We start from the raw sequence: 141,943 nt of genomic DNA on the forward strand, positions 1-141,943 counted from the left end.
CTTGATCATTTTTCTGTATCTTCAAAGCTGTAGTCCTGACAGGTCTTCTCGCGAAGGTCTTTTTTCGGTCGAAAATGACAGAACATGACGTCACTCTGACGTCATTTGTGGCCAACCTATCATAGCCTCTGGAAAAATTTTTGGTCACAATGTGTAAAATTGATGCCCGAAGGGGTCCTGAAAGTTTGGTGGCGATATCTCCAGCCGTTTAGGAGATATCGACCGAAAAGTAGGGGGGGGCGCGGGGTGGCATGCTATGGTTCTTTGGCTACCATCGCTGTGTCATGGGTGCTACAATATTCCAAGCATGTGCCGAGAGGAGGCGTCGTCCCGGCTTTCGATCGCCTGCCAATCCATCGGCTCACCTGCTGCCGCTTTGTGCGTGACGTCATCCATCCCCCATCTCGGCGCTCCACCCCCGCACGACGCTCATTGGTCGGCTAATGTATGACGTCACAGTATCACTATAAAAGTGTATCACAGCCGCGGGCATGTCCTAAGGAACACACCCCGAGAGGTGCGGTCATACCATCGACGTCCAGGGGAGTGGCAACTCACGCCTCCGCCTCCACCTACCTTCACAAGGTACGTTCAATGTGACCAAGCATATTTCAGTTAGGCGCTTTTTTGATCGCTAAAAAGCGGTTCCAGCAAGGTGATTACCTACTGATTTATATCCCTTGTGGCTTGTTTAGAATGCGAGGAGCATTTAAAGCGCTATTCATGTGGATTTTTCTATTTATGGATCGAGCATTAGCGTACTTAGTGCTTATGATCAGTTGAGCGATAAGTTTGAGCACTGAAGATCTGACTCCTATTCGCCTGCGTGATAAGGGCGCGGCCCAACTGATTTGACAGAGACGTGCTCTGGCCCTAAATGCGGAATTGACAATGCCATATAACAGCATTAACCACAACAGGTTGCACTGATGTAGTCATATCTAATTTACAAAAAGATCAAATAATATGCAAAAGCCAAAAAGTTGTAAACACATAACAAAATCTGTAGAATTATGATCTTAAAAAGAGCCACATCATTGGAATAAGGTTCAGAGTACAATTACGATTATTATTATTTCCTTCTTTTTTTTTTAACGAGCGTGATAGGCTGGGAGCCGGATCACGATTTTCCGGTATGGGTGTCATTTTCATTTTTGTACATTCAGCTCTAATATTTGAATGGATGGATTGACATATAGTCGGAATTCACGCAAAGCAGAACTTGTTGCGCAAACCCCGATCCCTACCGTCCGATTGCGTAATTCCCATGGTAACGGGAGAATTTACAGATGCCAAAGTTTAACGTGCCCAACAAAGCCGGACATCTCTCCCACTCAACTAACTTCAACTGGCTGCAGAGTGCAGGTGCTCCCACCAACAGCGGACAATGCTCGTTAGGAGTCTCATGTATCGAGTACCGGAGAGACTCGAGCCTGGGCTTCCACCACCCAGAGCCTAACGCTCTACCAACTAAGCTACGGGACAGGCAATCGAGCCATGCTTTGGCACTTTAGCATCAAAAGTCACAACATTTTCCACTGTCGTTCTTCATCAATGACATTGTAAGAAGATTGCCTCAGTTGCAGGTCATGGAATGACTTAACCCTCGCCGGCCGGGGGGGGGGGGGGTGCCGCCCCCCATAGGGTTTTACGCGATAGCTCCGAACACGCTGGCGATAGAGAGCTGAAACTTGGCATACCTGACCTTTGATTCAAGCCGGATCTTTTGACACCAACCGCATTTTGGGTCAGGTCAGGTCACTGACCTATGACGTCATAAGTGAACCTCTGCACGGTCTTCAGATGTCGCAACTTCGCAACGCCCTCACTGCCAGAGGAGATGTCACAGGGAAATGAAACTTGCAGAATCTAGTATCCATTATGAGTCCCACAACTTGTATATCTCAGATTTTTCCTAAAGGTCATATGAGGTCAGGTCATTTTCGTGACCTCACCATTATAAGTCAATCGGGAAAAATGAAAACTGCTATTCTGGCGCCGGGAACGATCTCCAACTATCTCAAGCACACACAATCGTGATTTGATGCACTCCTTGCAAGGTTAGATGCGTCACTTTTGCAATGTTGACCTTGCGTGACGTCATTTATGACGTCATCAAGGTCATATTAATTTTTCGTCAATAACTCTTGATCAAATTGAGCTAGCGAGTCGGGAAAGCCACCAATGGACTCAGGAAGGCCTGCCGAATCGAATTATATGCGACATGACCTCTTTCGACCAACTTCGTGACCTGGGGGTACTGACCTGACCTTGACCTGAGGTCAACACCCCAAGTTGACCTGACCCGGACAAAAAGTATATCATTCGACGCGCCTGAGCGAGGCGAACACGATGCTGCCAAAATCGGCGCTCTGCGGCCCTTGTTTGCGAAGTTATTCACCAAAAACTGAACCGTACCTTGGGGCACTTGACCTGACCTCAGAGGTCACCGGTTGACCTAGGACCTTAAAATCGGGTACCAATCTCTGCGTCTCGTAACGGCGCACACGCTCGTTTTTTCCGCGACGCGCTAGCTCCACCAGGGGTGAAACGGCGAGGGGGGGTCGTACCCGCCCCCCCCCCCCCTCGGCCGGCGCGTATGTAGAAAACCAATAGGTCCGGCGAGGGTTAAGCCTCAGCTTTGTGAGCATACAATTCACATCCCATATTAGCCGTTTTCACGACGGGCTATCCGGCGAGTGCACTTATTTTGACCAAATCTGCACCTAATCTCTTTTAAAGCAAATATATCTTTATTTTATGAATTTATTTCAGTATTTCAATTGATGATACTCTCTGATAATATGACAAAGCAGGCGTATAAGCAATTAGTGCAACCCTAGCTGATAGCTACTAGGAGAAACACTAATTTGACCAAATCTTCACCTAATCTGCACCAAATGTGCAACAAATGTGTACCAGATGGTCGTTGTGAAAACGGCTATTGTTGATTTTGGTTAGCCGACACCGGAATGTATAAGAAGACACTCGTACTGACCTCAGGGCACTGTAAACTGTAAACTGTACCGACGAGTACTAACGTACTGAAGGCACTGCAACTGACTTCAGCTCATTGCAAGTGACCAACCAGATTCGCACTCTGTGATAGACCCTCAAAGATTTTCGAAAATTTCAGCAAAATGCTCTTATAGCTGGCTATTCGTATAAGCATGCTGTTTAGTCTTAGAAATGTGAATGCCAGAGTGCTTAGTTCGAGATTCTGTGCCATTTAATAACTTAGGTATATTGAAGCGCAACAAATACAAAAGGATGATAAAAGCTTAAAAAGCAATGTTTAAAGCGATAAAAGCAATTGAAAAGCAATGTTTTAGTAGCAAGCAATGTTGTCTATCAATTTTCTCACCTAAATGAAAAAAGAAAATGTTATAAAAGCGTATTCTTCGCGAGTCCTTCGCAAATTATCAATGTTCTTTGTGCCTTAAACGGCGATGAAGGAGGATGTGATTGGTGAAGAATTTCATTTATAAAAGCTTGTGTTGTTTTAACGGACAGCATAACCAAAAATCAAACCATCAAATTCAAAGACGTAAAAAGTGTCATTTAATATGGGGAATATGCGACAAAGTTATGCTGCATCCGCATTTCAATCTCTTCCCTCCAATATCGGTGAGTGGTAGCAATATGATACGGTGTGAAAATGCTTTCTGCACATTCATTTAATCTGCAAATGGAATATATTTCACGTGTACCTAGTGACATTACATTTCGTCCCAGGTCACTGCCGTACCAGACACATCAACAGGGCGCCTGAGCTTTTGGGGTGATCTGCTTTGCCTGCACCGATCCGAATATCAATAATGCAATTGCAATCACATCATAAAAGTCGGCTAGTCATAAAAATCACCATTATGGCAACAAGTCAATTACAAAATACGATTGAGCTAATTTCGGTGCTTTTCTCGAATATGTCGGCTCATCTGGTAGAACAACAGAGAGATTTAGAGTGGAGACAGTTATGACGTACGTCATGTATGCATGCATCTTTGTTAAAGGCTTACTATTTTCAGTTTCTAACGCACAAGCTCCCTGCAACGAAATCAATCAACTTCCTTCATTAAGCAAATGTCATTTCTTGTCGATGCGGCGGCCGGGTGTCGGCTAATCTCTATACAGAGTCACTGGAGCGTCACGCCGGGACCTCTATTGATAGTGGCGGCGGTGACGGTCCCTCCAGTGTGGCTGCTCGTCGCGTGACCGGGAGGCGACCGGCACAGATGGCCCCCGACCTCCGCCAATATCCAGCACTCCAAACACACTCACAGCCGCCGGATGTCTGTCTATTCGCCACACCAATAAGGCCAATGAGCACGGAGCGCCACAGTAGTACCGGCCAATGGTGTTTGGCCCGAGTACGGCGCGCAGAACACCACAGAAAAGTGCTGTGCGCTGGACGCTGGACACTGGCCGCATTGCGACGTGCAAAAAGGCACAGAATGCACCGGGCGCCGTCGTTTTTTCGGCCTGTGGCGCACAGATCGCTAGAGTAAAGTGGTACCGAGCGGCAGTGCAGATATCGTCACAGTATTCAGCATTCTCTTTCCGACAAGATTTGTGCCATTGATATCAATAAACACCGCTAATTCGCAGAGATGGAACGAAGTTGAAACGTTACATATGATTACGAGCGAGCGAGCGCAGCGAGCGAAGCGAGTCTTTTCAATATAAAGGAAAAATCTCAGTATGAGCGGCCCGGCCCGGCCCGGCCTGTAACGCTTTTGAGAGGCTTATATCTCAGCAACCGCTGGACCGATTGGCCTGCGGTCTTTTTTTGCTGGGTAGCCCCATCCCTTCTACCCCGTAATTGACTACTTTTGATACATCTCAGTGACCGTCGTGGCACGTGCCACGTGAAAAGTCAAGGGTGTTCCAGCTGTTTTACAAAAGTAGTGATTTTGAGAGGCTCATATCTCAGCAGCCGCTTGGGCGATTGACTTGCGGTAATTTTTATAGGGTAGCTGCATCCTTTCTACCAAACATAGGATACTCTCCATGCATGTGGGTCACCCCCAGTGCACGTGCAAAATACAACAATAAGAGGTGTCAAATTTGTTCCCATTTTAATAACTCGGTAATTACTGGGACGATTTCGCTGAAACTTGGCATACAGGTAGGCACCCACCAGGCAATGCATTCCCATGTGTTGCGGTTAAGGTGCTACTGCACGTGCGCACGTGCAGGGGGCGCTTCCAGATCTCGAGAACGGCTGGGCCGATTGCGCTCAAATTTGGTACACGGTTGGAGACCGGTTAGTAGGGTGCCGTGCAAAAGTCAGTTTGGACCCCGTTTGCACGTGCGCACGTGCAGAATGCCGCTTCCAGATCTCAGGAACGGCTTGGCCGATTGCGTTCAAATTTGGTACACCGCTAGCGACCGGTTAGAAAGGTGCTTTGCGCAAGCCCGTTGGAAGTACCCTCTCGCCCTTCCGCACGTGCAGGGCTCGCTATCTCGCTCGCTCGTTCTTCGCCCAAAAGGCGTTTTACTGGTTGTAGTATGTAGAAATTATTGCCATTGCACGAAGGTGAATGCACATATTAATGTTCTACAATACATTGCGAAAGATTTCATGCATAGCACCTACTACCAACGAATCTGTTCACTTAATTTTACTTTTTCCTTGTATCTGCTAAAGTTGCGTGTAGGTAAGCGTATCGGGGCTTATGCAATTAAAGCCAACCTTTGCCGCCTTAGCTTCATATCTACATCCACATTTCATTCACAGTTACACACGCAATCGCTAGCTCCACATGTTAACTTTCAACATTGTACTGCAACCTTCCATTTGGCCATAAATTTACCCAGCACGTCAAATGCATGCCGTTTAATTGTAATTCGGATGTCCTGGCGGTGGCTGTGAAATTAATGGTTCTGGATGTCGAAGAGCGTAATGTATGCCATCGGACACCAGCCTGATAATTTCGCAGCTGGCCATTGGAACAGGACTCGTCACATTATATCGCTCGACAGACGTCGGACAAGTTCCCGCGACTGGTGACCCATAGAGGGTATAGGCATTGCTTTAGGTGCCCTTAACCCCGTGAAAGGAAGAGCTATCCCATATCATCGCATTTGGTTATCCTATTTTAAATCGAATTCGGGACGCCGAACATTTTAACCCTCGCCCTGGCAGGGCATTTTTCATGGCACGGCCTAGCAGACTTCAGTCCAAAACTGTGAGTTGGACAGGTGCATAAAGTAAAATTGAAATTTGACCATGACCTTGTACCGGTTTTTCTGACCTAGTGACCTGACCCAAGGTCACCCGGACCTGAAATTTTCAGGTCATATGTAAAAAGATTGCCTCATAGGCTGTAACCAATTTGGCGGCGCTGCGCATGCCGCCGTTTCTACACTATCTTCGAAAAACCTTGGGGGGGGTCGCATCGACCCCCCTGCCAGGGCGAGGGTTAACATACTGATCCTTCTATGATCAAAACTTCATAAAAATTAAAATGTTAGATGACCAATTGACCACACTGTAAAAACTGTCTGACGTGTTCTCATCTCACTGACCCAGCCGGCCGCTGTGTGTTTCAGCTCCAGGATGACGCTAGCCCGTTTGTCGCTGCTCCTCACCATCTGCGTGGCCGTGCTGGTGGCCGCCGCAGCCGGCAAGAGCCTCCAGAAGGACGTGTTCGTCCCGCAGTACGACGCCGAGGACCACAAACTGGATGTGAGTGGAGTCGTGAGACTGGTCAGACAAGGCCGGCGATTAACGATAGGTCGGCCCATGGATAGGATAGGAACTAATGCATAGTTAATTAAATGATTTATTATCATATTGCTAGTGCTTGCCTCTTCACCAGCTATTCGACTAGTAAGTCATATTTCTGAGGTAAGGTATGCCATACCTTAGCTACAAAAAGTAGACGTTAGTTGTTAGGTGAGTGCTTATGGATGCTTTATCACAGATCCTTTGCCCCTGGCGATGTTAAGCATGGCTAAAAGCTTCAGCTAATAATTGATCATTATCAATAACAGCTAAAATAATTGCTCAGCTCATTAAACTTAGATAAGATAAGTTTACACAAGACAGAGTATGAAAGTTCGTGACTCAGTTCCATTCTTATCTGTTACCATCCGTTCCGCGGACCGCGATTCACCAGTGCATCGCATTATTCTAGTTACTAACAACACGGGCAGAGTCGAGCCCAATAACCCATGCGTCGGCGACTTATCAATTATGCGCAGCGCCTTCCCATTCTCCGTAGGGTATCCCGAACGGAACTGATGCATAATTAAATGATTGATTATCAGATTGGTAGCGCTTGCCTCTTCAGCCCAAAGAGTTGACAATAATCCGAGACTATCCAAAGGTAACTCAAGGAGCACACAACACTGTAACCGTAATGCGATAAAGGAACAAATGTCATTCCATTGCGCATTTACCAGGCATATGTGCACTATACGTCCGGTATAATTCGTTCACTGTTCAGTTCCGTCTTATTACGAGGTGATCGATAAAGAATGGCATAATGATAGCCACCGCGGGAAGCATGTAATATATCTTGTAACGCATGAACAGCACACCGTTAAAATGATAAGTCTTGAACATTTGACATCACACAATCGGAACTCAGTTGTGACACTTCGTTTCTCTACAGGAAGTGCTCAAATTGCCACTGCTTCTCCGCGCGGCAGAGCTCGGCTATGACTTTCGCTCCGTGTGCTTCTTGCATGGAATCAGCTTCTGTGGATTCGTTGGTGACCACGATACTGTATTATTTATGTTGGGGGCTTGCTGTAGCACAAATCACTTCTAGACACTTCAGATCACCCATTCAAACCTTTCTTGACCGAGCCAAAAGGTGAACACTGCACGTTTCCAGCCTCGACCCTATGCTGTTAGCAGAGAAGATGGTCGTTAGACTTCGACGGCACGGTTTCCAGTTTAGTTTCCTGCGTAGAATTGTCCAAGTCCATATATTCCAAAAATGGCATCCCCAAGTCGCCACGTTTCAAATATTTATTAGGTCGATTAGACCGATGGAAATAACCACACTATCAGAAAATATCAAGCTCAAAAGAAAAACGTCTTTGCGTCACTGTTCTAGAGGTTCAGGTCCCTTCCCCAAGGTGTAGAGTCGTAAGAGCATTACCAGTGTTTGATAATAACAGTCTGCCGCCCAATGTAACAGAATAGGATGCTTCTTGTGGTGCATTAGCCCATTGCTGAGTCAAACCGTTCAGCAGCGCACGCCATTTTGTCACGCTCAAATACCGACCGGCAAGCGGGCCGAGTTCTTCGGTGCAGTTTTGGTCTCAATAGCGGACGCTTCCTTAGACGATATTGCTGGTCTTTATTTGCCTTCTATAACTATTCAAAGGAACTCGAACTATGGCAGACATTTGCGCTACAAACACAGTTTGAACGGAGCTGAGGGACGTATGCCAGTGGTACATTTAGACAGAAGTTGGTGAAATGGCACGACCTGTTGAAATTGATTTGGTATTTAATTTGCCGCAGTTATGATTGATAAAATCTGTTATTTATCTATACTTCACGACGATCCATAAATAACAGCCGATGTTGCTCTCTCTCTCTCTCTCTCTCTCTCTCTCTCTCTCTCTCTCTCTCTCTCTCTCTCTCTCTCTCTCTCTCTCTCTCTCTCTCTCTCTCTCTCTCTCTCTCTCTCTCTCTTTCTCTCTCTCTCTCTCTCTCTTTCTCTCTCTCTCTCTCTCTTTCCATCTCTGTCTCGTCTTCTCGTCTTTTTATCTTATTTTATAATGTAGGCATTTTCCTTGTTTAGCCGATTTTTTTGTTTCAGATAAAAGGCGAAGGAGAAAGTTGCCTATTTGGTGAGAATAAATTAACAGCTAGAGACCATCGCTAGCTGCCCTAGTTGTGACTTACGAATGGCTTATGGCAATTCACAAATATTGTCGCTTATCTAATCTAAAAGATTAGAATATAGATAAAGTAATAATATCGGCAGGTGCGACAACGCTCTGTTGCAAGCAAAATATGTCAGAAATGTCAAATTAGCCCTCTTCCTAAAACCAGGAGAAATGGGTTCTAATAAAATATGGTCCAGTCGCTGCGTTAGGGACTGCCATGCTCCTCTTGTCCTGGCTGCCATACCATACCATGACGTCGGCCGTGGGCCGTCAGAGCTGTTTATGCAGTCCAGGTGGGCCGGTCCCCCGGACAGCGAACACGACCCTGCGCTCGGCGGCCGGGGTGACGTGCCGGGGTGCTTCCCCCCGCCCCCCCCCCCCCCGACGGCGGAGGACACATCGCTCTCGGCGGCGCGGTGGGCACTCACTGTCCCATCCAATTTCGGACCATGTGAATACGTTACATCCATATAGACAAAGACGCAAAGTGAAACACAAACCATCTACAGATACAAAATGGATTCTAAAACCCATTGAAGCGAAGCAGATGATACAAACGACGTCGAATGACTAGTCTGTACCGTATAGGACTAAGTCCTGCCGTGTCCGTATGGCGTGACCGACCTGGGGTAACGGGTTTCTTACGTGTGGCCGCTCCAGGTATCGTGTGGTTATGTGATGTCGTTTCACCTGTGTGACCGACCTTGTGTGATGTCTGATCACCCGTGTGACCGTTCCCTCGCTCTCTGATGCCAGGTGATGCCTGACGACGGCACGGCGGAGACGGCGCTGCTTAACTACCTGTACGCCCGTCAAATGCTGCGGCGACTCAGCAGCAACCTGGACGTGACCGAGCTGCAGCGCAAGCGCTCCTACTGGAAACAGTGCTCCTTCAACGCCGTCTCCTGCTTCGGCTAGACGACGAGCGTCGCGTACATGGCAGCTGTCGCCCCGACATCCGCGCTTCCCATCCCTAACGGCAAACATCAGGGGACGAGGGACTCGAATCCGCGAGATGCCGTGTGACTTTTTGGAAATATTAGCCGACTTATTTTGGTGAAATTCACTCATAGAAGTGCGACAGTTGTAAGCCCCTGTGGAATGTCCCCCGCGCAGTCTTTGTGATCTCAAGCCCGTCCTCTGTTGCCGCTTTTCACAATGCGAAAAAACGAGCGAGCTTGAACTTGGCTGGCTTATAACTGATTGCTTTTTTATGATGTGGACTATATTTCATTGTCTCTTGCTATCTTATGGAAATTATTTGATCATGAAATGCCTGTCAGATTCATAGAATATGTGACAAACGCGGTTTCATTATGTTGTTATGTTTTCATCTTTTTACATCTGAAGTGCCGTTACAAATAAACTTCGAAAAATACATGTTGTCTTCCAACTAACTATAGAGCTAACCCGATAAAGCAAGCGATTAAAAAGTTGACAAAAAGCAAGGGCAAAGCTATAGTAATACAGCGAGGCAAGGTCACCACGTTGCAAGGTTGACCTCCAGGCCGCAGGTTCAGGGGCGTAACTTTGTATACTTTTGGGGAGGCAGGTGCCCCCCCAACTTGAAATTTTGCCACCCCAACATTCCGTTTGCCCCCCCAACCTTGGTGGGCGCCCCCAGGCCCGAAAAGCGCCCTCACGGGCCAGCGGCGTCATAGGAGCGCGTGCGCCATCTTTCAAGGGGGCGCCATCGCCTATATGGAAATGGGATGCGTGAGAGGGGAACCTCTGAGGCCGTGGGGGCGCCTGCATGCGAAAGAGGGGCGCCCATGAAGTCCTCAGGGGCGCCTCAATGCAAAACACGGGCGCCTGAGATGGCCACAGGGGCGCCTGCATGCGAAAGAGGGGCACCTTATTGGCCTCTGAGGCCCTTCGGGGTGCCTCTGAGGTCTATAGTATAGGGGGCGCCCACATGAAAAAGGGGCGCCCATTAAGGCCATAATGGCGCCCCAATACGAAAGAGGGGAGACTGCATGCCAAATGGGGGCGCCTCCGAGGCCCATAGAAAGAGGAGCTCCAGTTGAAGCCCAAAGGGGCGCCTCAATGGGAATTAGAGACGCCTGTGAGGTCTATAGGGGCACCTCTGATGCCCATGTCGAGAGAGTCGTCAGTCGTTTGTGTAACGTTCCTCAGGGATGGTGCGCCGCTTGCGGCAAGTAAAAACTTAGCTAAATAGCGTGCCCCATTGGTTAAAAAGCGCCCCTCGAGCCAAAGTGGTGCCCCTCTGACAACACGCACGTCTTATGTCATCTGTTTTGCTAATAACTAATGCCCCCGCATGCAGAGCGGCGCCCCATCCGTTTATCAATGTGACCCTTCAGGTGGATGAAGCGCCCCTCTGGCCAATACCTTATCATCATTGTTGCTAGAACAGCGCCCCCAGTCCGTAGACTGCCCCATTGGCTCCTGAAGGCGCCCCTCGTGCCCGTTTTGGCGCCCCTCTGCACTGAGTAATGAAATGTATGTGGCCTACCAATTCTTAAGGGCGCTCCTTGAGTCATAATCATCGCTCCTCGGGGAGGGGGGGGGGAGGCTAGAGGGCCTAGATACCATAGCACGCTATAGTGTGTTATGGCATCCCTGCTGCTAAAACGGCACACTTAGCTAGGCTAGCGCCTCAACGGTTCATACAAGCGCCCCTCGAGCCGAAGTTCGCGCTCCTCTGACTTACATAATTTCCTTGCTAAGTACGACGCCCCTCGCTGGGCATGGGGTGGCGCCCCACCAGTTTACCAACGCGCCCCTTTAGCCACATGAAGCGCTCCTCTGGTCAATGCGGTCAATACCTTATTTCATCACTGCAGCTAGAGCGGCGCCCCTATTTCGGTGGCTGTTCCATCGGTTCCTGAAGGCACCCCTCGAGACAGTTTGGAGGCCATCTGCAGTGAGTATTAAAATTGATGTGGTTAAGAATGGCGCCCTCTGCACGGTGTCGCACCGATTCTAAAGGGCGCCCCTTGAGTCAATGTAATCGTCCCACAGGGCCTTGTGTGTTATGGTATCCCTGCTGTTAAAGCGCCACTCTTGCTTGGCGTAGCGTCCCAACGGTTCATAGCACCCATCGAGCCAATGTTAGCGCTCCTCTGACTATACTGGTATCCTACATCATCTTTTTTGTTCAAAGGGTGGCAAAATGTGGACCCGAGGACCCGGTCAAAAGAACGGGTCTGGACCCATAGGGGAGAGTGGGGAAAGATGCCCAGGGTTTGACTTTGTCATATATTATTCGAAAATGACGATCGGAAAGCCAAAACTTGGAGTTTCAACGGAAGCCGACATCATTTTTCTCCAAAAATATCACACTTTCGTGCCTGAAATATGATAACTTTTTTTGCTATTAAGCATTTTCCTGAAGAAGTGAAAGGGGGCATCTTACCCCACAGGGTGGGAAAGACGCCCCCTGGCGTTGGGTAAGATGCCCCCTGCACTATAAGTGACATAAATGGGCACGTGAATCGCCTGAACGAATCAGTAGTCCCTTCGAGCCTGCAGTAGACACCAAACGTCATCGTAAGGGCCCTCAAAAGTAGTCGTAAGGGGCTTCAGAGGTCATCGTTAGGGCCATCATAGTCCGGCGTGGCCAAACAAGCCTCCGTGGTGGCGTTCGGAGACCACTGTGGGGCCCTTATAGGTCTTCATGATGCTTGAGGGCCCTCGAGCCCATCGTGGGGACCTCAGATGCCAGCGCGGCCCGTGGAGCCAACGTGGGAGCCCTCAAAGGATGTCGTGAGGGGCCCTGGAACCAATAATGGGGCCCACAGAGGCCGTCGTGAGGGCTCTCAGAGTCAGATGCCGCCCAAAAAGTCGCTGTGTGGGCCGAGAGACCGGCATGGGGAGCACCCGACCGCCGTACCGGACTCTCAATAGTCCCAGATCGGCTTTTGTCTCTCATCACAAGTATGTAATAAATGATTTGACGGGCTGCTTGAAGGACAGCCTACGGATTTAGGGGGGCGTCTTTCCCCATCAGGACAGGGGGCATCTTACCCCAAGGTACCGAAGTAACATTAAATCAGCACAATTTGTTAGCCATAAAACTACACCCTGAAACAAACTGTTTGGGACACAGTACACGAATGTTAATGTATCACGACTATAGCAAGGGACGCAAAAATTATCTACCTTCTTTGATATTTACAATGTTTTGACGCCAAAATATTTTTTGAAAGCAGCAAATAAAAAACATGCAATCACCAGCCAGCCGTTGCCCAACTGAGCTTCGCAAATTTTTGTGCAGTTAACAAGGCAGGCTTCCGCTTTACGATAAGAACATTAATTTCCAGGTTCGATTCTTTGTTTCGCCCCTAGAGGGGGTGGGGCGTCTTTCCCACCCTGGGCATCTTACCCCACTCTCCCCTATGGGTCCGGACCGGTTCCTGGAAATTTTCTGGCGGGTCCAACCGGGTCCTACCATAAACCATACATAGTTGACACTACATATGATTGCAAAATATGAAGTGAATGGAAAGAAAACATTTGCTCATGTATGTTCCTTTGCACACTGTAGTTCATAAGTATTATCAGTGGGAAAAGGGCTGTTTTACACGATGCAATTAATGATTTCTACAAACGGTTTGTATTAGGTAATTGACTTTTGGGGAACGGGTCCAACTGGTTCCGATTCCAACTTAGACCGGGTCCGACTGGTTCCAGAAATGTCCAGCCGGGTCTGGTTCGAGTCTGGTTCCCAAAATTTTCACGTTTTGCCACCTCTAGATCAAAGCAGGAGTAATTTGTACCTATCATTTCGTGATAACTTGATATCACCTGGTGAGCCACAGACTTCTGCATGTCTCGGTATACAGAGGTATATGGGTGACCTAAGCTTGAACGCTCTCAGCCTGGGATTAACCCGCGCCGGGCTGGTGCTCCGCGACTTCCGCGCCGGGCGGTGAGGGGGTGTCTGGTCTAACTCGGCTCCTGGGCCACGTAGCGACACGCAGTAAGCATCATTCGAAAGAGCGTCAAAAATAATGACGGAAACACTTCGGTCATTTTTTGGGTCAGGTCAAAGGTCAGGTCGCCTGAGGTCATCGAAGGTCAAATGTAGGCCATTTCAACAATTTTGGAAACTGCAACGGCTAACTCGGGACCAATAGAGCTACAGCGCCGCGGAAAAGCGCATTCGATAGCCCTTTTACAGACCTTTCTGACCATTGTTCTCAGATTTGACCTAAGGTCAACGGTTTAGCCTCCAAAGGGCAAAAACTTTAAAATAGCAGTTTTCACGAAAACTGTTTTTCGGCAATAACTTTTGACTTAAGAGTGCCACGACATTACTTTTGGCAGCATCATGTTCCTCTCGTCGAGACGCGTCGAATGAACTATTTTTTTACCTTGAAAGGTCATTTTTAAAATTTGACCTCAGGTCAAGGTCATAACCTGACCGAAAAGGGTCATGTTGCATATCAGTCGATCCGTATCGTCCAGCTGAATACATCTGAAGTGTTTTCATCGCTCTAGCACGCCTTTATCAAAAGTTACAGCCAAAAAACTGGTGGTGACCGTCTATGACCTGAGATGACCTCAAGGGCACACAGAGGGGTCACAGGTGCATTTTTTCCGATTCAGTGTATCATGTTTACCTATGAAACGATGTTTGAGAGGGTTCAAAATACCATTCGTCCAAAAAAGGCTCATTTCAATTTTCTCCCATTGACTTATAATGGAGAGGTCGCAAAATTGACCTGACCATAGGTCACTGATATCAAAATTCCGAGATAAACATTTTAGACATACTGTTACTCTTATCAATCGCTGAAAGTTTCAAGGCGATCGTTCAGTCGGTGTAGCTATGACGAGGATTGCAACTTTTTTCTGAGGTGAGGTCTTTTGACGTGACCTGGTGACCTGACCTTGAGAGCTCTGGGTCTGAAATTTGCACATGTGTAAAAAAAGATGCATGAACAGGTGTGCCAAAAACGGCGGCGCGGAGTTTTGAGATATCTGCGAAAAACCGCAGGGGAGGTGTTCACTCCCCCCCCCGGCCCGGCGCGGGCGGGGGGGAATTTTTTTATTTTTTTTCGATGAGGGCAAATTTTTGCCACTGGTTTGCTTCTAGAACACGTGCGGAAAAGATGCAGTATGAAGTGTGTTCTTAACTTAAAAGGGGAGGCGTAAAAACGTCCCTTGCTTCTGCGTGGGGTGAAGTTCTACAGATTTGTTTCTTTAATCTCGCCTTTTTATCAGTTGTTTTTTCTTTTCTTTTTGTCAATTCATCAGTTCGTCTCGTTTCTTTAGAAGAACTACCATATGCGCTGTTTGATAAGGCGTCACTACCCTGGTCCCCAATTCCACTACCCGCCCCCGGTCTCTGGTCCCCAAAGTGCTTTCAAAATGTATTTGGTTACAAAATAATTCCGCGCTTTTGGCGCGCTATTTCAGAAAAAAAAAACTGCAACATAACGTGCCAAAACACGACGGCACAAAAACAACGTGCTATGGTAAAAAAAATGCTGCCGTAAACTGAAATAAGACTTATTTCTAGACAGTCACGGGGAGGCGCCCCCATGCCCTTAAAAAGGCGCCCCTGACAGCGTTGCCCCCCCAACGAAAACCAAAAAGTTACGCCCCTGCGCAGGTTTGATTTTACTGCTACCTACTTGGATGCCATCTAGAAAGGATAGCGAAAATCAATAAAATTATTGCAAAAGGACACGTTTTTTCGGATGAATACTAGAGACAACATTCAAATAACTATTATTGCGTGTTCACTGTTCAGTTAAGGCAATAACTTAATTTTGTAAGCGTCGCTAATTAGAAATTAGATAACGCGGATAAAGATGAGACTACCGCTACATCGAAGTGTTATGCTGGTGAATGAGCATGTTCAATTTTTAAGATATGGTTGTATTATAAAAACGTATTTTTGCATCGTCCGTCTATCGGTAAGTTGTTTGCAGTGAACAGAATCGGAAAACCATATTTTTGCAGGCGGTCGACACATCTATGCATTATGAAAAATAAAATCAATGCCAAGAGCATTACAGCACATCTGTATAGGGTCTACCCGTTACTGTGACTGTAACTGTCTGGGTCTCAGTTCAAAGGAGGACGGGACGTGAAAAGGAGAGCCGGATACAATGGCCTCGCCTCGCCAGTCACAGTTAAGTTGGTTTCGGCGAGTCGTACCGGCCCCAGCCACGCTGCGGTCCACAGTCCAAATGGTCACACCGGGTCACACCAGCCTCGCCTTGCAATCCCGTCTGGCGAACTGCAGCTCGCCGAGCACCAGGTGGTGACCTGCCCGACTGGTCATTGCCGAGCCGCTCCAGGTAATGCCCTCCGAACGAGACTGACCCCCCGAGGATCACCACTGCAGCAGCAGCATGCAGATCGCGTGTCCGACGTTCGACACATGCCCTCAGTCACGGCCAGCTGGATCCGCCAATCGTCGGACGACAGTCGTGAACGAGTCGTCGGACCAATCGTCGGACGACAGTCATGTCCGAGTCAGACAACAGTGGATGGAGATGTTTGTACTCATCGACCCCGAACTCTCTGTTCACTTAGCCTCCTTCACCGAGTCAGGTAGGCGGTGTCTTTCCTAAGCCGGATGCTGGAGGCACTTACGCGCAGACCGACTGAAGGAGTGTAATTGCACAGTCCCAGTGGGACAATGCCGAGATTGAGGACGAGCTGCCGAAGCCGGCTGGCTCGGCCACCACTTAGTGCGCAGAAATGGTCCATCCTAAATGGGTCTCGTGCAGTGATTTCGTCATGGTCCGAGAAAAATAAAATGTTACATGGTCCAATGTATTGTTAGAGCATTTCGAAACGAGTTGCTGAGCCTGAAAGCACACTTAGAAACATCCGATGCATCAAATCGGTAAAATGTAGTAAATGGTAGGTACATAGGTACTCATATTTCCCTCGGAACTTATATCAAAGTTCTGGTTCATTGGTAGAGTATAAAATGATGCATAGATAGATGTCGGTAGCACTGCTTAGTTCTTAGACTAAGCTGCTGTTCACATATGAGCCTGCATACATCTGTAAATACCTTTAACGTCCTATATACATGGACATATGCATGTGTGCTGTTTTCTTCACTCGGAGAAAACAGCCGGGTGTCGACAAATGTCCCGAGATAACAATGGGAGAGTTGAAAACAATTGTCAATGCGTGGACGGCAGAATGGGTGCACGTTTAGTGTACTGTTTACTCCAACTCTGAACGTGTTGGGGTGCCGCTGTCCACCGCAGTGGCTATCTATGTGTCGTGTGCGCTGCCCTTTCCTTTCCGTGACCAGCAAGAGGAACTAAAGGCCCGGTGAAGTTAACTATTTGATTATCATGGTTTGAACGGGATCCCTCGGCTCGTCAGTTCTCGGTGGGCGGCTAGAATGACAGCGTCTGTCAAAGCATCCATGCAAGCACAGATACGGGACACCTTCCATCGACTTGAATATTTTTCGGACAGAGTCCTTAGGGTAGATGATTCGTAGTTGAATGCGTGGCGTTCCCAGCCGCTTCACCTAAAGAGCTCATCAATGAATAATGGTCACGCGCCCCGAATTTGCACGATGACCGGTTGTGGACCACCGGTGGAGGCTAAAAATGGTACCAAACGACTCGCCCGGTCATGCGAAAGATTTGGGGTTTTTTAATTCAGCTATCACGGCTTATGGGCTCTTGTAAGTACGATGGCCTTACTTTTGGATATCGCATGACGGATGCACATATAAGAATAAACAAGCAATTTTAATGTGTATCACAAAGTATTCGATAAGGCAATCTAAGCATTATTTGGTGTTTTACATTCAGTGGATAGCTCAAGGTACAAAACTGCTGTACGGCAACGCATTGTTCAGTTTACTTACCTATTTATGAGGCACTTAGTCCACCTTCTGCTGCATCAAATGACCGTGAATGGGGAAACAACAGCCAAAAACTGGCGCGTCTGGTGTATCACGTCTCGCCGGTGAGCGTCTCGTGTGTCTGTGCGGGCACGGGAGCGTGCCAAGTGCCGTCACCGTCCCGTATAAAGCCCCGGGGTCAGCTGACTGCGCACAGTGGCTGCCACCGACAGGCTGACCGACACCAGTGCCACTTTCTACCCGCCATGGTCCGAGCCGCCGGCCGCCGGGCCTCCCCGCCTCGCTGGGAATCCCCCGTCCAGTTCCAGTCCCGACACGGGTCCCCAGTCCGCGCCGACTCCCCCGTTGGAGCACCCTCCTGCTGGCCCTCCAACTACGACTACCCGTATTACGCCGACTACTCCGAGTACCCCACTGGTCAGTGGCCACGTCACCAGCTGGAAGAGAGCACCAGAAGATCTCGCGCGATGTCACCGCGACGCGCCGAAAACTACTTCAACTTCCGCGACAGGGACCACGACGACTTCGAGCGCTGGCAGGCGGAGAGGGCGTTCGGAATGCAGCGCCCTGTCCCGAGCGGTGGGAGACCCACGCGGTACCGGTCTCTATCCCCTGTGGGCTACCCGAGCCGTCTTCGGTACCGGTCCCTGTCCCCAGCGGTCTACCCCAGCGGTATGCCGTACCGCGCTCTGTCCCCGGCAGCTCCGGGGGCTGGCGGCTCAGGACAGCCCGCTGACCAGCTCTGTGTCGCCGTCAACAAGACCAATTGCCGGAGGGAAACGACGGAGACCTACTGCACGGAAGAAGTCCTCTCTGACATGGACCTTCAGCAGCAGCGTCGCATGGACCAAGGAAAGCGTCGTGACTACGCCCTCGATAAAGAAATGCGCCGTGAATACGTTTTCAACAACGAACTGCGCCAGGAATACGACTCCGGCAACAAAATGCAGCGTGAGTACGCCTCCCAAAATGAAATGTGCCAGGAATTCAACTCTGCTAACGGAACGCAGCTTCAGTACGCCTCGACAAACAAAATGTGCCAAGAATACGACACTGCCAACAGAATGAGTCGTAAATACGCCTCCCAGAATGAAAGGTGTCAGGAGCTAGACTTCGAAAACAGAATGCAACGTGAATACGCGTCCCAAAACGAAACGTGCCAGGAATTTGACTCTGAAAACAGGATGCAGCGTGAATACGCCTCCCAAAACGAAATGTATCGTGATTACGACTCTAACAACGCTGGCCGTGAATGCGTGGCTAACTACGAAATGCATCGAGATTACGACGCCAACACCGAAGTGCACCAAGAATACTCATCCGACAGGAAGATACACCGTGAAGTTGTCTCGGACAGCGGTACTCGTGGAGACCGCGCGTCTGAGAAGGCGGCGACGCTAGGCGGCCGTTGGACGGGCCCCGTCGGCCAACGATCGAGTTCGAAACGACGTCCGCCGTCTGCTGAGGCCCCCAGCCGCCTGTCCCGGCTTCTGAGCTGGTGTTGAGCGCTGGTGATGCCCGCTTACGCTGTTGATGACCGCTGGTGATGCCAGCTGATCGCTCACGCTGAATTATCGGCGCCAGCCCGAAGCACCCATCCCCTAACCAGCACGTCTTCTCTTCTGACATCGCTCCTGGCGATTTCTTCTTATTTCTTCTGACATCGCTGCTGGCGATTCATGCGATGGCATTGCCGTCAGCGACATCGACTTCCGTCGCTGTTGCGTCTCCCGTATACGGCAGTATAGTATGCAGATTCTCGTACGCACATTAAAAAAGCAGATTTTGCGCCTCGCACCAGCTGTAGCTGTTTCCTTTCAACTGTGCCTTACCTGCATGCGAATAAAATCATATACCTGACCGTATGGCAGCTCCTAAACGGCTTTAATTTTCTGTATAAGCAAATGTAGTTGTCAAACGAAATAACCTTCTTAGCTTGATTCAATTACCAGTGTCTACAATGTAAAAGGAACCCAGATGCCGCTAATGTGTACCTATATCAATGTTGCCGACATCTATCAGTCGAAATCTATCATAGAGATCTTATAATAATTTGAATATAATTTGCTTAACCCGCGCCCCGTAGGGCTATCGGCGGACCCTACCACCCGTAGGGGGGGGGGCGTTTCGGCCCTCCCCCCTAAGATCTCGGAAATTTACCGGCCGATTTTCAAAAAATCAGACGGCGTTCGATAGTTCCACCGGGGAACTACCTTGTGACCAAATTTCATTGAACTAGGTCAAACCGATGACGTCACAGGTCAGGTCAAAGGTCGGATTTTCACCGTTCACAGGCATTTAAGAAATGTGTTGTAAAATCGAGTAAATTGGTAAGTTATTGAAAACCATCGATGGTACATTGTTCTTCAAACACATACTTTGCTATCTGAGGTCACTGATACCAGGTCAGGTCACAGAGGTCAGGTCACTGGGGGTCATAATATGAAGTGTCTTGTGATACATGTTTTATGGTCCATTTTCAATGACAAATGCGACTATGTGGGCCAGGCAGCCTTTGGGGCCAGCTTAGGTCACGTTTTGGTGAAGGTCAGGTCAAGGTCAGGTCAAATTAGGTCAAATTTCAAAGTTGATATGTTTGCATAAATGGGCATCGATTCGATGCAGCTCGTCACGGGGAGTCTAATGGTGGTCTTTGCTTTTCCCTACGTGGTCTAGGATTGCCAAAAATTGAGTTTGAAAATTTAACGTCATCATTTTGGAACAGTTTATTCCCTATAACTTGGCCAAAAAACGAGATATCAGATCTGAAATTTGGGATGTAGATAGAAGACGGTTGGTACAATCACATATATTCCGTTTTTCGAAACTCGAGAAACTTTTTGGATTTTTCGGCTAATATATAAAAAAAATGCTTTTTGATTTTTGGGGGTCAAAACTCAAAAATTTCAAAAACTCCGAGATAATAGTATTGTAGCCCTGTCAATTCTACACCTCTTATGTCTGATCATTTTTCTGTATCTTCAAAGCTGTAGGCTTGACTCTTCTCGCGAAGGTCTTTTTTCGGTCGAAAATGGCAGAACATTTGTGGCCAACCTATCACAGCCTCTAGTAAAATTTTTGGTCATACCTAATGTGTAACATTGATGCCCGGAGGGGTCCTGCAAGTTAACCCGCCCTGGCAGGGCATTTTTCATAATTATACGGCCTGGAAGGGGGGGGGTCGATGCGACCCCCCTCGCGATTGGCTCCTATGGCACCTAGAAACACCAAATTTGGTAGGTAGGTGGGCCCCTTGGAGTTCTCGGCCCTGTGCAAATTTGGTTGCTCTAGGTCAATATTTAGGGGGACTTTGGGGGGGGGGTATAAATGTAAAAATTTCGCTAAAAACAGGTCAAAAGTTTTTTCGCTTATAACTTTTAATCTAATTAAGATAGAGAAAAAAGAAAAGCACCAGTGAACTCAGCACGTCAAGGCGCGTCGAATGATATACTTTTTAGCTTGCTTAAATGTACTTAAAAGTTTTCTTAATTTTTAAATAAACTTTAACCCTAGAACGCCTAGGGGGGGGGTTGTATCAACCCCCCCCCTGAGGTTTTTTCGAAGTGCACGCTAAACGGCTTGTTGTAGCGGGCTGAAATTTTCAACACCCTCTGGGGCAACCTTTGCGCATCTTTTGCCGAAAAAAAATTGATCGGGTCATGTCAGGTCACGGAGTTATGACGTCATAAGAGGTACAGCCTCCGGCCGGATTTTCACAAACTGAGTGCCAACGCCCGAGGTTTCCTGCCGGTGGTACGGACATCAGTTGATGGATCGTGATGAAACTTCCCATGCATGTTGGGGCAAGTATTGGCTATCATATGGTATAAGAAATTTGACCGGGTCAGGTCAGGTCACGGAGCTATGACGTCACAAGAGGAACAGCGTCCGGTACTATTTTTGAAAAGCGCCCGAACCACTATTTTGCTAATTCTTGTCACCTCAATGGGAATATGCAGCAATATTAGCTTCTATAGGGAGCAAATGGACCTCCCAAATCCAAAAATACAATCAGATTTCAAAAATTTAAATTTTGATTTTTCGAATTTCTGCCGCCGACTGTGACCTTGCCGACTTCCGGCGCTCCCAACGCGCCATTTTTAGAGCTAGGGAAACGAAATACATACCAAACGATAGAGAATTGATCAAGAAACACGATAGTGAAGGTTTCAAGTCGATATCTCCCACCGTTTTGCCGCAATCGCCGCCGAAAGTTGAAAAAAGTCTATTTTTCCGAAAATTTGACCTTTGACCGGTCAAAAGTAGGTCAAATGTTGACCTAGGACCAAAAAATATACCACCAATCGCGAGATCTCGTTGAGAGCAATCCGTTGGTTTTTTCCGCTAAGCTCTACGACCTTCCGTTTCGAAACGCCAGGGGGGGGGGTCGTAACAACCCCCCCCCCCCCCCCTGGTCGTTCGTGCTATGAGAAATGGCCTGGTCGTGCGAGGGTTAATTAATCAATTAAGTTCATGTTAACCAAATTGCATCATATCGCATATCATTCGATTCGGCTGATCACCAGGAACACAATGACACCATTTTTAAGCTCTAGCTTCATTATGTGCCAAGTTATTGGCAAAAACGTCATTTGACCTCAGTTGACCTCATTTGACCTGACCCATGGATAAGTACACCAAACAAAGAAGCACCAAGTGACCTGCTGTTAAGTAATGTGGTTTCAAAGCACAAAAGTGATAGAACGAAGCGGATATCTCCAGTATTTTCTTAATTTAGTATTTTTCCATAGGCTTAACTTTATGACGAATGACCTCTAACTGACCTCAGGTCAGTGACCTCAAAAAACCCGAACTATATGTTATACAACTCGGTGAACGTAGCACATTCTGAAAGTTTGAAGGAAATCAGTCCAAAACTGTGAGTTGGACAGGTGTAAAAAGAAAATTGAAATTTGACCATGACCTTGTACCGGTTTTCCTGATCTGGTGACCTGACCCAAGGTCACCCAGACCTGAAATTTTCAGGTCATATGTAAAAAGGCTGCCGCATAGGCTGTGCTAAATTTGGCGGCGCTGCGCGCAGTCGTTTTTACGTTATCTTCGAAAACCTTAGGGGGGTCGCATCGAACCCCCCCCCCTGCCAGGGCGAGGGTTGATGGGAGTACTTGGCTCCGATGAACCGAAGAGTGTAATTTGTGTGTGTGTGTGTGTGTGTGTGTGTGTGTGTGTGTGCTCCTATACATTGACGTACCCATACGGCTACCAGATTGCAATACAGGGTGTTTAAAAAAAAATGAGACGATACAGAATCGTTATATGTCGGAAAGTAATTACGCCAGGAGAATTATGAATATGTCATTCAAAAGAGGATTGTTGAAAGTTTTCATGGTACGACGGTTTCTTGTACTTTGATTTTCAGGTCAGGGTCAGGTCATCATAGGTCACGGAAATCTTATGTCATAAGTCGGTCACGTGACACATATTTTATGGTCTATTTAGGCCATAGATTTCAAATTCGATGTCGCCTGTGTCATTTGAGGCCATTTTCACCTAAATTGAGCTGAGGTCAGGTGACTTTCAGGTAAAAAAAGGTCAAATTTCAAAGTTGACATATTTCAATAAAAAACATGTCTATCGGATGCAGTTTGAGCTCAGGAGCACGATGGTACTATTTATATTAGCGTTCGATGTCAAATTCGTACAGAAAAATTGATTTAAAAAATGTAAAATTTTGAAATTTTTGGTATAATGTCTATAACATGGCCATTTTTTAACCCGCGCGGGGCTGGGGGGGGGGGGGTAAATTTTACCCCCCCTTGCGAATTTTTGCGATATCTCAAAAACGGCGGCGTGCAGCGCCGCCAAACTTTCAGTACCTTTTCTTACATCAATTTGACACGTTCCCTGAAAATTTGAGCGAAATCCGTCGGAAAATTTTTGAGAAATTGACGTTTTAGTGACGTCATGTTCGCCATTTTCGCCTCAAAAACGGCAAAAGTTCAAACGCCGGTAACATCTTCATTTTTAAAGGAATCAAGACGTAACAAAAAAGGTTATACGTAATTTTACTTGGTCTATCAAATGGTTATCTCGGTTTTTTGAAAATTTTGGATTTTGGCCTAATTTTTTTCAAAAAACTGATTTTTTTGGGAAAATCATTATAAAATCCAAAATTTTGAGTCTATCGAAAAAACCGGAATATATGTCAGAGAAGTGGTCTATGTGCACCTACATACCAAATTTTAGAAGAATCGGTTCAAAAATGTGGGAGTTATTCAAAATTTTATGACGTCACGACACACAAATTTTTTGAAAAATGACTTTTTTGGAAATTCTAGACCTCGTACGGAAACAAAAATAGCACCATTCGATTCGCCGTGAAAAACTGCATCAGATAGACACCTTTTTAGGCCTTAACAACCAACTTCAAAATTTGACCTCACTTGACCTGACCTTGACCTGACCTCGACCTGAAATTCATCCAGAGGTGGTCCATATCACTTATTGAGTGTGCCTATTGAATTCTATGAGTAAAATGACCCATAAAACATGTGTCGCACATGCCCTTTTCTATATTTTGTTTTTTGGTGACCTGACCTGACCTGACCTGACCTGACCTTGACCTTGACCTCTGAATGATATTGTATGCAACGAATATTGTCTTGGTAGCCTAAGAACACGTTTTGGGCGATCAGTCTCAGTCCATGACTCCATTCTTCGGCAACTACGGTGCAAGGCCGATACTGTAGAAACTTGCAATTTGTACCCTTGACCTGACCTTGACCTTGACCTCAAACTTTAAATTAAGTACATGTTTTTAGTAGTTCGTGATGAGAGCTTTCGACTGGCGTTTGAATTTTCCAAATCGGACCATTAGTTCGGGAGATAACAGGGGGGGGGGGGTAAATTTACTCCCCCCCCCCCCCCAGCCCCGCGCGTTCGGCTGGAGACCCCAGCCCCGCGCGGGTTAAGATATCTGGCTAAAACTTGCTAGAGTAAGTCATAAGCATGTGTTCTATCATATATATTCCGTTTTTTATCGGAAAGCAAAAAAATTGGAAAAGAAGTTAAAATTACAAATTTTGAATTTTGATAGTATATAATATAATCAAAATTTTCAAAATTTTGAAAATTTGAGATAGCGGTTTGATAGCACAGTCCATTCTGAGTCCTCTCATGCAAAGAAATTGGATCTAGCTAAAAAAACCTGAGCTCTTGGGAGCGATTGCCGTGGTTCAATGATTTGCGTCGAACTCGGCCAAACATGACGCCACTCTGACGTCATTTCCGGCCGACCTATGATAGATACTCAGTTCAAATTTGGACACAAGGTGTCAAACTGATGCAGCCGAAGGTACTGAAAGTTTGGCGGCGATACGTTAAGCGGTTTAGAAGTTATTGCAGAAAAACGGGAGGGGGCTATGAATAGCCCCCCCCCCCCCCCAGTGGCGCGCGGGTTAATTAAAACTGCTCTGAAGTGCGTAAAAAATCAAAATCTAATGGGTTTTTGGAATTTGGAGACTTGGGGAAGTATCCTCCGCAGCAAGACCGTCTTTCTGGATCAGCCAGTCTCTCGTCTGGTGTGTAGGCATCAATGAACTCTTTAACCCTAATTAGGATATTTCTACAAAAACTACGCAGACATATCGAGTCACACAGTAGTCTGCTATTCGGCCATCGATCTCAATACTATCACTCACGAAGTGAAGAAGGAGGCAAGCTGAAGCTCTTCGCCGACTATGCTGCACGAAGAACAGAATGATTGAGCCCTCCTCCCTTACCATGGCGAAGACTACGGTTTCTAATTCGGCTCGTGGGCTACCAACCCAGCAAACATGCCCACATGGGTCCCATATGGGGTGAACATGGGCCAGATGGGCCCACATGGGACATGGGCTACAGATGGGCTACCCATATGGGCCCCATATGGGATAAAAATGGGACAGGTGGGCCAAACGCATGTGGGCTGGAGATGGGCATCCCATGTGGGTCCCATATGGATCACCCATGTGGGCCCCATTTAAGTTACTCCAAGTGCATAAAAGCAAAAAAGGTGGCTGTTGTTCATGTGTATTTTGGACTCCAAGTATATCAAATTCCTACATGATGCCATATGGGGTGAATGTAGGCTGGCCCATATGGGTCCCATGTGGGCGCCGCGTGGGTCCCATATGGGGCCTACGTGGGCTGGCCCATGTGGTTCCCACGTGTCACCCACTGGTATTCCCATGTGGGGCTCATATGGAAGAGGTGGGGGGGGGGGCATGTGGGCCCCATATGGGAACCATGTGGGCATGTTTGCTGGGATATGAACATTTCCTTTACTACAAAATTTTGGTAACTGGCCCGACACCTATCTGGGCTGGATGCGGGCAGCATGTGGGCAGACTGGGCACCAGCAAGCTGGGCACACCCATCCGGGGCCCACATGGGGCCCAAATGGGCGAACTTTACTACAAAACTTTGTTAACTGACCCGACACCTATCTGGGCTGGATGCGGGCAGCATGTGGGCAGACTGGGCACCAGCAAGCTGGGCACACCCTTCCGGGGCCCACATGGGGCCCAAATGGGCAAACGCCCAGCCAGCATGCCCATGTGGGCCCCACATGGGCAGTTGATGGGCATGGTGGGCTAGGTGGGCCATGGGCTAGAGATGGGCAAATATGTGGGCTGCATGTGGGCCCCACATGGGCTGCCCACATTTTTTGGCAGGCATAATGATTGATAATGAGATTGCTTGCACCATGTACGAGGGCATATCCAGGAATTTTGGTGAACACAGGCATTCACGCGGTGTTCCTGTATGGTGGGCTTAACATGGGCACTGCGTGGGCAGCCCATGTAGTGGGGTGTAGGTGGGCTGGATGTGGGCAGCCCATTATTTATTTTTTCACTGTCCAATGTGTATGATATTACAAGAAACAAGAACTCGCTGTTTATGTAGTCTCAGACTCTCATGCCTCCAAAATACACTTCGACGTCGTGAGGAAGTCGCATAGTTGATGTTTGTGAGACCAGCTACGGCTGATATTGGATAGTCAATGTTGTGATTGTGTCGTATGATTGTGTCGCCTGAGCCCGCCCCTGCGCGGGCGACCCGCCGGCGGAGCTCGGCCCACCGGACGGGGCCTGGGGCCGCCTCTGCACCGCCCGGGGCGGTGACCGGCCGACCGGCCGGTCGGCTGTCGGGGCTGCGGCGTCTGGGCGGGCCAGTTGGCGTTCAGACTCTGAGTGGTGTGCGTGTCCAATAAAGCCTTATTAAGCCACGGGAAGGTCGGCCTTTGGAAGACCAAGCTGTTCCGGGTGATCTTCCGTGAGTACCTTACAGTTTGGTGGTCACACCAATCTGTTCGACCATGGGAATGGGTCATTCAAATAAGTAATTTGTCAATTAGAAAAGCATAATAAAGGTTCCATGCGTGACATCAGTCACAAATGGTTTGACACCAGCGTTGATGTTCGATTTAATGAGTAAACATCGCGCTCCTCGTTCCGCACCGTCTGTATCAAAACTAGCCAAAGTCGGTCTCTGGTCCTCCGTTTGAAGTGGCTGCGAAAATTACGGGAAACATTTAATGTTTGTTTCGAATATTAGTTAAAGTGACAATGTCATGTTGAAATTTGATATTTCGTAGGCCCCACCTTTTTGTTCAAGGAGCTGAAGACCGATTCTCGAAGTTCGACACCGTTCTCCCGCTATCGCCCCTCAATGTCAATGTACGAAATGTGTGCACGCTTTGAATCGCATCAATATCCTCAATGTTTCAATGTGTCGCATCAATAATCGCAATAATCGCAATAATCGCATAATCGCAAAAATCGCATCAATATCCTCAATGTTTCAATGTGTGCGCCGTTTCGAATTGGCCTCCAATAACAAAACTTTCCTGGATCTTTTCTTTAAACTTCATAAAGTCAACACGTTTTTCCCACATTATCCTCAACGTTCACTTCCATACTCGTAGGTATTTCCCAGGACTTTTCACTTCGCAAAAAAGTTAACAAGTTGATAGTGACGGTTCGTTCAAAAAGCTCTTGCAAAATGTTTCCCCGATTTTGGTCCTCAAACTATCCATTTTTGATTCATGGAAATTCAGCAACGGTAGTAAAATAAGGAGGCTCCCTGGCTTCCAATTTTTTTTTATAATGACTGTCCATTCAACGATTATCAGATAATGTGCTTACATTGTGGCTTTCTTAGTGTGCCCTATTTATTTCACAGACGCTGTCAACCTGAACCCGACGGTGACCTGCCAAGAAAAGGATCTCGAAAAGGCCGTCGGCAAGTGGCTGACAAACTGCCGCGACCGTGACGGCCAGCGATCAGACCGGGGGCGAGGCCGTCCGCCCGCCCAGTGACTTGTGTCTCGATGAGCGCAGAAAGAAATACAGGACTGTGCCTGATGTATGTTGTTTTTATGGGAATAAAGTGCTGGAAGGAAGCATATTTCGTCTCGCATGACATCGCACATTGACGGACAGTGCGAGAGCACCGCTGAACGTCAGGCTGGGAGGGACACTTTCAAATGGGAGCGTAACGTGGATTGGGTTTACATAGATTCAGGTGGGTGGCGTATATGGGGCCGGGTGGGGCAGGCATTGTAGGACAGGGCGGGTGCTGAGTGGCGAGTGGGTCCCATGTGGGGCCAGTGTGGGGTAGCCCATGCGGGTGGCGAATGGGTCCCATGTGGGTGGCAAATGGGTCCCATGTGGGTGGCAAATGGGTCCCATGTGGACTCCCAGGTGGGTGGCAAATGGGTCCCATATGGGGTCAGTGTGGGCTGGCCATAGGCGTCGCCAGAGATTTTCGGTTGGGGGGGCAAAATCAACTTTTGTGTTATAACTTGCCTTTCCCCAGTCTTTACTCACTCGTTTTACATATCATTTGACGCGCAATGGTGCGAGGAATCCGATGGTGGCAAAGGTGTCCTTCTAGCTATGACATGTAATTTTTCTACAGAAAAATTCGAAATTTTTAAATTTCATGACAAAAACGACTGGTAGAATTATAGTATATTGTGGCTGCGATAACCGACGCACTGCAGAGGGTCCCTGTGCAGACGCTCGACGCTCATGATCATTACCCAGAAAAAGGTGAAAAACGCTCCATTTAATCGGATCACCCTGCTAAAACCTCCATTCACGCATGCATGCAGAGGTTTTACGTGAAATGCATAGGACTTATCCCAGCCGCCGATCGTAGCTAAGTTGGGCATTCGGCGGAGAGTGAATGTCGGAAGTGTGAATTGGAAGTAATTCATCTTTGCTCCAGTGAGAGGAAGTGTTTTGTTCACTCGAGTGTGAACAAAAGTTTCTCGTTTTTCGTGTGAAGGAAGCGCTGCAAACGCGAACAAAAACTGTTTAACGGAACCAAAAGTTACGCACGGCATAGCGGCAAGGGATCTCTTAGAGATAGGCTTGGGACTTCCAGGCCATTTCAGGCCACTCAGGGTCAGTGCTGACTCTCAGAAGCATGCTTAGGATCCCGGAGATCGGCGTGGGTCACCTCAAATATTTACGTGTACGTGGTGCTTTAGGGCTTTCCGAGCCCAAAGTGGGGCCCTCAGAAGCCAGTGTGGGCGGCGGGTGCTAAGAGACTAGGCCCAGGGTGAGCCTGGAGACCTCGGATAACAGTGTGAACCCTCGGGGTCTGTGTCGAATCCCTAAGGACCCTACGTAGGGACATAATATTGCGGACGTCCTCAGAGGGACACGTGAGCTGTGACCCCTCAGATGCCGGCTTGGAGTTAGCAAAGTTTGTCGCCTCAAAAGTTTTGGCTGAACTATCAGAGGCCAGTTAAGGTTCTCAGAAATGTTCGAAGGCTCAAAGATCCCTGTATGGGCCCTCAGAGAACATGGACACCAGTGGGACTTTCAGAGGCCGGTTTGGGCCCTCTGAAAGCTTCTTTAGGGCTCAGTGGAGCTCCCTAGGAGCCTTTGTTTAAAGCAAGCTCATGAGCCCTGCGACACTTGTACGGTACTTGAGCCTGTCGCAGACATTTGACGAGGGTTGAGAAAGGCCCCGCGAAGATTTCGTTTCACGCTTTGAACGAAAATTGTGTCAGCACTCCAAAACTTATGAAAATCAGCTGTAAAATGTAATAAAGAACGAACTAGGAACATGAAATAAATCACAGCATTGACATTTCCGAGTCTGGACTCGGAGTCTTGAAGATTTTGGCGACTGCGAGTCAGACTCTGGTTTGAATTGCACGCTCCAACCGAGTCTGACCTCACAGGCATTCTCAGAAAGGTACCCCCATTTTTTCCCGACTCCAAAATCTCATCGGATCTGTATCGATCTCAGGGTGTGCCCGGTCCGAGGTTGGGGGGGGGGCAAGCTGCCCCGCTTGCCCCCCCCCGTGGCGACGCTAATGGGGCTGGCCCATATGGGTCCCATGTGGGCGCCGCATGGGTCCCATATCCCGCGCCCCACTGGGGTCTGTGTATAACACGCCCTACTGGGGGGGGGGGGGCTATTCATAGCCCCCCCTCCTAACTCCGAAACTACTAGGCCGATCGTCAAAATTCAAACGGCGTCTGATAGCCCCGGAAAAACTGTCGAGCGAAACCTAATTTCATTGACCTCGAGGTCACCGATGACGTCACAGGTCAGGTCAAAGTAAAAATTATTAGCATTTTGGCTTGTTCACATTTTGGGCTCTGGCCGCCGTCTTACAAGTCAGATCAGGCTCATTTTTGGTTTCCACACTCGTGAAGAGATGCTCTAGATACTTTGAGGGTACCAAACTTGTACTTTGATTTTCAGGTCAGGGTCAGGTCATCACAGGTCACGAAAATATTATATCATGCGTCGGTCACGTGACACATGTTTTATGGTCCATTTAGGCCATAGATTTCGAATTTGATGTCGTCTGTGTCATTCGAGGTCATTTGGAGTCGAATTTCGCTTAGGTCAGGTCACTTTCAGGTCAAAAAAGGTCAAATTTTGAAGTTTACATTTTTCAACAAAAAAAGGTGTCTAATGGATGCAGTTTGAGCTCAGGAACACGATGGTGCCATTTATATTGGTGTACGATGTCAAATACGTACTGAAAAATTGATTTGAAAAATTAATAATTGCGAATTTTTTGCAATAATGCGTATAACTTGGCCATTTTTGAAGATATTTAGCTAAAACTTGCTAGAGTTAGTCAACATCATGCGTGCTGTCACATATATTCCGGTTTTTTCGAAAAGTCAAAAACTTTTTGAAAAAAATATAAAAATATAAATTTTGAATATTATTATATAAAATTTTCGAAATTTTCAAAATTTTGAAAATCCGAGGTAGCAGTTTGATAGCGCGGTCAATTCTGAGTCCTTTCATGCAAAGAAATTGGATCTAGCTTAAAAACTGAGCTCTTGGGAGCGATTGCCGTGGTTCAATGTTTTGCGTCGAAATCGGACGAACATGACGTCACTCTGACGTCATTTCCGGCCGACCTATGGTAGCTACGAAGTTCAAATTTTGACACAAGGTGTCAAATTGATGCAGCCGAAGGTCCTGAAAGTTTGGTGTCGATCGGTCAAGCGGTTTGGAAGTTATTGCAGAAAAACGGGAGGGGGGCTATAAATAGCCCCCCCAGTGGGGCGCGGGATATGGGGCCTACGTGGGCTGGCCCATATGGGTCCCACGTGTCACCCACTGCCATTCCCATGTGGGGCCCACATGAGTGGCCCACGCGGGACCCATATGTAAGAGGTGGGGGGCCCATGTGGGCCCCATATGGGAACCATGTGGGCATGTTTGCTGGGAATAGATAGGTAAGTCCTTAGCACCAAGCGGAGCTTGACTTGTCAAAATGATTACAAAACTACATCGTATGTACTTCAGTATGTATGGATTGTATGTACTTCAGCAAACAACTGATCCATCCAGATGGATCAAAATTCACATTACCGACTTTTCCTCACAGAAAATTTTCTTATAGTTCTTCTGAATGCTTGAGACGAGGTGTTAGTATCACTGATGTTAGTTGTCGGACTTTCGTCCCCGTCTTGAGTTGAGATGTTAGTTTCACAACGTTTCGGCCAGTTACTTCTCCGGCCGTCGTCAGGTGTTCTTTGGCCCTTAGAAGGACCTGGATGTTGGTGGCGTTGCGCCGTACGCGTCATACCGTTCGAAAGCTCCTGTAGTCAGCGGGAATCGAACTCGGGTTTCCCCGGTGATAGTCCACGGTTCTAACCACTCCACTATCGAGGCAGACATCGTTATGGAGCTGGAAACTTGGTGTCATTTATCCCCCAGATGTTTTTCTGATTTCCTTAGTAGTGGGAGTAAATCCCGTGCAGCTGCGGCAGGTCATACAAGGGCGAGACTGGCCGCCCACTGGCGGTCAGGCTCGAAGAACACAGGAAGGCCACCATCCGAGGCGAAACACTGAAATCCGGTGTGGCGGAGCATGCATGGTCTGAAGGAGATCACAGACCTGCTTGGGATGATACCACCATCATCGACAAGGAGCCACACTGGAAAATCAGAAAAATCAAGGAAGCCGCACACATGGCGCTGGCTAGCAACCCCATCAGCAAGCCAAGCGTTGACATCAGCCCAATATGGCTCCCACTACTAAGGAAATCACAAAAACATCTGGGGGATAAATGACACCAAGTTTCCAGCTCCATAACGATGTCTGCCTCGATAGTGGAGTGGTTAGAACCGTGGACTATCACCGGGGAAACCCGAGTTCGATTCCCGCTGACTACAGGAGCTTTCGAACGGTATGACGCGTACGGCGCAACGCCACCAACATCCAGGTCCTTCTAAGGGCCAAAGAACACCTGACGACGGCCGGAGAAGTAACTGGCCGAAACGTTGTGAAACTAACATCTCAACTCAAGACGGGGACGAAAGTCCGACAACTAACATCAGTGATACTAACACCTCGTCTCAAGCATTCAGAAGAACTATAAGAAAATTTTCTGTGAGGAAAAGTCGGTAATGTGAGAAAATTTTCTTGTTTTCGACTTTTCCTCACAGACTTTTCCTTTTAACCCTCGCCGTGCAATGGGGGGTGATGCTACCCCCCACCCTAGGTTTTATGCAAACAAATTGCCACTTGGCACCTTCCCTGAAAATTTCAGGTCAGGTCGCCAGGTCACCAAAACCGGCACAATGTTAGGCGTAAGAACCGTAAGCCTAAGGGCCACCAAATTTCAGATGTGTTGTATTTCCGAATTCCGATGCATGCTAAACAGGGATGCGGAGCCGTGGAAATTTCAGAGGGCTCCGGCTCGGGCTCCGGCTCCAGGTGAAATACCATGGCGGCCTCCAGCTCCTTCTCCGGCTCCGAGTAAAATGGTCCGGCTCCGGTGGCTCCGGCTCCGGCTCCGGCGCCAATACTCAGCATCCCCTATGCAATTAAATACGGGTGGAAGAAAAAAGACGATGGGATTGGTGCACGTTGCTGCTGTATTTGCATGATTTGCATAACAAGGCTATTTTCATATTTTGAATACCGCATGTGGAATATTGGGGGCTACTGTACCCCCAGGTAAATTATTGGGGGGTCCGGACCTATATATGGCCTTGGTCCGGACCCCTGCGTACCCCCCTGTGGCGAAGCCTCTGCTCCGGCTCCGAACCCCTGATGCTAAATCATCGACTCAAAGGCGCTGGTAGTAAAATCCCCTATGCATCCCCTATGTGACCTTTATGACCTAGTGACGCATTGCGTATTTACAAATTGCAACCGAGCTCCGCCGTGGGGTAAGGTGGGCAGGGGTTTTCGCACTACGGCTGCGGTTAAACTACCGTCTGTGGTAGAAACTTCAGGACGATGGCGCGTTTCATACGAAATGTGGCGCAATGTTTGTTTGCTTCTGAACGTTCAGTGTTCTAAACTTGTACTGTCATTGCTGTGAATTCTTCAAGTGGGAGTGTTTCAATAACAATTTGTGGATTATTTGAGTTTCTTAATATAAACATAGAATAGTATTATGAAACATTGTGTGGAAACTGCAAATACTGATATGATCAATTACTTAGTTTGGGAATTGATACACATTTTGTAGAGATTTGTCTGGCAAATGGTGTAACAAACCTCAAGCCTATCATGATCTGAAGCTGTTGTAACAAGTCAAAATTGCTTTGATGTTACATAGTACCTTGTTGGAAAGACTGGAGCATGGTTCAAGATGATGTGTAAAAATTCAAGATTGGTGGGAAAGCTTGTGACTGAAGAACGAAAACAGTTCTATATGATGGCTCAATCAAACATGGAAATGGACGACAAAAGTAGAGTTTCAACATTCCAGCATGTGAGAATAACTTCAGAAATTCATAATTGTTATAGTATTGCATTCTTCTTATGTACAGTTATAGGTTTGTTAGGGTATTTGAAATTCATTGTGTCAGTTGAGATATAGATGGATTGCGGACAAATTTTAGATTCATTGCATGGTAGCTAGGTATAAGGTACTTGTTTGTTAAAAAGGTATGTGATGAATGCCATGAGGTTTTTTATGATTTAATATATGGTCGTTGTTGTACCTACAAAAATGCAAGCTTACTAGCAACTAGTTTCTGAATCAAATCGAAAGTGTTTGCCATGAATGTAAATATGTACCTGCAAAGTATGTCAATAAATTTGTGTGATGTTGACCAGAGAGCTTTATCATCTGGGCATTTATGTCGCTTCTTACATTAGGTGTTAAGCATAGTAATTACAGATGAACTTTGTGCCAATATCTTCAATGCACAATGTATGTAGCATGTCTACAACCCTCACTGATCCTGCTATAGCTATAGGCATTTGGCACCAGCAAGACCAAGGGCATGAACTTCACAGTTGCTCAACCTTTTGCCATGTACCACCAGTCACTTTTTTACTTAAGGTGCACATAGCAGTGCACACAACAATGTGCAGAGGGCCTACACAAAAACAACATGATTAGTGTGCACTATGCACAGGATTGTACCCTGATTATTTGAATATTTTGATTACTCAACAGTCAACAGTCAGGAGATAATTATTAAATATCACAGTTATTATACATCACTTGTCAAACAAGAGCATGATGACACACATTTTGACAAGCAATCACTTGGTAGTATTCCAATAAGTTGGACAGCCATCGCCTTGGGCGTCATTTTTTCCAGGAAGGTACCTCTGCAGGTGTTGTGGTAGGCTAGGATGAATTGGGTCAAGTTAGGCGAAGTAAGGTGGTTAGGACCAGGTCAGACCATAAGGCCTGGTCAGGTTGATTTTAATCTTTCATTTTAATTTGACATAGATACCTATTACCTATGTTTTTGCTCCAGCCTGAATTTCTTTAGGTAATGAGTTAATTTTGCTTTGTTTTTATCTAATCTGTCTTGTTTTGTGTTTTGTCCCTTATATTTTGCCCTATAGGCAAGGGTGAAGCTTTTCCAGGGAAGGTGGTGGAGCATGATTGGAGGCGCTCAACCAGACGGCATCAATCAGGGCACGGTTTCTGAACGCGCACTGATGCCTGATTCAAGCCACGCTGTCTTCATGCGTGGCGGCGCGCTACTTAAAAGTCCCTAAAAGAACGGGAAGTGATGCCGATAGAACCTTCAATCATTCTGGGCTAACGCTTATGACTTGGAAAAAGTCGCGATCCCAATTCAATCGAAAACCTGTGGGCTCTTGTTAAGCAGGAGGTATATGAAGAGCCACCCGCCATAAGCACTGCTCAACCGCAGGCACAGGTTTAGACGGCGTTGGTCCGCATCAAAGCCAGTGTGCTGGAGAATCCATTGGCTGAAATGCTCCAGAACATTCGCCACTGTGTGGGTTCCTCATTTCCTCTCTGACTGTCCTTTGAAACCACTCCAAAGATATGCAGAAACCAACGAGGTGAGTAAACGAGGTGAGTAAACTGTGTTTTTTTATGAAAGGTGGCTACAAGCTCAGTTAAAAGAAAAAGTACCAGATTGTTTTGCTTTTACAGCGGGAAGAAAGGCGTCCGGATAATTTCGTTACAACCCCTGTGATGCTCAAATGGTTGCTAAATTCGAAATCAGCTCCAAAAACTAGCCTAGAAACATGTAAAACTCGAAAAAGTGAACCGAGGTCATCAAAGGTCATTGCGCTGACCTGACCTTCAGGTGACATTGACACCCACCATAATGCATGGGACCAGCATCATATCACATGTTTCAATGCTTGAAACTACGTGAAGACTGCAACCGCGCGGCTAATGCGAGCCGACATACGCCGAGTCGCGATTCGGGCCAAACATGGTCTCGAGAAATAGGTCACAGATCAAAGGTCATTTGGGTCAGGGTCATGAAATTTTCAGGGTAGGTGTAAAATTGATAAAATCGGGGGTATTGAAAGTTTCGTCGCGATCGGACGGTTTTTACGCGAGTTACTCACGAAAAACCGATAAAGCGCACCCAAAAAGGCAGAAATATGCACATGCGATATCCTATACTGCGAAAAAAGGTGCATCATTTTTGAACGTCGCGGACAAATTGTAATTACCATAAGCTCAGGCAGATGTATGGTAGAAAATCCCCCAAGTGAAATACACTACGGCGGAAAAAAATACCCTACGGCGGAGCTCGGTTGCAATTTGTAAATACGCTGACGCATTACGGGTCATATGGTAGCCCGTACGATATCAGCTGTTGGGCAACTAACACGAGCCTTTTCGTCTTGCTTTTCGTGAGCATTCGTGAGTGGTGTCGTGTTGCAGGCGTCTGACGGCATATTGCGGTCGGATAATAAACCTGCCACGATGGCTGACTTAGAGGGATTTTTCGCAAAGAAGGACAAGAAAAAATCGAAGCCGAAAAAGTTTGTTCCAGAAGAAATGGCTCAGAAACTCGAGGAAGCGGAGCAAAAGCAAAAAGAGAAGGAGAGACGCGAGGAACTTGAAAGGGAACGAATGAGAGAGGAACAGCTGGCAAAGGATGACCCCAACCACAAAAAGGTGAAAAGGCTTTTTTCAATTTATCATCAAATTTTTACAATACAGGTATTGATTGCTCATGGGTGGTTGCGTAAAAACTTATTTTTTATTTTGAGGCAAAAGTGGCGCAGTTGATCTAGAAATTGTTGGCTAACATTTTGATATCATAAAAATTGAAATATATAATTTTTTGCTTAATTTTTCCCTTTTTCCCCTTCCTATTGTCTTTTTGTATGGGACGGTGGGTGGTAAAATATTATGTAACTGCACACCAATCTTGTTTTCTTGCCAATGACTGTTATCTCGTTGGTATTCTACCCTCAATTTTAATTGGCAGGACATTGAGCAATAGCTGTTTTTTGTATTAAAAGTTCCTTGGCAATCGCATATTTAAACATTCAGAAGCTAAGTACAGTTATAGTCTAGTGGTTATTTTATCGCAGTACATTATACCCTCTGTGATATTTTCGTGATTTGAAAGCTGAAACCTGCTGCAGTGGGCTTCAGCTTAAAGGGACTGTCCCACCTTAACATTAGATTTGAGTTGAGATAGCCATCTTGATGGACGTTCTTTGAAAATCAGTGCCGTGAAAACCGTTTCTCCAGCAATTACTTCATCGCAAAGAAATTTGAGTTTGATTTTGACATCTGTGCAAATAAGTGCCACAATGTATTGGTATAGGCACTTAAATCTGATGACGTCATCAGGCTTTCGAACGTCCGTTAAATGTTTGACTAAAACGTTTTGTAGCACGCGGTGGTATATGCTGCGTTGCGCGCAACAAATGCCGCACTTTTAAATAAAGTCGCTAGGAACAGCGGAGATCCCAAAAAGTAAACAAAAGTAAAAGTCTAGTATCTTGAAAACCGGTGAATATTTTTCGGTGAAATTTGGTAGATATTCGTTTTCGCTCTTTCTGAACCGAGCGACATCACTTTCATGCCAATTCATAAACTTTTTTAAAGGTGGGAGGGTCCCTTTAAGCTATTTTCATTGTCCTTCTAGTTGAGTTTAACAGATTTGACACAGCTAGTGTGAGGCCCCCAACCCTAACCATTTTTGCCAATATTTACATAGTCTGTGAGCAAAATGAAAATGAAAACATGTTATTGACTGGTAATGGTTGGGCTGATTTAGCCTTACTGAGAGACAGGCTTGCAATGGATGCTCCCATGCCTTGCATTATAAATTTCCTGCTTTGGGTCTGTTCCATTTTTACATATCAATGACACCTGCACTGGTGTTTACTCTCTAGGAGCCGGTGGATGAGTGGCAGGAGGAGGAAGAGGTCCAGGTGGACCTCTCTGCACTCAACATTAAGGACCTGCCTCAGCAGGAGGAGGAGAGGGAAGGTGCTGGACAGGCCCTGGATGCCGACGGCAATCCAACTGCTGCCCAGACTGGTGTCTGGAACCGCAACAAGGACAAAGGTAAGTTAAGATTTAAGAGTGTATGCTATTTTGATAGTTACCTGTGGTGTTTGCCATATTATCTGTTATCCAGTGAGATAACATGATGCCTCATTTTGTACATACTGCTCATTTTGCACATGCTGCTCATTTTGCTGCTCCACTTAACCATGCAGCTCATCATACAGTTAAGCTGTATCTGCACCTACAGCTTTTTTTTGTGTGCTTGCTGTAGAATCATCCATACTTGGCTGATGGGGCTAATTTGTTTTGAATCTGTGGCTGTTTATGTTTCATCACTCAGTCATTTTAGACAAGATGGGAGTGGAAGCAATGAAGAGGCAATATATTATCTGCCTAGTAAACTATCCTTTCAAGTCACCCATGCAGGGTTTGCTCACCTACACCTAGTTTGTACTGATGATGTGATGTGGGTAATAGTGCCAGGTGTTGTGTGGCTGTGATATAAAACGATGGTTCTTCTTTTTTTGCTAGATTATCCCTGCGTTCGGAGTTTCTCGGACGACGAAAATTCTGCGTCGTCCGAAAGATTCTGAACGCGGGGTAAGCATCTTGCCAGCAGCGTCTGCTCCCTGTTGATGGTGCTTGAGGCTGGCGACATTTTTGGGTCTTCCTTGGTTTTCAAGACAATGTCATCTAGATGGAATTGAAATATATCTTATCTGGATGGTAGGACATTATGGCTTTCATGACATTATGGCGCATGACTGGGGCATTCTTCATAACGCGACTGACCATGTGTGTGTGTGGGGGGGAGGGGGCAGAGGGCTCTACAGAGCCCTCCCCTCTCCTATCTCCGAAACCACTGCCGATTGTCAAAATTAAAACGTTGGTTGAAAGCCGACGTTTGAACACAAGATGTCAAATTAATGCGGCTGAAGGTACTGCAAGTTTGTGTTGATAGGTACGTCAAGCGGTTTAGAAGATATTGCAGAAAAATGGGAGGAGGTTCTGTAGAACCCCCACCCCCGGTCATGCGCGGGTTAACATTATGATATCGGTATGATATCGATTAGGCGGTCGTAACGTGTCACGTTTGCTTGGCAGGCACGCGCGACTCGTCACCAGAGCCGGAGCCGGAGCCGGTGAAGCCGGCGGCACCGGTGGCGCCCGCCCCGGAGCCCCCGAAGACGGGCGGCGGCGGCTACGTGCCGCCCCACCGGCGAAACCTGCCGCCGGGCTCGGAGCCGGCGCCGTCGAGCGGCGGACTGCAGCCCATCCGGCTCAGCGCCACGCGCAGCTGGCACAGCAAGAAGGCGCCCGACATCAGCAGCGACGAGGCGTTCCCCACGCTCGGCTCGGCCGTGGAGGAGACGGCGCGCGGCGCCTGGGGCCAGCGCGGCGGAGCGAGGTAACGGGAGAAGTCGCTGTCATAATCTATCCATCCGGCTCGGCATTGTGCTGGAATCCCTGATAGTATAGTCGTGAACGTTGCTTAGGTTAGATGTATAGTGGTTTCGCATGCAATAAAGCCGAGAGGTCTTGAAATCAAGTTGGGATAATGAGTATGTTAACACGATTTATTTAATTGTTGACGTGGTGATATGTTTCTTTTAGATTTAGGGAAAATGTTTCAGTTTAGCTGAATTCCCCTTGTGTATTATCGAGCATCTCTGGTGTATGTGTAGAAGATAACACTGTTAGATACACTTACATTAACTTTTGAGCGAACAAATGTATCAATCGCCCGATGCCCCATCATGGCCCATTCCATCCGTCAACGCTGACTCGGTCTATCTTTATACTGACTGTCAATCTGTGTCTGTTCCGCAGGGCCGGTGGTCAGGACTTCCAGCGGGTTCGGCATGGCAACACAACGTCACAGGAATCACGGTCGCAGGCGCCCAAACTCAGCCTAGGAAACCAATTCGACGCGCTACAGAGCAATGACTCCTAACGCTGACTAGTGAACGGTGGAGATGTAATTGGTGGCACTGGTGACGCGGTCCACGGGACCAGGCCGGCGCCGCTCAGAGGGGCTGCTCGCGCGGCTGCACGTGACGCCGTCGGGCGTGTGATATGATAGGGCCGCCGCGTAGCTTGCTCCAGGCTTAACAGTTCTTCAGATCTGTATCCATGCAAGCAGCGATGGAGATTCCGGGCGCGGACGTACTACGCTGACTACAAAGCCTGTTATCGTAATAAAATTCCCGTTTTATGTGGACATGTACTTGGCTTTGCTATAAAATGCATGCATCATCAAAATAAAGCGGTCCGTATATTTCAACAATGGAGCTATAAGTATCACTTTTCAATGATCACACTAGAACACACACTAGACCCATATGGGCGTATAGGCGTGGATCAATGGTTGCTGAGGGTGCAAAAAAGGGGTAAGCTCTGCTGTATCTCTGCCATTCGCTGCTTCCAAGTATTATTTTCTCATTGCTGGAGATCTTCCTTTGATTGTTTTGCAAGCTCGTTGAAACTGCCAGGGGTGACTGATGTTTTGGAGATCGTCTCCGCTGTTCCCACGCCCAAGTCCCAACGACCTTCACCTGGCACGTTCGTGTCGGGGACCAGGCGGGAATCGCCGATCGAGGAGCAAAAGGTAGTTAGTGCCTGTTGACGTTAGTGGTCGCTCTGTGCCCGTCGGTCCGACTCGGGACAGCTTCCATTTCCACGTCCCAGGTCCTGCTGCGGCTCGATGGCCCGGCCCATCCCGACAGGCGGACATGAGGAAGACGACCGAGTCGCGATAATAGTCACTCTGGGGTTATACTACAGGGATGCTTCATTCATATCCTCTCGTTCATTCATTCACCAGCTCTCGTAACGCTGATAGGCACCGCAGTAGCCATCGCCAGAATAACTGAGGACAAGAAAAAAAAAACTGAGGTCAAAACGGATGATCGTCTTGTGGCTGTAATGTTAAGTTGATATTCTTGCTGGGCCAAGGGCCAAGACTACAAATGAACTTACCTGAGGCCAGTTTCACCAATAAAAAACAGACGGCTGCGATTATTTTTTGACAAAACGATAGTCTATAAATCCTATTTACCGGTGAAAAAAAGTAGTTGCTGACCAAATACCTAATATAGCACTTGAAAGCTACGTTATTACATTTTTCAAGTCGGCGATTAGAATTTTTAACAGTAAATGACAATTGAGACTATCGTTTTGTCAAAAAAGAATCGCAGCCGTCTGTTTTTTATTGGTGAAACTGGCCTCTGGTAAGCAAACGTAACTGCCATGCTACCGGTGACACTACGGGCTGAGTTTGCAATTTCGTACTGGTAATACAAAATATGATTCCTATTTTACAGCACTATTAAATGGCTTCCTGCAAATTGCTTTTGTTTTAATGAATTCCTTCATGATATTAAGTCTGATTTAAATTAAGGTAAAATTTTAGTTTGAATACAGATGTTATGAGATTTTTCATTCAATATAATTACGACCAATTTCACCCAACACTATAAGTCCTTTTCCGTGCGCGTGTGAGTAGGTGAGTTTGATGTCGTTGTTTTTGTCTATTTAATTGTATTTCGTGCCATCCGATGTTTTTTATTTCTTTTTAATGTTATGGAATTTCCTATTAACTTATTTTCCTAGTTTTTCTCACCATACTTGCAGAATTTTACACATAGTTTGTTCCGCAGGTTCAGTCTATTCGCCATGGCCAAGTCCAAGAATCATACCGCGCATAATCAGAGTAAGTATAATTGATAGCATTTGGGTAAGATGCCTGTCATCCTGCGCTGAATGTCACTGATGTGCTTGTTTTGTTTGTTTTGTTGGGTTAGGCCCTTTCGGTCCAATGAGACCATTTCAGAGCCGGGAGGATGATAGGATATAGGGGGGACATTGATTTGGGCAGGCACCCTAGTGAGTCACCGGGGCTGAGCCCGTCCAGAGGACAGGCCATCCAGCCCCAAAGTACTCTTGGTTTTTGGCACTGCTGGAGTGTTGAGCATAATTTGTATTGCATGTCGGACCAATACAACATCACAGTGTTATGCACTTTTGCATTACATTGTGGAACAGGGCCCTGGAATCTGTGTGAATTATTCTGAAGTTATTTCCCATCAAATATAGGTACTCTGATTTGTATGTCTTTGACCTTGATTTATAGGTCTTTGATCTGGTGTCTTTAGTGACTGATAGATCTATACCTTTTATTGAAAACCATTCATAATGGTGAATGTGTTCATGCTTGTATTTCATGAAATTGCTCAATTGGGGGTGAAACAGCAAGTTGGTTTGTAATTATTCTAGCTTGCTCTCCTCTTGGAGGAATGTCAGTATGAACTTGAGCGCTGATATCATTTTTTCTGGAGGCTGCTGTTTTTCTTATATGTGCAATTTCATTGCTGGTGTTACTTGGCCTCTCAATCCTGATCATTGAACTGCACAGACCATTTGAATTTGACAATGGTCAAACAAGCTGTCACCTAATAAAAAGTTGCTGGTTAAAAGTGCTATGATGGTCTGGCTGTGGTCAATGCTTCATTTACATACTGATACCTAGAGTTCAGGATTGGTTTTGACCCTCCACATGCTTTTCAGGCTACAAGGCTCACAGGAACCCTGTGAAGAAGATCAAGAGCAGTCGCCACCCTTCTCTGAAAGGCGTGAGTGGTCATTATTTTGCTTGGGGAGACTGGTTAACAACTTTGTGCTTCTTTTTGGTGATAAATTGCTTTCTTGGTCAGGCTAGCAGACTCAGAACTCAGAAGAGTCCCAAAAGAGTAGAAAAAGAATAGCTTTTAATTATTCTCAAATAAGGCAGGATTTAGGATGAAATTTAGGCATAAACCCAGATAGTCTTCCTTTGTGGAATTGGGAGGAAAACTGTCCTTGATGATAATGGAAAATGGTGAAATTTTATTTTTATTTGGATGTTGTTTCCCATCCAAATCAGCTCAATTTCAAGACACTGGTTTCAAGACACTTTCACAGTCCCTTGCAAATAGGCAAGGAATCAATTGAACCTAATGGCTTTCCAGCTACTGAGTGAGCTAGAACTTCACACACAAAAAGTAATGCTTTGTTTGGGACCATAGCAGGGAGTTGATGGTGCTAATTTAAAGTCATTGGCCAGTGGCTTACCTTCTAGATTAGGGTTATGATGTTGTGTCAAGGCAAAAGATTACATTGGGCCAGGGGGTCATTACCTCAGGTGAGAGGTCACCCTAACAATCAGCTTGCCTTTGCATGGCAGCTTGGCCCAAATGCCTAGAATTTTGGGACCTCCTTGGACTCCATGTAGTGTGCTTATTTTTTTCTGTCATGCCCTACATTCCTGATTCTGAACTTAGCATTGGTTTTGTTTTGATCAATCATGTGTTTGTACATATGGAGTAGGTCAGGTCAGGCCAACCAGTACCAAATGCCTAGAATTTTGGGACCTCCTTGGACTCCACGTAGTGTGCTTATTTCTTCTGTCATGCCCTACATTCCTGATTCTGAACTTAGCATTTGTTTTGTTTTGATCAATCATGTGTTTGTACTAGTGATGTCATTTTCCAAAAAATGTCTGACCGATACCGACCGAAACCAAAATTTGGGGAAAATTTCCGACCGAATACCGACCGATAAATCCCAAGCCAAAATTTGACCGAAATTTGACCGAAATTCTATTTGCTATTACTCTACCCCAAAATTAAAATATTTGGCAAATTCTGATGGAAAATAATGGGAAATGGCATTTCAGTCCAAGTTCAGTCAATCCTTAGCCACTGCAAAATACATTTTGTGGTAGAAGTTACATTGCTGAGGGTAGCAACACATGGACCTCAGCATTTCACAGATTTGGTTAATTAGAATTGTCAAGAATCTACTGTGGTCTATGTAAGGAAGAATGCTCATTCATGTTGCAAAAGCACGATCAATTAGTAAGTCAAATGGTTGGTAATAGGTACCTATGTTCATGACAACATTCCCTAGGAGAAAAGGCGGAATCAACACACCACAAAACACATCAAAACTGCTTGGAAACTTGCCTTGAGCCTTGAGATGTGGTCTGAGATACCCTACAAAGAATTTGACACTGAAAATCCAGCTGAAAAGGCAGGTACTAGGTAGCTCTGAGCTTGAATTTTGTCCCAAAAATGACATGAAAATTCATAAACAGGCACTTTGTCTTATCTCTTGTTTTTCTTATCTTTACAAGAAAACAAAATATGCAGAGACAAAACTAAGGGTTTGTTCCCGTCGCTCCTCTAACCTCCTCCAAGCTCCTCTAACCTCCTCTCATTTCAAAAAGTCGTTCCCGTCGCTCCTCCAAGCTCCTCCAAGCTCATCTTGATTTCACATCTCACCACCACTATTTGCCTCCTCCCTCATCCCAAACGAAAGTTGGTTTTTTGGAGGAGGCTCTGCTGAGACACATTTGGCGCACGTAATACGAATATGAATTGTTTATAAATGAGATTTGAGGGAAGTGGAAATGATTTTAGTGATTGATGACGATTGGATATCTTTAAATAGTAATATCTGATATTAACACGCGCACTGCAGCGGGTCTGAGCCGAACACGAACTGCAGGGGGGGGGGTTGAAAACAACCCCCCCCCCCCCTGAGATCTCGAAAACGGCGCAACGTAGCGACAAGCGGTAAACGGCGTTGGATAGGTTGAGATGAGATCTACAAGAAATACTAAGATCATTTTTGGGTCAGGTCAAAAACGAGGTCACCAGAGGTCACCGAAGACAAAATGTTACGATTTTCACAACAGGAATTTCGCGGTAGTTTTTCTTGAATAACTTGTCTTGCACACAAGACATAGGATCGATTCGAACGCCATCGTTCTTAGCTCGTCAAGGCGCATCGAATGATATATGATATGACCTCGAAAGGTCAAGTTGAAAAATTGACCTCAGGTCAAGGTCATGACCTGACCGAAATAGGTCATGTTGCATATCATTCGATCCGCATTGACGAGAAAAACACGATAAACGTCGAACGGAGTCTCTATCTTTATTCAATCTCAAGTTATTGAAGAAAAACCGCTGGTGACCTCAGGTGACCTAAGATGACCTGGAGATCACCTTCCAAAGGTCATAAGTGATATGTTTCGGTGAAATCACCAACAGGGACCTGTAATACTATGATCCTGAGCGTATTGAAGTCATAGGATGGCATTCAGAGTAAGTTGAAATTTCTCCCATTGACTTATAATGGGCCGGTCGCAAAAATGACCTGACCTTAGGTCATCGATATAAAAATTCCGAGATATACAAGTTGTAGCTCGTGATGACTTTACTATTTCCTGTGGGTTTCAAGATCATATCTCAACAACTGTGGGCTTGGTGGGATTGCAAACTTCGAAATTTACGTTTCGAGGTAGGGTCACTTGACCTGACCTGGTGACCTGACCATAGGTCACCTGGGGTTAAAATTTTTACTCAAGGTGTGCAAAAGTTGGGAGAACAGGTATGCAAAATTTGGCGGCGCTACGCGCCGCCGTTTTCTCGCGATTTGCGAAAAACCACAGGGGGGGGGGGGTTGAAAACAACCCCCCCCCCTGCAGTGCGCGTGTTAATCTATGGTTATTTTATTAGAAAGCGTTTATTATCTCTTGATTTATGTTTGCGCGCCATAAATCGCCAACCGTTACAGCCCGCAAACAGCTGATTTCCTCGCGAAAATGTTCCCGTGGCTCCTCTGAAACGGCTCTCCTCCAAGCTCATCCAACCTCATCCGAGATTTTTTGGGAGGAGCGACGGGAACAAACCCTAATACAAAGTGGCGCCAAAGTGGCGCAAAAGTAATAGAAGAACCAAGGATTGACTTTTTAAGATCCTCTCTTCCCTAACGAAAGGATGTATGATGATGACGTAATATTTATTTATATGCCCTTTTGGTAGAGTTATTGGAGGGAAATTAATTTTCTTGTAGTGGATTACACTCACAATGTTGATTTCATTAGAATTAAATATCGTGTTGGATCATTTACATCAAAAAATAATAATTCACGAGTCAGCATGTAACAGTCCAAAACTTTTTTGCAGCAACTTAATCAGCTGGTTTAAAGTCTCTGTTATGGCGCATCTGTTTCGAAATCCTTCCTTGTGTTTGGAATGTGGAAGATTCCAGAAATTGGACATGGGCCGAATCTGTAGTTTTTGTCAAGATTCCTATGTTTTTATGCTGTGGTCATCTAGATTTCAAACATTTGGTTGGTACCTGCAATATTTAAGGAGAATGTGGAAACCGACCGACCAAATCGGTCGGTTTAGTAGAACACCTGTGAAATGTAAATGTGATCACTGCTAAGTGCTAAGTGCTAACTGTCCAGTCTTCAGAAACACATTTCAGTAATTCAAGTTATTTTTGTCCTTGCATTTTTGATGACTGTATAATGATTTTTGCAGGCAATACTTCTTTGATTACAGGTGAAATTTAACAGTTAGACTGGAATAAATTTTCAAAATTGTGTGTACTTGTGGGGCCAACTGAGTCAAAATCAGCCTGCTTGTAGTTGTGGTTGGACAATGGGTGGCTGCTGCCTGCTGGGTGGGATGGCTAATGAAGTTGCCAAAATGTGGCATTTGACATTTGGGGGAAATTTTGCAACTCTATATTAACATCCCAATAAATTTCATTTTAACTAGGCAAAAATGGAATACTTTCTCTTTTTGAAAATGGTTTCACTGGCAGGGTGACGTAAAGTGTCCAATTTTTGGGGGGCCTGACCGACCGATTACCAAATCGGTCAGCATATATTTTCGGTAACCGAAATTTTCGGTAACCGATTGACACCACTAGTTTGTACCTTTGGAGTAGGTCAGGTCAGGCCAACCAGTAGACATCCTGCTAGCTATTGGTATCCATGATGGGTGTTAAGTTTAACCAACAAATTTTATAGCCTCGTAACATGTGCATGGGCACCAAAACTACCTCTCAAATGTTCATATGGATGATTAATTCGAAATCACCTTCAAAAACTTCCTTAGAAACATGAGCGCTGTTCGGCGGCCGGCTAGCGCGCTAGCCCGCGCACACATACGTGCACGTTGCCACGGTAACGGGCTATTGACCAATGAGAAGCGCGCTACGGGGGTACAGGTATATGTATGAAAAATCGCAGTGACATTGCACTTTCCTCGCTTCTCGTTGGTCAATAGTCCGTTGCCGGGACAACCAGCACGTATGTGAGCGCCGGCAAGAGTACTAGCCGGCCGCCGATCAGGGCCATGTAAAACTCAAGGCAGTGAACCAACGTTATCTAAAGTCATTGACCTTGACCTAACCTTAACGTGATCATGACATCTACCATAATTCATGGGATAAACGTGTCACTTGTCGACACTTTCGGAATCACACAAAAAAGTATGGAAACGCGCGTAAGAAAGCTGACTTCGCCGGATTGCAATTCTTGCCTCATGCCTGCTGATGTCCTCAGAAACAGGTTGCAGGTTGGAGGTCATGTGGGACATGGTGATAAAAATCTTCAGGGAATGTGTAAAATTGAGTAACTAGGGTGTCGCGATTGGACGCTTTTTACGCTAACTGCTTGCGAAAAAGGGATCTGACCCCTGTTATGATATAATATTATTATATTATATATTATAATATTATGATATATAATATATATCTGCGGTATAATATTATATTATAATATTATACCCCTATTGTAAAATATGACCCCTATTATAATTGCTTTGCTAGCTAAATTCATGCCGCTAACTTTTCCCATGGTCATGCGATATGAAGTACCGGCGAGACGAATTGATTTGGTGTGCTGCTGTATTTCGTGCTGACAATAAACGTATCAATTTCTTTCCAATATCTTCCTATTCCATTTTCTTCTGTCCATAACGCTTTTCATTGAATTATAAGATTAGCTGTCAGACCTTTTTGGTTATGTCTTGACACATGCTTTGTGGTAGCATGGGAACTTACTGTGCTTATGGTAAATGTTTTAACTTATTGCGTAACTTGTCGACGAAAACCTTCAGTAGCGTAAGGTAATAAACATTTGATTTTATTTCAGGTTGATGCCAAGTACCTGCGCAACATGCGGTTCTCCCGTAAGCATAACAAGAGCACAGCTCAACAGAAGAAGACCTTCGAGAAGAGGAAGGTCGAGGGCAGGCCCGACAAGCGGCCGAGTCTGCACTGATTGGCGACAAATATAAATTCAAACAGTGGCCTGACTTTTCCTTGTCGATTGTCGACTTGTGATGGGTTGTGAGTGTGACCGTCGTACTACGCATATTCGATGTCAAGTCAAGTGCTCTCTGCTCGAAAAAAAGAAACGACAGCTATTAGTGCCGATGACATTATTTTCAATTCGTTCCCTACCTATTTAGCATTGATTATGCTGTCATTGTTAAAGTCATGGTTCTTCCGATCGCATCGTCGTTTATTGTGCTAAGTCACGTCAGGGTCCAAGGTGTATTACGGGCGCGGCATGCTACATCTAGACGCTGGAGAAACGTTTGGGTTATGGGTTCGGCCCGCCAGTAGAGGCGGAACGCGTTCAATTAAGGGGGACACTGCCGAATTTTGGTCCCATTCTTTCCATGCAACGCCGATAGGGCTTATGTTAAAATGCCAAAATCAAAGGGGGGCACGGTGCCCCGGTGCCCTCCCCGTTCCGCCGCCTATGCGGCCCGCAACGTCTCAGTCAACGACTATGTGCGTGCAATCACACAGGTTAGTGGATACTAGGCGATGAAACTGGGCCCCGGAGTGGGGGTTGCGGCGTGGAGAAGGATTTCAGTATCCTGGGGATGGAAACGACGGAACGGAGATTGTCGTAGCCGGAGTCAAGGCCCTACATACCGCCGGAGCCGGGATCATCCCTCCGACATCCCTCACTAATATCTTCGTATTCTAATTTTAGGGCGTAGAGAGCCATCTAGGGGAGGTACTGGGAAGTTTGGTTGTAAGCCATTGATCTGTTCGGTCTCTGGCAGCCTGATGACGGTATCTGGCTTCTCATTGGTCGAATTCACGTGGTCAGCGTGGTTCACCAATGAGAGGGCAGGGAACGCCAACAAGGAACTTCCAAATATGGGGAAAACTGGCAGCATGCTGAATACCGAACAGAGGGCATATCGCGGAATCGCAACGGGTGAATCACAGGGGAGCAATGCCGCTTCAACCCTATTGGCCGTAGTGTCTAACGGTGGCGGCCATATTGCGCAGACCAGAAACCGGCTGCCGCCTGTGTTGAGGAATAGGGAATTCGGGACCTCGATTTACGTTTGCGGCCGCCGTATCCGTTACGTTCAAGTTACGTAGATACGGAACCCGGCATCTTACGCAGAATTGAGTGGGGAACACGATCGTATCTTCAGAATTCCTCAAATTCACTCGCCTGACCTACATTTGCCCCGGCCGAGGGGGTTGGTTGAACCCACCTCGCTAATGCACCGCTAATTAAACTAGAATTAAGCGGTAAAGTGGTCGTATGCGGCAAAGTATAATGCAGAGTGACTGGTAGGAACCCGCTGTAAGGGTCTCAGGTCAACCGGTGACCTCTGAGGTCAGGTCAAGTGATCTAAGGCACGGGTTCGGTTTTTGGTAAATAACTTCGCCAAAAATGGCCGTAGCGCCGCGATTTTGATATCATCGTGTTCAGCTAGCTCAGGCGCATCGAGTGATATACTTTTTGTTCGGGTCAGGTCAACTTAGGGTATTGACCTCAGGTCAAGGTCAGGTCAGCACCCCCAGGTCACGAAGCTGGTCGAAAGAGGTCATGTCGCATATCATTCGATTCGGCAGGTCTTCCTGAGTCCATTGGTGGCTTTCCCGACTCGCTAGCTCAATTTGATCGGGAGTTATTGAAGAAAAATGGTGACCCTTGTGACGTCACGAATGACGTCACGCAAGGGCAACAATGCAAATATGAAGCATAGGACCTTGCAAAGAGTGCATGAAATCATGATTTTATATGCTTGAGATAGTTTCAGATCATTCTCGGCGCCAAAATAACAATTTTCATATTTCCCCATTGACTTATAAGGGTTTAACGTATTAGTTCCTTATAGCTGATTATTTTTTAGGATTTCATCTTGTTCTCCACTCAATTCTGCGTAAGATGCCGGGTTCCGTGTCCACATAGCTTGAGCGTAACGGATGCAGCGACCGCAAACGTAAATCGAGGTCCCGAATTCCCTATTCCCCAGCACAGGCGGCGGCCGCTTTCTGGTCTGCGCAACATGGCGGCACCGTTGGACACCATTTGGCGGCCGATGCGCATTCCACATTATAGAGTTCAGTGGGGTGAATTCATAACAAACGAACAGCTGTCGTGGTGTGGTGGGGTTGTCGTTGTCGCTCTCCGCGGCGGCTGGCGGAATACCTATAATGGAAATTTAGAACGGAAATATCCTTTGCTTAGATCTTAACCATGCATCAAAACGAATCTGCTGGATTTGGTCAAGAGCAACCAACCTCAACCCATTTCTGAAAACGCCACTTATTGCAGTCAAATCAAAATGATGCCAAGGTAAGCACATTCGTATTTTCAAAGGTGAATTACTTGGATTCCTTAGTTCGTGTTCTTTTGCTGCTAGCTATCTTTTTGTTTTGTTTTTCAGTTGGTCAAAAAAGATGTGGCTTGTAATATTTGACCATTTTGATTGTTTGCCTTGATTAATATTAATCGAGAGATGATTTGATGTTATGTTCCCTGAGAATATGTGCTGATTTCTTTGGCAGGATAAATGTACCATGTCTGAGTGGCATGCTCAGCCAGCGACTTCAGGGACTGCTGAAGGCTACAGCACCCATTTGGACGCCGGTTCTCACCACACTGACGCTGCTCATCTGTACAATTCTTCTGGTCACTCATACACTGGCCACCATCCATAGCTATCAAGGTGAGTTACAGTTAGAGTAGCCTTGTTATGGCTTCACAGTAGTCTGATTGATGCACAGTAGCATGGACGGCTAGGAGGAGGTTGGTGGACGGCCCTGGCAATTGTATTGTTGTTGCCTGTCCTCTTACCTGGTTCTCTTACCTGGTTGGGTTCCCATTTGTGTCGGAAAGAAAAGGCAAGGTGGAAGGACCGAAAGGAATTGGAAGGAACCCTGAATGCCAGACGCGCCAGCCCAGTTGTGATATTCTTGACCATTAGTCCTGGGAGTTTTGACTGGTATTGTGCGTCTTCCACAAGCTCGTCAGATGAACACAGTCACATTTCTACACGCTTAGCTACGAGGAAGTAACCTACATACCTATAACTACTTACAAAATCAGCACTGCTCATCCTCAATCATATCTGAACAGGCTATTACGTGCATGTACCTCAATCATTTTCTTAAAGCTAGCTATGTTAGGTGCACGGACAGCATCCTCAGGCAGTGAGTTCCAAACAGCAATGCATCTGACAGAGAAAAAGCGCTTTCTAGTGTCTGTGTGGGTGAGAGTGGGGAAAATCCTAAAGCAGTGGCCCCTAGTCCGCTCCTGTGGAGGGCGGTCGAACAGGTCATCTGGACTCAGGCACGATCTACCGTTAAACAGCTTCCAACATTGTATCAAGTCCGCACGAATGAGCCTCCCTTGGACAGAATACAGGTTCAAGGACTGTAGGCGATCTGCATAGCTTAATCCATTCATTCCATCCACTCGCTTTGTCCACTTCCTCTGAACATTTTCTAAGACCCGCAAGTCTTTCAGATAACCTGTATGCCACAAGCATGAACAGTATTCTATAACAGGTCGGATATGAGTAGTGAGCAAGAACAACATAAATGCGCAAGACCTGCAAACGGTAGACTTAAGAAAACTATGGGCCAGACCGCTAGCCTTGTGTGCAACAGTCCTAATGTGCTCGTGAAATTTAAGCTGCGAGTCGACAGTAACACCAAGATCAGAGTGAGAATCTACATGTGGGATTTGCTGTCCATCAAGGAAGTACACCGGTGAAGGCAAGTTAGCGCGGGGCCTCGCAAAGCGGAGAACTGCACATTTCTTTGGGTTCATTTTCAGACACCACGATGCTGCTGTGGTTTGCAGTGTATCAATGTCTTTTTGTACTTGGGCAGAGGATAACACTGGTGAGGTTCCTGGGGCATGTTTCACACAGGCATAAAGTTTCAGGTCATCTGCAAAAATTTTATATTCACTTCTCAGCTGTGATGCTACGCCGTCAATATAAACCAGGAACAACAGGGGCCCAAGGACAGAGCCCTGCGGTACACCACTGTTGACAACCCTAGGTTGGCTTATCATGTCCTTCACACACACCTGCATCTGTCTGCCCTGGAGAAATGAACGTATCCAGTCAATGAGAGCACCTGTCAAACCAATCGATCTCAGTTTGGTTATCATGAGATCGTGGCAGACGACATCGAACGCCTTACTGAAATCGAAGAGAATGACGTCAGTCACGCCACCAAGGTCCATGTTTTTAGACACTGTGTTATAAGCTAGGAGTAGCTGGTCCATTGTACTTCTGCCAGCCCTGAAACCGAATTGGTTTGAGGTCAGCAGTGAGTTCGTTTCCAGGTAATTACGTATCTGCGTGCAAATCAGGCGTTCCATCGTTTTGCACACAACAGACGTCAGACTGATAGGTCTATAGTTTAGTGGATCAAACCGGGAGCCCTTCTTGAAAATAGGTATAACTAGGGATTTTTTCCAGCAAGAGGGTAGTCGTCCCTCTCTCTGTGATCTCGTGTATATAATCTGTAGAGGGTAGGCGAGGTCATCAGCACATTCCTTCAATACCTGTGGATGTATTCCATCGGGGCCCATGGCAGAGTTAGGGTCGAGATCTTTGAGAGCATGGCGAACATTCTCTGTACATACTTCTACATGGCTGAGAGTCCCGTCGAAGGCCTGGTGGGGCGAGGGGTTAGTGGGGGTGACAGTGGTGAATACAGAGGCAAAAGATGTTGCAAGTAGCTCAGCCATAGCTGTGGGATCATCAGTATGGTGACCAGATTGCAAAAGCAAGGGACCAACCGCTGGTCTGCCAGTCTTCTTGTTTCTTATATAAGAATGGAGCAGTTTGGGGTTGTCCTTTGACCTGTCAATAAGACTAGATTCGTAATCACACTGCGATCTGGCGGCAAAATTTCGCAACTCGCGGTTTACAGATGAGAAAAGCTTATATGCGGCCAGTGTACCAGTAGAGCTTCTGCCAGATTGCTGCCTCACCCTCTTGTACGTCTGCCAAGCTGCCTGGCGCCTGTGAATTAAGGAAATCGGGGGTCTTGTTTTCCAGGGTGGTTTAGGGGGATTAGCTTGCTGTGTTGGCACATGTAGGTCTACCATCTCTGAAATGATGGCTGTGAAACGGTTAAACGAGTCCTCCACATTCAGGTAGGCCAGCTCGAAGTCCCAGTCCAAGAGCTGTAGTGATCTACGCATTGAAGCATATCGAGCTTTGTGCCAGTTTCTCCTGCGGGACATTGTCCTCCCATGAGGGTCAGCAGCAACATTTTCAAAGACATAGTCACATATCGTCGGACAGTGGTCACAACCTGGGAGAGGGGCTTGTACCATAAGTTGACCAATACGGTCTGGCTCAGATGTGAAGACCAGGTCCAGTGTATTGCCTGACCTCGGGTAGGTTGGCTGTGTAACCCACTGCGTAAGTCCAAGAGAGTTAAATATGTCAACAAACATTTGGATTGTCCTCGATCCTCCTGAACTATTAAATGGATTTCCATGGCACCAGTCAAGTCCAGGAAGATTGAAATCTCCTAACAATATCACTTCCTTATCACTGCAGAAGTTACTTAGAAAGGAGCAAACAAGTTCGTTCTCAGTGTCAGAATAAGAGGGAGGTCGGTAGACTACAGCAACAAAAACATTATAAGACACAAGACAGAAGGTGAGAACATTGGGAATTGGAGCTTGAACATTACCAACAGTGATGTTGTTATGCACATAGGCACATACACCATGTTTGTACACTGTACCATTAGTATCATTTCATGTTCAGTGTGTCATAGTTACTTGTAACTCAGTGTTTGGGACTTCAGGTCACGTGATCTAAGGTCAACTTTTGACCTTTCGACCTTTCGAGGTCAACATACATATGTTTCGATGCGGATCGACGAGAGGATCACGATGGTGCTATTAGTTTGTTCCTAGCTGGGATACCTTGAAAGTTATTCGAGAAAAACTTTATATATATATATATATATATATATATATATATATATATATATATATATATATATATATATATATATATATATGTATAGTGCCGCTATTTTGACTTCCTTTTAGCTCCTGTGACGTCATCTTTGACCTGACCTGAAAATGACCTCAGTAAAAATTATAGACCTTATCCGTGTGTACCCTTTACCGTTTACCGCTTGTCGCTATCTTGCTTTATTCTCGAGATCTCGCTGGCGCTCCCGCTCGTAATAATGGACAGGTCATAAAAATGACCTGACCTGAGGTCAACGCAGGGCGATAACCACTTTTTTTATTATCGCATATGAATGACAATTGATAAGGCTTTAATCGTCATCAGACAAAATTGCAACTTTCAGTGGGAAAAATATCAAGGTCACTCTTCGAAAAATAGGACAATAGGTCACGTGATCAAAATTTTCAAAAATTGAAAATCCGAGATAGCCAAAATGTTTGTTGGTTGATTGTGAGTTGAACCATATGAAGTTTTATCGTAAAAAACTAATAGTTTCTGAGTTATAAACCGCCAAACATAGGGCTGCAGCGCGAACTCCAAGAATTGCCCGAGGCTATATCTCGGAAACCGTTGTTCGAAGAAAAAAATCCTTGCCACAGCTGGCTTCCCCGCCCATCACAACCCATTAGACCAATTTTAAGCAAAAAATAAAATATGAGGGTGCAGGGCACTTGTCGATTTGTCGTGGAACGCCCCAGCGGTCGTGATCGGTCACTCGCCCTGGCCAAGCGAGGGTTAAGAAACGCCAGCAAGTGACTTCCATTTATGGGAAAGCCGGCTGCATGCAGACATGCACCGAACTGCGCCAGGTTTGCTGAATGCCAGCAGCGGTGACGGACAGCTGGCTGTGTGGGCGGCTGCGCCCCGCAGCTGACCCCTGCTCGGCCGCGCTACCGCCCGTCAGCCTGACGTCTGTCGGTCGGCCGATCTGACAGGCCCACGTGGGGCTGGGCCGGTGTGACAGACCCACGCCGGGCCGGCCGATATGACAGCCTATCACGCGGGCTGGGGATCGGGCAGATGCTACTGACAGCACTAGCTCAGTGCTCTGAGCAGCGGCCCCGACGTTTTTACTTTTTCATGTTTCGGGACGTCTTTTAATGTGATAACTATAATGCCAATGTCCCGGTTCCCATGCCCACCAATAATCGTGACGGGAAACGCAAGCTATAACTTAAACATCCTTAATTAGAAGCTCGAGTGAAAGAATGTCAAACAGCAGCTGTTAGACGCTCATGTCAGTGCCGCCGTCGCCGCTGTGTCACCGTCGTCTCTGTGCCGCCGCAGGCTACTGGTCCGAGAGTCGCTCGCCGCTGGCCGCCGAGGGGCTCGGCTACGCGATAGTGATCGACGCCGGCAGCTCGGGCAGCCGGGCGCACATCTACGTGTGGCCCCCGCACACGGGCAACCGGAAGGACCTGCTCAACATCCAGCCGCTGCGGGACCACAGCGGACAGCCGCGCGTCCACATGATCACTCCCGGTGGGTGCCGCTCTTGTGCTGGAATAGTGTGCCTTGTTTGTTGGAAACTAGCTTAGAAATGACAAACGTCTACGTTCCATGCGGTGTTCGGTTAGAATGCAACGTTTCCGGTCCTACCGAAATGAGGAGCTGCTGTCTAATTATGACCCCTCTTCCTGTTGCGACTGGCCGGATCGCCGTCCGGTCCGGGTACACGGTGCCCCGTGCAGGCGCGCTGACCGTTGACGCCATGTCGACAGGTCTGTCCTCCCTCCGGTTCACCCCCGAGCGGGCCGGCGACTACGTGCGACCCCTTCTCGACTACGCCGCCACCCACATCCCGGCCGAGAAACACCGCGAGACGTCGCTCTACATCATGGCCACGGCCGGCATGAGGCTGCTCTCCAAAGAGTAGGTGGCCCTCTGACTCACCAACGCGGAACAAGACAATACCCCCCCCCCCCCGCCGCCCGACTCAAGTTCAGGATCCCCCTGGGCTCGCGGATTAATTTTCCTGACATTCATCATCGCATGCAATGTTCGCACCATTCTGAGTATGGCCTAGGTGGCTCAATTTGTAGTAGTGTGTTTGGTGTGGGCTGTTTTCCTACGATCCGCGTTTATTATCTTGTGCTGTACACGGCTTTGCTGCCGGCTTCTCGTTATTGTTTTGTAGAGTACGATTCAGTGAATCTCGTTTGCATGATTTTGTGTCATGCTTTGGCGGCTATTTATAGTTTTGTTATAAATCGCACTATTATAATTTCATTGTTTTTTTTTTATACATTTCTTAATACCTGAATGTTAGACGCTCTGCCAAAACCGCCGGTTCTGACCAATGCACCGTGTCGGTCCGGCCGCCTCCCACAGCACCCAGACGGCCATTATCGAGAACCTGCACCGGGCCATCGGACGGCGATACCAGTTTCTGCTGGCCGAGAACAACATCCAGGTCATCTCGGGCCGCGAGGAGGGCATCTACCAGTGGATCGCCATCAACTTCGCACTGGGACGGTGAGCTGGCTCTCTTTTCCGCTTTCTTTCGTCTTGTTTCGTCTGGTATCCGTTTTTCTTCTCGATTTGCTCGTTGTACCGCTCTCTTTTTTCTATTCGTCTTTCTCTGTCTATATCTTTATCTACCTCTCTCTTTCTACATCCTTCTGTCCCTCTCGCTCTCCCTCCCTCTTCCGTCTTCCTCTCCCTATCCGTCCCCACCTCCCTCCCTCCCTCTCCGTTCTTTTCTGACCCCGTCTGTCACAACCCGTAGGTTCCGTCACGGCCACGACGGGCCGACGGTGACGGTGGAGACGGTCTCTGACCAGCCCATCCGCCGGCTGGAGACGGTCGGAGCGCTCGACATGGGCGGCGCCTCCATGCAGATCGGCTTCGAGATCACATCCGCCGAGCAGCTCAAGGCACTGGTGAGCTGATATTCGAACACGAGAGGTGACGGCGTAGCGTCGGGTTGGCTTGAAGACATATTGTGGAGTTCGAAATGCAGAAATACATCGCGCTGATCGCTGTTGAGAGCTGCACCGGGCGATGCTGTCGCTCATTGGTATTGCAAAGGAAATGGAAATATTGGGGCTGGAACGGGAGAGGGGTGTACTAACCCGTTTGCCGACTGAGCTTTCATTTTCTCTAGCGCCTAGTATGTCAACAAGGTGTCATCTAGTATGCCAAGTATGCCATCTCTATGCTGCTCGGTTTGCAGAGGCCACGGCGGCAGACTACTGACTACATCTCATACCATGATACCAGTGTGGCTCCAGCTGCCGCAATGCTAATGCCACAGTGGCAGTCTCGTCCCAACAATGACCTACTGTGATCCCACTGTCACTTCAAGTGTTTCATGCTAATGACCCCCCCCCCCCCTTCCAGAAACTTCCTTGTAATCTCACCGACTCCCATCCCGCCCTGCCGTTATTTTAGGAGGGAAAGGTCCACCGTGCCTCGATGGCCACTATCAACCTGGGCTGCGCCGACCACGACCGGGAGCACACGTACCGCGTCTACGTCACGACTTTCCTGGGCTACGGCGCCAATGAGGCCTACCGGCGTCACAGCGAGGCCGTCCGGGCCAGGTGAGGTGTCACGGACCGGGGAGGTGGGAGCAGGGGAGATGTGACGGATACGGTGGGATTGGAGGGGATTGTGAGAATATACGATGGACTTTCTCTCCGTCGTCGTGTAAGATGCATTGACTGGCACGGTTTAGGTATGGAACGCGCTGGCCCATTGTATTTATATTTGCCGTGGCGTAAACATTTGAGAAATGACAACATTGGAATCAGAAACATCAATTAGATTATGTTCGTAAAACAATGGAACTGGATTACCAGATGGGATATCTCGGGACCGATCTCATTTAAACCAAAGTGAAAGCTGTCCGACTAGGGCAGCGTTTTCTCCTTGTGTTATCTTCTTCATTAATCATTCGAGGTATGCTGCGGACCCCGAGGTGGAGCAGCCTATGTTCCTCCTCTGTCGATGGGCGCCGGCACGGACGTCCGGTCAGCGTCTGCGCGCGTGACTGACGGCCTACCGTCACCCCTGGGCCGGTAATTTCCTCCCGACGGACGGACACCGCCGCCGCCACCGGCTCCGTTCCCGAAATCACGCTGGTGTCGTGTCGTGTCGGGTCGGCCCGGCGCCACTGGCGGCCACCGCGGTACTACCGGACGCTTCTCCCCGAACCGGCGCCGTGCCTCTATTGTTCCACCCGGGCTGTCATGACATTGGGCGAGTGGCAGCGCGGAATTATGAGCGATATTTTTAACGCACATGAGTCACTCACATGGTTAAATAAGTCGATGACTCAGCGGCGTGTATTTTATCTGCCTTTCAGGTAATTCAGTAGTTAAGGGTAAATCGAAATTAAGTATGTTAATCCGGATATGTTTGATATAATTGTCGATCTGGCAGCCATGAGTCACGGCTAAAGTGAAGTTATTCATGTGATGCGCTCCTCGTCCATTCTGCTTTCTGGGACCTTTGTACGTATGTGTGGTGCCCGGTGTCCCTGTCGTGACTCTCGACCTCCGGCTCGGCAGGTACACCAACACCACTCGCCGGCTGTACGACCCGTGTCTGGTCCGTGATTTCACCGAGCCCCCTCCGGTGGTGCGTAACACCACAGCGTGCGCCGCCGCCGCCGCCACCGCCGCCACTTCTTCCAGTCAGTCGGCACCGGCGACCAACAGCTCAGCGGCCAGCGCCCACTCGGGCCCGGCCGGCTCCAACTGCACCATTCCGGTGGTCGGCACCGGCGACTGGGGCCTCTGCGAGCAGATGGTCCGCCGACAGGTGGGTCAACGTGCTGTCCGTCAGTCTGGAGGGCTGACTCTGGGCTGACTGACCATCTTACTGTGAATATCTGGCTGTCTAGCTGTCTGTTTTTGCTCGTCCATTTGTCTTTCTGTCATCGCTGCTGATGATAATTTCCGAGGCTTGCAAGAAATCGCTGCCGATCGTCTCTCTCATTCTCCGCTCACCCTATGTTGATGTCCGTCGGCAGATCGTCGAGGAGCGCATCACCCGGCTGTGTGAGGTGGCGCCCCCCGAGGGCTGCACGCGCACTCTGGTGCCGCCGCCCGTCAACCTAACCAATGTCGAGTTCTACGGGTTCTCTGAGTTCTGGTACTCGATGGAGGACACGCTGCGCAGCGGCGGCCAGTACAGCTACAGCCGCTTCAGCCAGACGGCCAAGGTGAGGCGACGGCCAGGTGGCAGAGCGGGGCACTGGGCGAGACGGGGAGATACCTCACTGCCGGCAGCCAGACCGCCTGATTTTGGTGGGCTCCTGTCGATGTGTTCCCTGCGCACGGTGGGTTTCCGAGCCCCGGCGGTGTTCTCAATATTCTCGTCGTGCTGTGTGTTTCTGTGTTCGTTCTGGTGTATCTGTACTGTACACTGTACAGTATATCGGCATCCGATATCACGGTACACTCACTGAGGCTGATCGCGCTCCGCCGCCGCTGGCAGGACTACTGCGCCACCTCGTGGCCCACGCTGCTGCGCCGGCGCGGTGAGGGCCTCTACGGCACCTCGGACGACGAGCGGCTGGCGCGCCAGTGCTTCAAGTCGGTGTACCTGACGGCGGCGCTGCACACGGGCCTGGGCCTGCCGCGCTCCTACGGCGGCCTGACGTCGACCGCCAGCGTGGTGCGCGGCCGGGTATCCACCTGGACCCTGGGTGCGCTGCTCTTCAAACTGCGCTTCCTGCCAGTCAGGTGAGAAGGGTAGCTGGATGGTCGGATGTCCGGACGGTGGCCGGCTCAGGGGTGTGGGCACTAGTTGGATAATGTTATTGTAAATTGATGCTCTTATGAGCAATTATATTTATTTGGGCGCCTAATTGATTGGTTTGAGATCGTTTGTCTGTAAATTACCCCCGACGGACAACACTTTTGCTCACTGGATAGCTAATTAGCTAAGCATTCCTTCCATCGTGCAATGACATTCCATTCGCTAGTGAAATAGATGTTTCAAACATTTTTAGCTGTTTTGCGGCCATCAGCTCGCCGATACTTATCCTGAAACTGTGCTATTCCACGTGTAACGAGTGCTGTGGAGATCAGCGTATCGCTTACCCCCCCCCCCCCTTCCCCCCAGGTCGGTGGAGGCGGCCACGTTCTCCTCGTTCCCGGCCGGCCCGTACGGCATCTGGGGCTCCCAGTACCTGCTGCTCGCCTGCGTGCTCGTCGTGCTCGGCGTGCTGCTGCTGTACGCGCTGCGACTGCGCCGGCTGCGGCGCGGCCGGCCGCGCGCCCGTCTCCTCTCCGAGCACGAGCCCATGCTGCTGGGGGTGAGCGTCAGCTGACGGCTGTCGGCCGTGTGACCCCCCCCCCCCCCCCCGGCGGCAGCTCCGTCAGAGTGGCGGGCTGACCGCTCCGCCGGGCACTGCACACGAATCTGCACGCTTTAACGCGCCACTCACCGAAACCGATAGTATTCATCTGTATTCCTAGGTAGGGTGGACAGAAGGCGGCATTAGTTCAGCTGTATTGGCGCTAACTACTTACGCCTTTCAGATAGCTGCTAGTGTCTTCCCAATCGGTAGCGCGTTTTGATTGATGGCTGGACGCCCGGGCGGCAGGAGTGGCGACTGTAGGCAAATGTAGATGCGTCGCTACTGTCCCTCTGAGAAGCGTCTTTTTAGCTGCCGGGCTGACAAAGTCTTGGGGTAATCAAATAATGTCGATGTAGTTGTTATTGCGCCTTGCGCAACTCCTAGAGTTCACACGTTGGTGACACGTCGTGTATTGACATCACTGTTAGCACAAGTTACTTGCGTGAGGTCCAAAGAACTATGCCACATGGCCTGTTTTTAAATACGGCCATCCGTATCTGACGCAGACATAATAATTGATGCTTAATTATTGACCACGTTCCTGTTGGAATGACCACCGTGCGGATTGCGCTGGATAATGCACATCCGTGTATTTATTTTAACTTAAAAGGACTGGGTGATCTGCCTTTTCGTGTGTGATCTGATAGTGATACGTATAGGTACTGGAGCCAAGCGATATTTGGCTGCGGTTTTATATTATTAGAGCTCTGTTTGGTGTATGAGGTTTCTACGAGCCGGGTGGCTTTGGACTTGTGTGAGTATGTGTGTCTGCACAGCGGTGAGGTGGTTAGGTGACTTTTAGATGTGTGGGAGAAACAGGTGACTTTTAGATGTGTGGGAGAAACAATCATGTGTGTTATACTGATTCACTTGCGAATGCGATACGAGCAACGCGATAGTGCAACATGGAGACTGCCGTGTGTGTAAATGCGCGTTTTCCGGCCCCATGCGAACCTTCCCGTGGCGATAGACCGTTCGCCGAGCTGCACAGGGGCGGCGTGGCAGCAGCCTTCGCCGATCGGTGCAATACCCAACCATCGTACTGTGATCGCACAACTTACTGCAGACAACGAAAGAACAATTTTATATATTGTGTGATGGTGGTGTTTCCGCGGATACTGGGCGTGCGACACGATGTGTGTGTGTGACTCTGCAAGATGTTGCGTGTGGGTGTCGACTGGAGCGCTGGTGCTGTCGCGGTCTGGGTGCCCCGATGTTGCGGCGCCCTTGGCCGCGTTGTGACACTGTCCTCAGCCGTATAGACGCTGCTGCCTGTTCACATCCTGGGCTTTCTTGGAATATAGGTGCTACGGAGATGTGCGCTGTTTTCGTGAGATCGTGAGTCACGACCACAGCTGGTTCTTACCTTCCCAGAACTTACTTATTCATGAGGGTCACGGACAGATCCTAGGAGGATGCAGCACACCTTTTTCATTGTAAACGTGTATTTTGGTCTGACGTCATTCTGGCCTGGCTAATTGCTATATCTTGTACAACTGTCCAAGAGGGCTACTGGCAAAAGGCAATAAATAATCATGGGATTAGCACTAGCTGGTGAAAATTTGCGAACATGCGAGTAGAAGTCTTTCAACACATTTAGTTAGTGTATAGCAGTCACAACCGCGAGACTTGCTGAATGCAAGCATAGTGGTTCATACTTCATAGGCTGTCATTATGCTTCCTATTCCCTCAGCGCACAGTGCTGTGCGTTGTGCAGCACCAGAGAACTCGGCACCATCACCACAGGTTACATTCGAAGCAGTGCGGAATAAACACTATCCTATAATTTGGTCTTCTCACATATCGCAACAGTCTAGCACCATAATGGCAGCGGCGTTCGGCCACGGCCAAAACAGAGGGCCATCACAGGACCGCCAATCACCTTTGCCAGCAAACACTCCAAATGATCGACAAAGCTAAAAACCCGCGGCACTGTTCACGTACCAAGATAAAATGTAGGAATACACACCATTCGTTTCGCAGTGCGTCGCATTGGCTCTACGCTGCCGGCTGTGCCGGGGTCGACCCAGCCCGGCCGGCTACTGTGCGCGATGTGTGACCGCCAGCGGAGACTCTGTCCCCGGCCGGCGCTCGGCGGTACTACTGCACTCCCAGTGACGCGTCCTGCTCGTCGTCATCTGAGTAGTCTCCTGCGGCGGCGGCGGCGCCGGGAGCGCTGTCGTCCTCTGAGCGGAGCCGCCGCACCTTGGACGGCGGACTGCCGGAGGGGGAGGAGGCGCCAGTCAGCTCGGGACTCGGGAGGTGTGGGAGGAGACACGCAGTACGGACATGTTACACCGCCCAGAGGCGTCTGGCGGTCCCATCAGTCGGTTTTACTTGGAACAGGGGTACAGCAACTGAAAGGGCGTGACTGAACATTTTCACAGCGAATAACGTTTCAGTAGATCGGCATGGATACGGTGAGCGGAAGCGTTCGTGCTCACGTGGCTGCTCCAGTGACCCCCGCTGGTGGGCTGTGTTAGTGGGAAGGGTTCGGCACTGCTGACTGCTCACCTGTTCAGTCCGTCGGCCTCACTGGACGAAGAGGGCGTCGGTGAGGAGGGTGGAGACAGCGCCGAGCGCACCATCGTCTTCGAGTCGGTAATCATCTTATTCTGCGGACGACGGGCGGGTCGGGGGGTCAGACTCGGCGCTAGCAGACAGTGCTGCGGAAGAGGGGCGTCCCATGCCACTGGCAGGTCTAATGGGTGTCCCTACCCAGCTGGGGGGTCCAGGGAGGACGTTGCACTTCAGTTGTCGGCCCCCGGAAAACCGAGCAGTTCCTACGTAGGACTCCCAATCCGCTGTGACTGCTAGACGAGCTCAGCAAGCCTAAATGGCAACCCCTTGAACATCAGCAATAGAAAATTACAAAAAGGGAACTCATGCATCCGATCAGACTCCGAGCAATCATTCCAGCTAGTGCCAGGCTGACCCCGCGCTGGCAGGACGTGTTAGGTCTGCTGACCCGCGTCCATCTACCGGCCACCATGGGATAAATAAACTCAACCCCCCGTTAGACTCACCAAGCGCCCGTCCCTGCCGAACATCATGAGGAAGGTGTCGATGAACTCCCGGCTGCGGTCCTCCCACTTCTGCAGGAATTCGTTCCGCTTGTCCGATATGTCGGCGATCGCCTTCTTGCCGCGGTCCTTCAGCTCGTCCATCTTGTTCTGGATGCGGAATTTCTTTTCCTGCGGGGTCGGCGTTTGAACAGTCACACCAGAGTGTAGTAGTCATACAGCGAGCTGACTCACGTTCATAAGTCCTTCATGTCTTGCAAACGCCTCAAGATCCACGTAGATCAAAGTTGTGCAAAATACAGCAGCAACCACAAAGTATAATGAGTTGCACGCAAATAACTACTTTTACGTCACGCTTACGTAATTACGGGAAAGGGGAGGCTACTATTAAAATCTGTGCGAATATCTGCATCTATAACAGGATTTTTATAACAGTGGAACTGGAATCAGCCACTTGAGCTATTTTAAGTGCAGTTTTTGTTACACCTCTCAAGCAATATGTGTTTTTAGCTGTCATGAGTGTCAACAAAACACATGACAGATATCATCGGCTGCACGGCACGTACGTTGATAAACGAGACGTTGAGCTCCTTGGCCGAGTAGCCGCGCTGCAGGTTGCGTCGCACATAGACATCGTAGTCTTTGACGATGCGGGAGACGATATCAGACGTGGAGACGCCGTCCGTTCGCTGCGTGGCCACGAACATGCCTGGAAACGGAGAGGGCGTGGAGAGCACGGTGTGATCAGTGATGGAGATGAGATGGCACGGAAGACAGGGCGACACAGGAGCGGACAGACGATAGACAAAAGGATGCATGATGGCACAGCCGGCAATGGATGGCACAGGGGCAGTCGGATGCACAATGACGCGGACAATACAGGACACAGAGCGGCAAAGTGACAGTAAGATGCACAATGACACATTCGAGGGAGGACGAAACAAGAACGCAAGCACACTTTCGCACGGGAGCTCGTACATATTGATATCCACGCAGAGGGCGCCACGCAGCTGGCACGAGTGTGCAAAGTGTGGCAATGCACGTTACAAGTGTTGTCTGTCATTTCAGCCGTCCGGCCGGCGCCGCGCAGTTACCTCGCTCCTTCAGTCGGGCGTACACGTCTACCCCCGAGCCAGTCGTGTACGGGTAGTCGTCGTGCGCGATGAAGTCGATCTGTCGGAAAAGTGCGGAGCGTAAGGACGGTTACACGCGGGTGTCACGGTCCTGAACGACCCGCTCAGATGGCTCGGAGATAATCGACAAACAAATCTGCGTGGGGCTTTAACTAACTGTTATGACTTATGGCGACATCGCCAACTAGTTCAAACAATTCATTGAATGTACGAGCAGATAAAAAATAATGCGTAACAAAGTCCATAATGAAAAGGCAATAAGCAGAGGACGGTGCAAAAAGAGGACAGCGCCGAGGTATCGCTGCAGCTCCTAACGCAGGTGCCAGTCAGCGGGACGGGGAGCGGCTACGACCTGCCACCGACCTTGTGTTTGGCGAGGAAGGCGTCGTCCACCTCCCAGGGCGCGTCCCGCACCAGTTCGTCCACGTAACGACAGTGGCGCACCGACTCGTACCGCTCCGTGTCGTTCATCACCGTCTTACCCTTCCGTGCGTGTGTCGAGGCGTCACTGCACACTGAAGGGCAGGGAGGGCGTCATAGGGGGATGGACAGGGAGGGGGATGGGATACGAGGGCAGAGCAGATTGGCGAATAGAGAAGGCGACGTCGAACGGCTTTAGCGTTAGAAACCAAACCGAGTCTGTTGTAGTACGACGAAGCGTCAATTTATTTTCCCTTTGTGTTGTCGCAATTCTTATTTTCATTGGTTTTAGTGTTGATTCTTATTGATTCCATCCCCAACTTACTAAAGAATTAGCGACCATCACTGATTGTGAGAAACGTATATTGATCTTTATATGTCCCCGCGTGATGATGACGTTCTGGTTGCCGCTAGGTCCGGACCCTCCCCGAACCCTGTCACTCACCTCCCACCAGCAGGTACACATTGGGGAACGCATTCTTGGCCTGTTTCAGTTGTCGCGCATGGCCCATGTGGAACACGTCATAAATGCCGTCGGCGTACACCCGAACCGGCCGGGGCGCTGTATCGAACACAGGCGGGGGACGGGGCACTTCAGGCGGGGAGCAAAGTTCGAGACGGTCGGCGGGCTCGTACACTTTACTGGAGTCAGTGACACTTCAGATAAACGGTCCGCACGAAAGGCCGAACAAGTGTCGTTCAGCTATATATGTAACATACATATGAATGTTTATTAGGTATGCTGGAGTAGGTGTATTAATGCGAATATTAAGAAGCAACACAATCAAAAAGTCTGTTCCAGCCAGACGTGACCGAATCGTGTATGAAAGTCACTATCCGGGATTTAACGGATAGGTGTAGTGTACCAGCAGGACCTAAAATATGTGAATAGCAAGCTATGTGTGCGGTCTGACGCGTTGCGTATCGCCTGGCGGGCCAGCCACGCCCCGGTATCTTCCACTACTCACCGGTGCCTGCCCTCGCCATCTCCAGTGTGATCTTCTGAGTGTAGTCGCACATGGCGCGCGCATAGTCGGCGTCCGGCTCATCACTGAACGGCGCCTCGGAGCGCAGACTCTGCCGACGGAAAGGGGAGGGGGAGGGAAGGGGGTGGTCAGCTGAGCGATGAGCCGCCCACAGCACCCGGCGTGACGAGATACGATCCAGCATGGGCTACAGCGCGGGAGAGCAAGCATACCAGCAAAAATGCAGTGTCAAAGAGACCCACAAGTTAAAATATGGGTTATCAGGAGCAGTTCAATCTGAAAAGGAATGCTACACCAAGTGATATGTTTTATGTGTAAAATAGCACAAAGGCTAAAAATATCAAACAAGAAGAAAGTAGTTTCGAAAGTCCTGTTAAAATATCGGAGACAATGCGAGATGGTTTGCCGTTTGTCTCTTTGGACATAAAGGGCACCCCCTCACCCCCCCCCCCTCCACACTCAACCATCAATCCTGATTACGGTAGCTGTGACGGAGGCGGCGGGTCGCAGTGTTCATCAGTCAAAACGACTGTAATCACCGCAGCGTTGTGTGCCGATTAGAGCACTTCAGTCGATACCTACGATAGCAGCCAACACTCATCTCTGCTACTCGTACTTTGACTTCTCCTTGTCATTTCCTAGCCAACCTCAGTGCCCAGCTCGCAGAAGTTGGGCCGTTTAACTGCCGACGCCACACTATTGCAGCGCAATGTTTCCAAACATCTCTCACCCGCGTCGGGCGCACTGCACGCTGCTGTTTGGGTTGGCAGTGGTGGCTGTGTGGTGTGGATGAAACGTAAGAGTTTCGGAAGCTACCGGTTAGCGATAAACTCTCGCTAAGAAATGGCGTGGCTACAGAGAAGGCCCGATCTCAAATCTTGTCAGATTTCCCAAGCAATTGGCTTTATACTTGCAAAATGTGCGCATAAAAATGCACAAAGTTTACACTACGTAAACACAATGAAAAAAAAAACACGCTTCGCCTTTCCCGCTTCCTCCTAGCCTGTGATAAAATACTGTGAATATACTGTAAAATGTTATATGTGTGGTAGAGAAATAATCATAAAGGATAAAAGATCAGGCTAAAAGTGAGGTCATTGAACAGCTGAGCCGGCGCCCCGCCCCCTCACCACTGTCGCGTGACACACTGTCCGCCCCACACCACGTGATGGCGCCAGATTGATAACACACTCGTCCCGTGGCGGAGGGGACCTTGGGCCCGGCCGGTGTGGCCCCTGCGACCCCCGTCCGGCCTTGGGTGGACCCTGACCGACGGTGGGGAGCGTCGACCGTGGGGGCAGAGGTGGCCGACCACAGCGGGGCCCACAGATGGCCACTCGGGTCGGGGGAGGCGGACAAGGGCAGTGGGTGCCTTTGTGCAATATTGGCCACATTTGTGGTCAATGAACTCATCGGCTGATATTAGCTGAGAGTCAGCCACAGGCTACATGTCGCTATTGCGAAGCATCTCTCATGGATGCCAGTGATGTAGATATGGTGTCTCACGCCACCACTGTCTGATCATGCTTAAACTACTGCATGGCCTCTGCTTACAGGGTGTCTCAAAAGTTCGTTCACAGGTACCGGCCATGCTTTTTTGTCAATAATTCTGAATCAACAATTAATTAACCGTCGAACTTTTGCATGGGCATTCGTAACAACCTTCCTCAAGCAGTCTCATTGTTTTCAAGCGCATTCGACCCTTCATGAGCTCACAAAAAGGGTTCATCTCTGACCATGGGTCAAGCATGAAAATAGAGGTCGCAAAATCGGGTCGGCTGAGAAACTCTCTATTTCAGGAGTAATGGGAATGGTTAAGTCAGAAATGACCCATGGCAAACTGTCGGCGAGGATGAGTACAACATGATGATCATCTAATAAAAACGGTGGCTAAAATTTTTGAAGGACAAAACCATGCGAGACTAACAACGTTTTGAACGACCCTCGTACGACAGCAGACTCGTGCTCCGGAAAGCAGCTTAAAATGAAGTCATAACTATTGAAAACTGACAAGAAGCTCACAGACAGAGGTTACCCAGTTTCAAAAATTGCAGGTCATCGTAAAATAAAGACAAAGTATCATTTTAAATTGTTTATTATATCTATAACGCTAAATTTTGGGGGAAAATAACACGAAAATCGTCAATGCCAAGGACAACTGACCCTCCAAAAGTGTCTTAATGTAAATTTTTATCTTACGAAGTTTCAAGAGGCAGATCTGGAGCGAATAGCTTTCTTTTAGACACAAAATCCCGACAAAACCGCACGATGGACAGGTTTTGGCCGTTTACCAAGCAGAACCTCTCCTGAGGAAAACACTCCGCAACCCAGTGAAGATCTTGTCATGGGGAATGATGAGCGTTTGGGATTTGCAAAATTTGCACAACGTGTCTAAGAAACAAATGGCCGACACATTCTTCTACGATATGCTGCGAAAAATTTGCCCCTGGAACTTCCAATTTGTTCAGGAATGGGGTTGTTTTGAAAAGGAAAATTGTGCTTAGGAGGTCGGCGCCAGTCATTCATGAAGGCGTTAGCGCCAGAGAAGACCTACAAAATACTCACGGATGGTGTCGATGCAAGCTGACGGCTTTCAGGGAGAAGCGGATGTTGCCGGGGAGCTCGTCAAACCTAAGTCCGACGCAGAAACTGCAGGGGATTCCCCTACAAGAGCTTGAAAGCTGGTAACCTTTTATCAGCCTCCGGCAGCTGACGGAGCGACGAAAATCGGTATGGACAAATATTTTTGGAGATACAGCAAATAGTTTGATTTCCAACCTTCCGAATCAGTTGTCAAAGCATGCATATTTGTCTAGTGTGCACACAGACACCAAAACCTTAGATTTTTGGCCGGTTCTTATATGCTTTATGGGCATGGGAAATGTGTGAACGAACTTTTGAGACACCCTGTACATCAGCTGACCCGTCTTGACAACATCTGAGCTCTGCTCATAACGCTATCTGACCGCTGCTCATATATCTTACCTCTGCTAACACCTGATCTATGATTGAAATATCTTACCTCTGCTCACATCCTCTGACCTATGCTCACATCTGACCTCTGCTTACACCACTGTCCGACTTCTGCTTACATCATCTGACCTGTGCTGACAACATCTGACCTCTACTCACAGCGCTGTCTGACCTCTGCTCATACCACCGTCTAACCTCTGTTCACACTGTCTGACCCTTGCTCACAATATTTGGCCTCCGCTCACACCACTGTTTGACCTCTGCCCACAGTATTTGGGATCTGCTCACACCACCGTCTGACCTCTGCTCACACCACTGATTGACCTCTACTTACAAAACTGTGAGACTTCGGCTAACATCCTTAGTCAGAATTCCGCCCACACCGTCTGACCTATGATCACACCACTGTCTGACCTATGATTACACCACTATTTGGCCTCTGCTTATACCACTGCCTGGCCTATGTTCAGATCGCAGCACACACCTGTGTCTGTCTCTCTTGACTCAGTTCACGCCAGTCCAATCTCACCGCTGAACTATCCACTGATTCAGACCGGCGGTATGACTCACCGGCGTGCCGGTCGCGCTGCTGTACCGTCTCAGAGCGCTCATCCTCACTGCCGCGTGGAGCCACGCAGCTGAGTGCGTGCGCGTCGGTGCGTGCCGCCGCCGCTGCGTTCGGACGCCGACTGAGCGGGCGGCGCGGCGATTGGCGACCGACCGACCCTCAGCGGCACTCCACAGGTGCGTCCGCTCGACCCCCAGCCCTCCGTGCACCTCCGCTGGCCGACTGATAGTCAGCTCCTCCGCGCAGTCAGATCAGCCATACCGGCAGCGAGATGTCAAGATTACTTTACTTATAGCGGAATGTAGCCTGTCTACAGAATATGCATGCATCTACAGCTGCTTTGCTCTGGCCTCTGATCTATAGGCATACGCCCATAGCAAGGAGTGCGCTTTGCAGCGCGTAAAAAAAACTTCGTGATGGCCGACGCACGTCACGGGGCAACTGCCGAAAGTGTTTGAGGTTACGAAAACCAGAGGCAACGTCGGAAGCACCGGAAATACAACCCCACTGGGACAGCGGGACTCGTGCCGCAGCCGTCACCAGTGCAATGACGGGCGCATTCTGGTCTAGGGGCAAGTTCCTTGCCTTTAGAGCCAACCGTTCCTGGTCGATTTCTGGACAGGGTACATGACTTTGTCGATCCCTGCACTCTTGGATCAGCGTGAGAGTTCCAGTGAGCACTTCGTCCATTGGAAATAGTGTTTGATCCAAGTGGCAGTGCAATGCCTGCAGACATTACCAGAACTATGCCGTCAAACAGCGTTCACAGTTCACACCATTCTAAAGAATGCTCGAAATACGACCTAAAAAAGAACACGCTAGCAGAACTAACGCTACATATCTCAAGTAGCGTGTGACAATAACCGTCAATGGTATCCAGCACGAGCCTTGGCTAACCATGATGGGTGCAGCAGCTTGGCCAACAAAACTGCAAGAGCGGCACCTGGGCACTACCAACTAGGTGCCGGAGAGCTTCAGTGGTGAGCGGCGCAGGTGGCGCCACAAAGAGACCACAGTTTCTCGACGAGCAGCCAGATAGAAAACGGACACGTATGAGCCCATACCTCAATCATCCCTAAATTTCCAAAGGCAGAGATGTTACCTCAACGACTGCTCCGCTCTTCATAATGTAAAGCAAGCTCTTCTACGTAGATCACGTAGGATTGTTTACAGAAGAAAGACGTTGTGGACATTATGTAAGCGACGTCAAATTTGAATAACAAAAGATCGAAACTCTGGAACGCCACATGATATGCGAGCTAATGTCAGACATATTTCTGTTTTGTCTTGGAAACCAAACAGTCAACCCAAGTTGCAACAAACCTATCAAACTGATGAACCTACATGCTCCGGGTCGCCTGCGAACTACTAAAAGTCAAACTAAATGCCGAAGTGGACACGCAGTGGTTATGGGGCCGGCCAGTTTGCTCCACTGACACCGAACGATGGACGGCCATCCACCGTCCCGGATTGTTATCATACGGTCGACACACCCAGGTAACCATCGTCGACCGTCCCACCTTCACTGCATGCTCACGGACACGTCACACAACTACCGGCACGCGCCCCGGTCATCTGAACTCCGCAGCGCTGCTGCCGTGTACCCCGCCGCCCACTGGACGGAGCGCCTGGGTACAATATCGGCCAACAGGGGTACTCTGCCCGCCACACCACCGGGATTCAGCCGACAAAAGTAAACAATCGGGACTCATGGGCCACTGATCATTATTCTAGCCTAGCTAACAGACGCCATGGCCGTGGCAAAGATGCAAACTGAAGCGCCAGTGTAGTCGGTGACGACTTATCGACAGTGAAAAAAGCCCACATTGTATACCACTACGACAATTGGTTAATAACTTATCGGCTGGGGCGTTTAGCCTCCCAAGCCTACCTCCAGACCAAAAACCTAAGCAAGTGGTGGGTGGTCTACTACCCAAGCAACTGTGGACTCACTGACTTATGAGGTCGACAGTTCACCTGAATGGAACCCTAAAATTTGGTACCATTCGTTGCATCTCATACCGACCAACACGTCCTGTTCACAAAGCTCTATGCATTAACTGTAGAAAATCAAAAGTTCAGCGCTCTGACAAGGGTAAGATGAGTGAACACTGTACATTGGATTTTGGAACCCCAGATTCTAGACGGCCGGGTCCCGCGTGTCCTTACCGAGGGTCGCATGGCCGGCTCACTCGGGCCGCTCGAGTCCCGGGAGCGCTTCCTCCGTCCCGCAGCAGAGGCCATTCTTGCTCAGATCACGGTGTGCCAAAGATCATTGGCCAGACAGCTACCCGTTGAATAGCTGCTCAGATGGAGTCAGAGCACTCTGGAACCCAACATGACAGCAGCAGTGACTGGCGTGCTCTTTCAAACACCTTCCATTATCTTCTAAACCACTAATTTCTAAAACTTCTAAATTTAGCTTCTTAGGTTATAAACTTATAGGTATCTTTCCTGCAATGCAAAAGTGGTAGGAACCCTCTCAAAGGTCTCCTACTAAATCCGGTCATTGGTCACACTTAGAGACCTCATCCTAGGAAAAAATCCTAATTAGAAATTACTGGCAACAGTCCTAAATATTCCTATTGCCAGCAATATTGTCATTTACATGCAGGCCAGAATCATAAGGTAAACTGGTGCCAAAGTAGCAACAAATGCAATATGCATGGGCCAACAAGAAGCAATGAAGATGCAACAACTCGAGCAGCTTAATGTTTCGACTTTTCCATGAAACATCCCGCAAATTTTAATGCTGTCTAGTATGTTTAAATGAACAGGGCAATGATATTTGAGTCGCTTCAGCTATAGGGGAGGGGTGCTGATTCTTTTATTTAGCCACAAAACACACATATCATTTATCATTTTAAAATCTAACCAGATATTTTTTTTATAAATTTAGTCCGAACCTTTTGATGGGAAGGATTCACAAGGACAGAGCCATATTCCAAAAGTCTGCAAGAGAATTTCCAATTAAAAAATCAATAGCTTGTCTACAAGATGTCAAAAGAGAGAACATATGAGGTTGACCAGTGATAAGAGGGAGCAAGTTTTGGTGGAAGCACCTGTGAACACTGGCCAGTCAGCTGTGACCAGCTTGAACTGCATCCAGCTTGGCTAGCTTTACAGACATGTCTTACTTTAGCAGCCAAATTTTCCAGATTCAATTCATAATTGCTAGACTTAGATTTAGAATTATGGATGAAGTGAAGTGTGGACAAGGGGACTCTTTCCATGGCTAGTCCTATAAAAGTGGGGAGCAGTTTGGAAGAGAGTCCAGGAGAGCTATTGACAAGCCCTCATAGGAACTTTTTGAGAGGATCTGTTTGCCCCTGGCAGGCTCAGGCTATAGCACAGACAAGTTGTGGGGCACCAATATTTTTATTTTGAATTGTGATAATTCATATCAATGGCTGACAGAAAAATCATAAGTTATTATTCAAAACTGCCCTGGTTTGATCTCTCCAAAAGGCTGAAAATTGAATAAAAACCACATCATTGATCATATTGTCACAAACCACATATCAACTTAGAAAATTGTTGATATGATCAACTACCTTACTTTACTCAATCCCTACTTACATTTCCAGGTCACTCAATTAGTGGAGCAGACAGACATCACGTCACACAAAGGTTTTCCAACTGAGGAGAGGCGCTGTAGGTTTGTAGGTTGTAGGCTAGGTTTGTAGGTTTGTAGGTTTGTAGATTGTAGTTTGCAGGTTGTAGGTTTGTAGGTTGTAGGTTAGGTTAGGTTAGGTTAGGTTTGTTTAGGTTTTGTTAGAAATAATATCTCAGTGTGTGTATAGCACCTCTCCTCGGTTGGAAACCCTCATGCGACGTCTGCTCTACTAATACCATGCCATTTATAAACAATTCACACTTGTAGCCACAGTTATAACACACAACAATTAATGTTGGCCACCTCAACAAAACCATCATTTGGGACCAGCGAGGAGGAGAATGGTGGTGCCATGGTGACTGGTGAGATGTTGAATGCTTGAGGGGCAAGGGATTGACAGGAACAATTTCAGATTTCAGAAGATTAGAGGAAGTTTGGGGCAGATGCTGGAGCCTTGAATAGACCCATAAACTGAATTTGAAAATTGAACATTGAAGCAAACATGTTTCCAGCCTTTTGACTTTCCCTACCAATTACCTACTCTTTTTCGAAAAGCAGTAGATAAGCCCAATGCGATAAATATATCTAAACACCCACCCATCTCCTCTCACCACCTTACCGCTCTCACCCAGCTCTCACCAATCTTTCGGGATCGTATTCGTCTCGTCTCACACATTCAACGTGCTGCACAAGTGACCGAGAGCTGTTCAGGGCCTCTTGTTGCTCTGCTGCCCGCTTACAAATGGCCGCCTTGGATTGGCCCAAGGTATACAAAAACACTATTGGCCAATCCAAGCGCCAATCAGGGATAAGAAAAGGGAAGTTTAATTTTTCGTGTACAAAATGCACTCAACATTACTTCTATATTCTATATTCTTGGACTAATATACGGCCTTGCATTACTTTACTTACATGCACTCACTTTGTAGCAATTTTCCTAAACTGGGTTTAAAATGTTCATGGAATGAATTATTATTATAAATGAATTATTATTCCGATTGTTCATCACTCAACTAATATTTTTTTAAAGTTTCTGTTTCTGGTCCTACTCGACTTCGAGAAAACATAGCATTATACAAGGCCCTAAAACGATTTTAGGACTAAAGTACGTATCGCTAAAGTACGTAGGACAAAAGTACGTATGCAAATGTTCGTACGCAAATATACGTAGGTGATAAAGTTCGTATGCCAAAAGTACGTACGCAAATGTTCGTACGCAAAAGTACGTATGCAAAAGAACGTAGTGCATAAAGTACGTATGTCAAAAGTACGTACGCAAATGTCCGTACGCAAAAGTACGTATGAAAAAGTACGTAGTGCATAAAGTACGTATGTCAAAAGTACGTACGCAAATGTTCGTACGCAAAAGTACGTATGCAAAAGTACGTAGTGTAAAATGTACGTATGACAAAAGTACGTACGCAAATGTTCGTACGCAAAAGTTCGTATGCAAAAGTACGTAGTTTATAAAGTACGTATGCCAAAAGTACGTACCTACGCAAATGTTCGTACGCAAAAGTACGTATGCAAAAGTGCGTAGTGTATAAAGTACGTATACCAAAAGTACGTACGCAAATGTTCGTACGCAAAAGTTCGTATGCAAAAGTACGTAGTGTAAAAAGTACGTTGCCAAAAGTACGTACGGTTCGTATGCCAAAGTACGTAGTGTATAAAGTACGTAATACGTATGCTAGAAGTAGGGTATAGTAGTGTAAGTTGAGCCACTTTTTCTTGCTGCTCTGTTGCCATACTATAAGGGAACTCATGATAAATTCATATACCAAATAATATAGCTTTGTCCATTTCGCCCACTATTTACTCATCGAGAAATTTTGCTATGCCTTGTAACAAATGCTCATTAAATAAAGAATAAGAAAGATATTACACATTAATCAACTTAACCCAAGGGTGGGGTACGTACTTAATACCCTACGTACATTTGCTATACGTACTTTTGTCCGTGACGTACTTTTGTCCACACGTAGGGTAGACCGGGGCAAGTCGCCCCGCCGAGGTAAAACGCCTCACCGATGCTTCTCGGAACTGGCAGGGTTCTGGGAAAAATCCTCTCTTCTGGTAATTCCAACCACCGCGGCCCGGGGAGGGGCGTTTTTCGCCCCCCTGTCTAACTCCGTAAATAAGAGAGCTACGCAAACAAAAGCGATGCCAAACGGTTGGGGCAAAATGCCCCATTTGCAGTTGCTTCACAAAGCACTTCCTAGCTGGGAGTCCGATCATAAGTGAATGGATTTGAGGGATGGAATTTAAAGTAAAATGTCCAAAGAACACATTGAGCACAAATTTGGCCTTCCAGGTGATGTGAGACAAAAGTAGGTACCTATGTAGCAAAATAAATTATCTGGGGCGTCTTGCCCAAGGCTACCCTACTTTAGGTATACCCTACGTACATTTGCTATACGTATGCTTTTGTACGTGACGTACAGTTTTGTCAATACGTACTTTTTACGCTACGTACTTCTGCGATACGTACTTTTGTCCGTGACGTACTTTTGTCCATACGTACTTTTTACCCTACGTACATTAGCTATACGTACTTTTGTCCGTGACGTACTTTTGTCCATACGTACTTTATACCTTTTTACGTACTTTGCTACGTACTTCTGCGATACGTACTTTTGTCCCTGACGTACTTTTGTCCATACGTACTTTATACAGTACGTACTTCTGCGATGCGTACTTTTGTCCCTGACGTACTTTTGTCCATACGTACTTTATACTGTACGTACTTCTGCGATACGTACTTTTGTCCTTGACGTACTTTTGTCCATACGTACTTTATATTGTACGTACTTCTGCGATACGTACTTTTGTCCCTGACGTACTTTTGTCCATACGTACTTTATACTGTACGTACTTCTGCGATACGTACTTTAATCCTACGTACTTTTGCTTACGTACTTTTGGCTTACGTACTTTAGCGATACGTACTTTTGTCCGTAACCCCCCTAAAACATACAGGGTCTTTCATAATGAATGTTACTTTTGAAAGAGCTATTTCTCAGGACATATATGTTCCTCATGTAATATGTACCATCACATGAAACAGAAACAGATTAGCGTTTTTGCACACACAACTTTCATTTTAATGCTTCTCAGGAATTTTCCACTGATCGCCTTTAATTAAGGCACACGTTTCGGCCCTCTGACGAAGGTGTCGCACCCCGCGCCCCACAACGTCTGGGTCCAGGCCTCCAGCAAACCTCTCCACTGTGGTTCGCAGTGGATGGCTGCAGGAGGGTTTTTTTTTCTCAGATCTGCCAATGCGACTCCCCAAAACCAGTAGTCCAGCGGGGAGAGGTCAGGACTCCGTGGTGGCCATGGTCGCTCGGTGAGGCGGCTGATAACGCGCTCTTCGAAATCTTCGATCAGCCACTGGCGCAACAGCTGCCGTGGTGTGCACTGTGGCACCATCCTGCTGGAACCATAGGCCGTCTCTTTGAACCTTGTCCCTGACCTGAGGCAGAAGCATTCCTTGAGCAGCCTGAGGTAAGCCACTCCGTTCAGTGTTGACCCAGGGGAGAGCCAATGGATGAAGACTTGTCCGTCGACCGTAATCCGTAATGCGTTTTGGTGGTGTCGACATACTCTGCTTTTGCGTGAAGGAAAATTGGCGTTGTGATTTTTTTTATTTTTTGGAACAAAACCTTAATCAATTTGCAACAATACGCATATAAAATTCACGCGGAAGTGATAAATTAAGATCTCCTAACTAAATGTTCAAAAGTAACATTCATTATGAAAGACCCTGTAGCATTATAGAGTTCAGTGAGCCGAAGTAACGCGTCTTTTTTACAGCGCGGCCCTGGCGCCACCACCGGCCGCGCACAACAAACAGAGGTAGAGCAGCGCTCTCTGGCGGCTAGACCCTCAACTATGGATTTCCGATGGTTCACTAGGTAGCGTGACCAACCAAGCTAACAAAAACGGTTGGGCTGGCCTATGAGCATAGAGTTCAGTGGGCTAGCCACATCATGAGTAATTTTACTTCCATGTCCCAGCCAGTGCAGTGGCGGCGGAACACACACCGGGGCACCGCAGTGCCCCGGTGCCCCCTTCGTTCCGCCGCCTATGGTTCCAGCTGCCACGAGATGAGGCTTCCGGGCTGCAACGATGCAACGATTGAAGCATTGTACGAAGGGGCCAGTAGCGGCGGAACACCTTCAATTAAGAGGGGGCCCGGGGCACTGCCAACTTTTGGTCCCATTCTTTCCATGCAACGCCCATAGGGCTAATGCTAACATGCCCAAATCAAGGGGGCACGGTGCCCAGGGGCGTAGTGGTAGGCAGGGGAGGGGGGCACTGGGTCATGCCCCCCCCCCCTTTGCGATTGGAGGGCGCGCCTATGTAAGCCTGTTAATCGCTGCCCTCCTACCCACTGGCGTCCTCATTATGATCGGCATTCTGATCCAGTGTCCCAAAATTGAGTTTTGTCATGGGTGTCAGAGGGGAAAAATACCCACCAAAATGGGGGGGAGGTAGAAAACTGCTGATTCGATGAGATCTAAAAGGAGTGAGAAACAACAAAAACATGTATTTTATTCTAGGGTGTAGAATGTTTGATGCTAAACCTGGCATCCACACAACTGCTCCTGGTAAATAATCCTAAGTTTTCTTGGTTGGGAGTGGACAATTATTCTTAAATATTGGTGGTAAGAGTGAAAAATGAATTTAATTTGGATGTCGTTTCCCACCCAAATCGACAAATTTTGGTACATTGTTCTGATCTTACCTATTCATAGGCGGCGGAGCGGGAAGGGCACCGGGGCACCGTGTCCGTGCCCCCCTTTGATTTTGGCATTTTAACATTAGCCCTATGGGCGTTGCATGGGAAGAATAGGACCAAAAGTCAGCACTCAGCAGTGCCCTCCCTTAACACGGCAGTTGCTGGGGTATTTCGCCACCCACCGTTTGCTGGGGGGGTGGGGCGTTAAACGCCCCCAGCCGATAACTCGAGAACCAATAGGCGCAGCGAAACGCACGAGGCGGCAAACGAAAGAACGCGACGAGACGCTTCAGATGAGTATTTTTAAGTTGAATTTTGAGGTCACAGGTCGGGTCAAGGTCAGGTCAACACCTGAAATCGGGCTTTCAGTAGTATGGACTTCAGGACTTCGCAATGGGCGCCTCTCGTCATAAACTCTGTCAAAACGGTGCACAATGGCCATCATATAAGGCCTACAGGAGTGTCAGTCCCATGTACGGGTCAGTCAAGCATAGGTCAGGGTCAAGGTCAGGTCAACCGGGTAGGCACATATCCCCGAAAATCAAAACTGATATTCGCAGCCTGTGACACATGTTTATGGGTAATTTGGGGTAGTCGGCACCCATGGACCAATTGAGTTAAAACGGCTTATAAATAATCGTTGATTTTTTTGCCTTTTCCTTACTCTTTGGCGTCTTTGGATGAGCCCGCTAGTGCATCGGCCCTTGACCTGGCGACCGTGGCACCGTGCGACCATTATGTTTGAACGGCGCGCGAGTTCGGAGTAACAGACATCGTTGATTTGATTGTACGGTGGCAAAGTCGATTGCTTTGTTTGTGGGTTCAGCTGTCAGTCACGTCATCCTGGCTAGTGGTGGAATAATGTTAGGGTCTTAGGCCTTAGCCACACAAGTGAACTCTGCTTCGGACCGGGACCTCATAGGTTCACCGCGCCCCGGTTGTTTGGTTTGGCTTGCTGTCGGTGAAAGTTTGTCGTTTTTCTAGAATAGAAAGAAAACTTAATAATTATTATTGCAATAAAAATTATTTTAAACTGCACAGCAGTGCAAAATGCATCGAGATCCGATTAGAGAAGTTTTTAGAATGTGGAGAAACTTTTTTCGGGGGTAGGTTAGGTATGTCCCCCTTGCAGCGTTCGAGACCGCCTTTCTGGACCCGCCTTTGATGTAATAGATAACATGCATATGTGGCATCGTGATCGGACCCTCTTTGGGTTGTCTCACTAATGTGCTTAATCAAGACACGCTGCACCATGCGCGATGCACATGTGAAGTAAATCAAGTTCGCTGGGACTTCTGGGCAACCTGCTTAGTAAAGGTCGAAACGCATTGTGGGCGACAAAATCAGGCAATGCGACGAGTGACCGCACTCGCCCAGTCCTTCGTCGGTAGTCCACGCTCACGTTTCACGCACTCTCCGGCCCGCACCAGCCACCGAGCCGAGCCGAGCCAGGTCACCAGGTTGCAACGAGCCAACACCCTCCCCTCCACCCCCCACCCCCCCACCCCCGCTGTGCTAACGTTACTGAACGACCGTAAGGCGCTCTAGTTATCTGGCGACCATGACTGGTTTCATACGGCGTGGATAGGCTGTGCCGCCTAACACTCAAGCCAAGCGGCACAGTCTACCGGCAACAGGCGGCTGCTGCCAGTGTTGAGGCCAAGGTAACCGGTCTATAAAGAGTCCCTATCGTTCAGCCTGTTCCCGAATGTACTACACATGATCGGTGAAATGCCATAAAACATAGCGGCACGTATTGTTTTTTTTTTCGATAGGTTTTTACTCATGAGCGTTTCAGTGGCATTCCCGATTCTTTTTGTCACTTCTCGTACAGCACTTGAGGTCAACACTCAACAGGCTAGTTTCTACATCTTTTTGAGTCACAAACATGGAAAACTTTAGTTCACAGCGGCACGTGCTGTTTATGCTTATTCAGTGTCGAAGTTGTGACGCGCAAAACCTTACAACAACGCGGCGTATTGCGGCGCAGCGTCCCATGCCTGGTCCCATGTGTAATGCGTCCAATCCACCAGTCACCTTGATTACGCAATGGTGTTTTCGTAACATGCTTAGTCAAGGGCTTAGTCTGGGCCCTGAATTCAATGCGTCTCGCCTGCCTCACAACAGTCAATGTCATCCCTGCGAAGTTCTGCCAGTGGCGTGCGCTGGAACGCGTACGGCGGACCGGACTGAGAGCTCAGTCGGATAGCGCCGCATGCAATAGCCGACGCTAATTAACTGCACCTCATTAACCTGTGCTGTGCTTAGCTCCATGCTGTGCGATAAGACCCGGAACGGACGTGATAGGGGCAGTCGAACAAGAGACGGGATATTGGATCCGAACGTGCGCGACAACGCCGCTGTGTTTGGGCTCTGGATGACGGCAGCGCACCAGGCACGTGACATAACGCAGACGGGCACCAGCCGGCCGGTGCTGTGCAGCGTCGGCTTGTATCTGGTCCGATGGTATCCTATACGACGCCACATGCAGTCGCAGTTCGTCAGGAAGTCCTAACAAAACTATTGTGAGCACTGAGCAGCTGTGCGGCCCCTCCGCGGTGAACAGAACGGCTCTGCCAGACCGCTGCCGGCCGCTCCGCATCTCCTGGCCCTGTGTGCGTGGCTGGGGAGGGGAGGTGGCCGCGTGCCGCGGGCGCTGCACCCTCCGGCACACCGCTGCGGTGGCTGGGAGCAGTGTGCGCTGTGCCGAGGACCGGCACACAGTCGGGTCGGCGCCGGCGACCCGTCCCCGACCGTGATCAATACCGTGGCGGCGCGGCGCGGCGCCGACCCCGCCCGCCCGCCACTCAACAGGCTGACGGCGCCCGGTGCGGGCACACGACCATGGCCGAGGAGCGGCTGGTGCTCACCAAGAACGAGGTCACGGGCAGCAGGCAGGTGGGTGCCGGGTCTTCCCGGGGCGCCGCGGGCCCCGGGCCCCGCTCGTCCCTGCTCACTGGCCGGTCAATCTGTCGGCTGTGCACGGTACGGTAAATAGGCACGTCATGCACGTCACCGAATGGCTGCCAGCTGGCGCCGCTCTGTCACGACCTCAGATCTCGCAGCACAACAGAAACGGTCACATGCAAGGTCTGTACCCGGCACCTGTTGGCTCTTTGTTTTGTCGGTGACATTGACTGGAAATAATTGCATGTGCTACCGCAAGTGTTAGACACCCATTGCCCAAGTTTCCCTCTTATGCTCCTCGCCCCTGAGCTATTCAACAAAACAAAAAATGGCTTTCCATAGATCGTTGCAAAAACTTTTAAGCATCTTGGTTTAGTAAATGTCTGGTCAGGTCAGCAATGGTCATTTTACCGTTTTGACATAGGTATAAAACTGCAAATCGTTCAGGTCTGCTGAAACAGTCCTACATTTATTATAGGCTCCGATTAAAGATAACCTGAACCATCTACCCCAGTGGTGCACAGGTTAACAACCATTTTGTGTGCTAGTGTTCTGGTCTGCTGGGCATAACGACAATCTCAAACTTATCTTATATTTCCCAGGCCTCCGAAGATGAAGAGAAAAAAGAGCAGAGCTCGCTGACATCTGCCAGCTTCAACTTCATAAACACAATAATCGGCAGCGGAATCCTCGGTTAGTTCATATGTATAGCTCATGGGCATTATCCATATGTAAGCCTTTCTTCAATTCTGAACAAACAAAAAATCCTGAACAGAAGCCTGTTCTGACATAATAGCAGCTGACGACAGAGGTGAGAGCCGTCTGAGAGCGATCCCGCGGTGGGTGCTGACGGTGCCGCGCCCCCTCAGGGATGCCGTACGCGCTGCGCCAGGCCGGTGTCGGCCTGGGCCTGATGCTGTTCGTGCTGGTCGCCTGGATGACGGACGCCTCCATCCTGATGCTGGTGCGCGCCGGTAACCTGGCCGGCACCAGCACCTACCAGGACACGGTGATGCGCGCGCTCGGCCCGCCCGGCTACTACGTGCTCGTCTTCCTCCAGTTCACCTACCCGTTTGTCGGTGAGCCAAATCCACCTGTGTTCGTTTTTCATTTTAAATTTAAATTGCTCGACCGAAGGCTTGCCTATGATTGCATCATAATTTACAATTAGTCTAAAATTGCACGCGTTTCATGGCTAAGGAACAAATATCATTTTTTTTTTGAAAATCAAATCACTTTATTGACTCAACCGCTTGTAGCAGGTATACCTGTCATACCTGCTCGGGGCCATAATATAAATATTTTCCATGGGCCTACATAAAAATTGACTCAGCTTAACCTCCATAATTTCTTTTTGGGTTATCTGAGAGACTCAAATTTTACATCAGTCAACGTTGTCGATCCAGTCGTCCACCAGTCGACTAAGATTGCCTGAGGTCATCGGCATTTTTCGTCGATAGCTTCCGACCCAATCGAGTTAGTGAGCCGGGAAAGGTCCATACCAATAAACCACGCTGTCGTATCGAAGGATGTGCTATGTGATGTCCCTCGAAAATCGTTCTGACCTGACCGGCCTATGTCTGAAGTTGACCTGTGGTTAAGCCCATTTTGACCTTTTCAAACAAAAGTTGGTGTTGCCTATAACATATCGTCCGACGCGGCTGGACGTGACAAACGCGGTGGTGCAGGAATCGTTACTCAGCAACCATTCTTGCTTGATTTTTACCAACAATTTAACATCCTGAGCGTATCGAATTTTATCTTAGTTTGTTCGTCGGTAGCTCAAACATGAATTGGCGAGGCCGATTATGTACGTATGCTATGCTCTTCTGTGTCGCTAGGAGCAATAGATTGCGCGGCGAGTCGCCTGCAGCTGTCACAACAACCGGGAACTAAATGTTATTCAGCTGCATCCGCTGCGGCTCCGTGGGACTGACGGATCGGAAAATGGTACCACGTGTAGTTACACGAGTAGATACTGCAGGTGTTTGTGGCCTATTCACTATCCGCCGACCAGTGCTGTGTCATGTCAGGACACTTGAGGAAAAAGGCATGAATCCCCATTCGAAGCAAGTCATGTCCTATAACAAAGCATGTAAAGCGATGGGTGTGAAACGGTGGCTATTCCTTCTTGTTATAGTCTAAAGTGATATTTGCAGAACTGAAAGGGCCAATCGTGGGAGGAGGGGTCCTACTGGCTCAGCTATGGACGTTTGCATTATAAAATAGACAATAGAGTTGTTGAGGATATCCGATATAATCGGATTGGTGCATGTAAATGTTCATGCATAATTGGACTCTTCAACACAACATTTGGAACAACGTTATCTGTTTTGTTCCATAGCGCTCCTGAGCTACAACATAATCATTGGCGACAACTTCACAAAGGTGCTGCTGCGAATGACGGGCGTGCCGGCCGACAACCTGGTGGTGCGGCGAGAGTTCATCATCATCGCCTCCACGCTGCTCATCACGCTGCCGCTCTCACTCTACAAGAACATCGGCAAGCTGGCCAAGGTGTCGCTGCTGTCCTTCCTCATCATCCTGACGGTGATCGTGGCGCTCATCTACCGGACCGCCACCATGTGGGAGCAGGTGTGAGTATTGTGGTTATGTCACAGTAGTCGTTTTTATAGTCGCTTCACCCCTAAATTGGAATAGGTGTGCCCACTGCCCAGTGGGGGAAGTTTGTCTTGGATTTCATAATGCGACTAAAACTTTATTAGTATTTTTCCGATTTATTCTTTAAACTAACGGTGGGCAACTTCTCGACTTCACCTAGCGTTCCTGTCTTTCATTACACTTCAATATGCTAGACTTTAAACGGTGTCGTGTTAGCGATCAGTCATCCGTTGACCTGAAAGGCAGCATGAGAAAAATCAAATTGTTTAGGTGATTGAAGGTGGTTGTACGTATAGTTTTATGAAGTGTATTGGGCTCCGCTGTTAGACATGGCGTAGCCGCATGCCGAGCAGCCGCCTAGGACGGGCGCGGCGTTTCACCAGCCGCAGGGTAGGGAGAGGGAGGGCAGGCCCGGCGCTATGTGTGACAGGCGCGCCTGCGTGTTCCCAGACTGGCCACATGGCAGCAGGGTTGTGCTTGACTCATGAGTCGAGTCAGAAATTTGACTCAACTCTGACTCAAATGAGTCAGATTTGAGTCGAGTCGGATAAAATGTTGAGCTGTTGAGTTGAGTCAGAGTTGAGTCGGACAAAAATATTAAGGTGTTGAGTTGAGTCAGAGTTGAGTCAGTAAAATAACTTTTGACATTGAGTTGAGTCAAAAACATTTAGGAACATGAGTCAGCTGACTTAACTTTCTAGAAACAATATATAGTATAAGTTTTTCATTCTCCCCCGCCCAACAACTTAGGCCTGGCCCTGCTGCCGGATTTTTTCACCCCCCCCCCCCCCCGCTCAACAACTTTTTTATCTGAGTCAATTTTGAGTCAACACACTTGACTCAACAACAAATTTGAGTCAAGTTTGAGTCAACTCATATTTTCATTGAGGGGCTTGAGTCATGAGTCGAGTCAAGGGAAAAAAATCAGCTCCTTGTTTGAGTCAGAGTTGAGTCAGGGCATTCTGAAGTTGAATGATGAGTCGAGTCGGCAAATTTTTTGAGTCGAGCACAACCCTGCATGACAGGAACGGGAGGGGCAGGCCCGTCGCTATGTCTGACAGGTGCGCCTGCGTGTTGACAGACCGGTGGCGGAGGATGCCTGGGTGTTCGGCAAGGGCGGCGTCGTCCAGGCGGCCGGGGTGCTCGCCTTCAGTAAGCACAATTAGATTACTCTTCACGCGTATTTAGTTTACATCCGCTTCCGTGCATTGCCATTACGCAACGATGGTATATCTCATATGTTGCTGTATGTAATGTAGTGTAGCACTAGCCGCGGCCCATACATATTTACCATATTTTGCCACAGATCGCTATCACTATCAGTAATTACTCGCGTCGTGCACGATAAGCCGTGTTCAAGAAATGTTCGTTGTTGGATTTAATGCACTTTTAGTCATTGCCAAATACTTTGACGCTAAGCAAAGTAAATTATTAATACCCGACAGGGCCGCTCGTTACTGACTGGAGACCCGTTTCCGGCGGTGCCCCAGCCGTTTGTTTTTGGAGTGGGCCGTTGAGACACATGTGTGAGCGGCCCATCTCTGTCGTCTGTTTGCAGTGTTCATGTGCCACCACAATGCGTTTCTAATCTACTGCTCGCTGGATGAGGCCACCGAGGAGCGCTGGGCGCGCGTCTCGCACTTCAGCATCATCGTCTGCGCCGCCGTGGCGGCCGTCTTCGGCGTCTCCGGCTTCGTGCTCTTCAACTCGTACTCGCTCGGTCAGTCCAGGAATCCATCAATAATCCTTTTAGAGTCCGTTACGATGGAATCCTCATCCTCCTCGGTGGTGAGTTCTGAGCCATCTGTGTAGCCCGCGGCTGCGGTATTTTTTCGTCAGTTCATGCGTGATCCATCACAGATGGCAGCTCTTATTTCAACATCTTATATAATATATTATTTCAACATTCAAATATCTCGTCGGGACGGACGTTAGCTATACGCCGCCAATGAGCGCCGTTCAGGGCTGGAGTCGCGGGCAGAGCCCAGGGTCGTGAAAAAGGTGGCCTCTATTCAGGATGCCTATATAGCCTATACATGCTCAACCTAACGAATCAACATATAAATATCACTATGCTTTCATTTTTCACAACATATTACTTACATATTACCGTGCAAATATAAACAATCCCGTCAGCTTCTTTTTGTCAACAGGAAATCTGCTCGAGAACTACTGCTGGCACGACGACTTGATGAACGTGATGCGGCTTCTGTACACCATCACCATTCTCTTCACCTATCCCATGGAGTGCTTTGTCACCAGAGAAGTCATCGAAAACACATTCTTCATCACCGACATGAACAGGTAAATATAAACTGAATTACATATTCGTTTGATTGTGTGGTTGCCGCTTACATTTTGAAGCGATGTAAAATGTTCGACCTTGAATAGAGCTTCATACTTTCATCCTGCTTATCTTTCACCTATGTCGATTATAATTATTTATTACAATTGCTGATAGATGATAAGGTCATTATGTCGATAATATCGATTGCTCAATTTGATTCAGACATATGAACCACATTGCAATGCAATACAAGCACACGTGTCATTCAGCCATAAACAAACTGGCCAGAGTCGGCCCGCTGGGACAGTTACGTATGGATGTTAGGCCACCTGGTAGTCTGTGACAGACAGCCCTCACAGCCCGGGCCGTAACTCAGCGCTCCCGGCTGGACACGCGCACCACTGACCAAACGACACAGGGCAATGGTGCGTGTGTAACGACAAACAATCAGCGATCGACAGGACATCTGTTACACGCTCCCGGTGTCATCCGACACTCGCAAACGTCCATTAGCTTATACGGGCTGTCATTACTGGAAACGTATGACATTTGGCCACCCGGGATGATTGGACACTGAAGTGCTAGTCGTTCTGGTGCCCTATATACCGTTTATGAACACGGATTAACTATTTAGAATTAGCATTAACAGTTTGTTACCGCTGACAAGACTATAATAGAAAACGGAAACAGAGGTTTTCCCGTGGTCATTAGTGAAAGAAACGAATTAGTTAGTCCACCAATGGCCAACTAGACCTCAGAATTGGAAGGATGAAATTGCCTTCTTGAGCTCGATACCTACTAACCTTCAATACAGATCTGTAACAACAAAGAATAACATTATCTAACTACAGAAATATCCTTCCACTGAAACATAAAGCCTCATCACCTCGGAGCACGATATTCAGCTAAAGGAGCGGATTGCTAAGCCTCGTTCCTTCTACATTATCACTCAGTCATGCACCTTCTCTTACCTCTCAGACGCTCACGACAACCGACAAGCCTGCTTTTGATGTGTGCAGCTGTGAATTGTTCATGTTTTTGCTACACCAGAGCTCCAAAGATTACTATAGCATAGACTAGATGGGATCGCCGAAATGCTTTGACAGGGAGGATGACAACGCACGCAGCGCACGAGAATTTCCCGGTCACGTTCCAGTAGCGGCGGAACACCTTCAATTAGGGGGGGGGGGACATTGCCGACTTTTGGTCCCATCCTTTCCATGCAACGCCCATAGGGCTAATATAAAAACGCCAAAATCAAAGGGGGCACGGTGCCCCGGTGCCCTGCCCGTTCCGCCGCCCATGTCACGTTCCCTGACTGAGCGCTGCTTTTCGCAGGAACGAGCCGCACCCGTGGTCCCGCCACGTGCTGCTGACTGTGATCATCTGTTTCTCTGTGGGCATCATCTCACTCCTGGTCGAATGTCTTGGCGCTGCGCTGGCCATCAACGTGAGTGGCACCACACCAAACGCTTCTGAACGCTCGCTGGTCAGAATAACGAACACAGGGGCTCAATATCCGAAGTTAAACTTAGCCTGTCCGAGGCTATCTCATGCTAAATATTGGATAGATATCCTGCAATCAGCGATAGATTGTGTATGCATTCAACGATAAAGTGTATCAGTGATATGACCGAACGTCCCACCAGTTAGACCAGGGTGCGCTTAAGTGGGGAAATTTGGGTTTTGTTGGTGACTGATGGTGTCGTACATAATGGTGCCGGTCTGCCTCAGTATCGGCGGGAGTATTCCTCTAGTAAATAGTTAGCGAGTAAAATATCCCTAACGAAAATGTTTGCTTTTGAGTATCACTTGTGGTGACATCGTTTGCTGTACTTACCACAAGAGGGGACACATATGTGTTGACAAGTGTTCGACAGTTGTGGGATGTCACAGACAGAGTTGCAACTCAGGTGTTGAGTTAACACGATTTTTTAGCGAAATTTGGCCCGAATGGTTGAATGAGCGGATGATGATCTCAACATCTAAACCTCAGCCTGTCACCATGCCTTGCTCGTCCATATGCGCCCTGGGCTCCTGCATGAGCCTCACGCCCTCCCTCTCCTCCCTCTGCTGATGATCCCCCGCCCCTCTCATCCCCAGGGCACGCTGTTCGCCACGCCGCTGGCGTTCGTGCTGCCGCCCATCTGCTACATCCGCCTATCGCCGGAGAAGCTGGCCAGCCGCACCAACGTGGTGCCGCTGGTGGTACTGGTGATTGGCACCGCGATGGGCGTGTGCGGTCAGTACCCCGACCTCCCTCCTACTTACAGCCGGGCTGGGCGCCCCTTAGCTGTTCACGGTTCATACAGGGTGTCAGGGTGGACTCGTCAGCAGTTTTGCAATGTGTTTTTAACTTTTGTATTCCTTAACTTTAGAATGCATTCATCTTGCGATAGATTTCCCTGGCATTTCTTATCGTCACAAGGGCGTCATTTCATTAGGAAAAAAAAACTCGATATTTAAGCCAACTTTCTTCAGATAATGCAATCCAGACCATACGAACTAGCATCGGAGGTCGACATCACGGTTTCCCGGTATGTGTCTGTTCCAGGTATTGTGGAGGCGTTTATGCACCTGAGCGACTACTCGTCCGAGTGTAACCATGGCCAGGAGATGTTCTACTGTTCCGCGAACCAGACCTGGCCCGGCCACTCGGGTCCCCGCTACCCGGACCAGTTCTGATGGGGTCTCTCGCACAAACTGCCATCAAGCTCGTCACCGGTTCAGGCCGCCCTCGAGCGCTCTGCGTCGTCGTGAGATGGTGTCGGTCTCAGTTGGATTGTCAGGGGGTCGCTTTGCTGGCTACAGCGGGCGGCAGACCAGTGCAGATTGTTGTGGGTCGGCTGTGACCCGCCCGGTGCCGCGCCGGCGTGACCAGTGCGTCCATGCCAGCCATGGAAGGCCGACTGACCGGAAAGCGGCCAGATGTTGTGTACTCTACTGGCAAGCTTCTCGTACACCGCCATCTACCGACCGACTAGTCGATCGGCTCAGTGGCTGGGCCTGACACAGATTCAGTCTGTTAGCCTGTTAGCCATCTCCGGTCACTCTATGGTCACACGTCTTCGATGGACATGGGTTGGTTAGTTTTGTTATGAAGTCAAGATCTTGAGACGCGATCGTTTCTAAAACCGGCAAACGTGAAAATGCAATGGCTAAGAGCGTTGTCAGTTTTTATTGTCAAAATAGTATTGGCGGTGATTTATGTTTTTAGTGCCGAGAGGCGAGAAACATTTGTTTGGTTGTCTGTTTCTGTTGTGTGTGAATTTACAGCCCATTCTGTTGACATGAAATGTAAGAACTTTTGTCCTTTTATGTGATTAGCCAATGTCAACCACTCGCCAGGCCCAGAAAAGGCTAAATGGAGCCCGTTTTCAGCACCAGCTGTATTCATATTTTTAAGTCTTACCTTCTCTTTGATCTGAGCATATCCCAGGTGGATACCAAATTGACATGATTTGCGCGCCACACATTTACACAGCTGTGCTATTTAGTCTCAGGCTCTCGTCTCTCGGTCACTTCGAGGTCTATGTCCGCACAGTTATGTCTACGTGGGAGAGCGGGGCGGACTACTCAGGGCTCCTCGCGCCTGGGGAGCGGTTGGGAGGGTCAGCTTCTACATGGTGAGAGCGTTTTGTGACTGTGTTACTGACAGCTGTTACAGTATTATATATTATACGTCCAAATACATACTATGTGGCATGTGGTTCGGTGATTTGTTGGTTTATACTTAATTTTGCTGGTCGGTGTTAATTAGAGGTCGAAAACGTTTGCTAGAAGTGGCAAAGTTCAGTGGCATCAACGGACCAGATGTAGTTATATTTGTTTCACGTAAGCTCGATGTAAGCTTTCGATTCGAAGAACTTGGAATTAGGTCTAGTTCGAGCAGTATCCGTTACATTTTCGTCAACAGCTCAGAACCGGGAACTTTCTGCTTTCAACGCCCTGCTGAGATATGCATTGAAATCATTTTTCCGCAATTGTTTTAGCTTTAAACCATCAACTGCACGACGCTCCACTAGGAATGGAAAGTGACCTCAAAAACACGGTAGATGATGTGTATTTGAAACAAGGGATACGCCCACCAAATCTAACGCATGTTGGCATTGTCATGAATGTTATGAACCACTTGCTTCTAGCGATAGTTCATGAAATCAAATACATCCTAAACCATCACCACATGTTGTAGCCCTCTCATCGTTTCACCGTTTCATAGCAATTGAACCACGCCTTTTGGCCAGGAAGCCGGAACAGGCAGCTATAAGCGGCGGAGATTCCGCGGGCGTGGGTAGGCTGTGCCGGAATACCGCCGCCGGCGGCTATGGACCCAGCTAATTAACACCACACTCTGTTGGAAGCTCGGCATTCCTAGTAAATTTGCACTGAAGATACCGGCCAAGCTACCCCGCTAGCACCGGCTACATACCCCACTTTGACATTCTGAACAGTTTTGCAATTGAAACTGTCACGTTTTTTTTTTCTTGTTAGGACAGAATAATTATTGTAGATGCCAAAACCACATCGAGGTAGACATTTTCCAAAAAAAAAAAATGTCACATAACTTTTCGAACACCAATAAAGTTTTCAATGTTTAGCCTAAAATCATGGTAAGTGGTGATTTCGAACAAAAATAGATACGAGAGACAAAACGGTGATACTTCCAATGTGCTTTCGGCAGGCAATAGGCACATCTCTGTTCTCAGGCTCGTCTAAGGAGACCCCGAGGGACGAACCTTCAATGCAAGAGGTAAAATAAATATAAGCTAGAGTTTTGACTTGTAGATGTGCATATTTCTTTTGGTAGATCAGATACCAAGCTGCACTTGCACATGCCTCCACACTTTAGCAGCTCTGTATCTTCTACCGTAGGCTATGTAAGTAGGTTCGTCGACGTCCGTCCAATCTGTCCGGAAGTTGGTAGGTGTTGGTGGGACAGCTCTGTCGGCGTCTTTGGCCGCACGATGGACCGGGGACCGCCGACGGCGGCCCGCCGCGGCGCCGCGGGGTGGGGAGCGGTGGCAGCTGCCGCGCCGGCCCGCAGCTCAGTCGGAGCAGACTGTCCGGTGGGGGCGGCAGCCGGAGGCGGAGCCGGGGGAGTGGGAAGGTGGTCAGACGGCGGCGCTATCTCAGGTCAGACACGATGCCGAACGCTCAGCCATGTTAATGTTCAGTTCGGGTAGATCAGGCTCAGGCATTGTCATATATTAAGCGGTCAACATGTTTTTTTTTTTCTCAAGACAGAGGAAGATCGGGCACGGCCTTTTTTAAGGGTATTTTGTTTGGGTGGCAAGACGAATGCATGGGGTGGGGACATAACAGCCTTCGAGGGTGTCATATCCCATCGGGTATCATGTCAATGCCTACTGTTCATACCCTCTCCGGCCGAAAGGCTTGGTGTCATCCCCATTGACGATTTTCCCGCGATTGCTCAAAACGAGCTAGCGATATAGACCTGAAACTTGCTATACCTGACCTTTGACTTAAGTCTGATCTTGCGGTACAAACTGTTTTTTTTTTCAGGCTAGGTCACTGACCTAAGACGTCATTACTGAACCTCTCTCGTTGCAAAAATAATGTCGCAACTTCGCAACAACCTCACAACCAGGTAACCTTTCGAAGGAAGATGAAACTCCCAGCCAATGGTACCTAGCCTTTCGAGTTTTCATAACCTCTATTTCTCGGATTTTTATGGGTCACCTGAGGTCAATGGAATATTAAGCATTGAAACTGTTATTCAGTGGCGGATCCAGGGGGGGGGGCAAAATGGGCATTTGCCCCCCCCCCCAAACGGCATGATTTTAACATTACGCCTATGGACGACGCATGGAAAGAATCGATAAATTGTTATGGTTTGCCCCCCCCCCCCCAAAAAAAAAAACTCTGAGCTGGATCCGCCTCTGCTGTTATTTTGGCGCTTAAAAGATCTAAGATCACTCAAGCATCTGCAATGATGATTAAATGCGGTCTTTACCGGGTCCGATACATACTTTTGCTTTGGGTACCTTACTGAGGTCCTATAAGAAAGGCGTCATATGCGACAGCACTAAGGTTGTTAGAGGTCATCGGAGTTTTGCAAATAATTCCCGATCAAAATGAGTCATTGGGTCGGAAAACCTGCAATAGACACGAAAAAAATCTGATTTATCAAATTAGGTATTTGCCGTATGATTTTCTTCAATCGGCTTTGCTACCTTTCCGGGTATTGCCTTATCTTGACCTAGCTGTGGTCAACATTATAAGTTAACACGCGCAGTGGAAGGGTTGCGAGTACTACGCCCAGTGGAAGGGGGGGCGGATGTCGCCCCCCCTAACATCTCAGCTCCCACTGGAGCTAGAAAGACGAAATTTGGAGGGTAGGTGAAGGCCATAGGGAACTCTATTGTGTGTGAATTTCGTGACCCTAGGTCAATATCTTCAAGGTCAAATGAGGTCAAATGTGGTCAAATCTGCCATATTAGCGACTTTTTTGCGTTTACACGCCGATAACTCAAAAAGTTACCGGCCGATTTTTTAAAAACTTTCACTATACGAAAGAGCAAACATTTGTGAGTATGTATGGTGAATTTCTAGATAATCCAACAATAAATATGGCAGTTAGAAGCCTGCTAAGGGTAAGATGTCGCCGGCTGAAGCGGCATCGGCCGACGCGGGAAACGCGGCAATCACAATTTTATGTTTACACACTCATAACTCAATTTGTTACCGGCCGATTTTCAAAATTCTTTTACCATATGATTGCCTGTACATTTCTCAGTCTTTTCACCGAATTTGACGCGAATCGAATATAATCAGCGGTAAGGAGCGCGATGTAAAGACGGAACCGTCCCGCCCCGGCACAGTCTACAATTCAGGCGGCGCGTAACGGCTAGCGCCGGCCGCCGCGCCGCCGCGCCGCCGCGGCGGCACGATGTTTGACTTTACACCGCTATTACTAGAAAAGTTGTGAACCGATTTTCTTACTTCTTGCACGAGAAGATCCGCAATTCAATTCTGGACAGGTAGCCGAAATTTCACATTGATATTGTGCTTGAGGCGCGAGTTATTGGCGAAAAACAGGAGGGGTGGGCGAAATCCGCCCCCCCCTTCCACTGCGCGTGTTAATCTCTTAACCTCCCCAAAACAAAAAATATCTTTGACGAGCATACAGGGTGTAACGAAATTATCCGGACATCTTTCTTCGCGCTGTAATTAAGAAGCAAGACATTCTGATATTTTCCCTTTTGAATTATTATATAGCCACCTTTCATAAGAGCGCAGGTACACATTTTTGGAGCATTCCAGCCACTGGATTTTCCAGCACAGTGGGTTTCATATAGAGTAGCGCCGTACTAACCTGTGCCCGCAGTTGAGCGGCGCTGGTGGCGGGTGTCCCCTCATTCATCTCCTGATGGACAATAGTCCATAATATATCGATGGAATTGCATGGGAACTATTTCCAAGCCATAGCCCTTTAGCCCAGAAGAACAAAAAGGTCCTCTCGGCATCACTTCTCATTCTGCTAGGGACTTGAAGGTGGTGCGCCGCCCCGTATGAAGACTGCGCGGCTTGAATCAGGCATCGGTACACGTTCAGAAACCGAGCCATCCTGTGCCGTCTGGTTGAGTGGCTCCAACCAATCGCTAGCCAGGATGTTGCGCCGGTAAATACTCGTCACTGATAGTGGTTTTCTGTGTCGTCATGAACAGCTTGAATATTACACAGCAGCTGAACATGCTCCAGGTCTGGATTTTGGCCGGATGTTTGACGCCGGCGACGGCCGGCATATTCGAGTTGCTGGCAGCCCACACATGGCCGATTTGACGGTTCAACGGGTATCGCAGCTCGAACAGCTTCCCATCCGACCAGGTCACCTCATTCGTGTCTTCCTTCGACCAGTGGACACGCCCTGGCCTGAAGCCAAAGGTGGTGGACTGGTTGTTTTCCCGTCAATTTCATTGTCTTTTCCAGTTTGAAGGGCAGTAAAACCAAGCTAAAGGGCGGGTAACGGTGAATCATGATGTGGGACCTCTTATTATCTACCTTGGTAAGAATTCGAGTCAGTATGCGGATTAATTGGTGCCGTTTCCTTGTCGCTATCTTGACAACTCTCCTCACCACTTGGCAAAGGGCGCCTTTTGCGATCGAGGCCGGGCTGAGTCTGCCACCAAGTCCCAGCTTATTACGCCTCAGGCAGATGTGCTACTGGCTGCTGCTGATGTCCAGCTGCTGACAGACCAGCTCTTGGCTCATGCCACCATGCCACCAACACGTAGCCTTACTACGAAACGAGAGACTGTACTCCTTTCTCTCCACTGCCTTAAACGAAAACTATCAAATGAACCCGTCGGCGACTCGACTCTTACTCAGAGCAAGAGTCATTTCGCAAGGTCAGGTCACTGCTGAGTTGAGAGCAGATACCAGAGGTATGCATTCATCCAATTTTCCAGCTTCTGACATTAAAAGAGAAACTGTGCGAGCAGATATGGCGAAAAAATAGATGTCCGGATAATTTCGTTACACCCTGTAGGCGTGGCAAAAATGACTATTTCCAAACCGCGGATCTGTGGCCATTTGGGGCGAAGCAATTCCCCAAAACCGGACCCTTATCTATAAGTGCGGGTTCGGTGATTGAATTGAGCTCAGAGGTCACCAAGTTGACCTGAGACAGCTATGGAGACTGGTCGCTGCGCCTCGTAACGGCACACTCGCTCTTTTCCGCGAAGTTTACCTAATTGGGGCGATACGGTGCGGAGATTCCAGTAAAATAAAGGGGGCTCACTCCCTCGTCGCGGTCCGGGGCGTATGTAGGCAACTGATCGGTCAAGTGAGTATTATGACAGGCACGTAGCCAGGATTTTACTCAGGAACGGGCCACAGGTCGCGGCCTATAGTGTCGTACCCCTTCCAAAAAAGGAAAACTCCTCGGATTTGACCCACTATGTTTGGGGGCGTGGTGCAGCTGTTGTTATTTATTTTTATTTCTTATTGAATTTTATTTTATTTTTCGCCTTCAGGAGGGTCATGGCCCCCGTGCCCCCCCCCCCCCTGGCTACGTCCCTGTACCATGAAACCATGTTCTGAATGTGCAGTGTGCACTTGTGAGGTGTTGCTTTGGCTGATCTTCTACGGTACCCTCTTGGAAGCATTCTTGAGAGTCGTGGACGTAATAAGCGTACTTATGAAATGCAGTTCCTCAATCTAAAACGGCCTTTTAAAGGTACGGTTAATAATAATAAAAATCATCGGGGTCAATATCGGGTCGACTCGCTGGAAAAATTGTCGGTTGCTCAGCGCCGCAGTTCGCGATCTGTGAGGTAGGTCAGTACGGGGCGCAGCGTTCTCTGATATTTTACTCCGGCGGCCCGCTGTTCTGCATCGTGAAGCGATAGTGGCGCGAAGGCTCCGAGTGCTCTCCTGCTGAGGTGTTGACACAATGGCTCGGCAGGGCGCTGGAGTGAAGAACACTGTTCTTCTTTTAACGGACGGCAACGTGCAAACGCCCGACGGAAAATGCGTAAAACGTCTACGATTTCACGATAAAAGGTCGGATTTATCAAATATACCTACCGCCACTGCAATAGGCACAAATGCCTAGCGGCCTATGCTTTCATTTATGTAGTATAGGTAGACTAAAGCATAATATTTCGATAATTTCTTGAAAGAAATCACGATCGAGTAAACATAAGACAATAAACTGAAAGCGAAATTGGCCGTACTTCATTATGTTCATATGCCGAGAAAATTAAGAGACACCTACTGTCGAACTTTTTTAAGCCAGTGCTATTTGGTACTCTGTCGAGGTCATTAAAAGACCACTATCAAGTAGAAGTTATAACTGTCGACGAAGATGCTTTAGGCATATGAAATGCACTCGATGCGACGCACGGGAGAATGGAAACATTGAGTTACAGATATTTTATAACAACTCTCCTGAACCAGGCTCTGGTCATCTGGTGAGTTGCCCTTCCTCCCGCCTGACCAAGCAGTGGCCTCTCCGCCCGCGCGGCCAATGGCCCCTCCGGCCGGGCCGACTCCCCGATACCAACGCCAGAGAAAGCGGCCACCAGTCGGGACCCTCGGGATTTGGTGGGAATCGATCGAGCATATTGAGAAGGACCGCGGTCCGAGGTGACGGGAGACGGACCACTGACAGACATACACGCAGGGGTGGGTGGACAGGGCGCAGATGACCGTCTGGCACAGACAGCCATGGGCGGCATAATTACCTCCACGGACAGACGCTGTAGATAACGGGCATACACCCAGGCAGTGAAACTGCAGTCGCACAGCGTGACAGTCGGGCCCACGCAGGCCCCAGCCAACGCTTGGAACATCCAATAAAAATACAATGATTTTGTTTTATAGTAGCACGTTTTATAGGAGTGGAATCATGGCTTGAATCTATAAGGACATCGCGCGCGTTTACATTGTGCGTTTACGTTTACTTCATGTCAGCAAAGTTAGTGGCTAGGTGGCTTACCTATTTACCGTGCGAGAACTACTAGTATTGGGGTAACCCGGGTAACCGAACTCTGTTCATTGCAGACGATCCCTGCACACGCAGCCATTAAGATCAACTGACTGCCGATAAAGAATATGTCCAATGGAGAAGATCGTCATATTCATGGTGGTCTGCTTGGGATCAGGTAAGTTTTTCTTTGGACATTTTAACAATATTTCATCAAAGACCTCTGTATCTTTATGTGGTCCTGTGGTTCTGTGGTCCCAGCCGTGGAGAATCCGCTGGTCTTTTCGGTGAGCTAGGCGGATAGCACTGAGGACCGAGCGGGCCTGTGCTGCCAGCTAGTATACAGTCTAGTGAGCCGGGCCCGACGCGATCGACTGGCCCACTCCCCGCTCCGACTGGACGCTGTCCTAGCATCCGAGAGCTGACCAAACAACTCGCACATGGAGATGGCCGACGGTGGGCGCCACATTAATGGAGGCATTCCGCCAAATTGACCCCGATCGCTCATCGGTCCGACGGCCGACGAATATATCTGTGACCGGGAACGGCGAGGGGGCTGCCGAGGGCGGGGGGGGGGCGGAGGGGAGTGGCCGACTCCAGCGAGCACCGTTATTGTCGCCGCGAAGGATCATAGGCGCCGACGACCGGAATCACAAACACCGACGGCCGGAATCACAGGCGCCGACAGACGGAATCAAGGACGCCGACAGACGGAATCACAAGCACCAGCAGACGGAGTCACAGGCGCCAGCAGACGGAATCGCAGGCGCCAGCCGCAGACGGAATCACAGGCGCCAGCAAACGGAATCAAAGGCACCAGCAGATGGAATCGCAGGCGCCAGCAAACAGAATCAAAGGTGTCGGCAGATGAAATCAAAGGCGCTGCTTCCGGCCCAGATCATAGGTCTTTCAGAACACCGGATCATAGGCGCCCGTGCACAGTGCACTTAGTGCACACATTACCGGTTCCGTCACCACCTGTTTACCACGACTTACGAGATGTTTCTGACACTCTTTCTGGCTCTCCCTTTTGTAGGACATCGGACTAGGCTGTCTACATTGCTCTTAGCATATTATTTTCATTCGCAGTGTGCATTTTCCAATATCCAAGTAGATTCACTTTAATTCAATTGTTACGCAGCTTGCGGTGTAGGTAATTGGTGTACACTTTCCCAGTGTGCCAACTCCCTAAGCAAAGAATAAAAGGAATAACTGCGCTTGATTTAGGTATGCATAGCTATAGTTACTGACCTGACATACCAATCTGCACGATGATACCGGGCTGTGAAGCCAAAAGCAATGCACAAATCTAGTCGTTTATCATCCACACAATATGTTAGTATTTCACTCTGCACAAAGAAGCCGATATCCAGCCTATTGCAAGTTTATGGTAAAAGCTCAACTACCGAAGCAAATTAGGTATCCTTCTTTGGCTCCTAAATGTGCGACTGGTCGTATGCATATCACTGTCAAAACTATAAACATGACGTAATTACACTTAGATACAAATGTACAGATTGAGTCAGCGCAAAATAATTCGATCCAGATGATACACGTCCTGGCCAAAGTTCAGTTCCTCTGCATACCCCGCTTCGGCGGGGTTCTCCCGCTTGCTCTTGGGTTTGGCTGTCGACTCGGCGGTGGTCGGTGCCGTGGCCGGTGGCGCCGAGCTGACGATCGGAGCCGGAGCGGCCGTGTTCGCGTGTGTGGTCTCCGGCGCGGTCACCGGCTCGGCCAGTCGCTGCACCTCCGCCTCTGTCTCGTTGTCATGCTGGGCCAGCAGGGCGTTGAGAGCGCCCGTCTCGGGCGGCGGCGCCAGCGTGGGCTCGTCGGGAGCCGGCGGCGGCCTCATCGGCCTCTGGCGCGGCACGCAGCGGCGCAGACACTCGCGCTCCGAGGGGAACCGGTTGGCCGTGCCGCCGCAGCCGCCGTACAGAAAGGCGTAGCACTTGGCGAACGTCGGGTAGAAAAACCAGCGGGTCAGCGAGCGGGTGCAGCTGCCCGGGTGCGGGTTGCGCGTGCACTGAACATCGTACAGCTGTCGCCAGTTCCAAGCCTGCTTGGCAAAGTAGGGCTCGAGCCGCCGCAGTTCCAGCTCGCCCAGGATCATAAGGGGCTGCTCTTCGACAACCACCTCAGTGATCTTCTTTTCCACAATTTCGTGGCTCTGAGGCTCGATGTCACTGCTCTGGGCGGAGATCGCACTGATGATGATAGACCACAGAAGTGCAAAGAATGTTGTTTTCACAGCTCCTGCGATCGCCATTTTCTCACATCATTGAAGACTAGATATATTTTTAATCCTCATTTTCAATCATGCTTCTTTTAGATTACGTTTGTACCTGCATATTTATACGAAAATATCGTCGTTATCTTCACGTGTAAAAAGCGTGTAAAACGAATCATAGACTAGGCAGACTGGTTTGGAAACTTTTTGATAAAAAGACGTGCAAGTTATTATGCTGCACTTCTGACCTATAGAACTGAATCAAACGTTTAAAAAACTGTCAAATCGGCACTATTATAGACAATAAACTCGCCGAGTAAATAAAAGTTCATGGAAAATGCTTGGTACTTACCTATGTTTATTGATTCCAATACAGTTTTCGCGTTTCAGTGAGGGACTGATCAATAACGTCTCTCATTTTTTGTGCAATAACCTTGTTTACCACTGCACTGTGATGTCTCGGTATGACGCCCTGTGACGTGACCTGCCGCAGCTGACGTGGCGCTCGGCGACGACCACGAGCGGCGGTTGCTACGCTACCTACTGGCCGACTACGACCGCTCGGTGCGGCCCTCGCAGGACGCCGCCAAGCCGCTCAACGTCACCTTCGGCATGGCGCTGACGCAGATCATCGACGTGGTACGTCCACTGCCAGAGGGTTGGGTGGTAGATGGGAAGGATTGACAGAGAATTGGGCTATAGAAATCGAAGTTAAACGACAAAACCGAAGTTCCTTTCAGCTGCGTGTAAATTAATAAGTCGGTATATCTATGCATATTGCATAATGCATTATTTTTCTGAAGAGGGATGTGAGATTTAAGCTGGCGCATTAAACACCATGCATAGAACCGATCTTGAAAAGCCATTCTTCACCCTCATCATTTATGCCGCCTTGACAGGAGCATGATATAACGTATCACAAAAACTTTATCAGTTTTGCTCAGACGAAACTGGCTCCAAGCCAGGCCATGACGAGTGACGTGTGTTACACATATCCGTCTTATAAAAACACATTGTTAATCAATTTGCATTTAGTCATAGCTGCATTATCTGCAGTTGCATGTGCAATATTTATGACTAGAAAATTGCCTTTGTTTCAGGACGAACGGAACCAAATATTAACTACAAATTGCTGGCTGACACAAGTAAGTGATGTTCCTTTCGCACTTCTTCCCCTCATATGTGTAACTATGTAACTATTGTCTATTGCTACTACCACGAAAATTGTGCTGCAATGTGAAGGTGATGTTCACAAAATCATCAAGATCCCCGAGAGCAGCAGGCTCGATCCCAGCACAGCGGACCAAGGAGAGAAACTCCTTAGCCCTTACCAATTCAGGGAGTTCCCTCTCCGACCGAAGTGTCCCGTCTCCGACACAGCGGTCCACTCGTCGACAGGACAGTCCCTCCCCCCACCCCCCCGCCCCCCGCGGGGCGCCGGTGGCCCGCCGGCCGAGTGGTCTCCGATGAGACAACAAACCGTCGGACGCCGAGCCGGCTAATGGAGCCGCGCGTGCGGCGCTGAGAGCCGCCGCGCCGGCCAGATAGCCGATTAGGCCGACGGGGGGCTGCTCTCGGGCGGCGCCACAATGCTGCCGGTGTCATTAGCCGCGGGCGGGGCGACGTTACCGGGTTACGGTCGTACGTTATCGGCCGCCGCCGCGCACCCAGTCCTCCTACCCCGTATAGATAAGGTAGTGTCCGACAGTGGCATCCCTGGCGCTCTCCGGGTGTAATTAAGTATCTCCTTGGAGGCATTCGCAGATATTAACCCGCGCCCGGCTGGGGGTCCTGGATTTCCACGCCCTGCTGGGGGGGGGGGGGTGTTTGAACACCCCCCTTGTAACTCGGCTCCTGGGCCACGTAGCGATACGCGGAAGGCGGCGTTCGAAAGAGCGTCAAAAATAATGACGAAATCACTTCGGTCAATTTTTTGGTCAGGTCAAAGGTCAGGTCACCAGAGGTCATTGAAGGCAAAATTTCGCCGATTTCCAGGTCGAATGTCGAAAATTTCCAAGAAGCCAACGCATAACTCGGGAACCAATAGAGCTACAGCGCCGCGGAAAAGGGCATTCGATAGCCCTATTAACGCCCTTTCTGAGTAATCCTCTCAGATTTGACCTAACGTCAACGGTTTTGCCTGCAGGGGGCAAAAACTGCAAAAATAGCCGATTTTTTTCGGAAACAGTTTTTCTGCAATAACTTTTGACCCAAGCCTTGTACGAGCTTACTTTTACCGGCATCGTGTTCCTCTCGTCAAGACGCATCGAATGAACTATAACTTGACCTTGGAAGGTCAACTTGAAAATTTGACCTCAGGTCAAGGTCATGACCTGACCGGAAAGGGTCATGTTGCATATCAGTCGATCCGTATCGTCGAGCTGAACACATCTAAGGCGTTTTCATCGCTCTAGCATGCCTCTATCAAAAGTTATTTGCGAAAAACTGTTAGATACCATTCGTGACCTAAGATGACCTCAGGGCATAAACAAGGGTCACGGACACCATTTTCATGTTCTGTGTATCTAAACCACTTGTAATTCGGTGTTTGGGAGTGTTTATAATGTCTTTCGTCCAAAAGAGGCGCATTTCAATTTTCTCCCATTGACTTATAATGGGGAGGTCGCAAAATTGACCTGACCTTAGGTCATCGATATCAAAATTCTGAGATATACATTTTGTACATGCTATTGCTCTTAGCAATCGCTGAAAGTTTCAAAGCGATCGGTCACTCTGTGTAGCTATGACAGACATTGAAGCTTTTTATGAGGTGAGGTCACTTCAAGTGACCTGGTGACCTGACCTTGAATGACCTTGGTGTGAAATTTTCACAACATGTGTAGAATTGATGTATGATAAGGTGTACCAAAAACGGCGGCGCTCCGCGCCGCCGTTTTTGAGATATTCGCGAAAAACCACAAGGGGGGTGTTCAAACACCCCCCCCCAGCAGGGCGCGGGTTAAAGATTGGCGAATCGTTCCTCACCAACGTTTTGTGGTGATACAATGTATTAAATGGGCAAAAATGAATTATCCAATTCTCACCGAAGCCGTCTGTTATCAGTTATGCAAACACCGTGAATTGGAATCCTGGGGCCGTATTCACGTCGACTTCGTAAGTCAATTTTCTTTCGTAAGTATAATTTGGTATTCATGTCGACACTTCTTAAGTTTTTTTCTTACGAAATGTCTGGATATCTACAAAAATCGGTATTCACGTCAAAATTCGTAGGAATATCTTAACCCATTTACGCCCTTCGTTGCGTTTTCGCAACACAAGCAAGCGTCGACGTGATCAAATCTTGAAAAGTGTGTAATGGCGTCTCACCGATGAGACAAGTTTCAGCGCGTTTAGCATGGTTGTGCGCATGATGCTACGCAGTTACAAGTCTGTGCGGCCGGTAACTTACCGTCCAGAGCTCCCAGAGGGAAGTCGAAGGCCCCGTCAGTGATGACGTCACGAAAACCAAAATAAGTAGATTAAGTGATTAATTATATCGTAATGAATAATGTGTGAACATATTCTGCAGAGTCCCTACAATAGCTAGAATATGCATTTTATTAACAAATTATGCTGCAAATAGGGTTTGTGACTATTTTCAAATATGACTACAGTCGTGTTGCGGTAACGCAACGTTGGGCACATCGGAAAGACAGGGGTGTTGCGAAAACGCAACGAGGGGCAAATTGGCAGTGCAGCGGAAGTATAGGAACATCAAATAGACTTCACTTGTGGTACGCTGTGGGTTCTTTCCTTCTCTCCCCAATCTTCCTCCCTCTCTTCCACTCTTCCCCAACTCTCTCTCCTTCCCTCCCTCTCTCCCTCCTCTCTCTCTCTCTCTCTCTCTCTCTCTCTCTCTCTCTCTCTCTCTCTCTCTCTCTCTCTCTCTCTCTCTCTCTCTCTCTCTCTCTCTCTCTCTCTCTCTCTCTCTCTCTCTCTCTCTCTCTCTCTCTCTCTCTCTCTCTCTCTCTCTCTCTCTCTCTCTCTCTCTCTCTCTCTCTCTCTCTCTCTCTCTCTCTCTCTCTCTCTCTCTCTCTCTCTCTCTCTCGTTTTGTAGTCGTGAGGGACGTGTAGGTATGTAAAGTGCAAGGTGCATTTGCAGTTTGCACGTGAATGTTGCGACACGTTTCACATTAACTCACTTAAACGGCTATCAAACACTCATTTCTTTTTCTCTCGCAGATTATCGGACTGTTCACTAACTGCAATGGGTTTTCGAGCATCTGAAAATCGTATGGTAGGAAAAGGACCTGCATCAAACGGTCGGCGATGCTAACGGAGCTGAGAGATAGCGAGGTACTTTGAAAATTGGATCTACTATGTACTAAATAATGGGGACATACGTAGTCTGGTATCAGACGACAGATAGGCATTGTCATTCTCTGGATACAATCCGCTGACCCTTACGTTAGAAAAGATAACTCCCAGAGTCGGCAAATGTGGGATATGCCCCCTCGAGAGGGGGGGGGGGCAACAGACCCCTTCGGCAGGGGTGATGAGGGCGTCTGGAAAAATAATAGTTGATTTTTAGAATTCATGGTTTGCACGGATTGATAAGGTGGCTGATGTGAAGCATTGCTTGTTTGTTTACTGAGGGTAGGCCTGTCTAATCAGACCATTTTAGAGCTAGAAGCATTATTGGAATCAGGGAAAACATTGGTCTGAGCGGGCATGGTGAATCGTCGAGGCTGAGCCCATCCATCCAGGCCACCCATGAACCAGCCCCACCCCCCCCCCCCTTCCCAAGCACTTACTGCATCCGGCTACAGACCTGTGCTCCTATGGGAGCTGCTCGAATGCGATATAGTTGCCCGTCCAGCTCGAAACAGGGGTTGAGGCATGGAGGAGAAGGATTCTACTATCCTGAAGATGGAAAGGACGGATTAACGGAACACTTGGAAAGTGTGAACTGCGTTCGAATCACTGGTCTGCCCTGGCATTGTCTCGAGAGAGAGAGAGAGGTTACAAGTGAAGGTCGCTGAGAGTGGGACAATGACAATTTTGTATTAGGTGTAAAAGTGATAAGATGGGTCCTGGGAGACACTTTAAGCCGAGTTGTTATGACGCGCTACGCCTTACGCGGGTAATTTGTGAAAGCCGGATAGGTTCATTTTTTTTTTGCTAAGAGTAGGCATGACTACCCTGCATTTGAATTTAACTTTACTCCTAGGAGGGCGGTTAACAATGGTATTGCGGATAGGCGCTTAGGCGAGGCACAGGTTTACTCCCAATCCTCGGTTAAATTGTTTTCTGTTTGGGGTTCTCATATGAGAGGGTAATGGGCTAATGGCTCTGTCTAGCTTCCAAAAAGAAAGCACCGCCCAGTGTACGTACGTGCCAACTGCCAACCACTAGGTACTTTAAATGGGCAATTGTTGATAATGACCGTTTGTTGCCATCTTCCCGTTCGCGAACCCTTAAGTTATGCTCCCTCATTCAGGCTCTTAGGCGGGTAATAAAGCATGAGGGATGTGGGTTCCGCATTCTCCAGCAATATTTGTCAACAGTTGGTGAATTATATGTTAAAACAAACTAGCATATACGGCGGTTTAGTGTACTTTATGTCCGTCTGATGTGCCCGTCGTTGCGTTTTCGCAACGCTGATGGCGCCCGGTGTGCCCTTCGTTGCGATTTCGCAACGCACGTTTTTTACGTTTTTCTCGAAAATCTTTTGCTGCCGGCAAAAATTATTTTCGATTCCATGCAAGGCCCTGGTAGAAGCGTAACATATCTTGATTTCATCGATTTTCATGATGGTCAATATTCCTGGGCATAAATGGGTTAAGAAATTCGTAAGAAGCGTTTGGTGCATTGACCTTTGCCTTAATCATTGAGATTTAGGGATCCTCCTTGAAGGGATTTACACAACTATCCATTGTATATAATTGATAGAGACAAGTAGAAAAACACGGAACAAATAGTGCATGGATGCGTTTCGATTATTAAATCTTCATCAACATGATATACCCACAAAGAAAACAAGATATCTCGTTTTATTTGTGGTTATGTCATGCTGATGAAAATTTAATATTCGAAACGCGTCCATGCACTATTTGTTCCGTGTTTTTCTACAACTATCCATGTATTTGTGCATTTCATTTTAGTGAAACCAGCAAGACGCCTTTTGGGGCGACAAACGAGCGGCAGCGCGCGAGTGAGCCCCCCACACATGCACTGTACAGAAGTGCGAGGGACTTCCAAATGTTCCAAAAATGCGCCACTGTTAACCCTATTAGTGGCAGGGGGGTTGTTTTCATCCACCCCTCAGGTTTTTCGGGAATATCTCCGAAACCGCTGAAGGTACGATGCTGAAATTTTCTGACTTTTCCTAAAACTAAATTGGGCACATTCCCTGAAAATTTCAAATTCATAACTTTACCAGGGGCGGCTCCAGAGCACTGGGAATTGGGGGGTCCTATTCGTGAAGCGAGTCATTTGGGCGAAGGTCACGATGCTGATGTATTATAACTGTATGCACCAGTTTTACGAACAGTGAATGAAAGGTATCATGTGATAACATATACAAAGTTATTGTGCATCCTCTTTGGACACGTTTTTGCTATAATAGGCGGATCCAGGCGTCAAAAAAGGGGGGTTATGTTTTACCTCCCAACATAGGTGCCCTGACACCGCCTATGCATGACCAATACAATTGTAGTCATTCTCTCATATAAGAAAATTGTAACATAACAAGACCATTACCACCCTTTTTAGAAACAGTACCAATAAAAACCTTATTTAGGGTAGCCTGGGGCAAGACGCCCCAGATAATTTATTTTGCTACATAAATTTTGTCCCACATCACCTGAAAGGCCAAATTTGTGCTCAATGCGTTCTTTGGACATTTTACTTTAAATTGCACCCCTCAAATTGATTCACTTATGATCGGACTCCAAGCTAGGAAGTGATTTGTGAAGCAACTGCAAATGGGGCATTTTGCCCCAACCCCAGGGCAAAACGCCCCACGGCCTGGGGCAAGTAGCCCCATACCTTAGATTAAAGATTTAACATGGTAGTTGGCTAAATCTTATGTGAGAGGTCCGTTAGACCTCTGGAGGCACGGCACTGAAGTTAGCACATTCCATCCTTTCAGGTGCTCAGCATATGACACTGTTGTATGAGCAGGTTTTTCACCTACCTCATAAGACCAAATAATAAATTATTGCAATGCAAATGTTAACAAAATACTTCCTTTGCCATCCAGTTGCTGAGAAAAATACACATAAAGGCATAGAAACTTACTGTTCGCCAGCTACCGAACATTAGAAAGTGGGTAGCCCCAACAACACAAGAGGTAAAACGCCCCAGGGGCTTTTTGCCCCGCGACCTTCTGGGGCGTTTTACCCCATCACGTAGTTCGGTCAGAGAACAACGCCTTGCACTCCAGTAAGACATAATTTAACACGAACCAACCCGGCATGATAAGCGTCAGACAATAGTTGTTCAAAATACATAAAAGTCGTTAACCTAATGTGGACCATAAAAGAACGCCATGATTCATAATCTGACAACAAAACATAAAAATCACTCAAAAAACACATTTTTAGCTATATCTCCCGAAAGAGTCATCACAATTTCTTTCCAGTCTGCTCATATAATGATCATATAGTGCACGTTTTATAGAAGAGATGATGTTTCCCCAGAACCCTGCCAGTTCCGAGAAACATCGGTGAGGCGTTTTACCTCGGCGGGGCGACTTGCCCCGGTCTACCCTACTTTACTTTTTGTGTACCCCCAATCTCAATGATCTGTATCCGCCTATGATTTCTGAAAATGCATATTTTTAGGATCCATGTGAATTCCTGGTTCATTCTCTATCGATCGGCAAAAGTTGCGTTAAGATTGGTTCAGAAACCTGGCCGTGATAAACAGTCTAAAATGTATCTGCAATTTGCCCGTTTTTACCCTCCTCTACCCCCTATTGACATTTTAATTTTTATTTTTTAGAAATGTAGATCACGTTGAGCGAAATCGAATGCCGTTTGAATTTTGAAAATCGGCCCGTTAGATCTCGAGATATCAAGGGGGGGTCGTAAACAGCCCCCCTGCCACTACACTCAGAAAACACTTTGAGAACATTTTTGAATAAGGGCTCATATCAGTGCCAAAACAGGGCTCAAATCTGTATGATTTTAAAATCGGGATCAGTTAGGCGCCCTTTTCGGGCTCAAAGTACATTAGCCCCGAAAGCGGCATCAGTTCGTCTTCCTTTTCGGGCTCAATTCGAGCTGCGTTTTAGGGCTCCATACGACATTCCGCCATTCCGTCTTTTGCTGTTTTCAGTGCCATGTGTTGGTGTACCTACCGCCGTGATTTCAAAATGAATGGTAAGTTATTAGTTATCAGTTATCGCTATCTTTTAGAAAAAATCAAGATGTTGATGCTCATGCCATTTTAATCCCTTATCAATTAAAATTGTGGTGGCATTTGTTCAGAAAAGGTCTGATCTACAATTGTGGCGCCGTTGATACGAATACGCACGGGTTTGATTATTTGTTTTTCTTGTATTTGCGCCACATGAAAGCATCATATCTGGATTCAGGATGTCAAATAGTGTAAGAATGTGCAAAAATTTTGTCTGGTTCTTCGTGATGATGTGATTGAAGCAATGCTTTCAAGGGTAGGTAAGGATTTTGTTACTTGTTCGTAATGGTTATCTTGATGCTCAACTAAAATTAATCCTAACCTTGCCTACTAACCTATTAAGTTAAACTTAGTACCAATACCTACCAACCTACAACCTATTTGGATCTTTCATACACTTATAACATGCTGCTGCTTCTGCTAACATGCTGCGGAATGCTGGTTGACATGATGGAATGCTGGTATGACAGTGTTCCATGTTTCAGAATTTTAGGTGAATAACCACACATGATGGGGAAAATGTTTTCATCCTAAAAATATGACAAGTGGCTTTATTTCATCTTTGCTAAAAAAATATGTCAAAAGTTTGATTCAACAGCCAGCTGCCAGGTTACGCATGACTTGACAGTTGATGCATCTACTCTACATCATTTCATTTCAGATCCTGTGAAGATTCTGACAAAATCTGAGGTAAAAATGGCATTATGCAGTTTTGCGGAAAGACTAAATCTATCTCATTTTGTCTTCAGATTTTTTTTATTGGGACACCCAATTGAAATCCAATTTTAGAACACTGTGACACCATGCCTGTGTGCCAAGTAAGAGGAAGGGTCTACAAGTATACATCAAGATAACCAATTATGGACAAGTTGAGACTTGAGTCATGAGCTCTTATTTGTGGTTACAATACCTTCAACTGCATGATTTTGCACAACTTCCATACAGGCATCCAGACTGGAAAAGGTTCAAGTCCATACTTATTCTGGTGCTTGAATATGGCAGTTCAAAGATGGAAGGCATATGATGCTACAAAATGAAAAAAATAATTCAACTTACAAAAAATAGGTATCCTAAAAATATCTATCCTAAACTAAACTAACCTAAACTTACCTAACCTAATCCAACCCAACCCAACCACCCCAACCAGCCCAGCCCAGCCCAACCCAGCCCAGCCCAGCCCAGCCCAACCCAACCCAAAACCTACAGTCTAAAACCTAGAGCTAAAACCTGCAGCCCAAACTGGAAAACATCCATATGGTACGCCGGACGCCCGTGAAGCCGTCATGCGCCGAAGTTCGGCGCAAGCTATTTTGCAATTTGCGCTGAAATTTCTGCATTATTTGCGCCGAAGGTTAGTGCCCTTTTGCGTCAAAATTAAGCCACTTATACAAAAAGCACGTTTACATCTGCTGGCCAAGGTTTTATAAACCAGACAGAACGCTCTGGGCCTTAACCACTCCTGACTCCCATGTTTGAGCGTCCAAATTAGTTGATGTTTCCATGGAAGCTGAATACCACAATACGTGTAGCGCACTGTAGCATCGTGCCGTGAAATAAGGCTCGGGACGGAAGTTCCGGGGTCACAAAAATTGGTGTGGCGGTGTTGTCGCGGCTGGCGGGCTCCAGCAAGGGGTTTAAGTTTACGACACCACTCTTGTTTCAGGAGAGGTGTCAGCGATTCGAGACTACTTGGGCATGCGGGCAGCGGGGTCGGCGTGGCTGCCTGCGGCTGCGGCCACACATCTTGGCGTCCTGGAGGCGGAGATGCTGATGGTGGCATGAGTCATCACTGGCTGCCCGATTTCCATGCTCCAAGACTCGCCGTGAGGGCCGAGGCGGGCGTCGTGCCGATGGAGAGATGAGGAGGGATGCGCTGGCATCGCGCCTACTGGCGAAGGCGCTCTCCCTCCCGTCGGAGGACCCGCCGCGTCGTGGCGGAAGCCCCCCCCCCCCCAACCGTGACTGAAGTCAGTGACCGGCTGGAGAGAGCGCGGGGGAGCGGTGTGGGACCACTGGAGTGGCGCTGCCCGCCGAGGCGCGCTTATCCACGAGACTGCCCCCGTAGACGCCAACAGACGGCGTCACGGTCCACCTGGACCTGCTGCCGATCGGGGCGTCCGCGACAGCGAGGAGGAGTGCTGCGGAGGCGTGACTGGGAGCGCTCCCCCAGCGTGCGACGTGGGCCTGGGTCGACGGGTCTGCGACCGGGGGAGTAATAGGAAGGCGGCGCTGGGGTCCTCACCGAGCACCCAGACAGTACAACATTGGTACTGCGGGAGGCGGCGGGGAGGATTTGCTCCATTTACCGATCTGAGATGGTGGCGCCCAAAACGGCAAAGCAACATCTCCTGAAGCACCCGTCCTTCGAGGAAGACCCCATAATCATTTGCTCCGACTCGCAGGCGTCGCTGGCGACGCCACGAGGTGGACAAGTGGCCCAGACACCCCCCCCCCCTCATCCCCTAGGTGCCGCCATCTGGGAGTATATGATGGCCCTAGTGGCTGTAGGGGGCCGAAGAATCCACCATAGAAGGAGGGCGGCGATAGCCCGATTAAGCTGGGCGTCCAGTGGAGCCTCGGCTCTATCATGGGCATTGGGCAAGGACTCTGCGAGCACCCCCGTCTCCTCCATCTTCGACGGCACTCCAGTCAGAAAGCTGTCCCCACCCGAGTTTCCCAGCAGCATGGGCCACATGAAACCGAACAGCGCCGAGCCGCTCGACGCTGAGGACCAGGCGAGAGTAACAGTGAAAAGGTGAAACGCTCGAAACGGCGCGCGCCGCCGGCCGAGGGCGCCGAGCCGGCCCAGGCCGGCTGCGGGTCAAACAGAAGCCGTCTCCGCGGCGGCCGCCCAGTGACAGCGACTCGGACTGACGTCGAGGCACCGCTGCCGCCTCCGCCGACCAACCCGCCGCCCAGCAAGGGCAGTTTGAAGGCGGCTGCGCCGGTGAAGGTGGCGCGGCCTGGCAGGGGCCGCGGCCGGCCCACTCCCAGCTACCCGTCCCGCGAGGTGCTCAGTACCACCGACTCGTCCGATTCTGAGGCAGCGCCGTCGGCGGGCCGCCGCCAGCAGTGACGACGACCGGCTGGCGGCGTTCGCGCGGGACTTGTCCGACTCCTGGTACTCGGACTTGCCGCCCAAACTGGACGCCGGCGGCGTGAGCACCAGCAACGCCAATAAAAAGTCCACCTTCATCCGGCTCTTCTCGCACCGTGTCAAAAGGACTACGCCGCGCGGCCGGCCGGCCAACTCGAATGAGCGCAGCGAAGGGCACACGTCCCCGACGGCGGCACTGGCGCCTCCCGCCGCGCCGCTGCCGGCGTTGCTGGCAACGCCGATCCAGGCCCATCGATTTCTACTGTTTTGTTGCCTACGTGCCGCTGCCGCCGCTCAGCCAGCACAATGGCGTGCCGGTGTTGCGCTGTCGGATCGAAAAGCGGCTCGTGCAGCGGACGGACGGGTGCGGCCCGCGCGATGAGCCGCCGCCGCACACCGAGCTGCGCCGCGCGGACGTGAAGGTGGAGCTGGCAGCGGCCTGCTCAGTCCCCTCAACGGCGTCGACCGGCTCTCCGGCGATTTGCGGTCAGAAACGCCGCCGCTTCTGGGACCAAGGTGTCAGAGCGCGGCGCTGCCCGTGAGACGTTAAGTTAGCACAGGCAATGTCGTCTGCACTCCTTGCAGTTCATGAATACACAACCATGTTGCGAAGTAATAGGCGCCGGGTTTTTCAGTTCATAGAACTTTTTCCCTGGCTATTACACCCCACAACCGAACACTGACACCTTGCACAAGTATGACTGTGTGTATGAATGTTAATAAATACATGAACCAATGTTGTGTTTTCGGTTCCAGTACCTTCTTTGGGCACCTCGGCAACAAGTAAGTAATCCGTTAGCTTTGCCACACCTAAGATAGGCTCCCACGTTGTTATTTGCTCCCGGGTTAACATAAACCGGTTTAACGTAACTTTTGCATCCCGGCCAAAATTGCCGGTTAACTGTCCCACCGCTCGAGACTGGCGCTAGGCTGGCCGAGCAAAAAAAAAAGTTTGTCCGCGGCTTCGTCTTATTCGCAGCTGCTGGACACGGGGGAGGGGGGAGGAGGGGCTGCATCGGACGAAAAGCGGGCTCTGGTATTAACTGGATTTTTTGCCAGCTGGCGCCGTATGGTGGCGCTAGCAGAGCTTCTTACATATCAATGCTAGATATAAAAGAATGAATATTTACCAATCAATTTTTCATTTAAAGCCATTTGAAATATTTATGTCCATCCTACTACCGCGCTTAGGTATATCTAAAATTAAATACCTTTCGTGCGTCGCCAGCTGGCCAGCCAGCTGACGCAATCCTGATCCAGCTTTTACCAAAGCCCCGAAAAGCGATGACGTGAGCCCTAATATTGGCTTCACCACACAATTTGAGCCCTCAAACTGGAATCAGGTGAGCTCGAAAATGGGGATCAGGCTGAAAACTGGTATCATAGTGAGACTAGTTTTAGAGCTTGACACCGATAATGGGTACTGACTGAGCTCTGTTTCTGCGATCAATGATACCGATTTAAGGGATCGTATGAGCCCATGTGGCGCTAGCTCAGAAAGTATTCTCGAAATGTGCTGTCTGTTTTGAATATGGTACATTAGCCCGAAAACTGGTCTCTGAGCCCGAAAATCGGGACACTGTTTTCTCAGTGTAATAGGGATAGCCAGGAGCCTGCCACTAATAGGGTTAAAGTGTTGGGAGCGCCCCTCTTCTACTGGGCAATCCCAACTTCTGCATGAGGTGCCTTATTTCTTGACATTGATGGACATGCACTTTTAGTGGATGGGGAAGCACCTGCACCCCCATTCATATAGAAAGTTATACCACTGGGGGGGGGGGGGGTCCGTAACACCCCCCAGCCGCTGATCGGCTTGGCCGCTGACCAAACTTGAGCGCAATCATCCCAGCTGTTCTTGAGATGTAGAAGCGGCACCCTGCACGTGCGCACGTGTAAAATCGTTCAAACTGGATTTTGCCCGGCACCCTTCGCACCGGTCCCTATAACCGTGTGCCAAGTTTGAGTGCAAACGGTCCAGGCGTTCTCGACATCTGGAAGCGACCCCTGCTCGTGCGCACGTGCAGTAGCACCTCAACCGTGACATATGACAAGCATTTCCCTGTAGGTGCCTACCCACATGCCAAGTTTCAACACAATCGGGCCGGTAATTGCCGAGTTATTGTAATAAGAACAAACGTGACACCTGTTTGTACTTTGCACGTGCAGCGGGTGGTCACTCACATGAATCAAGTGTACCCGATGTTTAGTAGAAGGGCTACAGCTACCCTAAAAAAAATTACCGCAAGTCAAACGTCCTAATGCAGTGGTTGCTGAGATATAAGCCCACTTTGAGATTTTGGTAGTCTCAAAAGCGCTACTTCTGCAAAACAGCTTGGACGCCCTTGACTTCTCACGTGGCACGTGCCACGATGGTCAATTAGATGCATCAAGATAGTAAATTGCGGGTTAGAAGGGATGGGGCAGCCCAACAAGAAGACCACAGGTCAATCAGTCCAGCGGTTGATGAGATATAGGCTTCCAAAAGCATTACAGGCCGGGCCGGGCCGCTCATACTGATATTTTCCCGTTTTATTGAAAAGACTTCGCTTCACTCGCTCGCTGGTAATAGTTTTGCTCAATAATAACAGCCATTCTTAGTCCAGACAACCGTTAGTGTCAATTCTTAAAATAATTCATCATTTTAGTCTTAGCCTACTGCACTGATTTATCGTTGCGTCAGTTTACGACAGCTCGGTGAGTATTCTTAAGTCCACCATACCGTTAACATTATGTTCTTACGAAAAACTTAAGAAATTCTTAAGATGACACGACGTGAATCGCACTTACGACATTCTTACGAGAATTCTTAAGAAAAGGTCGACGTGAATCGCAAACTGTCTACGACAGTTTTTTTATTCGTAAGATATTTTTGCTGTCGACGTGAATACCAAATTTTCGTAAGAAGTAGGTCGTGCGTAAGAAAATTCTTACGAAAATAATCGACGTGAATACGGCCCCTGGTTCTATAAATGACGAACTGCAAATGCTCTCACGGTTTGAATTACGTTTTGACTGCTTACTTCTTGTAACGTGGTTTATGTGACACTTCAGTCAGCTAAACCCTTTCTGAAGTGACGTGGTGCGGGTTATGGTGCCGTGCTCAATGGAGCGGTGGGAGCACTCACTGAGAGCGACAGGGCGCCGTTTTTGCCATCGAATTGCAATAGAGTAGCGCGCCACCGACTCTGAGGTTTTCTGCTCCAGACAAATGAAACCGTCTGGTGGGCCCAGTGCTTCAGGTTCACCCATACTACACAGTGGATAGCGTACATTGCATGAATTGATTGATCGCACTTAGGCCCTGTTTCAGGTGGTGTACTTTATAGTTTACGTGGTTGACAAATACGACTTAATTTGTTCTACCTGCTTATAAGGAGTAGAAGAAAATGAAATCAACGTTTACCGAGAACAAAATATCGGTGACTCCATGCAGTGGTGCCTACCTAGTTATTTCTCTGAGATACTAAACTTTCTGAGGGTCTTTCTGCTCGGAATGGTACGGGACTGCATAGTCGCTCCCATAACGAGGGCGGCCGGGCTGCAAACGCCTCAAAGTTTTCCCGAGACTGTGCAGACGCTAAGCTTGGCCCGTCATTACAACTCATGAAACGTTATGGTCGGCTGGCCATTGGTTATGAGGTCTCTTATTAGATAATATGTCTCGACCAAAGTAATTATAAGGGGGAAATAGATAGCATTTCTAACAAAAAGGAAAGCATAGAAGGCGCATGGACGAAGCCATGGGGCTTAATACCAAAGATTGCAGCGAAGTTTATTTACATTTTTTTTTCGATGACTGACGTACCCTGAAACAATGTCATTGATATTGAAATATTGATATATTGATGATATATTGATGTACCTATACATTGATTTTAGTGTGACAGGGCGCACCAGTCATCGTTAAACCATAACATGCTGACTATTGCCCACCACAGGAGTGGATCGATTACAGCCTGACGTGGAACCGCTCCGAGTTCGGCGGCATTCCCGTCATCCGGCTGCCGCACGACCGGCTCTGGAAGCCCGACATCCTGCTCTACAACAAGTAAGGCTGCTCTGAGTTATCACTAGGGCATGCGCTTCTCCCGCTACAGAGCATCACATAGGTACCGCGAGGCACACGAAGGGAAACTGTTTACTAAGAGGTCAATACAAATACTTTCACTACTTTTACAACTGATTGTTTTGCCGATCCGTAAAACAAAGTGAAGTGTTACACGTCTTGAAGTGATAGTACGTACACAAAACACTAAAGGGCCGATTTATCGAGAAACAAGTGTTTGCTCTCCTCTTCCATTAGAGCTGCTTCAGCCGACTAGTGTGTGTTCAAAACTGGTCCTCACCACAACCGAGGCTGAACTGCGTTTTAGCCGAACAGTTTGTACTGTCGCCGCAGAAAACTGTCGAGCTTGCGCCATCCGTCACTCGGACGTAAGCCCGGATGAAACGGATCCTTGTGGGAAACGAGCAACAAGGCTTTTAAAAGTGGTCTCCCGCGAAACATTCAACTGAAACTTAAAACGTAGACGTTATAGAAGAAATAATTGTCCTCTCAAGTTCGATCACCCAAAGCCATTGGATTCATTCGTCTTCACTGTCCAGATGTTTCCACTACGATGGTGATTTTAAAAGCGCGACCAAGACGTTGATAAGACGGCCTCACTGATAACGTTACGACGAAACCATAAGCAAACGTGGCACTTTTGGAGCAAAGTAAATCATAAAAATGTCAACTCAATGAATTAATCGGAGCTATGGCACTATATAAACACACCGCCCAAAATTGTCCATACAGTTTTTCGATAACCCATGGTTACGAAAAAATAGGACACTTTGAAATATAAAAACGTCCTTTTCAGCGCAAGACCGTCACTATAGTACATGACACATCGCGCCTCCGATCGCGAGGTTAACGCTGCGCTCTTGCGACAGTGCCGACAGCGCGTACTCGAACGCCATTCTGAGCACCAATATCATCGTGAAGGCGGACGGCAACGTCACCTGGCTGAGCAGCGCCATCTTCAAGTCGTCCTGCTCCATCAACGTGGAGTTCTTCCCGTTCGACGAGCAGACGTGCACCATGAAGTTCGCCAGCTGGACGTACGACGGCCTGCAGGTGGGACGGTGGCCGCGGGACGAAATGGCTCTGACTTTTGTGGAACGAGACAGTATATACGTCCGTAAAAACTGGTAGGAGATAGTTCTGTGGGACAAGGCAATGCTTGTGGGACTTGGCGGTTCCGTATGTGCAACAATTGTTCGTAAAGGAATTCGGTATTTGAATAGGTATCTGGAACAAGCTGTTGTTGGACTTGGTGGAACAGGTAGGAATAACTTGGCTGTTTTTTATGTTTTATCTTTTAAGTGTACCAGATATCATCACCGTTCTTCAAAGGTGTGTTCCTCTCTCCCTCTCTTTTTCTTTCTTCCCTCTTCATCTGTTACCCATTGCACCAGGTAAATTTGCTGAACCAAACCGAGCAGGGTGACCTGAGTAACTACGTCACGAATGGCGAGTGGGACCTGCTGAACCTCACCGTGGAGAGGAACGTAGTGTACTACTCGTGCTGCGAGGCGCCTTACCCGGACATCACCTACCGGATCGTACTGCTGCGCAGACCGCTCTTCTACGGTGGGTCCCGGTACTGAGCCTTCCTCAGGTCAGCAGCACACGCACACAGCACGCACACACCTTATAAACGGCAGCAGCCAGTATGATGTTACTTGTGGTAATCTATTGAAGTTAAAATTTAGTATTTCGATGAAACGAACTACTTGGTCGGGACAGCTTTCGTCGGGGCTCAGGACACACATGCGTCACAAACATTGACAAATCTTTCGCCTGAATTACACTTGGAAAGCATAATGTCTACTGCAACACAAATTAACTAAGTAGCTTGTATTCAGCAGCGTTATCTCGAGCTCGATCAAGAGATGCAGCGTAATTTCCTCAGGCTGGTTGCTACGCGCGAAACAGAATTTACAACCCCTATAGCGACCAAGCGTTGTTTGTTGTTGAGTGCTCCCCCATAAACCGCAATACGGCAGGCAGCGCAGTTGATTGCCTTTCTGAACAGTGGAGGCCTCAGATCCGTTCGCGGCGATGGGAACTGCCATAAACGACGGAGACTACATACGAGCATATAGTCAGTGTCATGGATGGAATTATATACTCGTAGAAGATCAATCCCATGGTTGTCATTTCTATTTAAATTGGCTCGCTACTTGCAAGTTTTAGTGACGTGAGGAATAATCCTCTTGAATGGTCTCCTTAACGATTCAGGCTGAGTACGATTGCGCCTCGAGATGCTCGGAACGCATGCATTATTGCGTGTATTTCGGGCAGCTGCCGGTTTTATTGGCCCCCATATATCGGCTGCCCGGCGCGGGGCGCGGGGCCGGTCAGCGGAACCATTGTGGGTCGGCGGTCAGTGGGCCGGCGGCTCTGCGCAGCGCCCACCGACCCAGCCCACTGCACCCTCTGCTCGGTACGCTCTGCCGAGAACAACAGCTGGACGCCAAATCAATCACCGGATCACTTATGTGTGACTTCCTGCACAGTCAGCGCCGTACAGAAAATACAGACGCCTGCGGCCCGAGGGAGGGGTTGTGTGAAAGCTGCCAGCACTGATTGCGAGCCAATAGCGGGGAGGGCACAATAGTGTTGTGTTCATCAAACCATGAAGCTTTCGCGCCGACGAGGAGTGTTGGGCGATCAGAATTTATAGCTAATGGTTTGATACATGTCAAAACAGTCGTTTTAAATTTGACTTTTTATACACAATGCGTGCCGGCCAAGGATTTTTTTAGCCATTTCTGCCAGAAGCCCGTACGAGAGGCACACGCCCCCAGCCGAGTGCACTGACCCGTCCCCAGCCGGGCGGACTGGCCCGTCCCCAGCCGAGTGGCGCTGATGGAGCCAGATGCCCAGCTCGTCTCCATTGATTACCCCGCTAAAAGGAGGGCCCCGTAAGGAAGACGCATGGTGGCTATCGTTCCGAATGATTTCACACACGATGATGGTACGTCAATTCGATGGGCTCAGGGACTCTCATCTTTGGTTGAGCGACTGAACGAGTGTGATGATCCGACCAGCTCCTTTGTTCTATTGTCTTTGTCGATAAACATTGTTTTATTGACTGGCCCTGATGGAAAAAATGTGTACGAATACTGAGCAGCAAGATTAAGAATTTGGTGCGCCTTTTATAACTACCATGTGCTTATCTACACCCCGTTCGAAAAAAAAAAATCAGATATTTCATAGTCAGAATAGAAATGTTCAGGTGCAATAAACCGTGGTATGCCTGCAAACTAATTAAATGGAAAGGACCACGTCAATCCTAAAAGCAGCTAATTTAAAAAAAAAACATGTTTCCGCCTCGCATCAAACTTACAATCGTTTCAATGATATCTTACTGTGATATTGAGTAAATGTCGCTCTCCCCTGCTCCGGCAGTGTTTAATCTGATCCTGCCGTGCGTGCTGATCACTGGGATCGCGCTCATGTCGTTCTACATGCCGTCGGACAGCGGCGAGAAGGTGACGCTCGGCATCACCACGCTCCTCTCTATGACCGTCTTCCTCATGGTCATTGGGGAGAGCATGCCGCCCACCTCCGAGAAACTGCCCCTGATTGGTAAGTGGATGAGACCTTGGGCGGGGTCGGCCCCGATCAGCATGGCTCTTGATGGTCGGTCCCTGATAGTTGGTCCCTTGTCCTTAGCGGCCAGAGGGCGGGGTGACCCTAGCTTTAGTCTTCCAAGCAGTGGTCTCGAGTCTCCAATGATCAGCCCCTGGTCAGTGCCCGGTCAGTGGGCGGGCTCAGGAGGCCAGGCGCCGGCGGACGCTCCGGTGACGACCCTCGGCCGGCGGCACACCATTTCCTGACCATTAGAGACGGCCGCCGTGATCCGGGGGTCATTTAGCCGGACGCCAGGCCATACGGCCGATCGGCCGAGAGGCGCGGCAGCCCCTTACTGCCGACACTGGTGGACAGGGCTGAGACGGAACAGTGAAGGGGCTGCTGTGCCCTAGACGACTACACAGACAGACGGAGTGACGAGTGGAGGCGCTGCAGCCCCTTACCGCCAACAACAGACAGGTGGACGGGACACAGCAGAGGGGTCAATAGCTATCCAAATATCCACGACACAGACTGGCAGATGGGACCGGAGCGAACCATTCAGTTGATAGACGTTCCAGTTGCATACTTCCTGTCTAGACTGACTGAGTAGCTGAGACGGACCAGTGGAGGGGGGAGAGAGGCGTAGCCACACCGACGAATCGAAACAGTGAACTGGCAGGAACACTGCAACGAGCGACCTCGCTGGTAAGGAGCAGACTGCACTTTTAAAGGATTGCACGGCAAATGCGTAACGGAGAGTAATATTCTCTCACCATTAGCATAGCTCATTAGCTCATGCTTTGCTTTAAATCTAAACACTGCATCGATCTTGTATCAGCGTCGGTTCGCCCGATTAACATATCTAACTTGGTCTGTGTGGTTACGTCTCTAACTCCGTCCGTAACCCGACGCCTCCACCATTCACCACAGGTCTCTACTACGGCGTCACCATCTCGCTGGTGTCGTTCGCCACCGGCCTGTCGGTGGTGACGCTCAACATTCACCACCGCGGCATGCGCGGACGAGAGGTGCCCCGAGTCGTCAAACGCATCGTGTTCGAGGGCTTAGCGCCCGTGCTCTGCATCCGCCTGGACCCTCCCAGCCACTGTCTGGCGCGCACCAAGGTAAGAGTCTCATAGCCAGACACACAGACTGACCCGTGACAATTAATGTCATCTAAGCAGCCAGAGTTGATAATGTTCTGATTGGGTACCAGTGACTGACGTGCAATATTTCTTACAGGACGATTACCGGTTCTGCTTTGATGAATGTCACATCGAGTCGACCCCTGTGGACCCTGAACTGGCGTATGATCACCAGCTTCACATTTATAACGGGGGACACTGGTAAGAGCTTGGTGTGTGGGACTGGCTGGAGGCTTGTTTCATATTTCTTGAATGGGGAATAGCATGTGGACAGAAACTGACGAATACAAGGTACAGAACGCTCTGCCGATGAAGCTCACCTCCATAATGCATCTCAGCTGTTTTTTGGTGTGTCTCGAGATTCGAATGCTCTGTTGTCTATCTACCTGAAAGAATATGTATGAAACAGCATATATAGCTTACGTAAATCAACTTTTCTATAGGTACTTCACACTCCTCCCTGCCCCCCTCGTGTCTCTCTGAAGCTTCACCGCCCGTTTTCTCCCTCAGCGGAGGGAGTCGGAACCCGAGTTTGACGGAGACGCCGCCTCGGCTGGGGGCGGCGCCACCTCCGCTGGGGGCGCCGCCCACGGTGCACCCGTCGCTCGACCTGTTCGAGCACCAGTTTATGCGTGTGCTCAACAAAGTTTACCACACAATCGAGCGGAACGACCAGCGGCTGGCCGAGCAGGACCGCAGGGACGCCATCAAGCTCGAGTGGCAACAAATGGCACTCGTTCTGGACAGGTGATTGAATTTAGTAATGTATAGGTACAGGAACACGAAGACTTCTAAGCACCTATCCGTGCTTCTATCCTCAGGATACAGAAATCCTTCTCCTCCACGCCGCAACCCCCTTCCGGGCTGGACAGGCAACTTTATCTCATGCGGGCTGCTCCCTTGGAGCGGCACCGCTGCTCCCGAGGGAGCTGCACCCCGTAGCCGGGTGCAGAGAGTGCTTGGAGGGCTGGTCGGCCTGTCCATTTGGACGGGCTCAGCCCCGGCGACTCTCTAGGGTGCCTGCCCAGACCAATGTCTCCCCCTAATTCCTATCATCCTTCCGGCTCTGCAATGGTCTTGTCGACCGAAAGGGCCTAACCCAACAAAACAAAAAACAAACAGACTTCTAAGCATGATGGGAAGTTCGCACCGTTTAAAGATTAATGTTATCCATGATGCATTCACTAGAGTATTTCTACATTGCTGTCGTTTAGAAGCAAGTACAGGTGCACGTTTTTGCCAAAGACATCCTGTGCCAATGAGACCCGCGAGTATGCTTTTTTGCTTCTTACCGACGTCACCCGGTCTTTTTCAGGTTTCTGTTGTGGGTGTTCATAACGTCAACAGTGGGAGCAACGTTCGGCATCCTGTACATGTCGCCTCACACCAAGCTGTTCACCGTGTAGCTGGGTCGACAGAGGCAGCTTCGACGGAGTTGACGTCGAGGCGGCAGCCTATGTCACCGTCGGGGCATCAGAGCAGCGTCGAGACGCAGCAGGTACAACCACGTGCTATCGATTTGGTCGTAGCGGCTAATATAGCCGTGAAACGGTCGTACTCTGTGGCACGACTACCAGCAATATGTTTTTTGAGTGAATATTTACCAGTGTGACAACTAGTCCAAACCAGCGAGATTGGAGAGGACGCTCCATTTCGGACTGGAGGCTGACCGGCGGGTCGCCAGATGAAGCCGTAGCTGTAGCACATGTGAGTCAGTCGGCTGTAGTCGATGAGGTAGACCGTCGGGTTCCGGAGACCGGCTGAAGCGGGCTGCTCTCAGCCGGCGATGGGGACCCTGCTCGGTGTGTGTGCCAGCGGCACCGCGTTCTGATCGTGGCCCCTTGTTCGTAGGCTGTGCGCCGTGCGGTCTATGCTCGCTGCCGCAGTTAGGCCGGGAAGGGAGAGGGCAGAGTCGAGTCCACCGACTCAGTTCGCCGCTGAGGTTCTGCGCGCGCGGGAGTGAAGACAAATAAAACAGTACATGGTCGCATCCGTGCTTATGGTCTTTGGATGTTTGGTCGGACCAGAACCGAACGTTGTTAGGTTCGGGGCTTTAAACGTGTTAAATATCATTGATTAATCAAAATAGATTAGCCAGGCCGAGTGGCCCGGCTGGCACGCGGCCACGAGGCTAGGTATTCTGCTTTGCATTGGTCGAGCCTGATAATGCGCAGACGCTGATTCAGCTTGATTGTCTCACGCTTGTTGGCTTCCTGACAAACAGGTGGACGATTTACTGACAAACAATTGGATATGAAAAATCAGACATGATTTGGTATAATCGTGCAAGGATGACGAGAAAATGCCAATCTCTAATGAGTGTCGTATTTTCGTTATACATAATTACCGTAAAAATATTTCGAACTGTGTATTTTTTTTTTGTCGCTTTCGTAGCTGACATCGAGTGAAGTCATTACGTAGGTACCTAAGTAGGTACCTAAACTAAATATGAAAAAATACCTATACTTTTTCACATTTGTCTTAGGGCAAAACTATGAAAATTTGAACATAAAAAGTAGCAACTAAACGGTGCTGTAGGGTCCTTTCATTCCAGCATTGCCGGAAAACTGCATTCCTTGAGCTTCACATCTACATTACGAACATGTACGAGAGACAAAGGCCACTTTTTATTGTTTGGATTCGTAGTCATCGATTATCCTCCAAATAAGAAGTTCATATTTCATATACCTACATAACTATGTTCCACATCTTGTCACTAAAAGGCTCTCCCCGCTGCAGGCATCGACTCATGTCACACATATATTATGTAGGGTAAGGTGCCTAATTAGCGACCCCCTTAATTTGAACCGTCATTGCTCACACTCTGTGGGTGCCACCGTATTACTGGCTTGATTTTCGGAGAGATCGTTCATTTTTCTATTAAAATATAGTCATTTTCTGCCCCAATATTCACTAACTTATTTGTAGTGTGCATTTTGGCAAACCATTGCAAAAAACGCTAATAGGGAACTCTTCCCGATTAGCGACCGGGGTGGGTCGCTAATAAGTCTATGGGTTTCCCCATATTAAAAATGGCAAAAAATGCGACGCCTGAAAAGATGAAATATGATCTCAAAAATGTAACCTATACGCAAAGCACTCAACCACTCGAACATGCACGTTTATCCAACACATTTACGTAAGTAAAAACTGATCACGTGATGCACTGAAGGCGAAAAGAAGGCGGAAACCCAATTTTTGCGGGCTATCTCGTGTGATATTCGAGGTCCGCGCTGAATTCGGCACCCATGCAGTCGGTGACGACATTTGGCATCCCCTGCCACACATTGCAAGCTTCAGCAACATCTCATTTTAATTTCTCTCTTTTTCCCTTTCTTTCCCTTCTTGAGCTATTTGCGACCATGTCAGGCGCAAATAGGAAATATGAGTTGCGACACATTTTTAACCGCCATGCTGTGCACAGTTGAGCGATTCACTATAGGAAAACGGCAATCAATTGAAAAAGGAATGTCGATTCAGAATAAAAAAGGTGCATCATCCTAATGTGCATCGCTTTTCATCAGAGAGGGCCCAAACACACACGTTTTGGATAAGAAACTCGTCATTTTTATTTAAACTCACCTGAAGCGTCCCACCAGAAACATCGACTACCGGAAAATAATTTAAAGGGACCCTCCCACCTTAACATTAGATTTGAGTTGAGATAGCCAAAATGGGGTCCCTGGCTCACAATTACCGGTTTCGGCACTCACAACATCGAGAAATGCCTTAAATCGGAAATATTGAATTTCAAAATTGCAGCATTTTGATTCAGAGGGGCTAATGCTTAGGAATACCCCTCTGAATGTGTGACGTCAGCGCAAATATCTAACGATTTTTAAATGTTTGACTAAAACGTTTTGTAGCACGCAGTGGTATATGCTGTTTGCGCGCAACATCTGCCGCAAACGCCGCACTTCTAAAATAAAGTCGCTAGAAACAGCGGAGATCCCCAAAAAGTAAACAAAAGTAAAAGTCTAATATCTTGAAAACCGGTGAATATTTTTCGGTGAAATTTGGTAAATATTCGTTTTTGCTCTTTCTGAACCGAGCGACATCACTTTCATACCAATTTATTAACTTTTTTGAAGGTGGGAGGGTCCCTTTAATTTGCTAACCAAAGCATGGCTGACTTTTTGACGATGTTTTTACCCCGTTTTCTCCTGCCAGTTTTTCTGTAGGGTGGTAGGTCGCAAATCGGAAAGGGTCGCTAATTAGGCACCTTACCCTACATACCTACCCATTCACAAAGAGCGGTGCTACTTCTTTTCATCAATCATAATTGATAGCTGTAGTAAATAGCATTGTTGAATAGCCTTTGAGCATGTAGGAACTTGTATAAGACAATCCAGGAAAAAATGCAACGGGACATAGGTACTTTTCCCACAACAATGACAATTCAAGTCTAACTGGTTCCCTGGCCTTCAATCTAATTTTACTCGGGCTTATCGCTATTGCTCATTCCACCATTTGCATTGTTCGCATTTAGATGTTGAGTATACTGGGTACGGCAGCGCTGTAGATAGCGGACTGTACACTGTGCAGTGTGCACGCAAAGACATCGTAAATGGACTCGTGGAAGTCACCCAATTAACCGGTTCATAACGGGGTGTACTATAGCTTTGTGCGTAATTAGTCAGGCCGTTATTCAGATATCATGGCGAGCTCTGCATATATGAAATGCGATGACATTTTTGCCGTTTTCACGACGGCCATCTGGTACACATTTGGTGCACATCTGGTGCAGATCAGGTGCAGATTTGGTCAAATCAGGTTCAGTGTGTCTCTTAGTAGCTATCAGCTAGGGTTACACTAATTGCTTATATGCCTGCTTTGTCGTATTATCAGAGAGCATCATCGATTAAAACACTGAAATAAATTCATAACATGAAGATATTTGCTGCAAAAGAGATTAGGTGCAGATTTGGTCAAATTAGGTGCATTCGCCGGAGAGACCGTCGTGAAAACGGCTTTTATGTGCACTCGTTACATTACCGGTATCGTTAAATGGTTCGCGAGATATAAGCTTCGTGGAGCTGAAAACGTCTTCGAAGACGGTCTTACTTAAAGGGACTATCCCACATTCTAAAATGTTGTTAAAACCAGTTTAATTGTGCCCGACTTTATAGATTGGATGACCAGGAACACGGTTCTGGCATTTATTTTTCATTAAACATCTTAGGCTTCCCATATTCCAAACACAAACTTTCAAATATGTGACGTCACAGCCCAAAATTACCTCCTTCCCCAGGCCACATTACTGTCATAAAGCTGATTCTTTTTACTCTGTAGGCACCACAACAATGTCCAGACCAAGTTTTAAGCGATTTTTCAACGAACAAACCCATTTAAATCAGAATGACTAAACGAGGTGACGTCACACTAACGGTCGCTCCATGTTGAAGATAGGGCCTTGTACAAGGCCCATTTTCAAATGAAGGGAACGAATTTCTTCAACACCAAGAGGCCGCGGGGGTTGCAACCTAGATAGATAGTGGTTTCTGAACCTCGCCGCAAACTTGGCTATCTCAACTCAAACCCCATGTTAAAGGTGGGATAGTCCCTTTAAGACAAGTTACACTATGCCGTGGAGCATCTGCTGCTAAGTTATTGCAAGCGGGTTGCAATAGCATCCCTCACCTTCGTTAATAGAAAACAGAAGCTCATATATTCGAGCTTTGCTTTAGTATAGTCACCGTGGCTTTAGCGATATACAAGTATAAAAGATAACAAAATAATTCATTGTTCGATTTATTGTCAGATAAATATAGTACACAAGCAAGAAGTCACTATCAGGCAGGCTCACGAAAATAAATAAGACATTCACCACATCATTTCATGAGTATCACACTAATGGCCTTGGCAGCTTATTGCGTCGAAGCAGCACTGAAGAAGTGTGGCACTGTTATCCATCTTCGGGTGAGTATCAAGTGTCCGCTGCGGCCCGTGGGGTCCTCACAGGTTGATTCCGCGGTTGTTGAAGCGCACGAAGTTGATGAGCTCGTCGGAATCCTCGCAGATGAAGTGCTTCTGCATGTGGCACGTCTGTAACGCACGCAAAAAGCCGTCTCAGATAAATGCTGACGGGATGCTTGCTATAGTTTCCTTATCAACGCATCGCTCACACATGACAATCGAGGATAAAACAGCGCGTTACAGCGGCACATTGTGGATGCCTGAGACCCTGAGGAGCCAGCGTGTCCCCGCGCCAGACAGGCACTTCGGTTCCGCCAACAGTAACGACCCTGGCCGCGTCACGGGGCGTAACGTGACGTGACGTGACGCTCCGGCGGTCCGTGGGAGGTCGGCCGGGACAGCCGCCGTCGCGGTCAACAAATCAAAATGGGCCGGCCGTGATAACGGTCACAGGCGCAGGTCGGGGAGACGTGGGGCAGGGGACAATCACGGATAATGGGGCCCCGCGGCCCCCGACCGATATAACGGTAAAAAGGGTGAAACGTGCCCAATATTATGGGAAAAAAATGCTTTGAATTCACGGGAGGAAAGAACTATTTTCACCAGATGAAGCCGTAAGATGTTGAACGATCCCTGCTCTGATATGACGAGAGGACAGAAAGACTTGTCCTGTATCAGACGGCCCTTGTCCCATATAAGACGGCCCTTGCAGTGCACTGACGTGTCAGGAGGAATGGGCGGGCCTTGTCTTACTGTGACGATGGGGAAAGGATGCTTGCTCCGACGTGACGTTGAAAGGATTTGTGGCTGCAGGTAACTCACCTCATCGTGCCACTTGATGCCATCTCCGAAGAGGTTGTTTCCAATGGTCATGCAGGCCTCGTCCACGCGGTTGTCGCACTGGTCGGGCTGGGCGCCGCACCTATGGACAAAACGGCAATAGACACACGTCTCAAACACTCCAACAGACAAAATAGACACGCCATAAGTTGAACGTATTAGCCGAGAATACGTGAAAAACGTTCTGCAATCTGCACGAGCACTAAACGTTGGTACATCATGAAACAAACGTTGGTAGGTATATCAAGTCCATTAGTTGCAAAATCTCGTCAATGGCTAGAAAATGCCTTTCCACCCTCATGAGACCGTCCCCTCCCTGGCGCTCACCGTCCGGCAGAGCTCCAGTCGTTGACGGCCCGGTTGGCGGAGAAGGGCGTCTTCTGGTCGGAGGGCAGCATGCGCACGCGCGGGGTGGCCCAGAACCAGCCGTTGATTCGGATCGGGTTCAGGTCGGGACGCTTGCAGTCGTCGTTGAAGTTGCAGAGACGTCCCGAGGTCCAGATGGACTGACCGTTGCGGGTTCCTACGGACCGGCGAGCAGAAGAGTTAGCAAAAGGCCGTGCTCATTGCTCAATGAAAGCATTATAATGACAACAGTGGCAGGGAGGACTCCTAGGGTGAATGGTGATATTTTCTTAATTTTTATCAGCTGCAACTATACTGTAAAAGTTTAAGTTACAAAGGCACTGTTGAAGAATCATTCGTGTTGCAAGCACGTTGCACACACAAATTGCAGCGGTCCATGGTGCACACGGAGCCGCTGTGAGCCCAAAGCTGTTCTGACGTCACTTACCCTCCTGGACGATGTTCTTCATGAGCTCGTTCTCCTCGCCGGTCTCCATGGAAACCAGGTCCATGCAGCGGTCGCGGCAGTAGTTGCGAGCATGGAACCACGTCTCCGGCTGAGCGTTGGCACGCCACGAGAACAGGTAGCTGTGGCCGCGGTGGAAGAAGTGCTTCTGGCCTGTGGACGCATGACAACGTTCGCCAACTAAGTCGTCACCTCACAGGACGGCGAGTGGCAACCGTATACAACGATGGTAATATGTTTCACCATCATGTGCACAGCCTGCACTGAGGCGTAAGAGAGTGAAACCGAACACCTAGCATACAGGCCAGATTCCGGTGATGATATGAGCGGGTTACTCACGGTTGGAGCAGAGGTTCGCCTTCGGCAGGCTCAGCTGGGGCTTGTTGTCGTCGGCGCTGGCCAGAGCGGCCAGTGCGGCGCACACGGCGACCGTGACGGCGAGCGTCTGTCTCATGGCTGCAACGGGACGCGGACAGCACCAGGTTAGAGGTGACGGGCGGACAACAACAGGTTAATGGTGACGGGCGGACGGTGACAGGATGGTGAGGGGCAGCACCAAGAGCGAGACTGACACCAGGACAGACACCAAGTGAGTGGCAGACGCCGAGTCAGTGACGGATGACCGGACGGCACCAGTCCGGCAGCGGTGGGACGTACCCCCCGTCAGGGTCACGGCCAGTGAAGGGGCGGGCGGTAGAAGCATCACTACACTGTAAAAAAAGTTTAGCACCATAGAGGTACTTTTCAATTGACTAATTTTCAGTACCCTAGCGGTGCTAAGCTAAGCACATTATTCGTACTTAACTGAGATCTAGTTTAGTATCAAGGTGCTAATATAAGTACCCATATTTGTTTAGCACCCGTGTACTAAATGTAGTACCCTACACCTGCTAGACCAATTTTCAGTACCCTAGCGGTGCTAAACTTTAAAAGGTGCTAAGAATAGCATGCAGTTAGTACCTTCCGTACTCACATATGAACCGTTTTAGCGCTATTGTTACCCCACGACAAGTAGAATAATGCTAACGAAAGCATTGGGGCTGAAAGTAGAATATCTATACTAGTTAAAGCTGCTGCATGAAAAGTTCGCAAAAACTGCTTTCTTTAGCAGCACATACTTTCACCAGTTACTGCAAAAAGGACTAATCAATTACCAAAAAGGAAATTGTGTAAGGCCGAAAAGACGTGCAAAAAAGGTTATATCCTAGATAAGTGATAACTACAAGTCTCAATGATTGTGTTTTGCATTCTGCAATATTCCCGTGTAAGTGCATCTTTCAAGCATCCAACACATCATAAAATTAAAAAATAATAATGGAACATTTATTAACACTTCATATCATCTGCATGAAAAACAAATGTAAATATATACACAAACAAACGCACGGGAAATAACGAAAGGTCGCTCATATACCTGCACACTCGCAGTGACCGACGATTAACGCGAGATCGACTGGGGGAGGCGGGGGGGGGGGGGTCGTTGAAACGACGTTCCGTTCATGGTCATAAGTTCGACCTCATCCACGACCAGACGGCGTTTAGTGATAGACGGAACCGGAGACCCCGTGTTGTTGTCGTAGTTGTCCTCCATTGTAAGTGGTAGTCGACGGAAGAACTGACCAGGCCCCATGCCTGGAGCAAAAAAAAATTGGATCAGTTCCAAGATTTTTTTTCTGTTGGGAGCTATTTTCGCAAACAACACAACTTTCCTTCAGACCAAGAAGCGCGATTTGCCAAAGTCGGAATATGAAACACTTAAACAATATAAGATAATGTCAAAAGATACAACGTGTCAGACTCACCAAAGTCGATCAACGTCGGTGTCGGTGGCATGTGTCGGTGGCAAATGCTCATGTACCACCCGGCCCCGGAGCACTTCACTTCACTTCACTGCACTGCTGCACTGCACTTCCCTCCACCTCACTGCCTCCCGGAGCAGGGGCACGCACTCCCATGCCACGCACGACGGATTCCACCGATAATAGCTGATTTAAGCTATCATTCCAGAGCTATCACTCGGTGGCATGTGCCCGGAGCACTTCACTTCACTTCATTTCACTTCATATACCGGAGCACGTGCACACACTCCCACCACGACCAACGGACTCCACTAAAATGGCGCAACACGTGGCCGGAAACAGCTGGCACGCGCATGCGCATATCGCTCTGCGCCGTCAAAACGTGCTAAAGGGCTGGTGATAAGACTCCCAGAGATTTGTAAAGCAGGGCTTAGCTACTTTCTTTGGCGCCAATTTCAAATTTGTTTCCTCTGTAAGCATGTCCGGTTCTATTGTGATACTAACGTAAGCACCATATTCAGCATTACCAACTTCTAAAACACTTAAAATGGTTCTAATTAGAAATCCAGCTTGAAAGAGCACTCACTGATGGACTGGGTACTAGCAGAAGTAGACGTTAAGCTCAGTAGAAGAATAGGTGATCTAAACTTATAATATTTGATGGGAATGTTAGCTATCATTAGCACAGTATTAGCATCATGCTTCTTTGTTAATACGTCGTAGGGTTCTTTTGACGCTAAAAGGTGCTACGAATAGCAGCCGTTAGTACCCCAAATGCTAAACTTTTTTTTACAGTGTACCGTCAGGGCCACAGGGTCATCCCAGGTCATCTCTTGACAGAAATTGAATATGCTGAGAGAGATATGCTAGAAAACATTCACAATATTTATGAGAGGAAGGATAAATGTATGCAATGCATTTCGTATGCATCCAATCATATGCAGTGCATTACTGCATATCGTATGGAAGAATGCGATTCAGTCCTCATCCCGAGAAGAGGTACATCACAGCCCAGAAGTCAAAAGGGTTATGCGACTGCTGAGCTAGCAAGTGGTGAGGGCCCGGTTCGAGCCGCAACTGACGCTCGCTATTAGCTCATATCGGTGATAGCCTGCGTTTTACAGCAGTGGTCAAGTTACAGGCCATATTAGGGCGGAGATTGTCTGACCTTACTGGTTTGGGCGTTCGGCGCTAATTTCTGCTCCAATTTCCCGACCCGGCGGAAGGTACCGCAACAAGCTCCACTTAGCATATGCTCTGACCTTGGACATCAAGTTTTCCTTGAATATGTCGGTTTACCTGGAGTTTAATTTGTAATAAAATCGTTTTAGTACCGGAAGAATCTATTAATGGCTTAAGTGTCAGTTTCTTGATCGCCCTTCCCCAGTAACGGCGGAACACCTTCAATTAAGGAGGAGCACTGCCGACTTTTGGTCCCATTCTTTCCATGCAACGTCCATAGGACTAATTTTAAAATGCCAAAATCAAAGGGGGGCACGGTGCCCCGGCGCCCTCCCCGTTCCGCCGGCTATGCCCTTCCTTGCAGTAGCTAAATGCAATTAAGGTAGCTAACCCACAATAAAAAAGTGACAAAAAAAGGATTTCATTGATTTAATCTTGCACATCTATGAGCTGCAAAACTAGACCACAAAATTGCAAAGCTGAAAAACTAAAAAAAAAACTTCCTGACCTGCAAACCTGATGTCGATACTGACCTAGTTCGCTATCAGCCATTGTTTGCCGACCTTGTTTATTTTCAGCAATATCACGTTATCATGACTTTCGTTGTGCTGGTTCATGGTCGCAATCATTCCACTATAGGAGTGATGTCGGCTGCCAGCTGGCCAGGCGATAACAACAATGGGGAGGCTGGCCCAACTCCAAGGCTGCTTATCGCAATTGTCCAACAACAGGGGCGTTTTTATCATGCCGAAAAGTGGATTACGTTTGCGGATTTTATCTGTGCCGCTGGCCATCTGCCTCTCTGCGGACCAGGCACCGCTGGGCGCCGTCAGGGCGACCTCGGCAGGGGTGAAGGAACGTGCGTGCCGCCCCCTGACGTCACTGGCGCCTGGTCGCGCGCTCAGTTCCGCAGGTAGACAGGCCAGACAGGTAAACAGCGCCCGTCGGCACCGCGGGAGACAGGAAGGAACTGGTGCTCCAAGGTCGGGGCGGAGGAGCGCGCCGGTCGCCGCCGGCCACTGGCGAGGACGGTACGGCGACCCCGGCGACCCGCGAGACCTTGGCACGCCACGAGCCGCCCCCCGCCGGCCATGGGAATCACATTCACCGCTCTCGGTCAGACAGCGAGCGCGGAACACCACTTCCTCACGGCAGATCATATTCACATAACTCATGCATTAGGAACAGGATACTTTAAGTGTATACCATTGGCACCAAGAGAATGCCACAGCTCATGGTTAGCACGCTATAGTATGGGCAAAGGCGTGGAGTGTAACGATCCATGAGCATTGGATTACATTGCAAGCCACAAAATGAATAATTTTAGAAATTGAGATGAGCCATCATCGCTAATATTTCATCAGTGGGACACCTTTTCATAATATACGAACTTTTATTTGCCTCGGCGACTGCGACTTAACCCGCGCGGGGCTGGGGGGGGTAAATTTTACCCCCCCTCGCGAATTTTTGCGATATCTCAAAAACGGCGGCGCGCAGCGCCGCCAAACTTTCAGTACCTTTTCTTACATCAATTTGACACCTTCCCTGAAAATTTGAGCGAAATCCGTCGGAAAATTTTTGAGAAATTGACGTTTTAGTGACGTCATGTTCGCCATTTTCGCCTCAAAAACGGCAAAAGTTCAAACGCCGCTAACATCTTCATTTTTAAAGGAATCAAGACGTAACAAAAAAGGTTATACGTAATTTTACTTTGTCTATCAAATGGCTATCTCGGTTTTTTGAAAATTTTGGATTTTGGCCTAAATTTTTTCAAAAAACTGATTTTTTTGGGAAAATCATTATAAAATCCAAAATTTTGAGTCTATCGAAAAAACCGGAATATATGTCAGAGAAGTGGTCTATATGCACCTACATACCAAATTTTAGAAGAATCGGTTCAAAAATGTGGGAGTTATTCAAAATTGTATGACGTCACGACACACACAATTTTTGAAAAATGACTTTTTTGGACGTTCTAGACCTCGTACGGAAACAAAAATAGCACCATTCGATTCGCCGTGAAAACCTGCATCAGATAGACACCTTTTTAGGCCTTAACAACCAACTTCAAAATTTGACCTCACTTGACCTGACCTTGACCTGACCTCGACCTGAAATTCATCCAGAGGTGGTCCATATCACTTATTGAGTGTGCCTATTGAATTCTATGAGTAAAATGACCCATAAAACATGTGTCGCACATGCCCTTTTCTATATTTTGTTTTTTGGTGACCTGACCTGACCTGACCTGACCTTGACCTTGACCTCTGAATGATATTGTATGCAACTAATATTGTCTTGGTAGCCTAAAAACACGTTTTGGGCGATCAGTCTCAGTCCATGACTCCATTCTTCGGCAACTACGGTGCAAGGCCGATACTGTAGAAACTTGCAATTTGTACCCTTGACCTGACCTTGACCTTGACCTCAAACTTTAAATTAAGTACATGTTTTTAGTAGTTCGTGATGAGAGCTTTCGATTGGCGTTTGAATTTTCCAAATCGGACCATTAGTTCGGGAGATAACAGGGGGGGTAAAATTTACCCCCCCCCCCAGCCCCGCGCGTTCGGCTGGAGACCCCAGCCCCGCGCGGGTTAACGTGTTTTGAAGAATATATGCCCAATAAAAAACAGCTGCATGATTTAAGAAGTTTCAAATGTAGGATAATATTTTTCATGGATTTAGTATAAAGACGTGCATGTCTCGTTTTCGACAGTCAAACAAGTCCGAAAACCGATGAAAAGTCTAAAGTTACCATCTTTCATGGTTAGGTCTTGTCCTTGATCAAAGGCCTAAAGGCGTTGCACTATTAAATTATGATAGCCTGCATGGCTATCAATCGAGTTAAGTTGCAAAATTATGATTAAACACGGACACTGTATTCATTGACATGACCTGACCCCCCCCCCCCCCAAAAAAAAAACGATAAGTGAGAAAACCTTTTTGAATTATCCATGTAAGGTGCTCAAAATTTCGACTTTCCTTATATTTAATCTGGGCATAAGCGAATAAATCATTTCCATATTCTCTCCGAGATTATTTCACTTATTTGCATGCATCGTGCAATTAAGAGTTTCTATCTTTCAGGGGAGGGGGGTGAAGGTATGCAAGTACCAACAGTAGCGGGGTGGACGATACGTACAGGGTGATGTGTGAGTTACGATGTGCCGACTCGCCGGGCCGGGCCGACTCCTACCTGAGGCTGCAGGTCCAGGCAGGTGGTCGCTGTGACACCGACAGGGGGCACTGTGACTTCCGGCCGGCCGGCGGCACCTTTATACGGGCGCCCACCGCGCCGGCCCGGCCACGTGACGTCACACACTTCACACAGCGTGTTGGGCTAATTGGCGGAGGCTGGAGGGCAAGGTCGTGTGCCGAGTGGCCAGTGTCGTCCCGGAGGTGCCGGCTCCGCTCGGCATGTGACCCGGCTCGGCAGATGAGCCGCCCGACCCGCCCCTCGGCCGGCGGCGGCGCGACCGGCCCCGCCCGACTGCTCCGGTCCTCCCCGCCCGTCCCCGCCCCCCCCCCCCCTTTCCACCGGCACGACCGCCACGCCCCACCCGCGGGTCAAACGATGTACCGGAGAGCACCTGTCTGCCGTGCTCATTGCTCGTCCTCCTACATGGGGCCGAGCCGTCGAGATTTACCGCTATACCTACCAGCGAGGAGGCTATTCCCGAGCACCTGACGTCTGTTGACGCGTGTGTCATATTTACATGCCCACTTGGCGTGTTTATGCGCCCAGAACGCCCACAAATCACATTCGTATTCAGCTCGAACGCATACCTACCATTTGCGGTGACATGTGGTATGGAGGAGGCTACCTGCTAATGCTGTCGTGATTAGATGGGAATTGTTATGTACCTAAATAGTGTCACACTACGAGATATGACGCAAGCCGAAATGTGTCGTAAACAGCAACAGCTTTTAGACTCGAAAAGTAAATATGCGGTGTATGTGGAACGGTTACTTAAGTTTGTTGCAGAAAAATTTGGCACCGCATGAAGTTATTTACGGTTCGAGCATTAGGTACGTTCACGAAGAAGATGCAGCGAGCTAAATCTTCTTTCAGAGCCATTTCAAGCTCTAAGAATCAAACCAGTTCTTACCAATTTTGTTGCGGTCAAAAGTCATCAAAGAGCCGACATTGGCACGTCTCTCACTATGGAGAGGCGAGAGCGGCTGCAGACTGCGTAACATTTTGAATTCGAAAAGATGATAGCCATGGCTATGGATATTTCGGTATTTGGAAGGCATGCGAGAGCAAATATGTACGTGCAGAGGCCAGAGCTTCGAGCGTGAAGTCTGCTACTGGTTCAATACTAGCCGTCGGAACCGTTGTTTTTATCGTCGCTATCAATTAGGCCGCCGAAAGTCATTATCTGAGGTGTCCTCAGTGTTGGAATTTGTTGTATGTTGTGTCATAGTCACGGTGAAAACAAAATGGCCGGAAAACATCAAATGGGTTAGATTTATGACAATAGGCCTAAACATTATCTGTAGGTACCTTTTATTTGATATGCTCTCGGAAGTGTAATTCGTAGCATGATACATTGTTGTTTATCACATGCTTAGGTGAAATTGGGAGCGAACGAGTGGTTAAGCATATGCTTGATAGGGAAGATCTTTTTACCTCCCTAGGAGCAGAGAAGAGTCTGACCTTTCCAATCCAAAACATGGTTGTCCTTCCTCCCCACGTAGGGTAAGGTGCCTAATTAGCGACCCCCTTAACCCGCGAGTTGCTGGGGGGGCGTTAAACGCCCCTACTTTTTTTCGCCGGGCCATAGCATAAAAACGGCGCGCCGCAGGCGCGCCAAATTCTGGGTACCTGTAGAGAATTAATTGAAGTCTATTGTGACAACGTTTCAAAACAATCGGTCGGAAAATTTTTGAGATATCGAGGTTTTAGTGACGTCATGATTTCTGAGTTTTCAACCAAAAACAGCATATGTTCAAAAAATCATATAAATTCACAAAATAGACATACAGACATGCCGTAAACGCCATTAGGCTGCCAATACCGTAAACAATCTAATGGTTATCTTCGATTATTGATTATCGTTCCGCATTTTCCAAAATCTTGAACTGAATCTTGGCAATTTCTCGTGACTACTTCACGACCATGATACATGCAGTTCTTAAATTGAACTTTTTGAGCGAAACACGTACACATATGATAAAATGAATATCATCATCGTGTTCTACGCCCCAAATTACCCCTAAAACATGTGTCACAGGCTGCGAATATCAGTTTCGATTTTCGGGGATATGTGCCTACCCGGTTGACCTGCCCTTGACCCTGACCTTTGCTTGACTGACCCCTACATGGAGCACACTCTTGTAGGCCTTATATGATGGATTGTGCACCGTTTTGACAGAGTTTATGACGAGAGGCGCCCATTGCGAAGTCCTGAAGTCCATGTTACTGAAAGCCCGATTTCAGGTGTTTGACCTGACCTTGACCCGACCTGTGACCTCAAAATTCAACTTTAAAGCACTCATCTGAAGCGTCTCGTCGCGTTCTTTCGTTTGCCGCCTCGTGCGTTTCGCTGCGCCTATTGGTTCTCGAGTTATCGGCTGGGGGCGTTTAGCGCCCCCCCCCCCCTCCCCCAGCAAACGGTGGGTGGCGAAATACCCCAGCAACTGCCGGGTTAATTTGAAGTGAACCGTCATTGCTCACGCTCTATGGGTGCCACTGCATTGCTGGCTTGATTTTCGGAGAGATTGTTCATTTTTCTATTAAAATATAGTCTAGAACAGACATGTGCATGGCTCCGAGAAAATGGATCTGGGATCTGATCCCACGGGTCCTGATGTCGGATCAGACAGGATCATAGATCCAGCTCTCAAATTTATCGAGAGATCCGTAGGAATCACAGATTCAAGTCTCATGTTTTGCTTGCGATCCAGTGAGATCATAGATCCTCACTTATTTTTTGTCAACACAGAAATCCCCCAAAAACACTTGTTGCAACTCATAAACGTTCCGTTTTAGTGATTTTATGTGCTCACACGTCATAATCCATAGTTTTGTGGCACTCATTGACACATAAACCCTTTAAAACATGGTTTTAAATGTTGTGCATGGTGGGATCCACTCAGATCATAGATCCATGTTCTTGATTTATCGTCAGATCGTATGAGATCATAGATCCAAGATATATTTTCACGCCGGATCCGATGGGATCATAGATCCTAACCTGCAGTTTGCTTCGAGATCCACTGAGATCATAGATCCATTGCTCGGATCCATGCACATGTCTGATTTTCTGCCCCAACATCCACTAATTTATTTGTAGTCAGCATTTTGGCAAACCCATGCAAAAAAAAAACGCTAATAGTGAACTCTTCCCGATTACCGACCAGGGAGGGTCGCTAATAAGTCTATTGGTTTTTCCATATTAAATATGGCAAAAAATGCGACGCCTGAAAAGATGAAATATGATCCCAAAAAGGTAACTTATACGCAAAGCACTCAATCACTCGGACAGGAACGTTTATCCAACGCGTTTACGTAAGTAAAAACTGATCACGTGATGCGCCGAAGGCGAAAAGAAGGCGAAAACCCAAATTTTGCGGGCTATGTCGTATGATATTCGAGGTCCCCGCTGGATTCAGCATGCAGTCGTTGACGACATTTGGCATACCCTGCCACACATTGCAAGCTTCAGCAACACCCATTTTCATTTCTCTCTTTTCCCCTTTCTTTGCCTTCTTGAGCTATTTGCGACCATGTCAGGCGCAAATAGGAAATATGAGTTGCAACACATTTCTAACCGCCATGCAGTGCACAGTTAAGCGATTCACTATGGGAAAACGGCAATCAATTGAAAAAGGATTGTCGATTGAGAATAAAAAAGGTGTATCATCCTAATGTGCATTGATTTTCATCAGAGAGGGCCCAGATATATACGTTTTGGATAAGAAACTTGTACTTTTTATTTCAACTCACCTGAAACGTCCCACCAGAAACACCGACAACCGGAAAATAATTTAATTTGATAACCAAAGTATGGCTGACCTTTTGACAATATTCTTACCCCGTTTTCTCCTGCCAGTTTTTCTGTAGGAACTAGGAAGGTAGGTCGCAAAAAGGAAAGGGTCGCTAATTAGGCACCTTACTTTACTATACGGCAGGATCTTCTAGGAGGTGTCGTTAGTTGTAGGTAGTTAGGTCCCCTATGAACAAAAACGTAACGCTCCAACGTCTCCAAGCAGCACTCCGCACTCATTTGGATAAAAAGCGTTTTTGTCACATCAATGTATATGATATGTACCAGGTACCTATATGAAATCATCACATACGTCATTTATCTAAGGTTGGGTCACCAGCGTTACAAGCGAAAAGTACATCCCCGTCATAGCTAAAATGACCGAACGATTAATTTGAAACTGTCAGTGCTTGATCACGGTGACAGAATGAATGAACGCTATCTTTCGGATTTACTTGTTGACCAAAGACTAGGCTAATTTCGTGACCTCTCTGTTGATGTGCTTTGGTATGTATTGTAAAGCCCTCTGCACACTGCGTGGTAGGTACTTTTTTCGACAAAACCGATAGTAACTCAAAGGCTTTGTTATCAGTCGGTCGTAAATCGCTGCACATATAGATGCGTCATGCTCCACTCCTTGGATTGGTCTATCACTGAACAAAGTATACACACACACACAGAAATATTGAGCGGAAAAACGGTGTAATTGAAAGTACCAAAAGGAACATTTTTTTGGTGTAAAATTACTCTGTTTTCTGCGTAAAAGAACACTTATATGTGTGTTTTGCTAGCTTCGGAGTGCTTCACTATTGTGTAGGAGAACCGCTTTCAGTGTACCTTTACCGCGGATCTCGCGTTACATTTACGCACAAATATGTGTTTTTGGTAAAAAGTACCAAAAGGAACACTCGCGTGGTAATCGTACACAAATTCATGGCGGTAAATTTACACAAATATGACGGTTATTATAACGATTTTTTCTGGTAAAGCTAATGTTGGGCCCGCAAAATTTGTAGCGCAAGCGACACACGGCGGGACGTTGTCGCCAGCCGCGAGCCTTAGCTAAATGTAACGAAACATTGTGATGCTCAATGCCTACCTCATGCTGCAAACACGTTTGTTTGTTTGTCGTTTATTATTAAGAATCGACATGACATCTGACGGAAATAAAAGTTAGATTAGCGTATATATACCTTATGATATATATAAGCTGATATTTCACAACGCATATGGGCGCCGCTACAGGCCGCAGCCATCGCCCGTCTCCCGTCAACTGCCCGTAATTGATAAATAAAAATATGTCATCTGTACGCACTACTTCACTGTGCCAAAATTATCGTTCATTTAATTAGCCATCGGCTCTCTGTTGCCTATCTGGCAAAATATTAGCATACCTATACCTAATTAACCCTAGAAAAGCATGAAAGTGCATCCATTATTTTCATAACACGACAGCAGTTCAGTTGAAAAATTACAAGCCCACCTTAGCACTCCGACAAAGCTGGATAATTTCCAGCAGCTCCTCCAATGTCGCTCCGCTTCAGATTTCCGACTCGGTCTTGATTGCAGTTATCAGACGATGACCACAATGCAGTATTTCACTTATTATTCACTTATTCACTCATTACTCAGCTTATTATCCAACTAGATAAACACCACAGCACTGTTTTATCTCACTGATGTCACAAGAATGGGCAAACTCACTCTGCGCACTGCAGCCACAACACTCCCCCGCCGGCCCCCGCGGCCCCCGGCGCACAACTGACAGATTGCGAAAATGGCGCCGCCGCCGTCAGCATTTAGCTCAAAATTTCGCTAAATTTACACGGGTTGACGTAAACGAACGGTGCTCTGGATGTGTACCGCAATTACCAGTGTGACACAACACTCATTCGCTTATGGATACACTTGCTTTGCATGAAAACATATCAGTCAGGTATTTGAACATCTGTTATGCTGTTACATTATCCTGTTTTGCGTAAAGATGCTTGTGTGGTGTAATAAAACTGCCGATGTTTGTTAGTTAACCAATAAACGTCGTATAAAAACAAACTTATTCTTGATGCCTTTACTTATTATGGCGTTGTGCGACGGATACCTTGCTTGTTTATCACGTAAATACTTAAACTAAAGATATTTTACTACGTGAAGCAGAACTTTGAAGCTATTTGAACTATTTACGAGTATATTGAACTTGACATCGCTCAATATTTCTGTGTGTGCACTAGGCCGCACACTAGGCCATTCGGCGGGCGACATTCCGCAAAAACGCAATTCCGTGGCGACATTACGCTTTCGTGGACGCCGAATCAGCTGCCGAAACGACAAAATTATCAGCCGACCGCTGCCAGCTAGCTGTCCGCGGGTAGAGTGCGCATGCGCGCGAACAGCCGCGGAGTTGCGGAAAAAGCTGGACCGGGGGCCGTATTCACGTCGATCATTTTCGTAAGAATTTTCTTAAGTTTGACCTACTTCGTAAGTAAATTTTTTTAATCACGTGAACTCCGTCGATAAAAACTTAAGAAGTGTCGACGTGAATACCAAATTATACTTACGAAAGAAAATCGACTTACGAAGTCGACGTGAATACGGCCCCGGTTCAGCTTTTTCCGCGGCGACGCCGCGGACACCCGAACTTGTGGAACTTGAAACTCACCAACTATTGATGGAGCAGCCGAGAAATAGACTTCACTTGATAAAAAATCGTAGCGGCACTTCTTTCCCCATATTAAATGGTTTTTATACACTTCATTGGTTATTCAAATAATGGGTTACTATGTGCCTCTCCACAATTGTCTTTAGGTTTCTTGCATTTGTCGACAAACACGGTTGTTTACATTAATCACGAGCTTTATTTTTTTGCAACTTCCTCCAGAAATTATGTCAAATTAATAGATATTCAAAACTGTATTGTACAGAAATATAAGGCCTGTACACATTCAGCTGCTGTGCTGTTGTCAGCCGAGAATCACTCACACTATTGGCTGAAAAATTGATGACGTTATGTTGCACATGCAACATGACGTCACCTCTCTGCTGCCGGCAGCATGGGCTGACGGGCTGTGCTGCTACGAGAAAGCAAGTGCAGAGATGCCGAGCCGTCAGCAAAAGCCATAAATGACGCATTTAGACACTGGTAGTGGCGCATGAAAGCAAATCACGTGCCAGATTTTTATTGAGCACTGCAGATAAATGAAATTTGGGCACCATGTTGGCGCTATTCACATATATTTGGTTTCATAATTAATTGTCGATACAAGAAAAATACTTATTACTTTCGCACATTGTCAGTAAATATTTTGATAATATATCTAACTGCTTAAGTATTGTATTAATAAAGAACATGAAGATGAGACGAAATATTTGTTTACAACGCCATATTTGTAAACAGTCAGCCAGTGCTGACATTTCTCATCAGCCAAATGTATACAGTTCCGTCAGCCAGAAGCGGTGGGCGGAGCCTATTTCAGCTGACAACAGCACAACAGCTGAATGTGTACAGGCCTATAGCATAATCGCATTAAATAAGCAAATATTGTATTTGCTTAAATGTATTTAGTTTGCATTCGTTTATATTTATCATAAAATGTTTCACATAAAGTTCCTGAAAATACTAAGTAGAAAATCGCACCGCCGAATGGTCCTGTAAACTGCTGAAAACAAGCGGAAAGCCGCTGTAGGAATGTCGCCCGCGACATTCCGCTTTTGCGGAATCTCGCCCGCCGAATGGCCCAGTGTGCGGCCGCCTTTAGTGTGGCAGCAAAAAACAAAGATTTATTTTTTGGGCAAATATAAACTGTTGTGTATTGTTGCCAAACTGGATGGAAAATGTAGGCATACCATGAGAAGCCAAATCTAAAGTGCGGAGCCTTGCGCGTCTTGCTGTTACGATTTCAGAGTGACCGAGAGCATTGCATTCGAATTATTCTCGGTTAGTCGAAAAAAGAATACCTACCACGCAGTGTGCAGAGGGCTCTGAATCTCGACAAGAGAATAGTGACATTGCTTCTTTCGGATAAAGGTCCTGGTCAACTCATGTAAACACTCATGACCGTCGCTGAACAAGAAAATATTGCGTGCTGAATGGTTGTTGGAGTTTTATCTGTGAGACCCCTTATTATACTCCCAAGCTCTTTTAGTTAAACGTCATTTTCGAACGCCGCACGTGTCACTACGTGGGTGGCCCAGGAAGCCCGGAGCGTAACCCTCCCCTGACCCCTCCCCTGCTTTGGTTTACTGCTTTCAGACCATTGCCTTGGTGCTAATGAATGTCGGGCATCGCAACGTGCTTCCTGAATCCTGAGTTACGTATGGCCAGTCTGCGGCTCAGTATGACACTGCTGGCTCGGATTGCCAGTCTTTCTAGTGCATCACTCGTCTCCCGCCGCGGTCGGACTTTGGCCCTGTCACTTGACCTGTGAGGCATCGCCGGTGTTCAATTTAACGCCACGCCGGCCACGAGTCGTCAATTGGGTCCGTCAGGGCTTAGGTCCGTGACCGGGAAGCATCTGAATACAGCGAAGAGCCAAAGACAAAGTTATTCATCAGGGGTAGAGCTATAGCTCAAGCCATACTTCGTAGGCTACCGGCTATGGTTCAGTTGAGCGACTAGTTGGCTTTTGAAGACCGCAGCTTTTTTCAGAATGTATGTTTTTTAGTGTGGGTGTCTCAAGCGATACATGCGCGCCGCGCCGATTTCAAGGTGTCATTGAAATCAAATGATGACAGGGTGATGAATGATGATGCTGTGAGTATATATTTATACCAACCCTTCTTGACATGTGTGAGGAAGCAGCACCCTGCAGTGCATATGCGACCGTGCGAAATAAGGTCGCAATCAAATTGTGCGGAGCAATCTACGAGGGGGTACCCAAAAGAAACGGGAATTGTTTCATATCTGTTTATTCACTGATCCCTACACATCGTCACTCATGCCATTCTTAAAGTACTCTCCCTGCGAGACAATGCACCTATGCAGACGCGTTTTCCAGCTCTCAAAGCAGCTCTGGAATTCTTGCAAGGTGATGCCTTGCAGAGCCATCGTCGTTTTTGCTTTTACCTTATCAAAGTCGTCGAAATGGTTTCCCTTGAGGTCTTTTTCATTCTGGGGACCAGCAAAAGGTCACAGGGTGCCAAATCCGGTGAATAGGGAGGGTGGATCCGTGGGGTCATGCATTTTTTGTCCAAAATTGTCTTACACTCAAGGCGGTGTGCGCTGGCACACTGTCGCGATGAAATCACCACTCCCCGCTTCGCCACCTGTCGGGGAGTTTTCGTCTCACCGTGTTTCACACACGCCGCAGAACGTCCAAGTAAAACGTCTGATTGGCAGTTTGACCAGGGAGGAACAATTTCCTTTTGCACACTTCCCTTTGAATCGAAAAAAACAAATCAGCATTGTCTTGACATTTGACTTCACTTGGCAAGCTTTTTTGGGGCGCTTTTGGGATAACATTTGACCAATTTTGAAGTGCGAAAATCATTCATAAACCCGCGTCTTGCTCACGGCAGCATATTTGTATGCTGCTTGAAGCATTGGAACCGTTTGCAGTCGCGGACTTCCCCAGCAGGAAACAAAATTTCACAGATGCGCGTTGTTGCTCAGTTCCGCTATGCATAAAAAACGACGGATCGGGCGGGAGTGCTTCAATAAATACGTGCGCCACGCGGCCGCGCCTCTTTATTTCGTCATCTCACGGTGTAGACTAAGTCCCAGGGGCCAGACTGGTTTGCCCCTAGCAGGGCAATGCCGAGCTACAACTGACTGGGCCTACAGAGAACGATTCCCGTTACTTTTGGGTACCCCCTCGTACATACGAGCCAGTCCCTAACGATGAACATACGATTGTGCTGTAATATCAGCACAATCGTCCTA

At 48.1% G+C, this 141,943-nt stretch overlaps 8 protein-coding genes and 1 long non-coding RNA gene across 19 annotated transcripts; 7 read left to right on the top strand and 2 right to left on the bottom strand.

The window, feature by feature from the left end:
* Positions 1-501: 501 nt before the first annotated feature.
* Positions 502-10,234, top strand: LOC122368049 (prohormone-1-like). The gene is made up of 3 exons (XM_043341666.1): positions 502-585; positions 6,556-6,691; positions 9,613-10,234. The coding sequence occupies exons 2-3, from the start codon at positions 6,563-6,565 to the stop codon at positions 9,772-9,774; spliced, it is 291 nt and encodes a 96-aa protein (XP_043197601.1). The 5' UTR covers positions 502-585; positions 6,556-6,562; the 3' UTR covers positions 9,775-10,234.
* Positions 10,235-26,590: 16,356 nt separating this feature from the next.
* LOC122368057 lies at positions 26,591-28,082 on the top strand. Its single transcript, XR_006254175.1, has 2 exons — positions 26,591-26,953; positions 27,863-28,082. It is a non-coding gene; the product is annotated as an uncharacterized LOC122368057 (long non-coding RNA).
* Positions 28,083-36,202: 8,120 nt separating this feature from the next.
* LOC122368062 (protein CDV3 homolog) lies at positions 36,203-40,122 on the top strand. The gene is made up of 4 exons (XM_043341684.1): positions 36,203-36,546; positions 37,782-37,956; positions 39,004-39,307; positions 39,730-40,122. The coding sequence occupies exons 1-4, from the start codon at positions 36,352-36,354 to the stop codon at positions 39,851-39,853; spliced, it is 798 nt and encodes a 265-aa protein (XP_043197619.1). The 5' UTR covers positions 36,203-36,351; the 3' UTR covers positions 39,854-40,122.
* On the top strand, positions 40,020-48,053 carry LOC122368067 (60S ribosomal protein L29-1-like). Of its 2 annotated transcripts, none has more exons than XM_043341705.1 (4): positions 40,020-40,026; positions 41,559-41,611; positions 42,466-42,530; positions 47,897-48,053. In XM_043341705.1, exons 2-4 carry the CDS (start codon positions 41,575-41,577, stop codon positions 48,023-48,025), a joined length of 231 nt encoding a protein of 76 aa, XP_043197640.1. In that variant the 5' UTR covers positions 40,020-40,026; positions 41,559-41,574; the 3' UTR covers positions 48,026-48,053. The 2 variants fall into 2 exon arrangements, with proteins under 2 accessions (XP_043197640.1, XP_043197631.1); XM_043341696.1 differs by lacking the exon at positions 40,020-40,026 and adding an exon at positions 41,244-41,404.
* Positions 48,054-50,086: 2,033 nt separating this feature from the next.
* LOC122368080 (ectonucleoside triphosphate diphosphohydrolase 7-like) lies at positions 50,087-61,655 on the top strand. Its single transcript, XM_043341713.1, has 11 exons — positions 50,087-50,362; positions 50,575-50,735; positions 55,314-55,508; positions 55,748-55,898; positions 56,358-56,501; positions 56,755-56,908; positions 57,420-57,571; positions 58,541-58,793; positions 59,005-59,196; positions 59,472-59,719; positions 60,102-61,655. Exons 1-11 carry the CDS (start codon positions 50,352-50,354, stop codon positions 60,307-60,309), a joined length of 1,869 nt encoding a protein of 622 aa, XP_043197648.1. The 5' UTR covers positions 50,087-50,351; the 3' UTR covers positions 60,310-61,655.
* Positions 61,656-61,766: 111 nt separating this feature from the next.
* LOC122368087 (choline-phosphate cytidylyltransferase B-like) lies at positions 61,767-74,143 on the bottom strand. Of its 10 annotated transcripts, none has more exons than XM_043341773.1 (10): positions 73,971-74,143; positions 71,612-71,768; positions 65,884-65,992; positions 65,361-65,477; positions 64,859-65,010; positions 64,457-64,535; positions 63,929-64,071; positions 63,366-63,533; positions 62,854-62,954; positions 61,767-62,557 (listed from the first exon to the last, which is right to left on the bottom strand). In XM_043341773.1, exons 2-10 carry the CDS (start codon positions 71,684-71,686, stop codon positions 62,440-62,442), a joined length of 1,062 nt encoding a protein of 353 aa, XP_043197708.1. In that variant the 5' UTR covers positions 71,687-71,768; positions 73,971-74,143; the 3' UTR covers positions 61,767-62,439. The 10 variants fall into 10 exon arrangements, with proteins under 10 accessions (XP_043197708.1, XP_043197691.1, XP_043197668.1 ...); XM_043341756.1 differs by having other exon boundaries at positions 73,698-74,121; XM_043341733.1 differs by lacking the exon at positions 73,971-74,143 and adding an exon at positions 73,687-73,801.
* A 5,604-nt stretch (positions 74,144-79,747) lies between these two features.
* Positions 79,748-89,327, top strand: LOC122368137 (putative sodium-coupled neutral amino acid transporter 11). Its single transcript, XM_043341808.1, has 10 exons — positions 79,748-80,700; positions 81,312-81,402; positions 81,579-81,788; positions 83,054-83,306; positions 84,413-84,483; positions 84,890-85,051; positions 85,485-85,635; positions 86,957-87,068; positions 87,722-87,860; positions 88,173-89,327. The coding sequence occupies exons 1-10, from the start codon at positions 80,647-80,649 to the stop codon at positions 88,301-88,303; spliced, it is 1,374 nt and encodes a 457-aa protein (XP_043197743.1). The 5' UTR covers positions 79,748-80,646; the 3' UTR covers positions 88,304-89,327.
* A 1,318-nt stretch (positions 89,328-90,645) lies between these two features.
* LOC122368145 (neuronal acetylcholine receptor subunit alpha-10-like) lies at positions 90,646-120,526 on the top strand. The gene is made up of 12 exons (XM_043341818.1): positions 90,646-90,751; positions 96,146-96,246; positions 98,789-98,934; positions 99,396-99,440; positions 113,695-113,804; positions 114,692-114,875; positions 115,217-115,391; positions 117,216-117,395; positions 118,314-118,507; positions 118,626-118,729; positions 119,039-119,275; positions 119,844-120,526. The coding sequence occupies exons 2-12, from the start codon at positions 96,204-96,206 to the stop codon at positions 119,932-119,934; spliced, it is 1,509 nt and encodes a 502-aa protein (XP_043197753.1). The 5' UTR covers positions 90,646-90,751; positions 96,146-96,203; the 3' UTR covers positions 119,935-120,526.
* A 3,744-nt stretch (positions 120,527-124,270) lies between these two features.
* On the bottom strand, positions 124,271-132,542 carry LOC122368156. The gene is made up of 6 exons (XM_043341827.1): positions 132,273-132,542; positions 126,435-126,551; positions 126,078-126,248; positions 125,612-125,807; positions 125,267-125,366; positions 124,271-124,573 (listed from the first exon to the last, which is right to left on the bottom strand). The coding sequence occupies exons 2-6, from the start codon at positions 126,547-126,549 to the stop codon at positions 124,484-124,486; spliced, it is 672 nt and encodes a 223-aa protein (XP_043197762.1). The 5' UTR covers positions 126,550-126,551; positions 132,273-132,542; the 3' UTR covers positions 124,271-124,483.
* Positions 132,543-141,943: the final 9,401 nt, after the last annotated feature.

The sequence above is a fragment of the Amphibalanus amphitrite genome, unplaced genomic scaffold (genome assembly GCF_019059575.1).
Source record: "Amphibalanus amphitrite isolate SeventyFive unplaced genomic scaffold, NRLGWU_Aamphi_draft 000031F_arrow, whole genome shotgun sequence".
In the NCBI taxonomy this organism is placed as follows: Eukaryota; Metazoa; Arthropoda; class Thecostraca; order Balanomorpha; family Balanidae; genus Amphibalanus; species Amphibalanus amphitrite.

Coding starts and splice junctions, on each gene's coding strand:
- LOC122368049 (XM_043341666.1), top strand. CDS start 6,563: ATGACGCTAGCCCGTTTGTCGCTGCTCCTCACCATCTGCGTGGCCGTG. Junction 6,692..9,612: donor CCGAGGACCACAAACTGGAT/GTGAGTGGAGTC, acceptor CTCTGATGCCAG/GTGATGCCTGACGACGGCAC.
- LOC122368062 (XM_043341684.1), top strand. CDS start 36,352: ATGGCTGACTTAGAGGGATTTTTCGCAAAGAAGGACAAGAAAAAATCG. Junction 37,957..39,003: donor GAACCGCAACAAGGACAAAG/GTAAGTTAAGAT, acceptor TTTGCTTGGCAG/GCACGCGCGACTCGTCACCA. Junction 39,308..39,729: donor GGCCAGCGCGGCGGAGCGAG/GTAACGGGAGAA, acceptor TCTGTTCCGCAG/GGCCGGTGGTCAGGACTTCC.
- LOC122368067 (XM_043341705.1), top strand. CDS start 41,575: ATGGCCAAGTCCAAGAATCATACCGCGCATAATCAGA. Junction 41,612..42,465: donor TCATACCGCGCATAATCAGA/GTAAGTATAATT, acceptor CATGCTTTTCAG/GCTACAAGGCTCACAGGAAC. Junction 42,531..47,896: donor GCCACCCTTCTCTGAAAGGC/GTGAGTGGTCAT, acceptor ATTTTATTTCAG/GTTGATGCCAAGTACCTGCG.
- LOC122368080 (XM_043341713.1), top strand. Junction 55,509..55,747: donor CGTCCACATGATCACTCCCG/GTGGGTGCCGCT, acceptor CCATGTCGACAG/GTCTGTCCTCCCTCCGGTTC. Junction 59,197..59,471: donor GCTTCAGCCAGACGGCCAAG/GTGAGGCGACGG, acceptor CGCCGCTGGCAG/GACTACTGCGCCACCTCGTG.
- LOC122368087 (XM_043341773.1), bottom strand. CDS start 71,686: ATGGCCTCTGCTGCGGGACGGAGGAAGCGCTCCCGGGACTCGAGCGGC. Junction 64,536..64,858: donor CCTTCCTCGCCAAACACAAG/GTCGGTGGCAGG, acceptor CTTTTCCGACAG/ATCGACTTCATCGCGCACGA. Junction 62,558..62,853: donor GAGGCCGACGGACTGAACAG/GTGAGCAGTCAG, acceptor CCCCTCCGGCAG/TCCGCCGTCCAAGGTGCGGC.
- LOC122368137 (XM_043341808.1), top strand. CDS start 80,647: ATGGCCGAGGAGCGGCTGGTGCTCACCAAGAACGAGGTCACGGGCAGC. Junction 85,636..86,956: donor TTCATCACCGACATGAACAG/GTAAATATAAAC, acceptor TGCTTTTCGCAG/GAACGAGCCGCACCCGTGGT. Junction 87,861..88,172: donor CACCGCGATGGGCGTGTGCG/GTCAGTACCCCG, acceptor TGTCTGTTCCAG/GTATTGTGGAGGCGTTTATG.
- LOC122368145 (XM_043341818.1), top strand. CDS start 96,204: ATGGAGAAGATCGTCATATTCATGGTGGTCTGCTTGGGATCAG. Junction 99,441..113,694: donor CAAATTGCTGGCTGACACAA/GTAAGTGATGTT, acceptor TGCCCACCACAG/GAGTGGATCGATTACAGCCT. Junction 115,392..117,215: donor GCGCAGACCGCTCTTCTACG/GTGGGTCCCGGT, acceptor CTGCTCCGGCAG/TGTTTAATCTGATCCTGCCG.
- LOC122368156 (XM_043341827.1), bottom strand. CDS start 126,549: ATGAGACAGACGCTCGCCGTCACGGTCGCCGTGTGCGCCGCACTGGCC. Junction 126,249..126,434: donor GGCGAACCTCTGCTCCAACC/GTGAGTAACCCG, acceptor ATGCGTCCACAG/GCCAGAAGCACTTCTTCCAC. Junction 125,808..126,077: donor GAAGAACATCGTCCAGGAGG/GTAAGTGACGTC, acceptor GCCGGTCCGTAG/GAACCCGCAACGGTCAGTCC.